The sequence below is a fragment of the Vigna unguiculata genome, chromosome 11 (genome assembly GCF_004118075.2).
Source record: "Vigna unguiculata cultivar IT97K-499-35 chromosome 11, ASM411807v1, whole genome shotgun sequence".
NCBI lineage: Eukaryota > Viridiplantae > Streptophyta > Magnoliopsida > Fabales > Fabaceae > Vigna > Vigna unguiculata.
Genome location: NC_040289.1, coordinates 36,765,594 through 36,883,021, shown reverse-complemented (window position 1 = coordinate 36,883,021; position 117,428 = coordinate 36,765,594). Strand labels below are relative to the sequence as shown.

The window sequence follows — 117,428 nt, the reverse complement described above, 5'->3', positions numbered from 1 at the left end:
ATTGAAGTCTTCAACAAACTTCTATGACTTTGGAGAAAATGATTATCTAAAAAAAATATCATAACACGTGCTAACTCCCTCCGAGTGTCCATTTTTGTGATGGTCGCTAGGTTTTCCTTGTTTTTTTTTTCTTTAATTTCCAAAAAGATAAAGAGGATAATTGCTTTTGTTAATGTAAGTTATATATATATATATATATATATATATATATATATATATATATTAATTTCTAAGTTAAGAATATTATTATTATAAATATTTTAAAATTTATCATATAACTTATAGTAGAGAGAATGATTTATCTTAGTCCATAAGATACGAGAATAAGTTTTTTAATATACTTTTTATAATTTGCTTTTAGTCTTTTTTTTTTTCTCATACTCTTTTTTATGGTCAGAATTCTTGTTTTTTTTTTATGCTAATTCCCACCAAGTTTGTTACTAACTCTTAAATTCTTTATTTATTAAATTACATTTGTTCACAATTTATATTTGATATAAGTCATATTATTGAAGTAGTTTTAACTCTTAAATTTGTATTTTTTATCACTAAAAGCCTCACTGCTTCTTGTAGGGAATGAGGATTATAATAAAATTATGTGTTTTGCGAAAAAAATGAAAAATATTCATATAAAATTTATAGGTAAATATTCTTTTCGTCTTCAAACAATAATAAAATAAACATGTTTCGTTTCTAAACTAAATTATGAAAATTTTAGTCCATACATCATGTAAAATATTATTTTAAATAAATTATACACATAGAGTATTTTTTACATATGTATAATATAGACTAATCGATCCAAATCATGCGAACGATATTTGGTAACAATATTAATGTTAGAAAGAAAATCTACATAAATAAGTGTCTTCCCATAGTATTAATTACTTATATTTGAATGAAATTATAATGATTAGATTCAACGTTAAAATTGTTATATTCACATTAATTTTGTCAACCGTCACTGTTAAAATCTAAAAAATACATTTACTTTTTAGATAAAAAAATTGTTGAAAAATATTTAACATGTTAAAAATTGTAAAAAAAAAAATACATTCTATCCTGAAAATTATGTTTTAAAACAAAAACGCCTTTTATGTTTTTAACTAAAGTCCCTGTTTGAAATGGCACCTCATTAAGAAAAGACTATGTAATTTTATTTTAACATTACTCCAAGAGGGTAAAGAAATGTGGTTGATTGCTAACTAACCATAACTGGTACCAACTTAATCGGATCAGTTTTGTTTGGTCACCTCTCTTCAACCATTTTTATGTTTCACATTATTCCATTTCTCTACATTGGCCAACAACTAAGGTTGTCCCTATCAAACAACCCTTTCCACGTCTAATTTTTCGGATGTCTGCATCTCATCACCTCTTTAATATTAATATTAAAAATAAAATAAAACAAAAGTTCTTTCTATCCATTTCTCTTTGATGCTTCTCTTATCCAACAAGCAAGAATTACACTAATTTCACTTAATTTACTTTATTATTTCATAATAGTAAATACATCTACGCGCACTTAACAAAATTATTGTTATTATAATTATAAAAATAAATGAAAATATTTTTTATAATTTTATTATAGATAATTATTTTAATTTAAATAATGGATGAATTAAAAAAATATCAATTTTAAAAAATGGTCATTAAATAATAAAGCTGACAAAATAATTATTTTTATCTAAAGTAATAATTAAAAGTTTAAAATGAAAAAAATATATTAATTATACATTAATTATTATTTATTTCTAATCAGTTTCAAAACAGTAAATAACATCAAGAAACACACCAAACATTCATCCAAATGTGTCTTTTTTTGTTTTTCTTTTTATATTGGATGAGTTATGGAGAAATAAAAACAATATATTATTTGATTTTCGAGACATTTTTAATATAAAATAGAATGTGATCGAGTAATAAAAAAACCCCACTCGGTACTGTACTTCTTTATTTGGATAGTTGAAAATGAAATATCAAACACGTTTTTAGTTGTTTTATTTCAAACCATCTAGACAACAACAAAACATTACAATTATTACATTTTATTTAATTTTTTTATAATTCACTTAAACATACTGATTTTTTCACTCTAGAAAAATATTGCATAAAATAAAAGTACCTATATTCTTATATTAACTTGATTTTAGTAAGTAAACTAATAATGCTTTAATTAAAATTTTTTATTACAATAAACTATATTTTATATGTATAAATTTTGTTATATTTTCATGATGATTTTTATAGTAAAAATTATATTTGACACGAATTTTAAAATAGTAACAAACTAATAATAAAGCACATAGTAATACAATGACATGTAAAATCAATTTATAATTTACATTAGTAGTGCAAATAGCTTTATAGTGTGGTTTAATTTTAATTAATATGTATAATAATTTATTAGTTTTATAAAAAAGCCTTCAAGCTTCAACAATACCTAAATTAATACAAGAGAGTTTAGATTTATGATATGTGAGAGTGTGAGATGAGAAATACAGTGTTTTGCTCCATCTACCTACCTAATCCGTTTGTCCAGTTATCAGGGGCTGGAAAAAAATAAAAATAAAAATGCGTACCGTTTGGTGAAAAGGTGCGATGCAGCTGATCATGGTCTATCTAACGGAGTTTGCGTGTAGGTGAAACCAGCTTCAGAGCAGTGCGTAAAGGCAGAGAGAGATGAGTGAGTTACAAAATGAAGAGTGAAGAAGCCATTTCGCCATTATCACTGGTCTCGCAAAAAGCAATGAAGCTCTAGGTCAGTCTCTTCCTTCAATTTCACCTTTCGAATCCAATCCTTCTCTCTCTCTTGCTCCTTCTCATTCCATTCTTTAAATCAATTTTCATTCCTCATCTTCGCACTCCTAGTTTTCTTCTTGTTTTGATTCGTACATTTCTCTCTGTTGTTGCGATCTATGAAGCTGCGAGATTCTTCTGCCTCGATTGCACACTTCACGTGATTCTTCTTGTATGTAACCAACTGTTCTACTCCTTTGATTTTGTGTGCCTTGTTTGGTTTCCAAAAAATTAAAATAAATAGAGCTAAATGATTTCTGGTTTGTTGAGGAATGCACGGGTCGTCATTGCGTTGTTTTGAATTTTTTTTAGCTAAGGTCAAATCATAGAGGTTCAGATGCGAGGGCAAATTTCTTCTCTCTCTTGCTTCTTATCCTCGTCATTGAATCTTTGTTTCTTTTGTCCGAGAGATCTCGCGTATTTTTGTTTAATTTTTACTTTTATGTGATCTTAGGCTGGGCTGCATTATTCTGATCAGCTGATACGAAACTGTGAAACTCATTTTGATATAATTACATTATTGTTATGGCCGATTCCTGGCTAAAATGTTGTAAGTCATTTTTGAACTGAATTTGTTAGTTCTGAAAATTCTTTATTCTTGATTTGAAATTCTAGATTAGGCATTCTGGATTACTCTTGCTTTTTGACTGAATGGATTTAAGCAATTACTGATCGAAGATAAAACCATAATTGGTGGAATTACTCGAATTGCCCTCACATCATCTGTGTAATTTGCTTTTTTGCAGGTTTGCATTTTAGGAGTAGCTGAATCATATGAGGCGGATGGTCTTCTGCTCATTACTTCAACTTTTGTTGACAAATCTGCCTTGGTGAATCTGTTAAGATTGAAGATAGAGTTGCATATATGTTAGGGCTGAAGCTTTTTTTTTTTTTGTGTGTGTTTGTGTGCTTCATTGTCTTTGCACTGATTGTTATAACTTAATTTGCTCTGAATTGACTTTGCAGACTGCAGATTACTTGTCTGGCAGAAAGGATTCAAAATGAGTTGGAACCCACACATGGATGTCCATTACAATAGCATTAGCTATCCCTATAATACAGCAGGAAGCTTTATCGAATATTTTGAAGGTCTTACCTATGAACATGTCAACTTCATTTTTTCTGGTGCATCACATGCTCAGGTGCCTGCAAACATTGTCATTTATATCCTGTTTAAGATATTTTATGTAAGCCTTAGTTTGATGGGATATGTTTTATTTTCTTGTTTTATTAACGTAGATCTGCTTCTGCAGCTGTTTTTCATTATTTTATCCGAAACTTTGTTGTTCTTTAAATATTAATGTTGAGAAATGCGAAATATTCTGATAAAGACATGATATTCCATCATATACGCAGGAGAGTTCATACCCTTCAAATTCAAGCTTTTACAAGTTTGGATTATCTGAACCTGAGAATTCATCATACTACCGTTACAGCCAAGGTTATGAGGTAAATCATCACGAACCACTGGTGGATGAGTATAGGAGACCTTCAGAGAACTCATTGACAATCAATGAACAGACAGCAGCAGTAAACACAGAATGGGTTGAAGGTGGAAACACTGACACACGAGACAATTCTATTGAATGTACGTTTGTGATTTTCTTCTAAAAATATTTTTTGTAAATTCCTTGGTGATGAACAGCAGTTTTTTTGCATTACTGCTCACTTGATACAGTACACCTTGATTCTTTATTGGGAGCATCATAATGTAGAAACTTAAGTGGTTGTTGAAGTACAGTAATTAATTTAGTCATCTCAATGCCATGATGTGAAGCACTTAATATGATCCTTAGAATTAGTCATAATTTAGCCGATTTGTCCAAAACTAGACTATGGATATTTCTCTAAATTATAGACTAACTTAATTTTCACATTTCCTCTACAACTCTATATTAATCTTCATCCTGTCTTTTTGCTTGGAAGGAAAATACTGAAACTTTTAACTATTGTTTTAAGGAAAGTATGGATTTGGGTCTCTGTGGGGACACATGTAGAAGTAAAAAAATGATGAGCCTAAAATTGAAGTGAGAAAAGTATGAGACTGAGTATTAGTGACAAAAGCCTAGTAAACATTAGTTACATAACATACAGATTTTAAATAAACTAATGAGACTCACCTCTTTGGATCTGTCTCTGGTCCTCTATCAATACTCTGTTCAACTCCTTAAAGAGACAGAAAGAAATCAGTTAAATAAGAAGTCCCGTGTTGTTAGACATCCAAATATGGTAGCTCTTGCCCTTAAAAGCTATTGTAGAGCTTTTTTTTTTTTGCGTTCCAAAGATAAGGCTGCAGATTCTGTTAATGGCCTCTTCATTTATATCCAAGCAAAATCCCCTTTTGCAGATCTGTCATTTGATAGTCAAGTCCTTTCATCCTACATATAAAATGTTCGCTCACAATTTAAACCAATGTTTCATTTGTTTCAGGTCCTCGAAGACATCACAGTAATTCAAGTGATTATCAGGTATTTTTCCTTCAAGATTCCTGGAGCCTGAAATGGTTTAGTGCTACGAACATCTAAGAAGTTTATACAGTACCTTTAGCCATTCATCAGTTTGAAGCACAATAAATGGTTATCTGACTAGGCATTTTGTGAAATTGTGCAGGTCATTTGGCAAGACAATATTGATCCCGACAACATGACCTATGAGGTTGGATTGAAAGTCCCAGATTACTTCTTTTTCTAGGCATTATAGTGTTTCCTTAAGTACAACTACTATATATTTGATTACTTCGGAGTCAATCTTCAAGACATATACAAACTCAATGTTGTAATTATTTGTCTAAGGAGTCGGACCTGGGTTACTCATTTAGTTTTATGTCTTCGGTTATTTTATGCTTCACGGTACATTATTCTACATGGAGATTGTTACCTTTGGAAAGCATTGGTAGGCCAAATCATTTTATAAAATTCTCACAGTTAATTGTGCGTCCTTATGAGCTGATTACATTACATGTTTTAATTGCAATTCGTAAAAGCTAAACAAGGTAACATTTATATAGAAAATTGTATCAGTTGCACGTGTTTTTCAATTAAATGGGTCAAATGGTTGTGTGATCTTAAATCATTATAGTATGTGAACATCTGTCTAGATGGCAATTTGGAAAATGGTGGAAGTAAAACATTCCCTACATTTTTGAGTTTATTATTTTTCAACATCAAGTATCATTTATTGCAGGAACTACTTGAATTAGGTGAAGCTGTCGGAACTCAGAGCCGTGGTCTCACCCAAGAACAGATCTCCTCACTCCCAGTGTCGAAGTTCAAATGTGGGTTCTTCTTGAGGAAGAAATCACGGGGTGAGAGGTAATATTTGGTTTATGGACACTATGTTTTAATGCAGTTGTTCTTTTTCTTCTCCTATGATTTATTATATATTGTCGAGTGTCTAGCTTTCAAAATCCTTATTTCTGCTTGTTATTCTTGAACTCCACTTGTACATGATTGAGTAATTTTTATAAACAGTTGTATTTCTTGGTCCAAATTGATATTCAAGACTTTTAGATTGTTGCTACTATCGTACATGATTGAGTAATTTTTATAAACAGTTGTATTTCTTGGTTCAAATTGATATTCCGTGTAAAATAAAAGGAATAAAGGGTGGACTATCGTACAGCATTCTTCCTTCAGCAATCTATCTACATCAATATAATTTGGAAATGGAAACGTCCAGATGGGAATTAACTTAAAAACTACGTGTATTATGTCTGTTGCGTGCTTTGAAGTTATAACGTGCGTTCTCCAAGCTAATTGATCTGACTGGATCTTCTTGTTTAGATGTGTGATTTGCCAGATGGAATATAAAAGAGGGGACAAGCGTATCACCTTGCCATGTAAACATCTTTATCACGCTAGTTGTGGGAACAGATGGCTCAGCATCAATAAGGTAAGATATTTACCAATTTTTAATAAACTCAGTAAGTGCTTTTAGTGCCAATTTTCACGTCTGCTGATATCCTTTTTCTTTTCCTTTTGGGCTTATATTTTCAGGCTTGCCCAATATGTTACACAGAAGTGTTTGCCGACAAGTCAAAGCACAAATAATCTAGCAGAGGATAAGTGACCTGCATATGTTTCTGTTTTTCCTTTAATGTGGAGGTCTTTCATAGAAATACATTTTTATTTGTTTTTACCTTTTCTTAGTGAGGTAAGCCCTGGGTTTTAGAAAAATTATTACAGAGAGAATCCTAAAGTTTTATAAAAGAATATGAATGAACATGTATCAATTATCATGGTTGTACTGAAGAGGTTGGATTACGGTATGTTTTCATAATGTTTAATACAGTGTGCTATGATTTCACATAATTATTCCCTCGTGCTACTGATACAGTGTTGTTGGAAAGGCATTCGCCGTTTTTATGAAAGCTTCTTTAGAGAATTACCGAGTTCGTCAGGTCTTTGGACTTTGCAGCACCTGGCCATTATAATAGTGATGAAGTAGATTGCTTTATATAGTCCACCATTTATTTAGATTATTAGAAGAAAAGCCGCAAACCATCTTTGTAGACAAATACTGTTTTGGCACGATTAGGCATTTACTCCCGATGTTTGAGTTGTGCCATGCTACAAATGTGACGGAAATAATCAATGCTGTCTGCTCAGACAAACTTTCACTTATGATTACAATTGCCAGTAATTAATATTCACTCAAGTAGCAACTCTCAACCTTTTAACTATTGCTATCATGGCAAATATTTGTTACCAGAAAATTAATGTTGTTTGGGTTCAAAAATTAATGAACACTTAATAGGGTAAGAAATGAAAAATTAAATTGTGTAATTTAATGTTTGAAGAAGTTACGTCAGATAATGTTCGGAATGAATTCAATGATAATGGAGTATAAACGTTATGAAAATCTGATCATTCAAAATTTGTTAAAGTTTGTAGATGGTTTAATGTCATGAGGATATACGTTTTCCGTTATTTGTAGTGATGTGTCCTCTAATATTTGAATTTGTGATGAATATTATTAGTAAAACATTTAGTTCTTTTAACTTTTATCAAAATTAGTATTATTTGGAGTGGTTACTTAGGTGTTGCTCAGTGTTATTAAATTTTGGCCATGTTGGCGCCATGGTGGAAATTGATCAGTCTTTTGCAACAACAAGGCGGAGGTGAATTGGTTTTTTCATGACGGCCTATGATAGCCGCTTTTGGCATGGCGAGTGACTGTGACGTAGCGGTTGTGGCGAAAAATTTGGACCCAAAAGCAAAAACCATGATCGTGAACAGAAGGGAAGAATGGTGAAGAATCGCAGCAGAAAAATGGCGATGTCGGCAATGTGGGAGGAGGAAGAAGATAAGTTGAAACCTTAAATTATCCTTCTTCTAGTGTTTAATAATTTGGGCCTGACCCATTAAAATACAAACCTTTGCAAATTTTTTACCATTCACTCTATTTTTACCCTATTTTATTATTTCACTTACGTTACTGCAGCCACACAACAGTAAAAATTGTTTACCCTAAATTTTTTACTTTTTTTTGACCCAAAAGTCCAAAGCACATTATTCCTTCACCCCTGCAGTTACTGTCGCCAGACACCAATCCTAGTTGCTGTCACGGTTGGCCGTCGTCAGTTTCCACCGCCGGCGGTGGTCACTACCATTTTTTTTTCATTTTTTTTTCTATTTCTCTACTTTCATTATAATTATTTTACAAATAATATACCTATTTTCTAATAATGATCATGATATTTCAAGAATATTTCATAGAAGTGACACTTGTTGGAAACATTATCATATTTCTGCCATAATCCATTATTAATTTCGATATAACTTTATAAAAGATTTTTGGGTTGTCGATATTTTCCGTTATTCAATACTATAACACTAGTCTCGCTTTATGGAAGTTAGTTATGTTGTATAAATAGGAATTATAACTTTAAGTTGTAGTATTTATGCATAGTTAGTGAGTCCTTTGAAGTTAATAGTTTAATTGAACCACATTATTTATAACTAGCAACATTAAGGATTAAAATATTTTCAACTAATTCACAATCTTTAGAAAATTAGTTAAATTAATTAAAAACAATAAATTTGTCATATCTTTATATATCACCCTCGTATATTTAATACTAGAATAATTGAGAAATATCTTTATATATATAATAAAGTATTTTTAATTTATATCAAATATTTAATTAAGAATATTTTAGAAAAAAAAAACAATACATCAAACTATTATAAAAGGAGTTTTATAAAAAGGAATAAATGATTTTCAAAATAATCTTACAAATAAAACTTAACTAAATTTTAAGTACTTTATAAATTTGTATATTTTTTATTAAGTTCTTATTAAATTTGTTTATATATTGAATATTCAAAAATTTATATTTTTTAATTGAGTTTTTATTATTATTTTTTATTTGAGTGATATGATTATTATTTGTAACATATTACTTTCCTATTTTCACGTATTAAAAAAAGTATTAAGTTTTGTGATTAATATCGAATAATATTGTAGTTAATGTAAAATGATATGATTTTTATGACTACTATATTGTTTCATATTAATTACAAAATCTCATATTTTTTAATACATAGAAACAAGAAACTAAGGTACGATAAAATCAAACTATCCCATTAACAAAAGAAATAAATGACAAGAATTCAGTTCAAAAATATAATTTTTCTTGAGTTACTCATAACATAAAAGTTTAACAGACTCTGAATTAAAAATAAACTATTTTATTTGAAATTTGAAATTTAATAGACTCATATATATATATATATATATATATATATATATATATATATATAGGTTATATTATAGTTCAATGTGAAATTTCTTATGAAAAATATTCTCCATACCACTTGATAGGAGGATGTTTTAGTATATTTCATTGTAAAGATTAAATAGTTTATAATTTAATTTAAAAACAAAACACACTTTTTTGTAATAGTTAAAAAAAAATTAACTCTTTTAAAATTTAATATAATACTGAATTTGGTGTAAGATTTTCAGCTCACCTTAACTTAATAGAATTATCTATCGTTTATCCATACACGAAAATAACTTGGTGTGATCCTTAGAAACAGCCAAATTATACACCAACCCTTAAATTAACTTCTATGATTTGGACAAACCTCCATTGTTAGAAGATGCTTAGGTGCATTCCTCTTTTCTTCTGGTAACTGGTGTTTCTAAAATCTCTTGCCGCACTTCTTCCACAAGTTCCCTTTATCATTTTACCACTCTTTGCCCCAAAACTTCTGCCAGAGGAACAGAGCCTTGCAATATTTAAGATCCATAAAATAGAACTGTTTAACGATTTTATCAGCAAACCCATGTTCATTTTTCTTGTTAAAATTTGTTTTAGCAGAATCATAAATTGTTTTCCTCTACAAACATAATGGCGGCTTTTTTGTATTTTGGGGTCTGTTAGAAGTTGAATTTGTATAAATGGGTTCGTTAATTTTTTTTTTGCGAAAATGGGTCAAGTCGTCAGGGAAGAGGACGACATCGGAGGTGAAGTCGTCCTCCCCCTGACCGGTTTCTTTATTTTTTTTCAAAAGTGATGTCGTACTGTACTATAACGATTTTGCTTTTAAAAAAAGTGAAGTCGTCGTTATGCATAACGACTTCACCTTTCCAAAATTTTTTTGTTTGTTTTTTTTTGTTTTTGTTTTATTATTTTTTTTCATAATATATGAATTTTCATTATTTTTTTAATTTAAGTTTATTGGAAAAATAAACAGTAAAAAATTTAATAAAATAAAAATTAAATTTAAATTAATATATTTTAAAAAACAAATAACTTATAAATTTAAAAAACATTGATAACTTATAAATTAAAAAAAATAACGAACACTAAAAATTAAAAAATATAATCAAAAATGAAACAAAAAATAATCAAAACAGTTAAATTAAAAAAAAGGAAAAAAATAATTGAAATATTTAAAAAAAAAATAATGAAAAGTGAAAAACTAAAAAAAAATTAAAACTGAAAAGTTAAAAAAAAAAGAAATGAAAAGTGAAGTCGTCATGCTACAGTACGACTTCACTTTTCAATTTAGTAGAAGTCGTTATAAGAAATAACGACACTATTTTTTTTTAAAAAAAATGCAAAACCGGCTTGGGGGAGGACGGTTTCACCTTGAAAGTCGTCCTCCCCAATAACGATTTAACCCAATTTTACAAAAAAAAATTCAACGAACCCTATTTTACAATATTTTGGTCAAAAAGACCCTCAAATACAAAAAAGCCCATAATGGCTCAATACCATTGCTTCCACGTGCCACTTATCGAACTCGTGACCTTAACCCTCGTACCAATTTTTAGGATCGAACGCTTAACACTTCAAAAATTATAGCTAGTAGTCGGCATGAAACTTTTTTTATTGAAAAGTGTAACCGTTTAAGTATCACGATTCAATTATGACTCGATCCACGTTACCTCTGCCACAAGACAATTACAATAATATCTTGAAATCCCTAACTTCTTATAAAATCAACGATGTTCGGCAAATATATATAATTAAATATTAATATGAGATCATTTGAAAGTCCTTTTTAGTTTTGGGCAAATAAGTTGAAAATGTAACTAAAGGACTTTTTCAAACCATTATGCTCGTTCGTCTCATAATGTAATGATATATTGCCCTTGTGACGTAAGGAATTTAAGTCAGCAAGTGCAGCAAATGGTGCAAGCGTTGAGCTCCAAAATCACACGACTTTGATAATCTAAGAAAATGTCTTGCCTCGCCATATTATAAACTAACAATTGTAACATCAATCACCTAATATATCAATAAGATACCATAAAAAATTACTGCATATGAATTGATCAAACAATCTGAAAAGAAGTTCTAATTAACTGCTGAATTTGCCAATGTAACAGGAAATCTACACTGGAAATTAATCACACGAGTTTTGACTAATATAGCTAATGAACTAAAACTGAGAAAAAGAATGAGGAGAACGTGAGTGATTCAGATCTGGTAGTTAGAAAGGTTAATCAGATGAGGAAGAAACACAAGTCAAGCAAGCAATATGTTAATTTAAGTAATCAACGAGTTGCCTTAGTCTTATTGGATTATTAACAAAATCCGATATATATGTTACAAGTAAGCCAATTAAACAAGTAAATAGGTTATATAACATTACACAAATTTACTCAGTCAATCTAAATTTCTAGACTCGGCAATTTTGTGTTACAATAAACATGCCTGAGCTTTCAGTCCAAAATCCATTTCCTATAATGGCTTAAAATATAAAATCACTTGGTTGGAAGTATCTTTTCAAAATTGTTGAAGATTTCGTGTCGACCAGAGATAAGGCCAGTTTATCATATATAGATGCAAACCTGATATTACAGACTGATTTGTAAGGTTGAGTTAAGTTTAAAGTCTAATTCTTACATGATATCAAAACTACGAGTTAGAGTCTATTCTAGTGAGATTTGTTGTTTATTAGATATATAATTTCATTTCCTATCGAACCATTTATTAATATTTACTCTCACGCTCGAAATATATATATCTCTGCGTGAAGTTCATTTCTTAATATAGTGTTAGCGTAATTTATAGTCTATAGTTGCTCTTGAAACGTGAACATATCGTTGTTCTTAAGATGTGCATGTCTGAATATATTGAAGGAATGTGTCGGAGATCACACACTTAAAAAGAGACGCACATTTTACAGTCACGTAATTGACATTTGGAAAAACGACAGAGCTATATATACAGTAAGGAAAAGATAGATTATATAATTAACTAGGGCTGGTTTAACACAACACTGCATAATCTGTTTCACACAAGATTTTCTGCCTATATTAAATAACCTGATCCAACGCGCTATTCCAATGTTTGATCAAATCTTGCGAGTACTTGTTCAGATATGACATCACCAACTTCCTCAAGCTTATTGACTTTGTTCTGTGCAAGTTGAAATAAAAAAACTGATAGAAAAATCTTGTTTAACACATTACACAAATCCAACTAATAATAAAGAAACCATCGCAGTTACTATATAAGGGACTACAATCCTAACTTGTGTACCAAGTAAAACACAAATTCATAAGTCTATCTTTGAAGGCACAGAGCAGTGAAGTAGACTATGGAAAAAATCTCAGTTCAGACGAGGCACTTGCCTCGACTCATCTATGCTCTAATCTTCTGCATAGTTTCTACCATCGTTGCTGCTGATGATTATCCCTACTACGGTGGAGGACAACCCTACAACAATCCATATTACAAACCAACCTATGAACCCAAATACCCTCCTAATTATGATCCTAAATACCCTTCTTATGATCCTAAATACCCTTCTTATGATCCTAAGTACCCTCCATATTACTACAAATCTCCACCACCACCATCTCCTCCTCCTTATTACAATCAACCCAAATACCCTCCATATTACTACAAATCTCCACCACCTCCTCCTCCTTCTTACTATGAACCCAAATACCCTCCATATTATGAACCCAAATATCCTCCATATTATTACTACAAATCTCCACCACCTCCACCACCACCTTACGTTTACAAGCCACCTCCCTATAATTACTACAAACCTCCATACAACAACTACTCACCTCCTCCATATGAATACAAGCCACCTCCCTATAATTACTACAAACCCCCATACAACAACTACTCACCTCCACAATATGATCAATACAAACCACCGTCGTCTCCTCCCTATGAATACAAGCCACCATCTTCTCCTCCGTATGAATACAAACCACCATCATCTCCTCCGTATAAATAGAAATCTCCACCCACCACCATCTCTCTCGCCGCCTCCACCGTTGCGTCTATAATTCAACTCCTCTCCTTCCATCCTTTACCGACGAATCTTTAACAACTATTATTTGACGTCTATATTACCTGACCCCTGCCACTTGTGTATGAAGCTAGGGGTTTAAGCTATTTGAAGTTTTCAGTTCAATAAGATTCAACATTGTTGCAGTTTGTTGCATGTTATGGATGTACTCGTGTTTTACTGTTATATATGTATCGGTGATCTGTGTTATTTCAGAATTAAGTTTTTGTTTCGATTTCTTTTATCCAATTTCATATTTTGTTATTGTGTTTCCATTTCCTTCTCTGTGTGACTTCTTTAAATCTTGATTTTTTCAAATGTAACCAAAAGCTTTCTCTTCAATTATGCATGTATTCTACAAATCCCCTTTGAAATATTGCAGTGTTTACACCAATCTCATATACATCTATACACTTAACTGACATTTTAGTTTTTTTTTTTTTTTGAAAGTGTGTAATTAAAAGAAAATATATTTATGAATTTAAAGGTGGATGTTGGATATTTTTATTGATTTAACGGGGTGTATTGAATTTTTGTAATTAATGGATTTATGTTACAACAGCTGGTAATATTTGACAGTATTTTATGTATTTTTGAGACAGAAGTCTGTAAGTTTTTAGAAAATATTTAAAATTATAAATGTTAATAGAAAGATAGTAAAAATGATGAGGTTTGAATAAAGAAAAACATAGCAAATATATATTTTTAATCTTTTAATAGCTTAAATACAGAATAATTTCATATTTTCACACACTATCTTCTGTATACTTGTCATTATTATCTTGTTCTTTTTCTCAAGTTTAAACAACAAAAAATTTCACCAGAACAACATTATTCACGAAAAAAAAAGTTATGAACTATAGACGAATGTCTATATTGCCTTTAAAATGATAAATAAATATATATATATATATATATATATATATATGATATATATATATATATATTATGAATATTAAATATTTGTATTTTAATCTTGAGAAAAAAGTAAAATTAAAATATAATACAAATACTAAAGAGAACAACTCTCACAAGGTTTATTTTCATACAAAATAAAAAAATGGTTTAAAATGATAAATATAAATTTCTAAAAGAATATACCTTTATTTTCTTATTTTGAAATTTTTGTGAGGGAAATAAATTCTTTTTGTTGTAAAAGTAGTTTTATTATAATTTTTTTGGCGAAACTCATTATTAATAAGAAAAATATAGAAGGTGAAACCAACATTCTTCTGTCAGCAAAATGAACATTGTTAAGAAAGAAGGGTAAATCATACAGCACAATGTCATTTTCCAACATAAAAAGTCAAATACAACAAAAGTTTTTTAAAAAGAAGATGAAGACATTACTGGGATTGACAACTACAAAAGACTAAGTTGCCAAACAACGTAGTAACAAGATGCCAATTGCTATTTGCACAACCAATCTAGAAAAAAAATACTTGTCCCTCTTGTAATACATCAGCAGAAACCAACAAAATCTAAGTGAAAATCACCATCAAACATTGATAATCAATTTAATTACGATAATATTTTGACAATTTTCTTTTTAATATGTGATTTAAAAAATAAAAAAAGAGAAATTATCTAAAAAATAATACTTAATATTGTAAGAAAAAATTGTTAAAAAATCATTTTCTATTTAATTATTATCAGAGTTCTTCTGCCTCCAAATATGTTTATTCAGTGTCTCATGAGTAATATTTAAGCAGAAATATATTATGTTAAGGCTTGTCTACTGTGTCAAAGTCTATGCTTATGCAACATGCACACATGAATTATTTTTTCACTTTTTTATCTTTTAGAAAGTGAAAACGGAAAGAAACATGAACATATGCAATAAATATACATAAACTTTTTTGGAATCTCAGCTTCTCAACATCTACGGTGATAACTACTTGGAGAGACAGAATTGGTTCCTGTTGATGTGTTCTTCATTTATTTACCATCTTGAAGTTGGCCAAAAACAATCCAAAAGTAAATTATATGCTACTCAAATCAAACATGATTAAATAAGTAGGAAGTAGATATTGTAGTTAATTCAAGGAACATGTTTGTTAGTTGTTGTTTTGTTTTACAACATTCGGTTGACACTATAAAAAGTCTTTATTGTATACTTTTGTAATTTTTGATAGAAACATAGAGGTATTGTTTATGTAATTTCTCTGTTTTTTTTTTTTCCATTTTTTCAAGAATATCCTGAGCTTGAGCTGAAAGACTAGAACTGTACAAGGTTGTCATGCTTTGGTTTATGCTTTGGTTTTCTTCACTTACCCACAGAACCATTCCCTACTCAGCAACTCTTCACTCAACGCTTCAGGTTAGTTACTCTCTTTCTCGCTATTCCAACCCTTAACATAACACTGCACAAAACCCTCTTTTATTTTTCTATTTTTGTTTCATGCTATTTTTTTATTTTGTTTTTAATCCTAATTGCCGTTGCAATTGCAATTCCAAATCGCTGCGGCAATTGCAGAGCCTTCCGATGACTGGCCCCGCCGAAGAGACTGCTTACATCGAGAAGCTTTACGAATACGGGGAGCAGCTCAACAATGCCAGGGATAGGTCTCAGGTTCAGAATTTGCATTTCAATTCTTGCTTTTCTCGGTTTACGGTTTTGGATTCCGATGTTCGAGCTTGCAATTAGGGTTTTGGATTGTTTTGTGGTGTTCGCAGAATGTGCAGGATTACCAGGGGATCATTGATGCAGCGAAGACGAGCGCGAAGGCAAAACATTTTTCGCATTGGTAATTGCTATAACGAAAGATCTTCCTGATGTTGAAGGAGATTGCAAGTAAGTTTTCGTACCCAGTTGTATGCACATTGCAGGTTCATTGATCTAATTTTCGTGAACTATTGATTTTTCTATTGCAGGTTCTTTGGTACTATGTTGTGAACCATCCTAAAATGTTTTAACTGTTGGGTGAAGGCAGGGGAATGCTTTTATATTATATCTGTAACAATCTGCTTTTCTTCCACCTCAAAAAATAAATATATTGAATTGATGATGTTGAATATATTAAATGTGACCTGTATTTACACATTTTGATCAATTAAAACTACAACCTCCATGTATTTATCTATTTTGATGATATTGCCTGATGAAGTATGGACAGAGGATTATCTTATGATTGCAGGGAAAGAAGGGGATTTGGCTTAGATTGCCTTTAGAGAAGTCTGACCTTGTTCCAATAGCTAATAAGGTAACATAACTTCTTGATTAATTACTCAAAAGATAACTAATTGGCTATAAAAGTGTTTTTGTCATATATTCAGTTCTTCCTGTGCTATTAATTATAGAAGAGTTGTTTAATCTATGATTCCTGCTCTCAGGAAGGCTTTGGATACCACCATGCGGAACCAGGGTATGTCATGTTAACATACTGGATTTCTGAAGGACCTTCCATGCTTCAAGTCAATGGTTCACACATCATGTAGGAGTTGGGTGATCTGTCATCAATTACAGAAATGAGGTACTAACATCAAAGTCATGTAAGATGATACTGAATGGAAAACATAGAAAACAAACTTGAGTTGATTTTTTCCTTCTCTCTCCCCGCCCCAAAAAGAAATGATATCCTTATTCTGCATTTCTAAACAAAAAATGATCATTTTACTCATGCTGCTTAATTTTTTTCGCTTCTGTTATATGATTTCAAACTTATAGCGAAGTTAATTTATTTAAACACTTGTATTGATATGATTTCATGTTAGACATTTTGGAGACGTATACAAATTATATCTTGGAATTTTTTAAATTGATCTAATATTATTATAAATTGATGTTTGTTGGGTCTATTGTTCCACCCGCTATCAGTCGGCTATTAGAACACTCATTAATGTCTAGTCTCACGCACGAGATATATATACCTCGGCGTGAGGAAAGTGTGTTGGAAATGTCACATCGACTAGAGATAAAAAGCCCAACACCCGACAAATCTAACAAAAAATCTGAACTCCATCATAACATCAAAGTGCAAAGAGGAAAATGAAAACCAAAAATAAAGTATGATATTAAATGAATACTGGAGAAAGAGATTTAATACACATTTCTGAATTGACAACAACAAACAAGCATGGCTACAATATATCCAAAAGAAGGATTACTTTGGTGCATGCCTTATTATGAAGAAATTCTTCGCATTACAAATTAATGGCAACAATGTTGAACATAATGAAAAAATTGATATTGATTTAGCCGCAAGCTTAGTACACAGTAGGCGGGGGTGGAGACTTGTAGTAATATGGTGGTGGTGGTGAAGGAGAAGGAGGCGATGGTGACTTGTAATAGTATGGTGGAGGAGGCGATGGAGAAGGTGGAGGAGGGGAGTTATATACATACGGAGGAGGTGGGGACTTGTAAACATATGGCGGAGGAGGAGAGGGAGAAGGTGGAGGTGGAGACTTGTAGTAATATGGGGGAGGTGGTGAAGGTGATGGTGGGGGAGGTGACTTGTAAACGTATGGAGGTGGAGGAGAGGGAGATGGCGGTGGTGGGGATTTGTAGGCATAAGGTGGGGGAGGTGAAGGTGATGGGGGAGGGGGGGATTTGTAGACATATGGTGGGGGAGGAGAAGGAGATGGTGGAGGTGGAGACTTGTAAACATAGGGAGGTGGTGGGGAAGGAGATGGAGGAGGTGGGGACTTGTAAATGTAGGGAGGTGGAGGTGAAGGAGATGGTGGTGGTGGTGACTTGTACACATATGGAGGTGGTGGAGAAGGAGATGGAGGAGGGGGTGACTTGTAGACATAGGGAGGTGGTGGTGAAGGAGATGGTGGTGGTGGGGACTTGTAGACATAAGGAGGTGGTGGTGAAGGAGATGGTGGTGGTGGCGACTTATACACATATGGAGGTGGTGGGGAAGGAGATGGAGGAGGTGGTGACTTGTAAACATAAGGAGGTGGTGGTGAAGGAGATGGTGGTGGTGGGGACTTATACACATAGGGAGGTGGTGGGGAAGGAGATGGAGGAGGTGGAGACTTGTAAACATAGGGAGGTGGTGGGGAAGGAGATGGAGGAGGTGGGGACTTGTAAATGTAGGGAGGCGGAGGTGAAGGAGATGGTGGTGGTGGTGACTTATACACATATGGAGGTGGTGGAGAAGGAGATGGAGGAGGGGGTGACTTGTAGACATAGGGAGGTGGTGGTGAAGGAGATGGTGGTGGTGGGGACTTGTAGACATAGGGAGGTGGTGGTGGTGGCGACTTATACACATATGGAGGTGGTGGGGAAGGAGATGGAGGAGGTGGTGACTTGTAAACATAAGGAGGTGGCGGTGAAGGAGATGGTGGTGGTGGGGACTTATACACATAGGGAGGTGGTGGGGAAGGAGATGGAGGAGGTGGAGACTTGTAAACATAGGGAGGTGGTGGGGAAGGAGATGGAGGAGGTGGTGACTTGTAAACATAAGGAGGTGGTGGTGAAGGAGATGGTGGTGGTGGCGACTTATACACATATGGAGGTGGTGGGGAAGGAGATGGAGGAGGTGGTGACTTGTAAACATAAGGAGGTGGTGGTGAAGGAGATGGTGGCGGTGGTGACTTATACACATATGGAGGTGGTGGTGAAGGAGATGGAGGAGGAGGAGACTTGTAAACATAAGGAGGGGGAGGTGAAGGAGATGGTGGAGGAGGAGACTTGTAAACATACGGCGGAGGTGGTGAAGGAGAGGGAGGGGGTGGTGACTTATAAACATAGGGTGGAGGTGGTGATGGAGATGGTGGGGGTGGAGATTTATAAACGTATGGAGGTGGTGGTGACGGGGATGGTGGTGGAGGAGATTTGTAGACATATGGAGGTGGTGGTGATGGGGATGGTGGTGGAGGTGATTTGTAATAATATGGAGGGAATTTATCTACATAGGGAGAAGGTGGTGGTGATGGAGAGGGTGGAGGTGGAGATTTGTAGTAATAAGGAGGTGTTTGGTGTTGATATGGTGGTGTTGGGTGTGGATAGTTGTTCCATGGTTGGCCATAGTAAGGCTTATAATCATCAGCACCAACACTGATAGCCATAAGGCAAAATGCAAATGCAAGGATCAGACGAGGCCATTGCCTCGTTCCCATCTTCTTTGAATGTGAAAACTTAGCGATCTTCTTTTGGAACACTTGTTATGCTTTTTTCCTTTCTTGTTTCCCAAAGCATGGATTGGAAGCCTTTATATAGTTTTTGCCTTCTTCACTGATGGCTGGTTTAATCACAGACTGGCATCAACTTTGAAATAATATATTTATATTATCTGAACATTTCAACTTTATGTTGTGGTTTGCCATTAAACGATTTCGTATTTGGCAGTATAGATGGGTGGAAGCGAAGTCAAGAAGAGAGTTGGTAATGGCATTATGTTAGATTTAACCAAAGAATTGTGGAAGCGCGTCACAGCTGAGAACTTTTGCATTACATTCACCATCTGATAAAGTCAAACGCAACAACACTTGCCAGAAATCTTTGAGATGTCTTTTATTTATGTTTGGCCTTGGTTTCTTTCTTCCCAATTGCCATTTTTTATGCTTAAACCGTCGGTGTAGATTCAGCTTATAACACATCCTTTTCAACACCTTAACTAACGTGACTTGGTGAATTATATATGAGACTGTACAAAATTCTGATTGTGGCTTAAAAAACAAAAGTTAATAATTTCTGACTTAGTTTATAATTACTCTTTTCCTTTAGAACGAGATTAAACCTTTTAATTTTAAACAATATGACACGTTTCTCATCTATTGCCTTGCCTATGGATTTGTTTTAATTTCTAAGTTTGATCACTTCCTCTCCGTCACCATATTTTTTTCTTATGCAACCGCAGCAGACAAATATATTGTCGTCTTTAATTCATTCCAGATAGTGGTTTTGTTTGATAACAATTTCTGGATTTGGATGAATGTGTCGATTTTTTTTTTATGTAATGTGTTTTTTATTTTGTGTTGAACTTGTCCTATTTTACGTGTTGTTTATAAAATTTTATATATGCGACTTTTTAATACTTCGCTTAACTAATATGCATGTTTCTTCATAATTTCATTAGTTATCTACCCACCATATAATAACTCTTCCTTTTACTATTGCTTTCACTTCTTCATTTTTTTTTTAATAATATTTATTCTTTTGCTTGAATTATTGCTAAACATTTAGAAGAAAAAGTAATAAAAATTTGAAGAAGAGTAAAAAAGTTATTTTCTTAATATGAAATTAATTTCTACTCATCTATAGAAGTTCATATATTTAAATTTATATTTTTTTAATTTGTACATTTGTTAATTTTAATCTAAGAAACAAATTTCTACTCTAAGGTTGTTACTTGCTTTGCCACAGTATATATTGTCCCCAATTTTACAAAGTTACCGGCTACTTTTTTCATATATGGATTTCACCACTATCTCCGTTATTATTTCTATTTTCAGTTTGTGGAGCATAATCTTATAGTCTTCGTTAAATAACTTTGTTTTTAATGTGACAAGAGTGTCTCAATAGTTTATAGCGGGTTATGTTTAGAATATTTATCAATCATGGACTTATGTTAGACGTTTTAATTTGTTAAATATATTATACATGTTGAGAATGTCAAAAGATCTCTTGAAATAATTTTCCGAGACAGGGAAAATATAAAAAATAAATAAAAAATCTCTGGTCTTCTCTATATAAGATTAAAAAATCATTCACAATATTTTTTTCCGATTAACTGAACATACCCAAAAAATTTATTTTATGCATACACTATTTGCTTCCTGGGTGGATGTTGGAATGTATGTGTTGACATAATACACATGTTGGGTATTTTGTTCGTTATCATTTTTCTAATAGTTTTATAAAGGCATATATGGAGACAAACCATCATTTTATATTTTATATTTGTTTACTCCTCTGCCATTTAACTACCTCACTTTTGAAGACATTATTTTACACAGATAGAAAATGTTGTGTTATGTGCCATAAGTAGAAAACAATGTGTCGGAGATATTATATGATTAAAATAAAGTATATAAATGATGAAAAATAACATGCCATTCTTAAATCTTTTATGAACCTATGACAAAATATTAAATAGAGATTTTTATGTATATAAGAATTTTAATTTTAATATATAAATTAGTAAAAATTTAATAGTAAGTATTATTTACCATTTTAAAAAGAGTCTTACAATCTTTATCCACCAAATTCTTATATCACCCTTCATTATTAATATATTTGTCGCCTTAATAGTCACCTATCAAACAAAATAAATAAATAAATTATTATGAAAAGGGATATCTTATCACTTTTTGAAATGTAAAAATATAAAAACACTAATATTAATATTTTTTTATTAATGTTGATACATAAATTTGTCAAAAATTATTTAACCTTTTTAGTTATTTTATATAAATATGTATCTTGTAAAATATACAATAGTTGAATGACTGATGAAATTTTTTATAAATAAAGACCTCGTGTCTTAGTTTTAGATTTCGAATAGAGTAAAAATACAATGTTTTATTTATGCTTTATTATTTGGATGACTTGATCATTCATCTTATTTCACTAGTTTGGATTGAGTGGGAAAACTAACTCAAATTGTAGTCCAATCAAATCACTTCCTCTTTTGGATGCTAGGAATAATTGGTTAAAAAAAGGCATGCACTTAAGACAAAGATTATTAATTAGGGTTTGAAAAATTGCACCAAGTGTGAAGTTCTTTGGTTATAGAAGCCAAAGATGGATCTAGAATTATTTTAAGGTGTTAAGAAATAGACTTTAAGCTTAATTCAACCATACAAAACCAATTTGTAAGATGAGGTTTGCACGAGTCCAGATTCTCTACTAGATTGTTTGATGTTGTCCTCAGATACACTATATTGGTACTTTAAAAATCCTTTTAATATATTTTAAAATTTCAAAATCAATGGCCATAAATGTATTTTGAAGACACAACAGAGGAGCATTATAGAAAAACTCAGCAGAGAATCCAAATTCAGTTTGCACCCACTTATATACTCTAAATTGTCCTTATCTCTAGTCGATGTGGGATCTCCAACATAGAGCACTTTCCAAGACAATGAATGATTTGCACATTACACAGAAAAGATCAATCGTACTGCAATAGAAGAGGATGAGATGAAATTCAATCATTGCCTCCACTTCACTTGATCTATAAAATTTGTATAATATCCATATTTTTCTATAAAAATCCCAAAAACCAACTACTAATATATTTGCTTAATATGAAGAAAAAGTAATAAAAATTTGAAGAAGAGTAAAAAATTTATTTTCTTAATATGAAATTAATTTCTACTCATCTATACATGTTCATATATTTAAATTTATATTTTTTTAATTTGTACATTTGTTAATTTTAATCTAAGAAACATTATTTTTCTTTAAAAATATTTGTGGTCAAACTCATCATAACTAACCCATTTAATTTGATAATCATACTTTCTTTTTAAACGTTCAACTCATTCAAATCATGAATAATAAGATGAATGACATCCAATAGTACTATTGAGTTGTTTGGGACAGGAAAATGTAAGGCCCATAAAAATCTTTTATCCTTTTTCTACCCTAAAGTTAGTGGGCTGCCCTTGTAAGTGGGCCTAAGGTCGGCCCAACAGATAAGGTCACTAGGTCTGCCCTAAAACTAACATTTCTCACATTTTCAGAAAAAATGTTGTCCTTGCACTAGAGCCGCAGCCGTCTTCTACCTCTGCTAGGGTTTGGGTACCATCGTGAGCACGCAAGTTCGAACCAGTTTCCCTTCCTACGTAAGTGCTTCCTCTGTCTATGTCTGTTTTCCACCACTGTTACTCTAAGTAACTAATGTTTTCGCTGTTGGTATGGTTTCCAGCTCTTGGAGTCGTCTCTCGAGGACTGTGTTCCGTTGTTTCGGGTCAAGATCGTGTCGGGTCTTTTGCTAGCTTATTTCCAGGTAGGGAAGCTAAGACCTTACTCACATGTTCCGTTTCCTTCGTTGTTTAACCGTTATTTCGAGTTTGTGTGGTTGGTGTGTAGCTATTTTGGTTCTGAACACTTGAAACTGTTGTATGGGTATGTTGTTTGGACTGGAGTGTGGATCTGTTGCAGGAACAGTGGCAAGACCTGTGAATCTCGCCTAGGCGAGATGAACAGGGACTCGTCCAAACTCTATTACGCGAGTGGTCGCCTAGGCGATCCGCTCATGAATTTTGAGCGAACGAGTATCTCGCCCAGGCGAGAGGGGTCTCGCCTAAGTGAGATCCCGCGTGGTTTTCCTGATGCCTTCTCGAGCCCTCGCCTAGGCGAAGGGGGGCTCACCTGAGCGAGCACGTCTCGCCTGAGCGAGATCCTTCAGCCTGAGTGAGGGATTGGGCGAGGCAGTACGCTACTTGGGTGCTTGTTTATTCTTGGATGATTGATATTGGTTTGGGTGTGAATTGTATGATGAGAAACATGTATATAATGGAGTATTATGCATGCTTGGCATGAATCATGAATTGTAGATGATGGGTCTTGTATGAAAGTTGGCATGTGAACTAAGTGAGTTGGTTATTGTTAAAGTGGCATGAAAATGAGATGAGTTGAGACCCTATGAGCATGAATGGTTTATGATGGATTGAAATGGGTTGGGTCTGGAACATGAAAGGCGTTGTTGGCTTTAAAGGCTGGTACAATTAACGTATACGTGCATGGTGAATATTGTTTTGGTTGCGTGATTATGTTTTGTATGTGTCAGTGCATAATTCCTTGGGGGTCTCTAGGTGAGACTTTCAGGGTCGCGCTTCAGTGGTCGGGACATAATTCCATGGCCCCTGTTAGTGGGTGTCCATGGTGGTGCCCCATCTGTATAACTAGGTAAGGATTCAAGGTAAGGTTGCATCCTGACACTTTGAGGAGTCAGTTAGTCTCACCTAGAGCGGACTGACTCCTGTGGTGGAGTAGCAGGAGGCCTGAAATTCATTAAGGGCTAACCTTGTGGTGAGGGAAAATTGATCCATCGTAACACTTGTAACACATAGCTCGGGGGTGAGCAGAGGTATCCACCACAAGTGCAGGCATCCGTTGAATCCGACCAAGTTATACGTATCCAGATGAGTCGAATCGAGTCGTAGTGTATTGATTGAAAAGTCATAACATGCTTGGTTGTCGTATGAATATTGGATGGTGAAAGTATATTTGACTGTATGATGAAAATATTGTTCTAAGTGTGATTCTGAATGCTTCGATTATGTCCAATTCTTCACTTATCTTATAAGGTGTTTCCTTGGCTTTCTTGTTTGTGTTTTCTAGTTTTCTCGATATAAGGCTTAAGAAGATACATAAGAAAAGAATTGAAAAGTAAATGACTAAGTCAACCATAGAAGTATAAGAGAAAGAACGACCAGAGAAAGAAAGAAATAGGTGATGTGATCCTGTTAGTGCAGGTGGTTGTGTATATATATACAAATTGTTCATTATTGTCCTTGATTTTTAATTTTCAGGTTTTATCATATTTGAAATTTGAATAACTTTCACTTAGTAGTTTATTGATTGACTTTGTATATATTCCTTGAACTCCAGATTCTCCCATATTTGAAATGTTTATTCCATGTTAAATTTGTTCACGATTGAGGTGATTGCTACTTAAATTCCTAAACATTTTAAATACATTGCAAGATAAACTGTTTGTGCTTTAAATATATTTTTCAGATATCTTTGATTAATTCTTTCTTCCTGTTTTATGACTTGAGTTTTTCTTTTATAACATATATGGATAGTTCTGCAATAGACAGTAATTTTTCTACAGACAGTATTCATATTCACTTGTTAATTTTGTCGAATAGCTCATAGAAATTATTTATTAATTCTCACTAATAATTATTTATTATTTATTTGAATAGGGAAATGTCCGGTGACACACCACTTGGTGACCTTCCACCTTTAAAAGGTGGGGACAAGATTCATACGTGTACCCAAAAAAATGGTAGGCGTGGAACTAGGTTGAGAGAGTTAACAGTCAGTCGTAGTGCGGATCAGAGATTGCCTATCCAGTTTGATATGCAAACTGGTAAAGCTTTGGGAGATAATAGCACAAAATTCACCAGCTATGTGGCCTTGCTTGGTAGGAGTAAGTCATCCATTCTTATAGATGATTGGGACCATGTTCCAGAGACAGTAAAGAATCAAATTTGGCTAAGTGTCCAAGTATGAAATCTTAACTTATATAATTTATTACGTACATATATAACTGATATTTAACATATGTAATCCATTCTTATTGTACAGGTCACATATGATGTCCCGAACAGTAATCTGTTGAGGACGAAATGGATTTCATTTGCTGGGGAACGATGGAAGGGTTTTAAGACGGACCTTACAAGTCGTTATATCTATGGTCCCTTAAGTGATAGAAACCCTTGTGAGAAGTATCCATTCCTTGATGAAGACACATGGCAGGCTTTTAAGGAAAGGCGATTAAATCCTGTCTTTCAGGTAAATTCATATTATATGTAGGTTTAACTATTTAATTGAACATATTGCTAACATAAATCATTCTTTATACTTTGGTGCTCACAGGCTAAGAGGAAAGATGCACAAGAGATAGCAAAAAAGAATGTCCACCCTCATAGATTGTCTCGTGGGGGTTATGATAAATTGGAGCAGAAGATGATGAAAGAGGCATCTGCCTCTAATTCCAGTCGGACTACTGTTACTCATCCTCCTCGCCATGATAAATGGAAAAGAGCTCGTCAAAAACCAACAGGGGATTACATATCTGCAGAAACAGAAAGTGTAGCTAGGCGTATTGTAAGTAACTCAAACTAATTTATTTTTAGATGTGTATTAATATTTTTTTAATCTTAACTTAAAGTTTTTGTGTTGTAGGATGAGCTGGTCGAGCAAAGCACACAAGGATCATTCACTCCACAAGGGCGTGAGGACATATTGGCAGTTGCCATTGGTCGTCCAGAGCATCCTGGACGTGTTCGTGGTGTTGGAAAATTTGTAGGCATCCGTCAATTCTTTGGTCCTCCATCAGCTAATCATAATAAAGTAAATATCAATGAGGAAGTCATCATGTCCATCAAAGAAGAAATGAGAGAACAAATGAGGGAGGAAATTAGGGAGGAGATTAAGAAGGAGATGAAGAAAGAGTACTTTGATATGAAGGCACAATTGTTAGCAGACATGAGAGTAGAGTTAGCCTCTCCCTCAACCCAACCTTGTAATCCTCCTCAACAACCTTCTCTTATTTGTGTAAGCACAAAGGGGAGTTGTGATGTTCCTCTTGAAGAGGCTTCTCTCACTGTTGATGCAGATTACGAGCTGTTCATTGATGATCTCCTACAGTCCTTGGTGGCTTTAGGTAATTTGTCTAATTATATTGTTTTGCATGTATTTGTTTTAGCCTAATTATATTGTCTTATTTATTTTACAAATATTATTTGGTTACCTTAGGTAAAATGTATGCATTGGGGTCAACCATTGCAGATGATATGATGAGAGTAGTGGTTGTAGATGTTCGAGATGCTACTGCTCGAGTCCCAGTGCCCACTCAAGAGGTTAAGACAGTGGGGCAGGCCCCTGGAAATTTTATCCTTTGGCCAGTTAGATTAGCAAAAGTAATTGCAAAGGAGGTAATTGTCCTTACTTGTTTTAATTATGCATTTATTTACATCGGTGTATACTAATGTTATTTATTACTTTAAATATGTAAAGCAGATTAGAGTACAAAAAAAGGAAGATGTGAATGAATCATTACCACAACAGACAATTCTAGAACGACTTGGTGCAATGGCAGCGACTATCACCTTGCAACCTATACAATTAGAAATGCCTCCCCAAGCCACAAATAGGACCTTCAACACCCCTTTTTTTATATGTCAAAAGGATATTTTTGAAGTTCTCTCTGGCACTGATATGTTATGTATATCAGTAATACAACTTTGGTTGTTGTAAGTAAACTTTTATTACTTTTATGAAGTTTGAATATATTCAATATGTTATTCTTATATTATTTATTTTCAATGTTTAAGGTATTTACATCGTAGATGCACTGAGAAGAAGAATGATCACATATATGGATTTATTGATCCTATTGCCATTCAAGGCGTTGGGAATAAAAGTGAAGAGGTTCAAAAGTACCTATTAGAGGCATTTGATGTTGGGAAAAAAGAAGTGTACTTAGCGCCTTATTTGCAGCAGTAAGAATGTCTTTTATACATTAAATTATATTTATGTAAAACATAATTGTATATAATGATATTTGAATCTGTAGGGGTCACTGGCAGTTGCTGATAATTCTTCCTCAGAAGTTTGTTGTGGTTCTTTTGTGTTCATTACACAAGAAGCCTAACACTTTGAAAATTAAAAGTACTTTACAAGCGTAAGTTTTTTTTATTAACTTATTTTTTGTGTTATATAATTTAATTTTACTAAGTTCCATATTAGGCACAATTTCAATATACATTAAATTTTACAGAGCGGTTGAGGCTCATTCTAGGTTGCAGGGACAACAAATCACTTCTAGAAAGAAGTTGCAATTCATTGCGCCAACTGTAAGTAGTTAATCTTCAAACTGTTGAAATACAATTATCATATTTATGATATTATAAGAATTTAACTTGTAGTGCTCACGTCAACCGGGAAGCTATGAGTGTGGATATTATACCATGAGGCACATGCATAGAATCATATCCGCAAACATTGTTGACTCATGGGATATGGTAATATGTACAATTTATAAATCACATCTTAAGTATTTATCACTAAAAGATTGTTGACTCAACTATTCATTGTGTAGATTTTCAATGACACATCTCCAATGGATCAAGGAGTCTTGAAGGAAGTTCGTGAGCAGTGGGCTTCGTTTCTTTTGAGTGTTTATATAAAATGATGTTAGGTGTTTTATGACTTATATAGTAATCTGTTTTGGAGTAGTATTATATTTCATATAAACATTAGATTCTATTTCACGTAAATATTAGATTGAATGAGATTTGTTTTCTGGATGTTTTGGGTAATTATATACAGTATATAAGATGATGTTAGGTATTTTATGACTTATATAGTAATTCACTTTGGAGTAGTATTATATTTCATATAAACATTAGATTCTATTTCACGTAAATATTAGATTGAATGAGATTTGTTTTCTGGATGTTTTGGGTAATTATATACAGGTTTGCTATGAGGTAAGAAGCATAAACGAATGTTTCAAAAAAAATAATAAATCACTTTTTATACCGGCTGAGGTCATACTTGGTGTAAAATGTGGAACTTTTTATACCGGTTGGAACTATAATCGGTATAGTAAGTAATTTTTTCTTACATAACCTTCCATTTCCAAGAGAACATTTTATACCGGTTTTAGAAATGGTATAAAAAATAATTTTTTTATACCTGTTATGGAACCGATGTAGAAAGATCAAACTTTCTATACCACCTGCATCTATACCGATGCTAGAACCGGTATAAAAAGCCTTTTTTAACCGGTATAAAAAGCTTATTTTACACTAGTGTATCATTACAATTCATAAAACTTTATTTTTCAATACCTCATTTTGTATCGTGAGCTTAAGGAGGTTTGTATTATAGACGATTAACATCATTTGATAATTGATAAGTGTCAATTTTAGATGAAAAATTTACTTAATTTTTACACTTATCACCAACTTCTTTTTTTGTCTTCCTTTGACAATGTTATTTACCGTAAATGCATTATGAAAAAATAGATGAGTTAGACTACACTTATATAAGAAGAAAAACTCATAAGATTGAGGTTCTATCCATCTACTACTTGTTTCAAATGCGTGTGATAGGCTTGTATAATGAGAAAAACAATACACAAGTGTTATCAACGAGAGAAATCACAAGTAACCGCAAATAAGGCTTGAACTAAAAATTTAATAATTATTTCACCTGAAGAAGATGAATTATAATTATAATGCAACAAACTAGACCTATACATTACCATATGGGACAAAATATATTGGTTTTCTGTAACGTCCCATTTAATTATTAAGCGAAATTAAAAGAAACATCACAAATAGTAATGTAGAGTAGTCCTGGGGTCCTAACACAACCCCTACAAACTGGGCACACCACGATGCCAACGGAAACCAGATAAAAGTCTAACCAAAAGGAGAGTAAAAATCGTAACGCATAGAGCAATACATGGGTCGTAGCCCTAAAGAAGATCCATGTAGAAAAGAAACATAAAGTCCAGCCCAGATGGCTAAGCAGCGGAATCGTCATTTTCTTGCTGACCGCGGGAACCTCGTCCATCTGCTCCCATCAATCAAATTGATGATCATCGCAAGAAAGAAGAACCACATACAAGACAACCATACAACAAACCGGGTAAGCTAGAGCCAACAATATTTTCATCATACAGTCAAATATACTTTCACCATCCAATATTCATACGACAACCAAGCATGTTATGACTTTTCAATCAATACACTACGACTCGATTCGACTCATCCGGATACGTATAACTTGGTCGGATTCAGCGAATGCCCGCACTTGTGGTGGATACCTCTGCTCACCCCCGAGCTATGTGTTACAAGTGTTACGATGGATCAATTTTCCCTCACCACAAGGTTAGCCCTTAATGAATTTCAGGCCTCCTGCTACTCTCACCACAGGAGTCAGTCCGCTCTAGGTGAGACTAACTGACTCCTCAAAGTGTCAGGATGCAACCTTACCTTGAATCCTTACCTAGTTATACAGATGAGGCACCACCATGGACACCCACTAACAGGGGCCATGGAATTATGTCCCGACCACTGAAGCGCGACCCTGAAAGTCTCACCTAGAGACCCCCAAGGAATTATGCACTGACACATACAAAACATAATCACGCAACCAAAACAATATTCACCATGCACGTATACGTTAATTGTACCAGCCTTTAAAGCCAACAACGCCTTTCATGTTCCAGACCCAACCCATTTCAATCCATCATAAACCATTCATGCTCATAGGGTCTCAACTCATCTCATTTTCATGCCACTTTAACAATAACCAACTCACTTAGTTCACATGCCAACTTTCATACAAGACCCATCATCTACAATTCATGATTCATGCCAAGCATGCATAATACTCCATTATATACATGTTTCTCATCATACAATTCACACCCAAACCAATATCAATCATCCAAGAATAAACAAGCACCCAAGTAGCGTACTGCCTCGCCCAATCCCTCACTCAGGCTGAAGGATCTCGCTCAGGCGAGACGTGCTCGCTCAGGTGAGCCCCCCTTCGCCTAGGCGAGGGCTCGAGAAGGCATCAGGAAAACCACGCGGGATCTCACTTAGGCGAGACCCCTCTCGCCTGGGCGAGATACTCGTTCGCTCAAAATTCATGAGCGGATCGCCTAGGCGACCACTCGCGTAATAGAGTTTGGACGAGTCCCTGTTCATCTCGCCTAGGCGAGATTCACAGGTCTTGCCACTGTTCCTGCAACAGATCCACACTCCAGTCCAAACAACATACCCATACAACAGTTTCAAGTGTTCAGAACCAAAATAGCTACACACCAACCACACAAACTCGAAATAACGGTTAAACAACGAAGGAAACGGAACATGTGAGTAAGGTCTTAGCTTCCCTACCTGGAAATAAGCTAGCAAAAGACCCGACACGATCTTGACCCGAAACAACGGAACACAGTCCTCGAGAGACGACTCCAAGAGCTGGAAACCATACCAACAGCGAAAACATTAGTTACTTAGAGTAACAGTGGTGGAAAACAGACATAGACAGAGGAAGCACTTACGTAGGAAGGGAAACTGGTTCGAACTTGCGTGCTCACGATGGTACCCAAACCCTAGCAGAGGTAGAAGACGGCTGCGGCTCTAATGCAAGGACAACATTTTTTCTGAAAATGTGAGAAATGTTAGTTTTAGGGCAGACCTAGTGACCTTATCTGTTGGGCCGACCTTAGGCCCACTTACAAGGGCAGCCCACTAACTTTAGGGTAGAAAAAGGATAAAAGATTTTTAATGGGCCTTACATTTTCCTGTCCCAAACAACTCAATAGTACTATTGGATGTCATTCATCTTATTATTCATGATTTGAATGAGTTGAACGTTTAAAAAGAAAGTATGATTATCAAATTAAATGGGTTAGTTATGATGAGTTTGACCACAAATATTTTTAAAGAAAAATAATGTTTCTTAGATTAAAATTAACAAATGTACAAATTAAAAAAATATAAATTTAAATATATGAACATGTATAGATGAGTAGAAATTAATTTCATATTAAGAAAATAAATTTTTTACTCTTCTTCAAATTTTTATTACTTTTTCTTCATATTAAGCAAATATATTAGTAGTTGGTTTTTGGGATTTTTATAGAAAAATATGGATATTATACAAATTTTATAGATCAAGTGAAGTGGAGGCAATGATTGAATTTCATCTCATCCTCTTCTATTGCAGTACGATTGATCTTTTCTGTGTAATGTGCAAATCATTCATTGTCTTGGAAAGTGCTCTATGTTGGAGATCCCACATCGACTAGAGATAAGGACAATTTAGAGTATATAAGTGGGTGCAAACTGAATTTGGATTCTCTGCTGAGTTTTTCTATAATGCTCCTCTGTTGTGTCTTCAAAATACATTTATGGCCATTGATTTTGAAATTTTAAAATATATTAAAAGGATTTTTAAAGTACCAATATAGTGTATCTGAGGACAACATCAAACAATCTAGTAGAGAATCTGGACTCGTGCAAACCTCATCTTACAAATTGGTTTTGTATGGTTGAATTAAGCTTAAAGTCTATTTCTTAACACCTTAAAATAATTCTAGATCCATCTTTGGCTTCTATAACCAAAGAACTTCACACTTGGTGCAATTTTTCAAACCCTAATTAATAATCTTTGTCTTAAGTGCATGCCTTTTTTTAACCAATTATTCCTAGCATCCAAAAGAGGAAGTGATTTGATTGGACTACAATTTGAGTTAGTTTTCCCACTCAATCCAAACTAGTGAAATAAGATGAATGATCAAGTCATCCAAATAATAAAGCATAAATAAAACATTGTATTTTTACTCTATTCGAAATCTAAAACTAAGACACGAGGTCTTTATTTATAAAAAATTTCATCAGTCATTCAACTATTGTATATTTTACAAGATACATATTTATATAAAATAACTAAAAAGGTTAAATAATTTTTGACAAATTTATGTATCAACATTAATAAAAAAATATTAATATTAGTGTTTTTATATTTTTACATTTCAAAAAGTGATAAGATATCCCTTTTCATAATAATTTATTTATTTATTTTGTTTGATAGGTGACTATTAAGGCGACAAATATATTAATAATGAAGGGTGATATAAGAATTTGGTGGATAAAGATTGTAAGACTCTTTTTAAAATGGTAAATAATACTTACTATTAAATTTTTACTAATTTATATATTAAAATTAAAATTCTTATATACATAAAAATCTCTATTTAATATTTTGTCATAGGTTCATAAAAGATTTAAGAATGGCATGTTATTTTTCATCATTTATATACTTTATTTTAATCATATAATATCTCCGACACATTGTTTTCTACTTATGGCACATAACACAACATTTTCTATCTGTGTAAAATAATGTCTTCAAAAGTGAGGTAGTTAAATGGCAGAGGAGTAAACAAATATAAAATATAAAATGATGGTTTGTCTCCATATATGCCTTTATAAAACTATTAGAAAAATGATAACGAACAAAATACCCAACATGTGTATTATGTCAACACATACATTCCAACATCCACCCAGGAAGCAAATAGTGTATGCATAAAATAAATTTTTTGGGTATGTTCAGTTAATCGGAAAAAAATATTGTGAATGATTTTTTAATCTTATATAGAGAAGACCAGAGATTTTTTATTTATTTTTTATATTTTCCCTGTCTCGGAAAATTATTTCAAGAGATCTTTTGACATTCTCAACATGTATAATATATTTAACAAATTAAAACGTCTAACATAAGTCCATGATTGATAAATATTCTAAACATAACCCGCTATAAACTATTGAGACACTCTTGTCACATTAAAAACAAAGTTATTTAACGAAGACTATAAGATTATGCTCCACAAACTGAAAATAGAAATAATAACGGAGATAGTGGTGAAATCCATATATGAAAAAAGTAGCCGGTAACTTTGTAAAATTGGGGACAATATATACTGTGGCAAAGCAAGTAACAACCTTAGAGTAGAAATTTGTTTCTTAGATTAAAATTAACAAATGTACAAATTAAAAAAATATAAATTTAAATATATGAACTTCTATAGATGAGTAGAAATTAATTTCATATTAAGAAAATAACTTTTTTACTCTTCTTCAAATTTTTATTACTTTTTCTTCTAAATGTTTAGCAATAATTCAAGCAAAAGAATAAATATTATTAAAAAAAAATGAAGAAGTGAAAGCAATAGTAAAAGGAAGAGTTATTATATGGTGGGTAGATAACTAATGAAATTATGAAGAAACATGCATATTAGTTAAGCGAAGTATTAAAAAGTCGCATATATAAAATTTTATAAACAACACGTAAAATAGGACAAGTTCAACACAAAATAAAAAACACATTACATAAAAAAAAATCGACACATTCATCCAAATCCAGAAATTGTTATCAAACAAAACCACTATCTGGAATGAATTAAAGACGACAATATATTTGTCTGCTGCGGTTGCATAAGAAAAAAATATGGTGACGGAGAGGAAGTGATCAAACTTAGAAATTAAAACAAATCCATAGGCAAGGCAATAGATGAGAAACGTGTCATATTGTTTAAAATTAAAAGGTTTAATCTCGTTCTAAAGGAAAAGAGTAATTATAAACTAAGTCAGAAATTATTAACTTTTGTTTTTTAAGCCACAATCAGAATTTTGTACAGTCTCATATATAATTCACCAAGTCACGTTAGTTAAGGTGTTGAAAAGGATGTGTTATAAGCTGAATCTACACCGACGGTTTAAGCATAAAAAATGGCAATTGGGAAGAAAGAAACCAAGGCCAAACATAAATAAAAGACATCTCAAAGATTTCTGGCAAGTGTTGTTGCGTTTGACTTTATCAGATGGTGAATGTAATGCAAAAGTTCTCAGCTGTGACGCGCTTCCACAATTCTTTGGTTAAATCTAACATAATGCCATTACCAACTCTCTTCTTGACTTCGCTTCCACCCATCTATACTGCCAAATACGAAATCGTTTAATGGCAAACCACAACATAAAGTTGAAATGTTCAGATAATATAAATATATTATTTCAAAGTTGATGCCAGTCTGTGATTAAACCAGCCATCAGTGAAGAAGGCAAAAACTATATAAAGGCTTCCAATCCATGCTTTGGGAAACAAGAAAGGAAAAAAGCATAACAAGTGTTCCAAAAGAAGATCGCTAAGTTTTCACATTCAAAGAAGATGGGAACGAGGCAATGGCCTCGTCTGATCCTTGCATTTGCATTTTGCCTTATGGCTATCAGTGTTGGTGCTGATGATTATAAGCCTTACTATGGCCAACCATGGAACAACTATCCACACCCAACACCACCATATCAACACCAAACACCTCCTTATTACTACAAATCTCCACCTCCACCCTCTCCATCACCACCACCTTCTCCCTATGTAGATAAATTCCCTCCATATTATTACAAATCACCTCCACCACCATCCCCATCACCACCACCTCCATATGTCTACAAATCTCCTCCACCACCATCCCCGTCACCACCACCTCCATACGTTTATAAATCTCCACCCCCACCATCTCCATCACCACCTCCACCCTATGTTTATAAGTCACCACCCCCTCCCTCTCCTTCACCACCTCCGCCGTATGTTTACAAGTCTCCTCCTCCACCATCTCCTTCACCTCCCCCTCCTTATGTTTACAAGTCTCCTCCTCCTCCATCTCCTTCACCACCACCTCCATATGTGTATAAGTCACCACCGCCACCATCTCCTTCACCACCACCTCCTTATGTTTACAAGTCACCACCTCCTCCATCTCCTTCCCCACCACCTCCATATGTGTATAAGTCGCCACCACCACCATCTCCTTCACCACCACCTCCTTATGTTTACAAGTCACCACCTCCTCCATCTCCTTCCCCACCACCTCCCTATGTTTACAAGTCTCCACCTCCTCCATCTCCTTCCCCACCACCTCCCTATGTGTATAAGTCCCCACCACCACCATCTCCTTCACCGCCACCTCCTTATGTTTACAAGTCACCACCTCCTCCATCTCCTTCCCCACCACCTCCATATGTGTATAAGTCGCCACCACCACCACCTCCCTATGTCTACAAGTCCCCACCACCACCATCTCCTTCACCACCACCTCCCTATGTCTACAAGTCACCCCCTCCTCCATCTCCTTCTCCACCACCTCCATATGTGTATAAGTCACCACCACCACCATCTCCTTCACCTCCGCCTCCCTACATTTACAAGTCCCCACCTCCTCCATCTCCTTCCCCACCACCTCCCTATGTTTACAAGTCTCCACCTCCTCCATCTCCTTCCCCACCACCTCCCTATGTGTATAAGTCCCCACCACCACCATCTCCTTCACCACCACCTCCTTATGTTTACAAGTCACCACCTCCTCCATCTCCTTCCCCACCACCTCCATATGTGTATAAGTCGCCACCACCACCATCTCCTTCACCACCACCTCCTTATGTCTACAAGTCCCCACCACCACCATCTCCTTCACCACCACCTCCCTATGTCTACAAGTCACCCCCTCCTCCATCTCCTTCTCCACCACCTCCATATGTGTACAAGTCACCACCACCACCATCTCCTTCACCTCCACCTCCCTACATTTACAAGTCCCCACCTCCTCCATCTCCTTCCCCACCACCTCCCTATGTTTACAAGTCTCCACCTCCACCATCTCCTTCTCCTCCCCCACCATATGTCTACAAATCCCCCCCTCCCCCATCACCTTCACCTCCCCCACCTTATGCCTACAAATCCCCACCACCGCCATCTCCCTCTCCTCCACCTCCATACGTTTACAAGTCACCTCCCCCACCATCACCTTCACCACCTCCCCCATATTACTACAAGTCTCCACCTCCACCTTCTCCCTCTCCTCCTCCGCCATATGTTTACAAGTCCCCACCTCCTCCGTATGTATATAACTCCCCTCCTCCACCTTCTCCATCGCCTCCTCCACCATACTATTACAAGTCACCATCGCCTCCTTCTCCTTCACCACCACCACCATATTACTACAAGTCTCCACCCCCGCCTACTGTGTACTAAGCTTGCGGCTAAATCAATATCAATTTTTTCATTATGTTCAACATTGTTGCCATTAATTTGTAATGCGAAGAATTTCTTCATAATAAGGCATGCACCAAAGTAATCCTTCTTTTGGATATATTGTAGCCATGCTTGTTTATTGTTGTCAATTCAGAAATGTGTATTAAATCTCTTTCTCCAGTATTCATTTAATATCATACTTTATTTTTGGTTTTCATTTTCCTCTTTGCACTTTGATGTTATGATGGAGTTCAGATTTTTTGTTAGATTTGTCGGGTGTTGGGCTTTTTATCTCTAGTCGATGTGACATTTCCAACACACTTTCCTCACGCCGAGGTATATATATCTCGTGCGTGAGACTAGACATTAATGAGTGTTCTAATAGCCGACTGATAGCGGGTGGAACAATAGACCCAACAAACATCAATTTATAATAATATTAGATCAATTTAAAAAATTCCAAGATATAATTTGTATACGTCTCCAAAATGTCTAACATGAAATCATATCAATACAAGTGTTTAAATAAATTAACTTCGCTATAAGTTTGAAATCATATAACAGAAGCGAAAAAAATTAAGCAGCATGAGTAAAATGATCATTTTTTGTTTAGAAATGCAGAATAAGGATATCATTTCTTTTTGGGGCGGGGAGAGAGAAGGAAAAAATCAACTCAAGTTTGTTTTCTATGTTTTCCATTCAGTATCATCTTACATGACTTTGATGTTAGTACCTCATTTCTGTAATTGATGACAGATCACCCAACTCCTACATGATGTGTGAACCATTGACTTGAAGCATGGAAGGTCCTTCAGAAATCCAGTATGTTAACATGACATACCCTGGTTCCGCATGGTGGTATCCAAAGCCTTCCTGAGAGCAGGAATCATAGATTAAACAACTCTTCTATAATTAATAGCACAGGAAGAACTGAATATATGACAAAAACACTTTTATAGCCAATTAGTTATCTTTTGAGTAATTAATCAAGAAGTTATGTTACCTTATTAGCTATTGGAACAAGGTCAGACTTCTCTAAAGGCAATCTAAGCCAAATCCCCTTCTTTCCCTGCAATCATAAGATAATCCTCTGTCAATACTTCATCAGGCAATATCATCAAAATAGATAAATACATGGAGGTTGTAGTTTTAATTGATCAAAATGTGTAAATACAGGTCACATTTAATATATTCAACATCATCAATTCAATATATTTATTTTTTGAGGTGGAAGAAAAGCAGATTGTTACATATATAATATAAAAGCATCCCCCTGCCTTCACCCAACAGTTAAAACATTTTAGGATGGTTCACAACATGGTACCAAAGTCTCTATGATTAGATGGTTTTGAGCTCAATATTTGCCACCCTGATTCTTCTAATATTGAATTAAATGGGTAGAGATCCTATCCACCCTTCAAGCCTAAAGGGCTCTTGCGTAAGGGTGCATGTTAGATATGCACTATAAAACTACTTGCATGACTTCACTAAACTGCTTTTATCTACTTGATGCAAGTAGATATTCACCTGAGGCATGTAAACCGCTGCCAATACTGAAACAATATAGTTCATCAGCAAAATTCCATAACCAAGGAAAGCAATGTTCCGAACTCCTAATTTTGTAGCAGAGGTTGATATTTGAGACCTGAAGTTAGTTAAGATATGCAACACCATATTAAAGTGTTAGAGCAAATTATGCTTTATACATATCATATACATACACATATCTATATTAGACACAGAGACATTGAAAAATACATATTTATTGGAATAGAGGTGAATAGAAAAATTAATAGTTCAGGAAAATTAGATCAAAGAACCTGCAATGTGCATACAACTGGATACGAAAACTTACTTGCAATCTCCTTCAACATCAGGAAGATCTTTCGTTATAGCAATTACCAATGCGAAAAATGTTTTGCCTTCGCACTCGTCTTCGCCGCATCAATGATCCCCTGGTAATCCTGCACATTCTGCGAATACCACAAAACAATCCAAAACCCTAATTGCAAGCTCGAACATCGGAATCCAAAACCCTAAACCGAGAAAAGCAAGAATCGAAAAGCAAATTCTGAACCTGAGACTTATCCGTGGCCTTAATCTCTTTCTCCAATATACTTTTAATATCATACTTTATTCTCGGTTTTCATTTTCCTGTTTGCATTTGAAAGCTACGTACGATGATGTTCAGTTTCTCTGCTGGATTTTGTTGGTGATGGCATTGTGAAACTTATTTTTTTAAGATAAAACAATTAATTTAAAAACAATGACGAAAATTTGCTCATTCACAGGTTCTTCTCCCTCTCTCCACGCGTACACATGTACGCGAGTTTTCGATTATAATTAAACAACAAATAATAATAAAGAAATAAGATAATGTTCTTACAAGTATTCAAGAAATAGTGACAAATATACAGTGGATTAATAAACTAAATACTATGCGTAGTATAATGTTTTTAATATACAATAAATTAGTAGATATTTTTAATATACAATAAAATAACAAAAAATAAAACACAATTAACAATATTATATATATATAAAGTATTTAAATGTATATTTCTTTCCTTGTTAGAGGAAAGTGTTATTTGGATTTTCTTCACCCATTATGATTTGTCACCTATTCTTCCGAAGTTCTCGTTTGTCACCTATTCTTCAGAAGTTCTCGTTGAATTCATCGATAGCTGGAGTTGATTGAAGTACTTTGCAATGGATAACAATTCATATATCCTTTTAAGAAATGGCAACTTCATTTTCTTGATCTTTTAATCACCTTCATGCTTCTTTAGTTGTCTTGGCTTTGAAAGTCTTCTCAAAGTTTACAAAATCTACACAAAGATGGAAAAGATAATAAATTTTAAAATCTTTATTATTGGCTAGAGCATCATCTTTCTCTAGAATGTCTTTTTTTATTGTTACAAACATTTATTGATAATCAAAAATAGTGTCCATTCTTATCATCAAATGATTATAGTTCTTTCCCATCAAGAATTGACAGAATAGATAGAAAATTAACCTTTCATTTGAAGCCACGACAACCTTGCAAGATTTCAGTATTTATAGAGTCAACTGAATATGGTCAAACAAAACAACAAGTAACAAACATGTTATATTCATGACAAATGATCATATTTTATTATCATCAAATGATCATAGTTCTTTCCCATCAAGAATTTACAGAATAGATAAAAAATTGTCACCTTCATTTGAAGTCAAGACAACCTTATAAGGTTCCAATATTTATAGAGTTAATTGAATGTGGTAAAACAAAAAACAACTAACAAACATGTTATATTCATGATGAATATAGATAAAAAATTTTCATGACGAATGAGCTTGAATATAGGATTCGCAAAAAGTTATGTATTACATTCTTCTTCATTTGAGTGAAAAAATTGGTCGAGAAAAGAAAAACATAATGGACCCTCACAAATAGAAAAATAAAGAAGAATGATTGATAAAACTATAAAGCCAAAGCATACATAGAAAAGGAAAAGAAACATTGAATATAAAAGTTACAATAAAAAATTTACAAAAATAAAATGATTAAATTTAAAATAATATAAAAAATTTTGTGACAATTAAAAAAACTAACAAAAATAAAAATGTTTTTTCATGATCTTTCTTAACCTCTACAAAATAACTTCTAAGAAAAGAATACTCTTTTTTTCTAGTGTATAACTATACATATACATATATATATATATATATATATATATATATATAAATTGTATACTATTTTTGTTTTTCTAATTTTACTCTTTTAATTAATACTTTTAAATCTTAAATTTAAACAATTTATAAACATCTAAAAATGCATATACTCATGTCTATATGTTTTTTAGTATATGTGTGGTTTAATTATATTTTGGGTTCGTGATAAATTTGGTAACATTTAATTAAATTTATGATATGATGCAACAACTACCTTAGACTGTTGTTTTGCTTTGCTTAAATGTCGCCACATAATACTTTATTACAAGATGTTTTAATGACGATGATCTCTTTCAACAATCTATACTGTATTTTAAAAAAAATATTCTTAAAGCAAATTAAAAATATAAAATATATATAATTAAATAATAATAATAATAATTTATTTATTTTTTATCTTTTAATTTTATATTTTTATATTTTTTAATTTTTGTTTATTTTGAGAATAATTTTCGTTACGGTCAATCTTTGAGGGAGATCATTGTCTCGTCGTTAAATTCTCCTATAATAAAGTATTATGTGTCGATTTAAGCAGAATTACTGTGTCACGTGATACATATTTAATATTAAAATTTAATTACAGGAATCCAATTGAAAAGTTTTAAGATTTTACAGTGTATTTTAAATGCTCAGCAGAGGACAATATCAAAAGAACCAGTAGACAATCTGAACTTATTTTAAAGACTTAATAGACCACAAAATTCTAGTATGGACTCAATTAAAAGTTTTCATCTTTATCGAAAAATATATATATATATATATATATATATATATATATATGTGTGTGTGTGTGTGTGCAAAAATTCAACTAATATATATTTAATTTATTTATGATAATATAAAATAATAAAATTATTATTATAGTTATTATTTATGATAATAAACTAATTCAGTTTTAATTGATGAATTTATGATGGAAATGATGAAAGAGTTTGAGATGGCTAATTGATGACTTATTTTCTTGGAATGGAGATTAAGTGATGTCAATATGAAGTTTTTCTTTTTGTCAAAAATAAAAAATAAAAAACAGTTCAAGCAAATTCTCAAGAAGTTTCATATGAAATGGTGCAAGTCTATGAACACTCCTATAAATATAAAAGAAAAGTTGAGCAAGAAAGATGGAGTTGAAAGAGTAAATGAGGCATATTTTAAGAGTTTGATTGGGTGTCTAATATATCTTAGAGCAACTAGACCAGGCATCTAACTATTGTAAGTATTTTATCTCTATTCATGCATTGTGCAAGTGAAATGCACCTGAAGGTTGCTAGAAGAGTGCTTAGATACATCAACGGTACAACCAATTTTGACATTAAGTTCAAGAAAAACAAGGATTTCAAGTTATTGGAATTCTCTGATAGTGACTGGACAGAGTCTATTGATGATATGAAAAGCACCTCAGGATATTGCTTTAATCTTGTATCTGAAGTCTTTTCATGGAGTTCCAAGAAACAAGAAACAGGGGTTCAATCGATTGCTGAAGCAGAGTTTATTGTTGCAACTGTTGCTATCAATCAAGCTTTATGGATTAGGAAGATATTGAGTGATCTTATTCTTGAGCAGAAGAAAGACACTAAGATATTTGTTGACCATCAAGCTACAATAACCATTTCCCATTGCAAGACAGAGAAGTATATTGATGATACACTTACCTAATCTTTACCCACAAACCAATTTGAAATCCTGAGATTGAAACTTGGTGTTTGCAATTCCTAAAACAAGGAGGAATGTGTTAGTTGTTTAGAACTGTTATTTAAACAAATCAGCATTGAATTTATTAGACATTGTTGGTGGACAATTATTTTCATTTAAATTCTTTTCTCATTGCACAAAATTGAAAGTACTCTATTTTATTGTGTATTTTACTGCAATCATATAATACCATTATGGCGTGGTGGGAATTTGTAGACATAAGGTTGTGGAGGAGAAGGAGATGGCGGTGAAGAAGAGAAAGCTGATTATTTCGTTTGCCATTTTTGAGAATTGCATAATAAGTGTGAAACAAGTGATAAAGTCAAATGCAAAACTTGCCCGATTTATTTAACATGTCTTTTCTTTATAATTCGTTTTGTTTCTTTCTTCCCAATCACCATATTTTATGCTTATATCCTCTTTGAAAACTGATTCATCTTATAAGACATGCTTCTCAAACTTGCTAACATATTGACCAATATAATACTGTACAAAATATTAACATGTTTCTTTACTTCAATTATGGTCTCTCTACCTACCAGATAACTCTCCCTTTGATATTCTTTTAATTTCTAAGAAACTTGTGCAGTTTATTTAATCTCTACCCTCTTAAATCTTTCAACCAATTTAATTAGAGAATCGCATTTGCAATGCAAGTTTAGCAGTAAGACTTGTTTCACACACTGGAAGTTTATTATTATAGATTCATCAGGTGACTAATGTTGATTACAATTATAGAAGTGTGCTTAGGAGCAAAATCGAATTATACTTTAAATTATCATAGTCAAAGAACTTTTGGAAAGTTGTTCCATAGTTTCATTTAGATATACCTATGGTGCATGTTTGTAGTAAAACTGTACAAAAGTATACACATAAAAGATCAGTGAGCACAGGAAAAGATAACAAACAATTACTTAGTAGGCTTCCACTTACAAAACCATTAGTCAGAAGAATGAAAGATCACAAACAAAATGCCCAACATGTCTATTATGTCAACACAGACATTCCAACATTTACTGCACGTAGGAAGAAGCAAATAGTGTATATAAACTAGCTAATTTCTTTGAGGATGTTCAGTTAATCGAAAAAATATATATTATTAGTGACTTTTCAATCCTACATAGAGAAGAATAGAGAAAAATTTCTCTATACTTTCCTTTGTATCGGAAAATTATTTCAAGAGATTTGACATTGTCAACGTGTATAATACTAACTATTTAGCTAGTTTACAAATTATAAAGTCTGAGTTATTAAATCACACAATTGATAAATATATTCTAACGGAGCCCCTCTTAAATATACTGTACTAATAAGTAAGATGTTGTAAACAATTGACATTAGTGCAAAAAATGCATTTAAAATTGTCTAATAAGCTTTGGTTTAAAAAAAACAAAGTCTTTCATGATGCAATGACATTTTTAAGATATTTCCACAACTATAGGACTCGGCTATTCACATTTTTTAAATTATTTGCAAAATTATAGATTTCAATTTTAGAAAAAACTGAAATTTATTATCTAGGTTAAACTTTTAGAAAAGTTATTTACTTACCACAATATTGTATTGTTGCCTCAAACTTGGTTTCTTGTTTTTCTTTTTATATATGTTTTTTTTTTTAACTTTGATTTTAGAGACAACTGAAATGTAATGTTGAAATTTATAGTTCACTACAAAACCGAAGTCAAAAGATATTATTTTTTTACCTCGTCTTGATATGCTTTGATTCAGAATTGAGGTAAAATGTTAATTACTAAGATTTTGACTACCAAATAAAGTTGTCTTTAAATTGGTATCTAATTAAAAAATTGATTTCTAAAAGTATTTTTTGTCAATAAAATTTGTCATTATTTAATAATTTTTTTATAGTGATATTTCATTTAAGTTTTACTCCAATGATAGATTTTATTTTGAATTTTTAAATGATTTTCTTGTTAGTTCCATAATTTGATTTTTATTTAATTTTTTAAAATTATTAATTAAATCAACTTAAATTATTTAAAAATTAAAATATCATATTGGAAATATATTAACAATTCATGCTTTTAATTAAAGATAAAAATACGAACATTAAATCCATACCATTAATCGTACAAAACTAAATTTCATAATTATTATTACTAAAATTACTTGTATGTATATAATAATGGATATAATATCTTGTTTGGATGTACTTCTAATATTTAAAACCTCTTTATCAATATCATCATAATTAACATTAAAATAATTATCATTTTGAAAAATCATATTATACGGTATAATGCATGTGTAATACGTGATTATTCATCATTTTAATGTATCTAATGACTCACACCGGACTACTTATAATTGTAAATTGAGATTTTAGCACATCAATTACTCTTTTCAACGTCTTTTCTAACTTTTTCTCATCTTGTAAACAACTAGTCTTATAGGAAGTGCTATCACCATTTTCAAAATATAACTACTCTTATAACAGCTACTTTTATTTATAACAGTAACAAATAAAAACTAACTGACTATTAATTAAACCTTCCACGTAATAAAATTATAACTAAACTTGTAAATAATGTAATTACACGTAACTTTGACATGTATGTCTTTCACCCCAATTCATTCGCATGAAAACGTATATGTCTTGAAATCTTCTTGTAACTTCTATAATGAGTACACTATAATTAATACTTGAAGTAAAGTCTTATTTATTTGTATAATGGTATATAGTTTTCAAATGTTAACTGGGTTGTGGATCGAGCTATTATTTCGCATAATAATGATTAGTATATACATATAACGGTTAATTCATAAGTTAGAATATGAATATGCTACACTAACTAAAATAAATCTCACCACTACAGAAATATGGAAACGTGATTAGATTGGACAAGTGTTAGGAATCTAAGTGTGAGCTAAATTTTATTGACTAGAAATGAGAAAGTTGAACACTATATAAAAATAAAAATCCATAAACTAAATTTATCGTCTTAAAATTTTGGGTTGAAAGTGGTGTGAATGTTTTATGTGATTAGACTCAAGTTTCATTTGTGTTCTATCTCTCCGATAAAATTTCCTCTCTAAACCTAACAGCAAGGGAACAACATATACTTAAATACTCCACAGAAGTTTTCTAAGATAGAGAAAGAGTTAAGCGCAACACCTTAAATTCCTTCGAAAACAAGTTTCAGTCTAACTTGCACTTGACATATATTTTTCTCAAGATTTTTCGATGAATAACCTAATTTATGAGCATTACTTCTAGAAATTACTACACTTTAAACACTTAGAAAAATCTCTAAGCTTGCCAACAAAAGTGTGAACGTATGGGCAAGGAAATCTAGCAAATTGGGCCACGATGGCTTACTCACAATTCAGAAAAACAGTGTTTTTCCGCACGATATATGTCAAAGAAAGTCTTCAAAAATGACCTGGATACAGTGCACAGAACAACGTGCCAAGCTAATTAATTTAGCTTTGGACAGATATAGAATCATATATTTATGTCGCAAATTCAAAGAAAATCAAAGTGAACTATATGATTATGCAATAATTATTTTGGCCAGTGAAAAAGGACAAATTCCATGTCAAACAAATATGCATGTATATATATTTGTACAGCGGCTTTATTGGGATGAAAAGTTCTTCGCAAAATAGTATATATTATATTATTATGCATGATTTTCCAATCAACAAAGAAAAATAAATACACAAGTTGAGAGAAAAACGTATTAGGAAATTGTTCTTCAGACCATTTACCTTCAATGCTGATCTTTCCATTTGTGACAGAAACTTTGTACCATGTCTAAGTAACTAAAAAATTAACTGTGTCATGAATTCGCTGAACAATAATATGTAAATCGAATCAAATGGGTGGTAATAGAAGATTACAACCGGGATTAATTTTTAATTAATTTGATGAAATTTGGAGAGAGAAAATCGCGAAAAATGAATTATCTGGTAGTTAAAGAGACTAATCAGATTAACTTAAGACGTGCATCGATCAAGCAAGAAACGTGTTAATCAAAGTATTTTTATTGCCTTGATGTATCAAATCAAATAAACAATACGTTGCTCTAACAGAAAAATTAAACAATGCATTAAATAATAATAATTGAACGATCAATCTAAAATTAAAGAAATAAATAGCATTACAACATATCTTCCGAAAATCGATCAAAATTTCGCCGCCTAGACTTTTTCTTTAATTAGGATATATACATCAGCTTTCAAACTCGCAAATTCATTTACAGCAAATTCATTTACAGCTTTCAAGTTAAAAAAAAAAAATCCAGTTGCAGGGTGGAATTGATCAAAGAATCTGTCGGAACAAAATTCTCTGGTGGTGAAAAAAAAGGCATAAGGTATACACACGTGATGTTGATTAAAACAAACAAAGTAGGTTTACCGGCATAAAAAGTAATTATACCGAGTCAAAAAAACAATTTTTTTAAGTACGAGTTAACGTTTGTCAAGTACGTTAGTTTGATAATACCAAGAAAACATGTCTTGTAACCTGAAGCAGTTTTCACCGACGATAAAAGCATAATTTGAAGAGCAACAAGATAACAAAGATAAGCTCATGTTTTTATAATCCGGAAACATGGCATTATTATTAGGAAGAAAGAAGTGAGGCTAATGATAAAGAAAGACATATTAGAGAATTGCAGGAAGTGATATTGCATTTGACTTTATCATCTGTTTCACACTCCAGGAATTAGTTCTTGGTGAAAAGACAAAGGAAATAATCAGTTTTGTCTGCTGTGACGACGCGCTTCTATATATATTTGTTTAAATGTAACGGGAGCTCATTCAACCACGCCATCACCTACTCTCTTCTTGACTTTGTTCACACCATCCTCAGGAAAATATGAAATCGTTTAATGGCAAACCATAACATCAACTTGAAATGTTAAAATATATATATATGCCAGTGTGTCATCAAACAAAGATATCCTACCAGCCATCACTGAACCTAAACACTATATAAACCCTTCAAATCAATACTTTGGAAACCAAGAAAGTAAAACATAATAAGAAAGTTTTCACATTCAAAGAAGATGGGAACGAGGCAATGGCCTCGTTTGATCCTTGCATTCGCAATTTGCCTTATGGCTATCACTGTTGCTGCTGATGATTATAAGCCTTACTATGGCCAACCATGGAACAACTATCCAAAACAAACACCTCCTTATTATTACAACGCACCTCCATATTACTACAAATCGCCACCTCCACCTTCTCCATCACCACCACCTCCTCCATATGTGCATAAATACCCACCATACTATTACAAATCACCTCCACCTCCATCTCCTTCTCCACCTCCTCCATATGTCTATAAGTCACCACCACCACCTTCTCCATCACCACCTCCTCCATACTACTATAAGTCTCCACCCCCACCATCACCTTCCCCTCCTCCTCCGTATTACTACAAGTCTCCACCACCACCATCTCCCTCACCTCCTCCTCCGTACTACTACAAGTCCCCACCACCACCATCTCCCTCACCTCCTCCACCATATGTCTATAAGTCACCACCACCTCCATCTCCATCCCCACCTCCTCCATACTACTACAAGTCCCCACCACCACCATCTCCCTCACCTCCTCCACCGTATGTCTACAAGTCACCACCACCTCCATCTCCATCACCTCCTCCTCCATACTACTACAAGTCCCCTCCTCCACCATCTCCCTCACCTCCTCCCCCATATGTCTACAAGTCACCACCACCTCCATCCCCGTCACCACCTCCTCCATACTATTACAAGTCCCCGCCACCACCATCACCTTCACCACCTCCTCCATATTACTATAAGTCTCCACCCCCACCATCTCCCTCACCTCCTCCACCATACTACTATAAATCACCACCACCTCCATCCCCGTCACCTCCTCCTCCATATTACTACAAATCTCCACCCCCACCCTCTCCTTCACCTCCTCCACCATACTACTACAAGTCCCCTCCCCCACCCTCTCCTTCACCTCCTCCACCATACTACTACAAGTCCCCACCTCCACCATCACCTTCACCACCTCCTCCATATTACTACAAATCCCCACCACCACCATCTCCCTCACCTCCTCCACCATATGTATATAAGTCCCCACCACCTCCATCTCCATCACCTCCTCCTCCATACTACTACAAGTCCCCGCCCCCACCATCACCTTCACCACCTCCTCCGTATTACTACAAGTCTCCACCCCCACCTTCTCCCTCACCTCCTCCTCCATACTACTACAAGTCCCCGCCCCCACCATCGCCTTCACCTCCTCCACCATATTACTACAAGTCTCCACCACCACCTTCCCCTTCACCACCTCCTCCATACGTATATAAGTCTCCCCCTCCACCTTCTCCGTCACCTCCTCCACCATATTACTACAAATCACCTCCTCCACCGTCTCCTTCTCCGCCTCCACCATATTATTACAAGTCTCCACCTCCCCCTTCTCCTTCTCCTCCTCCACCATACTACCCCTACCTCTATAACTCACCCCCGCCTCCCGCGTATTAAGCTTCTGGCTAAATCATAATTTGATTTTTTTTTTCCAATAAATCACGTTGAACATTGTTGCAGTTGTTTTGTAATTACTCATTCATTAATAATAGGGTCTACACTGAAGTGGGAGTTGTATTCTGACTGCAGTGTAGCCCATGCGTTTGTATTGGTTTTAATCGAGAAGTGTGTAATATTATTCTCTTCTTATAAATATACATTATTACCACAGATGTTGGATTCCATTTCCTCTTTTCATTATGAAATTACGATCGCCATGAAATTCACGAATCATGTGCTCAAAATGCTAAATAACATTTAGATTTAGGAAAAAAATATAGATGAAATGATATTATATTATCTTTTCTAGATGGTTTTAAATAACCAGAAATTAAAAAAGAAAAAGAAAACACGTCGTTTTTTCTTCTCTCTTATTTCCATTTTTTGTGGCATCAGAACCTATTTTAAATTTTCCATTCTCCTCTTAACACGTGTCAAGTCAAATAGCACTAATGAGTACGTTGAAAAAAACTCAAACCATGCCCTAAATAAAATAATAATATAAATAAGAATAAATGCAGTTCGAAACTGCGTTTAGTTCTATCAGATAGTAATTGTAAAAGTTGTTAAATAAGAAAGCAATAACTTGTGTTATTAACCAAACATGCATTAAGCTGATTAATTTAGTGAAAGTGTATGTACGGAAAGTTTTGGTGAGAGTGCATAGATAGTGAGGGTTTGAAGCCAAATCATATTTTTCCTAAAGATTACTGTCCAAGAATTTCTTTTTCCCCGCGATAGCAGCCTTCCAACAAAACTTACTGAAGTAGCCCCATTTGAAAACATTTAGAATCAGTTATTTTGGAAGTCTAATTCGAATATTGTTCATGTTTTTCTGTCAAAAATTGGTCGAAATTCTGTACCAAATTCGTGTTGTGGTTTCTTTTCTTTTGTAAGATTTAGTTATTATTTAAGAAATAATTTAAAATAGACAATTAATAAAAAGTAGTTAAATAATTTGAACAATATGTAAAAGGATGACAGGAGATTGCCTATCAATTTCTCATCTTGAAAATAGAAGAAGTTCATCCTTACTTTTATTTTTATACTCAAGTGAAAATTTTCTTTTATTTTCATCTATCGGTAACATATACATGTATAGTTGTATATGTAAGATACAGCAAATAGCTAGAGTACAAATAAATTTATAGATAAAACTCGATTATTTTATTATTAAAAATTTAATTATAAATGAAAAATTTAATTATTCGACTTTTATTTTTTAAAAACTATCTTCTCTGTAAAAAGTATTATGTATATTTTTTCTATTTATTTATATTTTCTTATCTCATTTTTTATCTCTTTGAAAATCATAGAATGTCATAAGAATTTTTGCTTAGAGTACAACCAATCTACCTTGTCCGATTTGTGATCAGATTTCTTTTCTTGAGTAATTTAAATTTTTGGCATGTGATATATATGTGTAATGTGGATTAAAAGAGTTCAAGATAAATATTTATTTGCTTATAGTCATTAGGATATGTTTAAATCATTAGATATGTTTAAATTATTGATCTGATTTTTTTATATATAAATAAAGTATCATGTGGGAGTTATACTACTAGAAATTTTCATATTACATGAGGTTTTTTTTACAAATTTTTTAAAAGAATTTGTAAAAAAGACTGTTTTCTATGATTTTTTAAGAGTTTTAGTTAGCAGATAATTCCTTCGTGGATAATCATTTCTCACAAAATTATAAAATTTGTAAAATTTTCCTACAAAATTTAACACAAAATATTTTGTAAGAAAATTGGTAGTAATTTCTTGTAAAAAAAATTTCACAACAAAATTTATAATTATTTCCTTCAAAAAAATGCTCAAAACAAAATTGACAAAAAAATAATATGAGTTTTTTTAGTAGTTTTAGAACTTTTGACACAAAAGGTTTAGTTAAAATTTTGTACCGAGGAAATGGAAGCTAGTTCTTTTCCTAAGTAATGTTTTGATTGAATAATCTAACAATAGGATGTTGTGATCGATGTCTGCATGGTAAGGATTGCAACATGTTGATTTGATTGGTATGACTGAATTTTAATTAAAATTGTGATTGAGAAATATAATTTTGAGAAGTTGGTATGACTTTGTGAATAATTGATTTTATCTTTGAGATTTATTTTTGTAAATCGGTTCTATTTGGATGTATCTTTGAACTAGATTGTAGTATTTTTAACATTGGGAAGGAAACAAATTGTACAAGTAGACGAATTGATGATATGATACATCAGTATAGTTTCTAAAATTGTGAAGACTTACAAGGCAAGCCAACCAGTTTTTGCCTAAAATATTATTGAGTTTCAAAAGAGCTTGAGAGGCTTTACTCACTAGACAAGCTTTTAAGAAAATCTCTTGAGGTCTTGTTCTAGTTTGATGTATTACAATGTAAATATGAGTCAAGTGGGTTGATGGACTTATATGCTTGAATATGATTTATTGTGACATAATTTTTTTGGGAAAAATAAATTCATCGATGAAATAAAAATTTTCAATGAATTTTATCGACAACAAATAAATTTGTTTACACGTTGCATGTTTTACTTATTTAAGACTTTTTATTTTTGAAAATGTTGACTGGCATGTTTAAAACGTTATAATTATTTCATTTAAAATTTATTTAAAAAACTATAATAAGAAGATAAACTTATTTTAGTAAATAATTTTTTTTTATAAAAACTTTAGATTTCATTTATTTTGAAACGAACAATATGACATGACGCACAGCCAGAATATGGGCTACTCTACAACCCTTGTTTAGCTGGGCTCTGCATAAGCCGGCCCATACCCATATCACAGTTTGAATTTTAAAGCAGCCTTAATCTCTGACCATCGGAAAAAAAACCCAAGGGAGGTTGAAGCATAATCAGCGGCGCGACGGTGGAAGATGGCGTCGGCGGCGATCGAGGAAGTGCGAACTCTTTGGATTGGCGATTTGCAGTACTGGGTGGAGGAGTCGTACCTCTCGCAGTGCTTCGCCCACAGTGGCGAAGTGGTTTCCATCAAAATCATTCGCAACAAGATGACGGGCCAGCCTGAGGGCTACGGCTTCGTGGAGTTCGTTTCTCACGCGGCGGCGGAGGCCTTTCTCCGCACCTACAACGGCACCCAAATGCCCGGTACGGAACAGACCTTCCGGCTTAATTGGGCCTCTTTCGGAGACTCTGGGCCCGACCATTCCATCTTCGTCGGCGATCTCGCCCCCGACGTCACCGACTTCCTCCTCCAGGAAACTTTCCGGGCCCATTATCCTTCTGTCAAAGGGGCTAAAGTTGTCACTGACCCCGCCACCGGCCGCTCCAAGGGCTATGGCTTTGTTAAGTTCACCGACGAGACGCAGAGGAACCGCGCCATGACTGAAATGAACGGCGTTTATTGCTCCACGCGCCCTATGCGTATCAGCGCCGCTACTCCTAAAAAGAACGCTTCTTTTCAAAACCAATATGCTCCACCTAAAGGTGAGTACTGCAGTACAAGCATACAACCCTTCGTTCCGTTCATAATTATAACTTAAAAACACGCTTAATTGTGGATTACTTTGCAGCAATGTATCAATTTCCTGCATATACTGCTCCAGTGAATACTGTTGCGCCAGAAAATGATGTGAATAATACCACTGTAAGTCGGATTCTCGTTGACCAATAATTTATGTGATGAGTACACCACACATTTTATCCGTGAAAGCGTATAGTGCTGTAACAGAAACTTCTAACATGTCCTTGAAAGTGAAATCCGTAGGTCTCATTATAGTCCAAAATTCTAAAAAATGTGAAACTTGAATAATAATATTATGATATGTTTGAGGATGAAAATATAATTTGTCGTTAAGTTTATGAGTTTGAATGAGACATCTGGTAATTTTAAGAAATTTCTTTAACTTTAGGGACGGACAAGATGGCATTACACACTTTCTAGAACAAAAATGGTTGATTACACTGTATGTGATTTATGGTACTCTTACTTATATCTGTTTGTATTGCAGATTTGTATTGGTAATTTGGATCTTAATGTGACAGAGGAGGAGCTTAAGCAAACCTTTATGCAATTTGGAGATATTGTGTCGGTCAAAATTTATGCGGGCAAAGGATATGGTTATGTTCAATTTGGAACTAGGTTTTGTTTTTTACCCTTAAACTTTAACATGTGAATCTTTATGGGGTTGCTCTAATATTTCGAAACTCAAAGGATAAATGATATGATTTTGACTGTTGCTACCCCTTTCCAAGGCAATAAGTTTCATGTGGCCTGATGTCATGTTACTCTGCATCTTATGAGGTCTTTCATCAATCTTAGTTTCTTCTCCTTCTGCTTTTTCTTGTTATTAATTAGCCTTTTAATCTCCTCCATGGCTATTGTCTGTAGAGCCTCTGCTGAAGATGCGATTCAGAGGATGCAGGGAAAGATAATAGGTCAACAAGTGATCCAAATTTCTTGGGCTAGTACCTTGACAGCTAGACAGGTGATTTTTCATTTGGAAATTATTCATGTTTTTGACAAAATAACTGTTTGTTTTGTCATGGTGACACTGGCCTGTGTTGTTTGTCATACATAATTCATTTTTATTTTAATTTAAAAAATCATGGCAATGTATACAACTTATTAAGTCTTCCGAAATTTCTATGTTTGTATTGAGGTCTTTCATCAGTAAGTTACTACAATTGCATATCCGACCCTTCCCCTCCCCATACTACTTTCATTCACCCAAGGAGAAAAAGATACGGACATTGTGATGATATGTGCTGAGACAAGGAAAGACAATGAGAAATATAAACATTGACTCAAAGCGGGGTGGTTTTGGTTGAAGTTAAAATGACACTGTATAATTTAGTGATAGCTGTAGCAGTTACATGTGAATTCTCTGTTTGTAGACTGAGAGCATGATTGAATTTCATTCAGTTAGGAAATTAAATTGAGTTGAGTTCAACTCAATTGGTGGCTTAGCTTTTTCTACTGGATCCCATACCTTAATGAGCTTTCATCACTCTGAAATATTTATAAAGTTTTACATTAATGATTTTGGGATTCTCTTGTTACAATAAGTATAAGATTATCTGATCTGCTCTATTAGTAACTTATATGTGGATTCATTTTTAGTGTTTGTTAGATTATCTGATCTGATCTCCGATTATGTTAGCTCTAACAAAAAAAGTTGAAACAATTCTAGGATGTACCCAGTGGCTGGGGCGCTCAGATGGATCCAAATCAATGGAGTGCCTATTATGGATATGGACAGGGTTACGAGGCATATGCTTATGGTGCTGCTCATGATCCCTCCTTGTATGCTTATGGTGCATACGCTGGTTATTCTGCACAATACCCTCAACAGGTAAATTTACATATAAATGTCACGGAAGAGAATGTTTTTGGGTTTTCTCATACATATTGGTTGCTTACTATTCAGGTTGAAGGTGGTCAAGACATGTCAGTATCTATACCTGTGGAGGAGTCGTATGATCCTCTGGCATTGCCTGATGTTGACAAGTAAGCTTCTTGCACCCCCTTCTCTCTTCCTTTTCATTTCAAAAACTATAAACACCTTAAAAAGAATATATATTTGCTTTCACAAAAAAGAAAAAACTGCATATATTTGGCTCAATATGTGTTTCTGACGGATCTTTGGTTGCTTTGCCAGATTGAATGCTGCATATCTTTCGACGCATGGAAGTTCCATTTTAGGACGGTCCCTTTGGCAGAGAACTTCGCAATCTTTACAGCAAGCATAGGATCTGTTTGTATTGCCTGGTCTTAAATTTTTTTTGTTTGTTTCAATGAGTGGAATAGCATGTTGATTAGATCGATGGTAGTATTTATGAGGTAATTCTGAATATCAGCATTTGGATTTTAGTTTAGGATGAGTTTTATTAGTGATTACTAATAAGGATATTGTGTCATGATTTTGGGAACTTGTTGTATTATAGGCTCTTTTCATCAATCTGCGCTTCATAAATTTGTATGCTTATTTTCTTTATATTTAATATTGTTTCTTAAATTTTGATATTTTTTGTTCGTACACATTACCGAGATGATCCTGCAAGTACCGAGATGTACAAATATGAAAACAAGATAATTTCTAAATTATATAATTTATAATTATTTTTTAGGATAAATAAAATTTTGGATATCAAATCTAAAAACTTATCTCACCGTACAATTTATAATTTTTTCTTATTTTTATATTATGTATTATGAAAGTTTTTTTATCAGTTAAAAATTTACTTCTTATCTGGCCTGTTCCTTTACAAAACTAAGAACAGCTACGATATATCTGTTTTACAAATTACAACTGTAGAAGATTATAATTGCATAATTGCCTCCTTCATTTATAGACAGACTAAAAAACATAGTTTAAGAGGAAGTGTTTAAGAAGAGATTAAAACGTTTTTGTAAAATAATTATATGGAATGCTAAATTTGAGATTAGAGTTTTTTTAAAACAATTACTCCATTCAAAAGTAAATATAACTTTCTTATTATAACCTATTTGCAGACATAATAAAAAAACAGTCTTATTTACCTCAGTTATACACGGTTGAACCGGTAGCTTTTGAACCAATCGTAAGCTTAAAAATTAAAAAAATACATACTTGAAGTCTTATAATTATTACTATATAATAATAATAATATAAATTTAGATTCTAATATCATAACATTTTTCATTTTGGTCAAGTTGGACTAAAAATAGATGGATTTCTGATATCATATTAAAAAAGTAGACTTTAAACTTAATTTAATCCTATAAAAATAATATGTAAGATAAAGTTTGTACTTCACTTATATATTACAAAATTATCTTATTTTTAATTAATTTTGGACTTTAAACACTTCAGTTTATTTGTTCCTTTAAAAGAATGTTCCTTTAAAAGAATGTTTATGTTTGTGAGTGCATAAGAAGAATAATGAAAATCAGGATAACCAGGATTTTTATTCCTTAATGAAGTATTTTCATTCTTAAAATATTATAACAATTAAATATTATTCATGACTCTAGTCGAATGTTTGCGAATATTTTTCCATATCTGACCATATTAATCGATTTTACCCATTTTAATTTATCCAACAATATTAGAATATGGTCTGTATATTTTCCAAAAATTCTAACTAACAAAAACACTATTTACAAACTAATAAAAGCATGTTTCTGATTCTTCTGAAACACTATTATTAGTTCTAATTCAAAGTTTCTATTTTTTTTTTTTAATTATCATTTCTCATATGACTCCTTTTATACTTCATTTCATCTCGTTTTTTCCATAATTTTGTTTTGCTTGTTAGATTTTATTTCCTTTATACTTATATTTTCTATTTGCCTAGCTCACACCTGAAGCAAGTATGGCAAAAGCAGTTTTGGATTATGAAAATACAATATCTGTGTGCTGGTAAACAAGAAAGTTGGTATATTTAATGACACTCACATCAAGTAGATTCAATCGTATAGGTGCAAAGACATTTATATAAAACAACACATTGCTAAAAAGAATTTTCCACCGCAATCGGTGTATTTTTCAACTACCATTATGCGATCACAATTCTCTGCCACTAGTTTGCGAGGTCCCAAACATTGAGTTTGAATGCTCATAAATACGGTTTTTTCTTGGATAGAATAATTAATACGATGGGTGAGTAGTATGTGAGAATAATTCAAATAGATATTTATTATTACACCATTCTGATTCTCATATTTTATTATTTCGTTTCATTTTAATCAAATCATGAAATAAGCACCAAGTAAACCAAAATTATTATTACTATCAAATAACCAAATTTATGAATGTCTAAATTGAATAATATAGTTGTTAAATTCAGAAAACCTAATAGATTGTAGTGAGATTTGTTTTGCTGACTAATGGTCACTACTATCATCTCTCTTTACATATATATTTTACTTCAGTGAATTAACATTTAAAAAAAGAAGTGATTCTTTTTTTTTCTTTTTCTTTTTGGTTATTTGTTGTTAAAAAGAAAGTATAATGTCACATTTTTTTCTGTCTCTCAAATCATTAAGTTTCTTCTATTTTTTCTTTCTGTTCCTGCCACATGTACTAACTTAAAATACAAGTACCATAAGTCTGAAAGGTGGGAAAAGCAGAAACCTTATCACCATATGATTGCTGAGACCCCTTAAGAAGACAAGCTTCATCTACTATAAATAATTAAAGATAGGAAAATATTTTTATTATTATTAAATTTTGACAATTTTCTCTTATAACTTTAAGTGATATTTTCTAAGTGACTTTTAATTTATTTTATTTTTTCATTTTTAATATTCTAAAACCACTTAAAAAATGACACATCATGTTATAAAAAAAAGTTATCAAAATTTAGTAGTCAAAATATTATTATCCACCAAATACATTACATGTTTGTTAAATCTAATAATAGAGAAAAATAACAATATTGTCAGAAATTAGCAGAAAGGGAAAAGTAAGAAAAATATCGTTTGATGATTACACTGGTCTCTTGAACAACTATACACATAAACTCTGTATAATAATAAAAATCCTTAAAATAAAACTTCAAAACAAAATGAACAATAACACATTCTTTATTATATATAAGTCATTAAAATAAAACTTCACTAATACTAATTTAACAACAATATAAAAAATATTTAATGTGAATTTTGTTCATAAACTAATGGAATTCAGTGACAATCAGATAAGGTCAAACAAAGCTGCATAAGAATTTAATACACAAATTGTGTTAACCACAAGTACGGATGATTAATTGCACAGAACATTTTTATTAGACTTTATAAGAAAACAAAAGGAAAACATTACACTTTTCTGGTTTTTTTACAAGAAACAAATGACAGTGTATTTTGTTTCTCATACTACCAAAGTAAGTAAGATGCTATAGCTACACATGATTTGCAAATAAGCGTTTTGATGATCTCTTTAAGCCCAGCATGACAAGGAGCATCCCCAGATAATCATAATTGTAACAGGTTTCAAGTAGTTGCAACTTATTTAGTGTCCATGGAGGATATCTAAACCAGAAATCTGTGAGGAAACTTCTTCTTACTATTGCCTTCTGGTGGCTAAATGTGTCAAAGGAGAACTTCCCATGGTACATGCCAAATCCACTTTCTCCCACTCCTCCAAATGGGAGAGAATCAGCTGCATACTGCACAAACAAAAATAAGAAGATTAATTAAACCATGAAAAAAAAAATCCAGTAGAATGATGGTAGATAGTGCAGTTAGTTAGTACTTGTAGTATTGCATCATTGAAAGTTATACTGCCAGATGATGTTTCAGATATCATTCTTCTCTCTAGGGTTTTGTTTTTGGTGAAGACATAAATGGCAAGAGGCTTAGGCCTACTCCTTATGAATCTAATACTGTCCTCAATCTTCTCTACCTGCAAATTAATGGCAGAAGAAAGAAAAGATAATGACATTGGGTAAGTTGGAAAATAGTTTTAGATTCAAGCATGTGGTGATAGTAACCAAAAGAGTTAAAATTTGGTTGGGAGGGTTGTGTGCATGAAGGTTACAGTAATTATTGGAAGCAATGGACCAAAAATCTCTTCTGACATAATTGCTGCGTCCAGTGGGGGATCCACCAAGATGGTTGGCTCAATAAATCTGCATGAATTCACAGGTAACATTTTTGGGCTAAGTAAATATGCAGTTTTTGATCTTCATGACGAATTAGTACTGTATTTTAATAAATGCAATACATCCATATATAAACTAAATGATCTATTCTAATTGTAGGAGAATGAGTAAGAATCTTTGATATTTTGTCTTATTAATTAAACTTATTGAAAATTACAATAAGTATGTCCAGAAAATAGATTAGAGAGTGTTTTAGGACTTTATTTCTAATTCTAAATTCTTGGTTAACTTCTACTTTCTTTATATAAAAGCATTGAACTGCTTATATTCCAAAAGTATTAAATGTATATAAATATAGTTTTTATAAAGTAACAGATAGATTTGTTAGAGAAATCTCCTAAGTAAACCCAACTTTATCAGAAATACAATTACTGTGGAAGAAAATCTAGCTGAGAAAGGAAAGAGTGAAAGTTAATTACAAGTTTTCTTGGTCCATTGAGCCACCATAAACCACTGATTCTTTGACCATTTTATCAGCAAGAAGATTGTTCAATCTAGAGAAGTGGTGTTTGTTAACTATCCTGGTGATAGTTTTGGAATGCTGAGGGTTCTCTCCAAACATTTTCTTGATCCAGAACTTCATCAGTTCCACCTAAAAGAAACAAGAATAAGCTACCACAAAACCCCTAACTAACATCATATATAAACGAGGAAACAGAGATCAGTGAACATGAAAAAGTTCAAGGGATGAATGTACCAGTTTTGAGCAATACATCTTTTCTACAAGAACATAATCAATGGCTATGCATGCTTGACCAGCACAAGCCCCAAATTTTCCCACAATAATTCTCTTCACAGTGGTCTCTATATCCCAGGAAGATGAAAGGGAGTCAACAACTGCAGGGCATTTTCCACCCAACTCCAAAGTCACTGGAGTCAAATTCTTCGCAGCAGCAGACATAACAATCCGCCCCACACGTGCACTTCCTGCCATTAGTTTTACAACAATTGAAGAAAACATTTTCTTCTGTTAAAAGAGACAGAACTAGTAAAATTTGTTTGTCTTCTTAGTTAAAATTGGTTTTGGTGCATGTTTTTTTTGAAAATGGTGACTCTGGTCCATAAAGTACAAAGACTCAGATTAATTTTGTCCAAAAAAAGAGTCACCCATTTACCTGTGAAGAAGATTTTGTCCCATCTTTGCTCCAGTAGTTGTTGGGTCTCTTGGGACCCTCCTTGGATCACCTTAATGGCTTTATTGTCCAAATAAGGGATGAGACTGGAAGCAAGCAGAGAAGAAGAAGCTGGAGACAACTCTGAAGGCTTTAAGATTGCCACGTTTCCCGCAGCTATTGCTCCAATAAGTGGCTCCAAGGATAGTCCTACGTTTGCATAAATCACCAGAATGAGCACACCACAAAAAAACTTCACATTTTGCTCATAAATGTTTCTGAGATTGGCTAAAAGTTTGACTCACCAAATGGGAAATTCCAAGACGAAATAATGAGGACAAGACCCAGTGGTTCTGAAACAATTTCTGCACTGGTGAGCAATGCTACTTGTGGCAATTCTGCCTATCAAAATGATCAATTTGGCGGCTAGTTACTTCATACGTATATGCTCACAGAGTCATATCTTCAAATATTTGGAAGGATGTACGAACATGTATCTTACCTTTCTGCCTGACATCCAAGCTTTCAAAGACTTCAGTGCCAGATTTAAGGTCTTGATCAAAGTCCCTATCTGCCACCAGAATGGTTTTTACTAGTAAGAAATTGTATATATATACAGGTGTAGTTTAACTTTAATCCAATCATACAAAATCAAATATCTAAACATCACATAAATATAGTAAACTTGTCTTATTTATATCAAACACCGAGAATAGCCTTTCAATACAATAGGAGAAGAAATATGTGAAAAGATACCTCGTCTCTGAAAGCTTCAAGTTGATGTTTCCCAAGATCGTGCATAAGGGCCTCCATGATATGTTCTTGTTTTTCCATGAGGAAGGAACGCAAGCCTTTGAGCTGAGATTCCCTCCAAGATTCTTGCTTAGTCTTTCCACTCTCATAATACTCCCTCATGTCATTCAGCTCTCTCTCTAAGCTTGACATGATCTCCATGGCCCTTTGGGCTGCAGCTGCTTAAGGTCTGAGCAACCGCTATTTATATTTGCTCAACTAACTCCATCACTTCAATATGGAAACTAGTTTGGGTTTCATAAAGAGGAAAGGGCCCTGTGCATTCTGTCATTCACATGTTTTTTGTCATAGACCAATCAAAGGCTTGCACACAGCATCGCTAGGATAATAATACCCTGCTACGTCCTGCTGCACTTAATTATCAAAGCTTCCATCTTTTTTCTACAGATGTGTAAAACACAGTAAATACCAAAACTAGCACACACCTGCCTCATCCTCTACGTTATGGAGTTTACTTAACTCTTTCAATCTGGAAATTTGTTAAATTCATAGCTCAAAAGTCTTCTTCTTCCACCCTAACCGACGTAGATAATTTATACATGAAAAGAATGTTCCTACCATCATTTGACAATTATTATAAAGTCTTTAACAAAATTTAACTTTTATACAGTAAAAGGTAATATTAGACGATGATAAAAAAAAACGTGATATCAAAATACCAGTGTTATAAATATATATATATATATATATATATATATATATATTATATACTAGTTTTTAAAAATTAAATTTTGATATTTTTTTATTACTTGAAACGATATTTTTTAAATAATTTTAAAATATAAATAAATAATTATTTTAAAAATACCACCTCAGAAAAAACGTCAAAATTTAGTTATTAATATATATATATATATATTCTCATCTAAAAAGTTTCTAAATATCTAATTATACCAAACCGCTGAATAATGGATATATAGCTGCTACCGTATATATGTGATAGTATGACTAGACGTTGTAATTTCTTAGGCCTAGTCAGACTTTAAATGTTAGAAAGATGGTTTAAATGACTTTTAAGCTCAATATTAAAAAATATTGTTCATGTGTGTCTTCATTAGTCTAAATACGTCTCTAGTGAATTAGTTATAATGGTATTATTATATAAATAGGAATTTTGTATTATTAGTTGTGATTAATATTTGACTTCAGAACTTGAATAAGAGTACACTGTAAGAGAAAAAAAAAAGGAACATAAATTATGGGTTATATCATATTATAGTGAATTATATCATAGTTTTGTAATTTAAAATTTTTTAATAATATTTCAACTCAATTACTGTTATTTCATTACAAGAAAACTTATAATATTGACCGATTTTAATGACTCATAATTATTATTAACTATAGTGACCAATTTATATACTAAATTACAAAACTAAAAATTATTGGTTATTAAAATAATTAATATTATGAATAAAAAATTATAATTGGTCACTAAATTAGTCTTCAAGATTAGCTCTCATAGTTTTGACTGCCAAAAGAAAATTGATCATTGAAGATTAGTTACCTAAATTATGGTTATTAAAATGAATTAGTTTTTAAATTAGTCTCTAATTAATTAGTGACCAATTTATTGATTAATTATAATTTTTTATGTATAATAGTAACTATTTTAGTAATCAATAATTTTTAATTTTGTAAATTGGTATCTAAAATAGTTATTATATTAACTAACTACTTTTTATTTTTAAAATCATTTTCTAATTAAAGATTTTCTTGTTGTGTTTGGTTGTAACTGTGTTTTGTTCTTACCTTCTATAGGTATTAAGATAATTTATGTAGAATTTGCTTAAAGAGTTGTTCTTAATATGATATAAGTTAAATTCTCTTACGTTTAATTTATGAGTAAATATTATTCTTATAAATAAATATTGATCTAATATATATAACTTAACTTTTTCCCACGTCATTTAGGAATTTATAAGTAGATATTGTCCCAAACTTATCATTGCATAACAAGTTTCATCACAAACAATATATATCTTAAAAATTATATTAATAAAAATATGAATAATTTGATTATTATTGTTTGTTATAAAAAACAAAAAAGTTAGACAGCATATGTGATTACGAAGGATAAAAAGAAATTATATGAGCAAAATATATATACGTAGAGACGGTAGTTATTTTATAAATTGTATACCTTATAATATGCATAAAAAATGAATTTTAATAACTTTATATGAGTATTTCACTTTAAAATTAATTTTAGTTTAAATATATTATTTTAAATTTCAAAATGATTAATAAGATGCACACACCTACTTGGTGGTTGATAAAAAGTGATTGTGATGTGCAGTTAATGAAAGGTGTTTAAGGTAGCATGTGGCGTTCATCATTCTCATCAACTCCTTCCTTCTCATCAGGGATCAAATTAGAAAATGATTTAAATACTATTTTAGTCTCTTGTCAATTTGGTCTTCATTTGATTTTAGTGTTTGATTATATTTTAATGTTTGTTAATTATTATTAATTTAATTTTTTCTGCCTTTTAAATAGTTAATAATACCTAGATGTAATATGTCATTTTGTAATTTCTTTTAATTTACTTTTAATATTTTTTAATTAAAAAAATTGTTCATGTTTTAAATTAGTATTGTGTCAACTGTAGATCCACAGTTTTGTTCTTTTTTTATAATTTAGTATCTATATTAATTTTTTTTTCAATTAAGTTGTTAAAATGAAATAATTTTGTTCTTTCCAAAATAAAACCAAATTTTACTTTTATATAAATTATAAATGTTACAAATGTTATACTACTATTTTTATAATAATTATTTTATTTAATAATTAAATTTAAAAATTATATTAAATTTATAATTAAATTTAATAATTTATAATTGAATTTTAAAAATAATTAATAAAAACATCAATTTTAATAAAAATAAAAACATAACATTTATATAAAATTAAATTTGGTCTCATTTTGGAAAGGACAATATTATTTTATTTTAATAAAAATTGGAATTGAATTAAACAAAAAATAATGAATATAGAGATAGAATTGAGTAAAAGAAATCATACAACCACAAATTTATACGTGACATTGATAATAACACATGACACAATACTAATATGATATATTAAATTAAAAGAAAAAAAGAAACATGAATTGATCACATGACATGTAAGGTTCATATATTGACTATTTAAACGCCATTAACAAAAATAATAAATTGATTAAAATTGACAAAAATTAAGATCTAATTAAACATTAAAATTAAATGAAAATCAAATTGAATAAACACAACAAAAATGAATACAAAAAAAATATTTAAATCTTAGAAAATTTATGAGATGATTATAGATAATACAATGTATAATCTCGGTCAATTTTTAAAATCTTATGAGTACATGTAAAAAAATTGATAATAAAAAAATTGTAATACTTAAATACATATTATTATATAAAATTTATTTTTAAATGACATGATTTAAGTTTTAATAAATTCAAAATAAAATGACATTAATAATACTCAATTATGTATTATATAGGTGGTGGCCCTACAATCTATTAAATTTTCGGTTCGTTGTCTCCATGTGGTGTGGTCCTCTTCAAGTGAAATAAATGTATTTGGTTCTAGTTCATATCTAAGATCATTAAATGCATTATCGGAAATAGTTCTGGAAAGTGTGTATAAAAGGTCTTGTTCATAACTTATACTATACTCTCTGGTGGTTGGATATATACATATACGTAAAAGGAAATACGTATAAGAATCTGACTCCGATAAATCTCTAATTTAATAGAAACATGTAAATTTATTTTACTTTAAATTAAGCATATAAGAAAATTTACTTTTGATAGAAATGTACGGAGAATTTGTAAAAATCTGTAATAAATTTTAAATCTAAGTAAATATTATATTTATAAATTTATTTAGTTAATGCGAGATTTATTAACTAATATGTCAAATAATGCAAGTTAAAGTAAAAATGTAAAATGTGTCAGACTATGTAAATAATTCAAATACTATTATGAAATACACTTAAAATATCATATAAACTTAACAAAATTTGGTTAAAAAATTTGTTCACGGATTTTAAAAAATGAATGACTAAAATTTTGAAGAGAGACTAATTCTAAATTTCACTTAAACTTAAGAAAAAAAACATATTTAATTATATATATATATAATTAAACATTAATAATATAGATAATTCGATAATAAATAAAAAAAATATATTTAATAAACAGTAAATTTTATTATAATAAACTCTGATCTATAATTTAAATATTATGTTAAGAAATAAATTTAAAATCTAATTCAAAATTGTAAAACTAACTTGAGGTGATATTTTCGGTGCTTATATATATAAATTCACCATAAGACCTTCAACAATTTGGCAATAACTAATTTAGAAAAATAATATTAAAAAGAAATGTGCAGTAACTTCTAAATGAGGAAAACAAAATTATTGTGTTTAACCATTAATAGTAATTATTTTGAGGTAGAAATTGCAATAATTTGCGGTTCAGAAGAGTGACGACGCGTAGTACTAGCCCATCTGGCCAACCATTATTAGCATAAATATTTGACAATGACACCAGAATGGTGCATAGTAACTCCACTTATTATTTTACCAATTTATCACATTTTGAAATTCAATTTTAATATCTTAAAGTAAGAAATAACTTAAACTTATTTATATATATATATATATAAGTTTAGTTATTACACTAGCATCTAATTAGAAATCTTCATGTGAAACAATGTTACATCTTGTTGTGAATTTTTAAGGGTCAAATATGTTTTTTGTCTTTTAATTTTTAATGAATTTTGAAATTAGTCTATTTTAAAACTTTGGCTCAATTTAAATTTTTATCTTTCGAAATACGTAAATTTAATTTTTTTAATCAAATTTTGTTAAATTTATTTGATATTTCAAGCGCGTTTCATAATAATATTTGACTTAACATTAAAGAAAAAATGTATCAAACAATATAAACAACCCAAATATAATCCGAAAATACGTACAAAACATCAAATGAACCTAACAAAATTTGATTAAAATGACTAAATTCACATATTTTGAAAGATAAAAGACTAAATTGATAAAAAGTTTTGAAATAGACTAATTCTAAAATTCACTAAAAATTAAGGGAGAAAAACATATTTAACTCATTTTTTATAATTAATAGTGTAAAATATTTTATGTCGACAATATAAATTCTAAAATTATAATATATAAAAGTGTCATATATAGATATACATGTTCCCTTACTATAATAATGAATGCATGGAAATAATAATAGGTTTAATCAAAAGGCAAGCATTTAAAACTACAACTATATATATCCCAACAACATCTAGGAATGAGAGTTGCTTTAAATAGAAGCAATGTCATCAACTTCTACACACTCACAAACACTGGTGAGATAAGAATCCAGAAACGTCACCACTGTTTGAATGCTTTTTCCAAAGAGAGAAACTTCATTTTTATATTGCCCATACTACAACGAGTTTCCATAACGAAACATTTATTAGAAAGGAAAGGTGTGACAGTTTTTTTAATGTGTTCTTTTAACATATTTTTTGGTTATTGGTTCATTATATTAGTAAGAAGAAAGTCACATTGCATTTTCTAAATTTTCAATAAATTTAATAGAATGTGTTGAATAGAGTTAATTTTATTATTAAAAAAAGTCTCTGTGAGTTAATTTTCTATAACAAACGGTAAAAAGGAAAAAAAAAGAATTATCAGTTAAAACTATTTTATGTATAAATTAATTTACATAATTTTTTTTTCTATTAATTTCTTGAAAAGACAATTTCTAATCTATATATAAACTAATTCTAGTGAACGAAAAAGGTGGCTTAAGTATTTAGGAGAAATTTTATTGAAACAAATTCAAAGTTTGTGATACCACTTCTCGATTTTTCTAGTGAAACATAAAGTAAATATGTATTTTTTTATGTTGGTTTAAATTTGTCACTCTTACGATTCTCTCCCATCTTCATATGTTACATGTTAATCTCGAAACTTTTAAGGAAATCTGGTCCCAAATCAAGTTTCTTTTTTTTAATCCTTAAACTTGACATTTTAACTATCTTTTTAATCTCAATTAAAAAAATAAGTTTATTTCATAATTTAAATTAATGACTGTAAAATAGAAAACATAATTTACATCTTTGATTGTTAGAGTGAAGGTTATTATTATTATTATTATTATTATTATTATTATTATTATTATTATTATTTTATTATTATTATTATTATTATTATTATTATTAATTCAAAATGACAAATATACTTGTTGAAGTCAACACATCTAAACCATATAACCTGTAAGAAAATAAAATATAAATAATATCATAATATGAGATAAAAAAAATATTTGAAAAATTAGAAATGGTAATGTTTAAATTATCAGATGATACTAACTAATTTTGTAGTTAAACAACTAGAAGAATAGAAATAATAATAATAATAATAATAATAATAATAATAATAATATGTAGTTTAAACTCAATTAAAAGAAATCAGTAGATTGCAATTCTACCACAGCCTATTCAAACTTTAAGAATATGAAGTAAACATTTTTTTGGAAGAACATTGTAAACAATATTCTTTAACTGTCTTAAAAATAAAAGAATGTAACAGTATTACAACCCTTTAAAAATTAGAAACAGCACTAAATACTTTCCTTTGTTAAAAGAATTTGGTGAAATAGAATATAATAATAACACCGTAAATACAAATAAAAAACAATAAAATAATACCGAATTGAGATGTTACCTTTAAGGTATATAAAATTATATGTGTGTAGTTCCGATAAAATTGAGAAACAATTCACTATCTGAAAAAAAAAATGAGATTGGTACAAATTTATTAACTTTCGATCCCACAATAAATTGAGATAAATTATTATTTTCTACCTGTTATAGAAGCAAAATTTTCTCTAGCCACTATGTTATTCAATAAACAAAATTCAATAATTTTATTTCAAAGATTATTAGATTAAAAATTTCTTTAATCATATACACAACACAACAACTGATGATATTATATATACACACACAAGAATAATTTTAAGTTTTTATTATTGTTTATTTTTTATAAATCTAATAGTTAAATAAATACAAAATATGTTATATAAATCATTGAAAACAATATTATTATTAAATATTATAACTATATAATTTAATGCATTCATAGTGGTGTGTGTATTTATAAACCCGAGTAGATCATCAAGATGGATTTAATATCTAGAAATATACACAGAACTTTGGAGAAATTCATTACTAAACTAAATAAAAAAATTCAAATTAAATTGAGTTAAATTTTTTTTATACTTTTGTCTATTAGCAATTCAATCCAGCCTTTCTTGATCTTTTATAATCGGTAAGTTTTTTTTAAAATTCGTAATTTCATAGCATATTTTAGAATATTTTTAAAAACAAATTATATAAATTAATGTTTACTAATTTTAGTAATTTAATATTTCAAAAGTACACATATATTTAATAAATAATAAATAATTTAAATAATTATATTAAGTTAAATCATATTTGATTCAATTACAAAGAAAAATTTTACTAATTAGTTTGCACCTATGATGTACAGATACGTGTATCAAAGATGACACATATCCAATATGTTTATTTTAAAACTAATAAAACACTATACGTAATATACAATAATTGTTAAAAACATAATAAATATATGATGGTTATTGTGTTAATCAAATTAAAACTATATATACTAAAGTTATCAACATAAAAAATATAAATTATTGTCATCATAATATCACTATAAGAAAACTCTTAAACAATGACCAATTTTAGTGTTAGAGAACAGTTTTCTAATTAGAGATCAATTTATAGACTAATTATTTTGGTAACCGAAACTTTGATAGCTAATGATAATGACTAATTTAAAAACAAATTATTTTGATAATTAAAACTTGATAGCTAATGTTAGTAACCAGAAATCAATTCATAATAAAAATTATTTTAAATTATCAATTTAGAGAATAATTATAATTTTTGAAACTATTTTAGTTATCAATAAATTTTTATTTTTAAATTAATATTTAAATTAGTTATTATAAAGTGACTAATTATTTTTGTTACTAAAATTAATCATTATTTAAAATTTTCTTATACTGAATTACAATCATATAAATTAGATACTTAACTGATTGATAAAATATCCTACAATATTAAATTCATGTACAAGTCAGACACATATATTATTAGTGCATACTTTTGCTGCTCTTGTACCCAAAACTGCCACCAAAATACCGAACACACAGGATACAATACGTTCACAGCTTTAACAGTCATATCATGGCCCTGTAGATGTGAAATAAACAGGCTTGGTTCAAGAGGGGTCAACAAACTCAAACACAAATCTTCGAAGTCGATCATTTATAAAAAATATTAAAACATAATGTTACTAATAACTTAATCAACTTTTCAATGAATGCAAATTAGTTTAAAATAATTTTATATATAAAATGACGAAAGTTGTATTAATAATGATTTTATCTTGTGATTACAGTTGTATTGTAATTAATGAAATTAGGGACAAATATTGCCTTCGTAATGTGACGAGTAAAAATGAATGGCACCAAATAGTATTGTTAAGTGCGTTAGATGTTTAGGAGGGAGTCAGCTGCAACACAGCTACGAGATAGATTTAACAGAAAATGTTCGTTCTTTCTGAAACAGAAACAAACAGATTAAAACTAAACTAAACAGTGTGTTAAACCTATCAAGCAGGTAACTGCAGCTGAATATCAGCGTATATATATGTGTGTGTATATATATATATATATATATATATATATATATATATATGTATATATATATATGTAACAACGACAAAAATTACCAGCAATTACTTAGCAAAAACAAAAAACATCATTCCAGATAGTAACTGAGAACCTGATCTCTGGAAGATGTCCAGCTTAAATATTTGAATAAAAGGAGTCGCAGACTTAGAAATCCAAAAACTCAGTTTTGCTTCAACAACTACTACAAAAAATAAATATACAATGCAGTTGTTGACAGAGAATGTGCTACGACCCCATAAATACAAAGTGCTCACTCAAGAATTACAGAATGATAATGATCACTATATAAATGACAGATCCTCATCCAAACTCTCCGCACCCATCCGGTCCTTGGGGAGATTTTACTAACCTTGATGGATTTTAAGGAAGCATTAGCATTTGAGTAGTCAAGTAGCCCCAGGTGAAAAGTTTCTTCACTTCCTTCCAACACAACATAACAGTCAGTTCTTCCATGATCAAATGTTTGACCTATGATGCAGTTAGTACCAATTTTGGATCATTTGATGTAAGATTCTCTTGGGTCCTTGTTACTGCTTTTCCTGTGAGCAAACCATATAGACATGTTTATAGCATCATTATACATTTTTTCAAGGTAGGAGAAGCAAAGGAAAAACAATGAAAGCAAAATGAGGGGCACATAGTAGCAATACTGATTTTGATACAATGAATACTAACCTTCATCTTTGCCCATTTTCCTTCTGCTGCGCCATAGAAGTCGTATGGGTGTTCCAGAAAAACCTGCGTCCTTACGCAGCTGCCTCTCCATATAGCGCCTGTATGGCTCAGGAAAAAGTTTTGCATCATTGACGAAGAACACAAATGTAGGTGGCCTTATAGCAGCCTGCAAGACGAGATCCCGTTAGAATATAAAGTAATTAAACGTTTTACTTTTGTGAGTACATAAAAGTATAACAAAGGAGCTATTGAGTATTCCTACTGCACTATTCACTTCAATAATTCTAGTAACAAATGTTTGCTAATAGAATATATTATTGAATACAAAAACTAACATGTCCCGGCCCTAGAAGGCTCCTCACTATGCAAATAAGGGATCAATGTGCGTAGTCCTACCGGCATATGCAAAAGAGGCTATTTCCAAATTCAAACCCATGATCAATAGGTCAACAGGGCACAACATCCTAATAAATGCAATGGGAACATCTCTATCATGAACAATAAAAATGACATAACAAGAATTGATCCAAACTTTCCCAGTAAACTAAAAGAAAAAATAAAAACTAAACTACCATCATAACATGATACAAATACCTGAGTGCAGTAGTAAACACGCCCTCTTTTTCCACCACGTGTCCTAGGAGGAGGCTTAAAAGCTACTGCTTCCAGAACTACTTGATTTAATATAGAAGTGCCAAGTCTTCTAGATCTTTCCTTTTCAACTTCACTAGCTGCAACAATAATCCTATTGGGAAAACAACAATAAGCGATCAGCTATCCACTTAGGAGACCAACTCCAACGAAAGTTATCAAACCTGAATAAGTAATAAGTTCAATATATGATACCATGTTCTACATCCAAGAAAAGTTATTTATGACTAAAATTTATCTGTGACAAATAATTTGTTACATCCAGAAAAAACAAAGCTAATCCATATTCAAATAAAAATTATTCTGAAAAGAGTCAGCTTCTCAAGTCCATTCCTAAGTGCATTGCTCAAGCTCAAGAAATGACCAAGGACTTTTTTACTACACATCAAGAAACACCAGTACACACAAAAAAGTACAGAGCCATCATCGGCCAATAATGTGACTACTACTTGAGATCTACCAAGATCCCTGCATTACAACAGATAAATTCAACAAAATATATGAAGCGTGACCTCATTCACCATGTGATACAAGTTGATATTTATTACACATGCCTATGAAATAAAAACTTGTTTTAAAAGGAAAGTTGGACGAATTCAAAGCATGGAATTAGCATGTATACAGCATAAATCAATAACTTTCCAGATAAAACATACTTGTCAACACTGTTACCAGCTATAGCAGTAGAATAAACAATTGGAGCCCAATCAAGTGAGCGAAGCTTCTCTCTGACATCTTCCTCATAGTGTAATGCAGTCTGCTGCTTTTTATTTGGTATTGTATCCCACTTATTTACAACTATCACACAACCTTTTCCTTCTTTTTCTATCCTCTCAGCTATCTTGTAGTCCTTCAAAAGACATTTAAATAGTTTAAGGAGGGGAAAAGTATTACGTTAAACAACTAGTATCCCATTTACCTCCAGCCTGCAGCATTACTTTATTATAACCAAAAGAAAGACAATATAGATTTCATGCCACAAACAAAAGAATTCATTGGGAACCTGTTCTGTGATACAAGCCATGGCCTCGATGACAAGAGCAACAACATCAGAACGACGAATAGCACGAAATGCTCGATTCACTGACAAAGCCTCTGTTGTACTCCCAGCTGATGCAATGGCTGCTCTTTTCCTGATTCCAGCAGTATCAATAAGTTGGAACTTCTACAGAAAAGAAAATAAGAAAATAATTATTGTGCTTGCTCAAAATAATAAAAGATTACCAAATCATTATGACAATCTGGTATCGTTACAGCTTAAACAAAGTTGTGGTTGGGAAAGCTTTATAACTAACTACGCGTTCAAAATTTTCATTTTTCTGAGAAACAATAAATTTTAGACCTAATTCAATCTCACAAAACTTACATACAAAATGAAATTTGTACCAATTTATATATTATAATTTGGTCATACCATACCACCTTAAAAATAATGAATTTTAGACCTAATTTAATCTCACAAAATCAGCTTATACGGGGAAGTTTTGTATCCATTTATAAACAATAATTTAGACATATATGTGGTTGATGTCACATTTTCAACAATTCTTACAAAAATGTAATAAAAACTTTTGAATTAAGACTTGATTTATTTGTGGTGCTACATGCATCAAGTGTTTACTAGTTAGTCAACAAAAGAATCGCACCTGTCCATCTGGTCCAGTAAATTCAGTATCAATAGCATCACGAGTAGTGCCACTGATGGGGCTAACTATTGTTCTGTCCTCACCAACCAGTGCATTCAAAATGCTACTTTTGCCAACATTTGGTCTACCAACAATTGAAATTGCCGGAACATAATCTTCTACTTCATCAAGAATATTTGATTCCTATAGTTCACCATGAAGTAAAGCATAAATTGAAAAATTAAGGGCCTCAGAAATAAGAATAAAAACTAAGATCCTAAATTGTATAGAGATCAACAATAATACCACCTCAATCTAATTACTTGCATCCGTTGGTGATGCAAAATATAGTCAAATCAACTTGTGTGAGACGTTATAAATATAAAACCTAAATTTACCAATTGTCAATGATATAACAGAAGAGAATGCAACGTATACAGAAAACAAACCTCAACTTTCTGTAAGCCAGAACAAACAAGGTCAAGAAGCTCTCCAGTTCCAGTCCCTGAGATTGCTGATACTGGAAGTGGTTCAAATCTGATATAGTAACCACAACACAACACTTGCAGATTAAAATATATCACTTAGAAAGATCAGTAAATAATATGATGCAACAATGTAAGAATTCCACTCAGCCTGTTTAACCGCTAAAAATTTCAGATGTCCGTTTAGAGGGGGGAAGGTGAATTAGAAGTTATCAAGGATATTTTTGTTGATCTCTTATACTTTTAATATGATGTAATCCTGAACACCTTTATGATTGCTAAAAGGTCCATCTAATCAAGAGAAATTAAGTTTCTTTTTAAATGTGTACTTGTTATATCTTAATCGCATCAATAATAGAAAACTGCATAACAACATATATTTTATACCTGACCGTGGTTATTTACTCTAAATTACTCACATGTGAACCAATAAGAGGAATAACACATAGTAAAAAAGTAAAGTAAATTGAAATTAAAAAGGGTGGTTCTGTACCATAATTGGGGTTAAAGCGAATATTCACATCTATCAAACCAAACTTCGTTTAATACTACAACAACACATCATAATTAAAATAACGGCTTACTGCCACCTGAACTGTATATTTATTGAAAAAGTTAACTGCTTTTGGTTAGTTAACCACTAATATAAGTAAGTCATCCGATTCCCCATAATGGTCATTGAATTTAATTTAACACGATATGAAAGTATCAGATTATAAACATTATTTATAAACCGGTTAAGTGCCCTGACCATTTTCCACTGTTTTTTGCCACACTTTAGGCATTCAATATTCACCCACTCAGGAGTGCATCCTCACAGAAATAGCTTACCCAAGGGACCAAAATTCAGATGTCTGCATAATTCTTTTGCGAGGAGATTCACACTTGTTAACTGCCAGAATGACATATTTATCTGAGTAGTTTTTACGTAGCCAATCAGCAATCTCCTCATCAGCTGCTGTTAGTCCTGCCTGTTCAACATATGTGTCATTACTGTCTTTGGATCATGATTTGGAGCGCTATGTAAATCAGTTGGTATATCATGCTTTTAAAATAACAACAAAATTATAGTCCCATTTTGATGGTGTATAATTGCCAGCTGTAGCCAGATGGCACCATTATAGGAACCAAGTTATATAACAAGAGAAATAAACTGGTTACAATATGTATCACGATCATAATAAAATTCCTCTGTATAATGGAATTAGAGAAATCAAACAAAGAAACAGTACCGGATAGAAATAACCTCCGTACAAATATGGAATAACCACTAATGGGACTTTCCCAACCCACTCATCCACAGATACCTATCAAACCAGGCGAGCCTATCAGAATAGGCAACCACCGTATCAAATTTCATCTTAAAACTGATTGGCATTAAGTGAAGTTGTCCAATATATATATATATATATATATATATATATATATATATAAGTGGCACCCAAATAATTGATGCGAGACTTCCCAACTAAGCACCAGCCTTTACTCAAAATCAACAACCACAACCTCAGAATAATTTTCACCCTTATATTTGGTACCCTCCATCTTCATATACACATTTTCTCTTTCTCTTTCTTCGCACCACCCTCAGTTTATGTAACCCTCTTTTGCAAACGTGACGTATGGGCCTAAGACACCGTGAATACCCAAAGTAGTAAAATACGGGTAAAAGTTAGATTCAAGAATTCCCAAAAAATATTTATCAATGACTGTAGCCTTGGAGGAATGGATTGCCCATCCTATTCATACTAAAAGGAAATATCGCCTTTTAACGTATCTTGTGACCCATTTTTTATATATTTATTATATTACAACAAGAATTGAGCAGGGAAAAAGAAACAGCCCTAGACAAGGAAAATTAAAAGACATCGCATACAAAATACCTGACCATCGACCAGGAAAATAATAACAGATGATTCTTCCACAGCTGCAGTTGCTTGTCTCTCGATCATTGAGGGCATCCTGGCAACAGCTGCTTCTCTAACAGCAAGTGGAATGCCATCCATACCAATGGTAGTAGTAATAGCCAGCTCTTCCATAACAGTAGCTTGTGACTTTGAAACAGTGATAACCCCGCCTGTGTCCACTACCATGAACTCATGCTCCCCCCAATACGATCGACCATATAAACGATCCCTGGTAACCCCAGGTTCATCAACCACAATAGCCCTGTTTCCCTACAATTTAAGCATCAAAGAGGTGAATATTATAACGAATCAATTTCAACATTCAGGTTTTGGATGCATCAAAAATTCCAATGTTATATCCCTAAAACACAAAGACATAAAGAAAAACAAAGTTTAGAGAAATCTTCAATACCCCAACAAGACGATTAAATAATGCTGACTTGCCAACATTTGGCCTTCCAACAATTGCAACCCTTTGGAGAAGATTGTCCGGGATCTGCCATCCAAATTAGACGAGTTTCAGTAAGTGTCCCCGTTTACTTCAATCTCGTTAAAAGAAATACTGCTAACTAGTTACAAACAATAAAGAAAAAGTATCTGCCTAAAAACAGGTGTTCATAGCTATTGTGACTCACACCTAAGCTGGAGAATGTAGTAAATTCAAGCGTAAGTGACAAATCTCCCGATTCATATAACTAAAAAAAGACTCATTGCTTGAATTCTTTGGCATCGTGTAGAGTTCCAGAACTTGCCAAGTACATTATCGTTGTAATATATAGGCTTAGTTACCTTTTTTTATTCTTTTTATTTTATTCAATTTGATCCTTCTATTAATTAAAAAAGTTGTTCAAGTCTCTCAATTTTAAACATGCAACAATGTGCGTTTGAAATTTGAGGTGGTTAGTTTTATAAATTATTATTATAGATTGATTATAAATTGTATTACTCCTAAATCAAAACAGTGAATATTTTATTAGTAATGGAACCTAATTGAATAAAATAAACAAAATAATGGAATAAAAAGTTAATTAAGCCTTATACTAACAGATAAATAATGGAATATGTATGTGTGTATTTAACAACAAAAACTTAATTATATACTAACAGATTTTGTTCTCCGTGTATTCCTCCTGCGGGATTGAGCTGTTTCCTTGCGATCATTTTTCTCCTCGTCTTCTGAATTAAAAAAATAAAATAAAATCATAGAGATGGTCATTGAAGTGTCACTGCAAAGAGAAACAGAAACAAATTAAAAATATATATTCACCGATGCTCAGAACTTGAGACAGAGAGTTTGAATAAGCTTGGGCAGCGTCCTTTGCTTCTTGCTCGAGGGCGATGACATCGAGCTCGTCCAGTTCCTCTGATTCTTCTTCATCGTCGACACTGCCGGAGAATTTGCCGACGGTAGAGCGCTGAACGGAGCGGGATAGGGAGCGTCGAGTGTGCTTTAGACGAGAAAGGGTTGGAGAGGAGAAGGGAAGAGATTTGTGGAATGGAGAAATGGGTTTTAGGGTTTTAGCGAGAGTGTAAGAGATGGGTGGTAGTGTCAGAGTGTGTGCCATGGCATGGATTGGGAAGTAACTATATCTCAATTATCAGGATTCAACATTTGGCGGGGTTTATCTCTATTCTCCTTCTTTCCTCATCCCAAATATCCTATTCCGTACACAAAAATCTTTTTTCTTTTTCAAGATTTCCAATTAAATTTGGAGTTTAATTTTATTAATTAAAAAAATATTGTACAACAAAATTAAGGTGCTGTTCTTTGGAGTGATTCAACAAAAATTAAGTGTGATGATATTAGGTAGGAGTTTTAATTTTCTGATTAGTTGCATATATTAACCATTTTTCACTCATCATATAATTACAACATGAATTATGAGTTCTTCTTTTAAATATTAAGTGTAAATCATTCGAAAGCCTTATAAAAAAAATGAGAGAATATATCTTCTTTATAAATCTTTCATTTTGTGAATTATTATCAGCAACAATGTTTATTTCATGTTTTTATTTTTTGGAGTTGTTCCTTATAAACTTTCAACGACTTTATTTATTGCATCAAGAATTACAATAATCAAATATTTGTTGAAAGGTGGAAATGATTTTTTTAAAACTATTACTTGTATTTTTTTAGCTCAAAGAGAAAAGGATAAAAAAATGACTTTGTATACTTAGGGTAAACATAAGTTACATAAAGATTATCTTGATTCTTAAATAAGTTTGAATAGAGTCCAACCTTTTCAGAGTTCTTAAAGGAGAATTGGACTTTGTTAAAGAAGTTGAGTAAACCAATAAAAATACCACGTGTTTCTTTCCTCCTACAATTATACTTGTACAAAATTTTGTTATTCTTCACTTGTCTATGGAAACCTTCTTAAAATCATTTTAAACTGGTAGAGAATTTCTCTAGTTCGTTTACACATCAACATTTTTTTAAAAATTATTTTAAATCGTTTTAAAGTTTGATTTCAGCCCATTTCTTCTTTTAGAGTCGGCTCATTTTTTTCATAAGTAACGCTGATTAAGAACGTCACATAGATCAATGTACAAATTTTAGTACAATCATGAATATTAAGCTCTTAATAAAAATTGTTATACAACTTTTAGTAAGAAAGTATACAGTGGTAGAGCTCATCACATAGATTTGGGTGCAATTTTTGGTACAAACCATATTGATTATGCTCCTCACATATATTGATTAGACTAATAGTGATTTGTAATAGTACAATCATGACTTTTAGTCCAATTCTTATAAAAATTATAATAAAGATAATTTATTATATTATTCAATTATTTTAATTTTTTTCTACCACATCAATAAAATATACTACAAACATTACACTTATTTCTCTTTATTCTATATTTTTTCTCTTAATATTGAGAGTCATACTTCTCTCACTCTTTCCTTTTCCTTTTCAACTTTATCCGCAATCCAATCCAAAATAGTGTGGAAGCTACTATTTTGTCACCTATCTTACATTCGTATTGCAACTTAAATGCCCATCATTCCCAACAAAAAATACTTCCTGAACATGTGTATAAAAAGTTACAGAACCAAAGCTCGGAAAAATATACACGTCACGTTTAGCAGTAATATTTTGTAGCCAATTGAAAAGGGAATATGGAAGCTGCATTTTCCTGACATGTCTGCCTGTTTTGTTCAGCGTCAACAACTCAAGAATTTCTTATTACCTTATGATGTTTTACTTGCTAACTCGGCAGAATCACATACTTCTTGGGGGCTATCTGGTTTAACTTTTATTTTTACTGGATTTCCAAGCATCGATTTATCTTCCATTCTAGCAATTTCTAAAGCTTTTGTACAAACTGGAAAACTATGATCATCCCAGAACTCCAAAATCACACCAGAACCTAAGCATCTTCTTCCCTCATAAAAGGCCGCAAACTGCCCAGCTGCCAGGCCTTGATCATCTTCAAATATGCGGACAACTGCAGAGTGACCTTGGCCATCTCCTTCCACTTCCATTTGTAAGTTACAATCGTAGAATCCAGGACCATGTCTCACCTGAAAAGGTCAAGATACCATAACATAACTCAGTACTACAAAAATGAGAAACTGTTTTAAATAACAGGAAAGAGAAATTGATCTTCAAGTAATTCACCTTGCACTGTAGCTGACTTGTCTGGCCTGGGGGCACCTCACTAAGCCATTTAAAAGAGCCAACACGGAATACACGCCTCCTTTTGTCAAAGGAAAAGTAATTTCTTGAGACAAAAACTACATTGTTTTTAACATCCTTCTCGACAACATACCTGCATAAGATAAAAAAAATGGGATGAATTTCTTTTTTTTTTAATACAAGCCCAAATTTGACATCTGGACAGGAATGCATTGAAAGATTTCTTTTTTTTTTTCAAATTATTCAATGTGGAGAAAATAGTCGAAGTAATGATAGAAAAAATTGAACAACGCAAATCGTATTAATAACCTAATATTTCTGCGCCTACAACGTGAATATATCTTCAATACAAAATGAATTTTGTGATTACATGATTGGAAACTTATCACATAAATACAACTAATGTCAGAAAGAAATACGGAGATAACAAACCATGGACCTCCAGGTAGTCGTAGACCCTGACGCTGACCAATAGTATAAAACCAGAATCCTCGATGTTTGCCAAGGAAATCTCCTGTCTCAGCCTCCAGTATGATACCTTCTCTTTCCCCAATATGTCTTGCAACAAATTCACTGAATCTTATCTATAACTCAAAAAAAGTGAACAGAAACAAGAAATCAAATTTCTACACTAGCTTCCAAACAAAAATATGGCATCATTGATTTTCTAAAAAAGAAAATTAAAGAATGGTTATCATAATTCATACGGACATTGCCAAAGTATCATTTCATTTATATTTTAATCTTTCACTTTTAGAACCTCTAAAAGCTCAAGAGTTATTTGTAAATACATCTCATCACCATGAAATAGATATGATGTAAGGAGCTGTTCACTGCACATACCTTGCCCAAAAAGCATATTCCTTGGGAATCCTTTCTATCCTTATTTGGTAAATCAAATTTTGTCGCAAGCCTGCGAACTTCATCCTGCAGATGGTGTGGCAGTAGAAGACAATTAGATTAATATTTCTTCAAAACAACATGCCTAGAGAAAAAGATAACGTGATAGCTTTTATTTCGCTTCAAAAGTGCATCTAAATATCAACCTACAATTAAGGGCACTAAAAAACCTATTTAATAAATATATTCAGAAAATTTCATGCTCAAATTCTTATGGCAGCCATCATATAAAAAAGGATAGCAATTGTCTTTTAAAGCCGCAAGATGGAAAAAACTTCGTAGAGGCAAGATAATTTGTTGGCCTGTCAAATGGTTACTGAAGTGCAGCATTCAAATTTAAATCCTAAACAACAATTAAAGGCACACAAATTAATAAATATATTCTGACTGCCTACTGCCTGAATTCTGAAGATAGACATCAAAAAAGTGATTGAATTGCATACAAATTTAAACGCAATTCAAGCATTGAAAATGATTCAAATTCACAACAGACCTTGGGAATACAACCAAGTGGAAAGAGAAGTTGCTTCAGCTGGGATTGTGAAAGGTGTGAAAGGAAGTATGTTTGATCCTTTACCTAAAATTACAAAAGCACATTAAGATCTGATAGAATGTGATCTGCAGAGTATAGAAAAAAAAATTGCAGAGAAACAAACTTGCATACAGAGTGTAAAGAGAGAATGAAAATAATTCTTGATATTTTTCAAAGGGTTCAACAAGTACATTATATATAGGCAACAACTAGTCAGGTGCGTAATACAGGCACAGACCAAAAGTAGTGTAACTGAAAATTGGTACAGATTGAATAACAAACTACCAAATCAGATTCTAACAGGACCAAAAACTTATCAGAAACTTATATACACTAACAAGATCTAACAGTATGTATTTTCCGGCATAATAAATGGGAAAGGAGAGAAATATGCAAAACTTAATACTGATCATTGAAGATTCTTCCGACAGCGCTCAAAGTACACAAATATATCACCTGCATATAATAATAGACAAACAGAATCAAGATTCATGAGTACCGTGTCTTGTGATAGTTCAAGAACAGAAGGCTCATTCATGCCATCAGCACATGGGTGGATAACATTTGCATAATGCCCAGAGGCAACATAGTCAAAGCCCATGCCACCAATAGCGTCCAAGAATGCACCTAACAAAACAGTATTTTATCAATGAAACAGAAACAAAGTACGTGAAACATACTACCACAAGATCAGATTGGGCTTATTGCATAAGACTGAATGTATACCAAACTTTATTCTTGTATTGCAAAGAACATCGGGGTTCGGAGTTCGGCCACTACTATACTCTTCAATGAGGTAAGAAACCTGATATACAAGTAAGTAATAGTCAAACAACGAGGCAGAAATACCTACACTATTGCAACTTACATTTTAGGCTTCTCTAGAAAAACTTATTCATAGGCACTTGCAAAAGAAAAGAATAAGGTAAAATGAATTACTTCTTCCATCAGTTAAAATTAATTAAGCTATTAATTAATTTATAGAAATTCTCGCATTTAACTGTTCTATAAGCTTATTATAAGTTATACACGAACTAATTTTATGTTAAAGGAAAAACAAATAGCTTACAATTATAAGTTATACGGATCATAGAAGATTCCCATTAAACGGAAAGTGAATAAATATTGAACAAAAATAGCTGAATCGATCCAGCATACCACATTGTTCCAGTATTCATCAGTTAAATGAACCACTTCTAACGGTACATCAACCTGCAAATAGAAACACAAACACCATATGCACTTCCATTACTAATGTTCTGATCAGCAAAATACACAACAAAGGCGTTGATAAGAAAACGACCTGACTACAAACAGCTTTGGCATACTTCAAATCCTCTTCCCAGGGGCACTCAGACCAAAAGTTCTCGAAATCTTCCTACAAAAAACCACGCGTGAGAAAGCAACAGCCGCAAAATCGATTACGCAATTCAATTTGAAACGCGAAGAATGAAGGCGTACTTGGAACCATATCTTGAGGTAGAAAGCGGTGCAGGAATGGCCGGCGGCGTGGAGCAGCCGGAGAGCGACGCTGCTATCGACGCCTCCGCTAACGAGAACCGCGACTCGGAGCGGCGAACTCTGCGGCATGGAGCAGCGAAGGTAGCGGTTCAAGTCGGCGGAGAGAGGAAGCGAGGTGTGTGCAACGGCGGAAGAAGAAGTTCGACATAAAAGCCTGAAGGTGCGACATGGAGGCCTAGGGTTCAGAGTGTGGAACTGTTGCTGTTTGTATGCAAAGGTAGTTAGTGGCAGAGAAGCCATTGGCTTCCAATTCCATCGCACGGCCACCCTCAACATCATTCACTCATCACACCTCATCCGTTCAGCGTGTGCGTGTTATCAGAATAAAACATTTCAGAAACACAGTTGCTGGGAACTATGTTTTTTTTTCTTCCTATTTTCTTTATTTTGTTTGAATTCTGAAGAATTTTGTGTAGTCTTCTTTCTAATAAATTTTTTATTTATTTCATTGTTCGCTTTGATGAAATATCAAATATGCTCTTATCGAAGCTTTGGGAAATACATTTTTGCTAATAATTATAATAAGTGATTTTCAGTTGAATTTTATACAATTTTCCATCTAATTTAATTAATTTTAATCAAATGATGTTATATTGAATATATTTTTCATTTGCATCCAATTCAAATCAATCAATTGAATTGATTGGATTGAATAATCAATATAAGTTATTATATTTCGACAAAAAGTATTTAAAAGTAAATAATATTATTTCATTTCTATAAATTAACAATAATACCTATAACTATCTCGATATTGAGAAGTAAAATTAAAAAATTATAAATAATATGGAATTACATATTATTACACCGTAGTAGTTTAGAACGAGTAAGTGTTTGAAATAATGAAACTTGGTTATTTTATTATTAAAAAGTGTTAAATATAAATAGAAATCTAATAAACGAGTCTAATTAGTTATAAACATTTTATCTTTCTAAGAACTGTTTCTAAAATCTTCTTTATCTTTTCTCTAAGTTGTTGACTTTTGTAATCATGTGTTCAACGATCAAAGTGTAATCATGTGTTCAACAATCAGAGATCGCTAGGGGGATCCCTGCGACACGCTCTACATGTCTGTTTGATCAATCTCTAAAACATAGTGAGTTGATTTTCTGTTATTTTCTCTGGTTTTGTCTAAATCTCTTTGCATGCAGATGATTCTAGACCGCATGTGTCTTCTGAGTTCTCCTTATGTTTTTTCCACTGATTAGTGATTCTATTGATGCACTATGATCATGTTCTTGTTGTTCTTATGGAGAGTTAGGGACTTTGTCGGGTTGTGAGGTGTATTGAAACTCTCTGTGAACTGTTTGTATAATATCTCAAGTAAGGAAAGTTAATATCTATCATGTTTCACAAACATGTTAGGAATGTTATTATGTGATTATTTTGTAATTGACTGATGTTGATATATAAACTGGATTGTGATGTTTGAAAATAATAAATACTTAGGTTTTATCTGTTGATCGAAAATAATTGTATGTTATATAGGTGTAATTGGATGCAATTGGTGTGAATATTTTGATATAATTAATTGATACTCGAATGGTCTCTCTATAGGTTTTGGGGTTGTAAGGATTTGTTGAATAAGTATAATTTTGCTTAAATCAGTTTCTGTAGAATTGTGCAAATTTGCTTACTCGTTGGGCGAGCCTACTCGCTAAGCAAATAAGTTGATCTGCATGATTATACAGAACACTGATCTACAAAATTATGCAGATTCACAAACTCGTTGGGTGATTTTCCAAGTTAGAAATTTCAGACATGGACCAGTGGCTGGGCGAGTGTTACTCATTGGACGAATTTCCAAGTTAGGAAATTTCAAACCTGTACCAGTGGTTGGGCAAGTGCTACTAGTTGGGCGAACAAAGGCCAATGGCTGGGAATTGCTACTAATTGGGCGAGTAAGTACGGACTTTAAACTTGTATTCTTAAGTGATTTGAATGGTATTTTTGTGGTTATAAAAACTTTTTAATTATTATGAATGATGAGTATATGATATGAGATTGTTTATATGAGACTGAGTTGAGATTGGTTAATGCTAACCCAAGGAGGATTAGTAATGATTGTGGTAGTGTATGCATTGAGGTATGGATTATCTTGGCAGTTATCCTAACTCTCTAATAACCATTCAAATTCTTAAGTAGAGAGGAATGTGGTATGTGGTGAGAGGAGCAAAAGGTCATAGCCTAAGATTTTTTTCTTGATCGTAGGTGTTAACGGACTAACCTTGTATGTGGTAGAGTTTTACCCTGTATCTATCGCTATGCAGAACATGAGATGCCACTACAAATGCACAGCTGCCTGAATTCAATCTCAATGCATGAATCTGGATTAATTGAGTCTTAGATTATCAAATTGTGTTAAACTAATTGATTATTTGTGCCTGTTGTATGTTATTGATTATAGAATGATTTATGTTTTCTTTTTAAATCACTAGCTTACCCTTTTTTTTTGTCTCTTTTGTTTTTTAGTGTCTGTTATTTCGTGCCATGATCATCTGATCGGTGTGAGCAGTTGAAGATCTTGTAGCTAGCCCCGTGCAGGGAAGAGTAGAAAATGTTGCACAGTAGAGTTTCTATGAAAATTCTAGTGTTTTTGGTTTAGACTTGTGTTTTCTCTTTTGAAAACTCTAGTGCAAGTTGTGTACATAAATTGTATAACATTTTATCTAATTTTTGTGGGATGACTGTAACACACTATTTATATTTTGGATTTTATGCTTTGAACTATCATATATACAATGTTTTGTTTGATGGTTTAGACTATTAAATGAGATATTAGTTCATTTTGATCATATTATCTTATTTTATTAAAATTAACATTTAATATTTATATAATTTTAGTTCTATACTATTAGTTTGATTTAATATTTACATAACTTTTGTTTTATATTGTTAATATTCAATTGTAACTTTTTCAATGATTAATCGGTGCTATACACAAATATCAGTTAACACATAAAATTAAAGAGATTTTTTTCTTCTTCTATTGTCAAAGTGAGCCAACCCGGCTCACACGGGTTGGCTCATCACGAGTCAGGTTGAAAATGAGTGAACCCAACCTGACTCACTTTATGGTGAGTCAGAAATTTTGCAACCCGGCTCAACCCACCACGGGTTGGTGGGTTAAGTGGGTTGGTTCACCAACCCACATAAAAAAATTATTTATGTATTTATTTTTAAGTATTCAAATATTTAAATAATTTTTTAAAAAAATCCATGAGATGACAATCACAATAAAATCAAGAACCAATGTTTTCATCATGTCCACCACCAATATATGATGAATTGTTTCCAAGAAAGTGTCAATATAGTTCAAGAAAACATGGCTAATATTACACATTTTCTGTCACGCTATTCAATAAAGCATTCAAACTATTCAAATATTATTGAGTAACATTCTAACATTTAAAGATATGAAATTGTGAACTTATATAATTAGAAGTAATAAATAATTATTACAAAAATTAAAAAACATTGTAAAAAAATGCTAGTGGGTTAAGTGAACTGGGTTGAGTTCAATCCACTTTTAAAAAAGTTAAATTTTTCTCAACCTAACCCGACTCAAACCCGTGACGAGTCGGGTTGACTCACGGATTGAAACTCGTTTTTACATCTCTATTTCTAACCTCAGGTCCCTTCTTTTAAAAGCAATATCTTTATTGTTTTATTAATTATATCTATCAATCATACGTCTAATAATAAAAATAGTTAATTGAAAGATATAATATTTTTTTATATGACATTATATGTTACCTGATTAAAAAAAAATTATTAGACCTTATAATTATCTATTTTCATAAACTCTTGATAATTGTAGGGAGATATGTTATAATTCACTCAGGTTACTTATTAGTTATTATAAGTTAAGTAATAAAATTACAATATACATATTTATTTATTTTTCATTAAAAATCATAGTAGACGTTATTTTTAATATATAATTATAAATAATATTACAATAAAATCCATAACAAATAAATATTAAATAATATTCCAAGAGATTTCCTCCAAATCACTCTGTATTTTCAACTTCAAAATGTCATTCTTTTACTGCATAAATTTTCAATAACAATATAATACATAGGACTAGGTCATGATTTTTAAAGAAGGGAAATACTATCTTATTTGCATTAAATCATGTTTTATCTTTTTATTCAATAAAAAAAATAGCAAACAAGCTTTCTCGAATCCAGATAAAATATATCTAGTTTCTTTAAAATTTTCAATAAATTATCAGTTTAAATTTCATACTATTAACTAAATTTTTGTTTTTTTGAATTATCTATTTATGAATGAAAAATGATAGTAAATATTATAACGATAAGTTCCACGTTATCATTTATCTAAAAATAATTTCAAATATTCCTTTGAAATTAATATCACAAAAATACAAGAAAAGGTTTCAAATACTCCTATGATTTTTTAAGATATTATCATAAAAATACAAAAAACCATATTTACATAATAAATTAAATTTTAAAAGTATTTATGACATATTATACTCTAATCAAATTCTTGAAGTAATTATTAAAAGATATATAATTCTATCATTATTTAGGATCAGATAATACCATAAAAAAAGGTTGGGCTGATACTTATGTAAATTTAAACTGGGCCGGGTTGGGCCCGTTTCCCAGTGCAACCGACATTGTGCCACCTTCTCCAAAATAAAACCCTCGTTCAACCTTATGTATATGTTTGAGACTGTGTGCAGCCTCCAACCAAAACAGAGTCTTGAAGATCGGTGGCATAGCCGCAACACTTTGGGTGGCGCATACAATACAAACCCTACAAGCGAACGTGTTTTAGGGTAAGTCTGTTCTTGCTAAGTATTCGTCACCCGCGTATCGCCCCGTTTTCCATGCACTGCCTTGTTGATTTCTCAGGATTGTTCATGGGGTCTCGGGTTTAAATGTTCGATTGAGTTTATTATGTGTTATTGTTTTGGTTTATTAAGATTCATTTTGGGCTGTTATTATATGTTCTAAATTTGAATGTGTTCATCTAAATTATATAATGGTATATTCAGCATATATTTACATGCAGTGTTGCTTTCTGAATGAAAATTGATGTTTGCATTACCGTGTCTGGTTTAACTTTTGTAGCCCCTTTTTGGTCCAACGATTTTTTTTTTTGTAATTTTGTTATACTTTTTGTGTGGCAGGAAGGTTGATAGGGTGCGATGGTTCAGTATAATTTTAAGAAGATTACTGTGGTGCCAAATGGGAAGGATTTCGTTGATATCATCCTCTCACGTACCCAGCGGCAGACACCGACTGTTGTGCACAAGGGATATGCAATTTCGCGGCTCCGCCAATTCTACATGCGCAAGGTGAAGTACACTCAGCAGAATTTTTATGATAAGCTCTCTACCATAATTGATGAGTTCCCCCGGCTTGATGATATTCATCCTTTCTATGGGGATCTCCTCCATGTGCTCTACAACAAAGACCATTACAAGCTTGCACTTGGACAAATCAACACTGCTAGGAATCTTATCAGTAAGATTGCCAAAGACTATGTGAAATTGCTGAAGTATGGTGACTCACTGTATCGGTGCAAGTGTCTTAAGGTGGCTGCTCTTGGCCGCATGTGCACTGTGATCAAGAGGATTGGACCGAGTTTGGCTTATCTAGAACAAGTCAGACAGCACATGGCTAGGCTCCCTTCGATTGATCCTAATACAAGGACTGTCTTGATCTGTGGATATCCAAATGTTGGGAAAAGCTCTTTTATTAACAAAATTACAAGAGCTGATGTCGATGTCCAGCCCTATGCTTTCACTACAAAGTCTCTCTTTGTAGGTCACACAGATTATAAATACCTGAGGTACCAAGTAATTGATACACCAGGGATTCTGGACAGGCCTTTTGAGGATCGTAATATTATTGAGATGTGCAGTATCACTGCTCTAGCACATTTGAGAGCTGCAATATTGTTTTTCTTGGATATTTCTGGTTCTTGTGGCTACAGTATTGCTCAGCAAGCCGCTCTGTTTCACAGCATTAAGTCCTTGTTCATGAACAAGCCACTGATCATAGTTTGCAACAAGACTGACTTGCAACCGCTGGATGGGATACCGGAGGAAGATATGAAGCTGGTCATGGAGATGAAAGCTGAAGCCATGAAGACTATAGTTGGTCAAGGAGGTGAGGCAACAAATGACGACGGTGTATTGTTGACCATGAGCACTTTGACCGAAGATGGGGTAATTGCTGTAAAAAATGCAGCATGTGAAAGGTTATTGAATCAGAGGGTAGAAATAAAGATGAAATCAAAGAAAATTAATGACTGCTTGAATAGGTTTCATGTTGCACTACCAAAGCCTCGTGACCAGAAGGAACGACCATCATGTATTCCTGCAGCAGTTTTAGAAGCTAGAGCTAAGGAAGCAGCTGAGAAGGAAAAGAGAAAAACTGAAAAGGATCTGGAGGATGAGAATGGTGGGGCTGGTGTATACTCAATGAATTTGAGAAAGAGTTACATTTTAGCCAATGATGAATGGAAAGAGGATATACTGCCTGAAATCTTGGATGGACACAATGTTTATGATTTCATTGATCCTGATATTCTGCATAGGGTTGAAGAGTTGGAAAGAGAAGAAGGGATGAGAGAGGCAGAAGCTGAGGATGATGATTTTGAGATTGATGGATCTGAGTTGACTCCTGAACAGCAAGAAGCTTTAGCTGTGATTAGGAAAAAGAAAAGCTTGCTCATCCAGCAGCACAGGATTAAAAAGAGCAATGCGGAGAGTAGGCCAACTGTTCCTAGAAAGTTTGACAAGGACAAGCAGTTCACGTCAGAGAGAATGGGAAGACAGTTGTCATCTTTGGGGCTTGATCCCACTTTGGCAATTAAGAGAATGCGCAGCAGATCTGTCTCTACAAGAGGACGGAAAAGGGAGAGATCACCTGAAAGAAATGCAAATGGCCGAGATGGTATGGACATTGATGGAGATACACCTAGCAAAAAACAACGACTGAGTAGATCACTGTCACGGTCTAGGTCACTGTCACGCCCACCACATGAAGTTGTGCCTGGTGAAGGCTTCAAGGATTCTGCTCAAAAGGTCAAGGCAATTAAACTTGCAAAGAAATCTGTCAAGAAGAGAAACAAGGATGCCCGTCGCGGAGAAGCTGATAGAGTCATACCTACTCTGAAGCCCAAGCACTTGTATTCTGGGAAGCGCTCCAGTGGCAAAACTGATAGACGCTAGGACTGGTATGTTTTTGCTTGTGCATCTTGCCTTATTTGTGACGTTTGAAGTTTCGGTAATTGCTCGTGTTTCAAGCCCTTGTATGATGATTTTTGTCTCTGATGAGTACTCACCTTTTTTTATTGATTCATGGGAATTGAATTGTAGCTGATTTTTCTAGCTAGACATTTCAGATTGACCTAATTATAGATGTACAAGTTTTGTTGTTTTTTTATATGATTAATTTCAGTATTCATATCTCACATAAATTTTTGTTTTCTGCAGGGGATGCATTTTTCTGCAATTTAGAGGGGCATTTGTTGGCATTTTTCTGCAGCTGCCTAAAGTTTTGTTGTTTCATTTATTGGTTTTCGTTGGAGTTTAAGGTGCCATGATGGCAACTGAGTTAAGTTTACTTTATACCGTCTGTCTCATTTTATTATTATTGTTATTGAACTTGCTATTCTGTAAGTTGCAGCATTATAGCTTCTTTTGTTGTTATTTATTTGGTTTAATTTTGGAGACATCTATGAAAGAGTTTTGTTTCATATGCTTCAACGTGCTGCTATTGGAAGGTTTCTTCTATTTTATTGAGTCGTTCATCTAAAGTTTCCTATATGTGGCTTATTCCGTTCTAGTCTTGCACAGGACTAGAAACTAGTACAAAAAAGATTCTTTGATACCCCTTTCTTGGATCTAATTGACTCCATCAAAATTTGGAATGACGAGTGCTACATTATTTGTTGAGTCTTATTCAAATTCGAGGGAGTGAATTTTTTTATTTTTTAATTTGTTATACCCATTTTTAATGTACCACTTATGTTCTTGACGTTTAATTCTTCAACATAATCTGCATGTTTTTGAGATATTGTAGGAGTAATCGTCTCATAGAGCTCTTTGGGTTGCTTGTCTATGAGCATTTATCTCTTGTCATTATTTCGGTTGAATAATTGAGATGATTTTGATAACCAAGTATAATAAAAAAGTGAGTTTTTTTTTTTCAAGTTTTTTTTTCTTATAAATTATAAACAAAAATAATATTTATATATTTTATTTAAAATAAATAAAAAATAGTTTTCAATTTATCACTCTTCAACTACCTTTATTTTTATATTTCTGTCTTTTCTTTGTGTATTTTATTTTCACCAACCAATAGAAAAGTGAAAAAATAAAGTATCGCTTTGTGACATTTTTATGGAAACATATTTTTAAGACAATTAAATTAAAAGGAATAAATGAAAATAATTTTAATGTATTAGGAACACGTATTTAATGTAACTAAATTTATATTAAAATTTGACGTTAACGCTATAAAACTAAAAATTTGAACTGCCAACATGGTGAAATGAAGCTCTAGACGGACTCAGGTGATTTGCAGCTCCTGATGGAAAAGGGGCTTTTATGAATATTATAAGAACCCTAACTTATTAAAATATTTTCAAAATAAAGCCTTATTTCATTTGGTGTGTCAACAGCAGTTTAAAGGATGAAAGAGAGAAAAAAAAGACTCCTCATGTAAAAACACGAGCTTGTATATATTTTTTATAATAACAAATATTTATAATTAAAAAGATAATTATAAAAAATAATTACTAAAATTTATGTCGTTATAAAAAACTTTATGCATATAAAATAGTTTTTTTCTTTTTATAATGTAGTTATATAAGAGAACACGTCAAATTTTCTATCAACAAATAGTTGAATCACTATGTTTTGATGTATTAATGAGTGAAAGAATGGGTAAATAAGTAACAATCCACATTATTACTTATATATAGATACTATGACAAATACATATGGATTATTGACTACAATTTTTTGCTCCAAGGTAAGAGAAGTATGCTTGGATTTAAATTGTGCATACCATTTGGTGACTTTTAGTGTTGTAATAGTCTTATGTTCAAACTTTATTCACACATTAAAATAGTCAATTGGATTTAGTGAAATATCATATGGTTTTTAAATTTTAGTAAAAATTTGTAAACTTGGTTTTTGTGAGAGTTTATTAATTTGGGCTGAACTATTCATATACTTGGCAGAAAATTTTAATTTAATGCTCAACTAATAACTTTTATGTCTAAACAAATTATTTTAAGAAAAATTTTGATATAATTCATCATCGAAGTAATTTGGTATTCGTACCAATTAACCAGTACATATTATATAAGGAAAAAAAAAAAAATCTCAATGGAGTTGCTTTCTCTTATTATTTTTTTTCGCTCATGTTCTTTCTTAACAATAATAATTTGATTTAGTAAACAGCTTTGGTATTTATGCGAAATTTGAGATTATTTTAGCTATATTTAATTTAACATTTTCTTTTTAAATTTGTAAGGCAATAGTATTTTAAAACATTTACCATCATATAAAAAAATATTCAACCAGTCACAGTAAGTTAACTAAAACTAAATTGAAAAACTTATTAAGAAAATTGACTCATTTTGATAAGGATCCAAAGAATAAATATTTAGAAATATGAAATACCCTTGATAACTTTTTATTACTTAAAAATTTGTATGCAATAAATTATTTTATACAATAATTTTCTCTTGCCATAAAAGTTTTTCACATTTTCTTTCCCGTGACATTAATTAATATATACTTGTTGGTCATGGAAAATGGTTTAGAATATTTTATTATTATTAAAAAAATTATTATAACACTCTTTAGTATTAAGTCAGACTAATTCAACCTAAATAAGATGTATATAAGTCAGACTTATTAGATAATTTGAATCTCACTCCCCTTGTACTATTGTATAATGAATGGGACTTACATAAACGGACTCAACTTAAAAAAGAGACACAGACTAAGCCTAAAAAAATACTTGTTACCATTACTGTCATAATAATTAGAATAATAATTATTATTAATATTAGCCATATTCTATTTTAGAATTATTTTTAATATATGTACTGATTTTTTTTCTTTAAGCATAAATCCATATCATAGTATTTTATAGAAAAAATTATCATTACGCAAAATAAAATTTTGAAGAAATTATTAACGGTTGCGTCGGGAATAATCCAAGTGTAAGTTAAAGTTTCATATCGGATAGAAAAAATAAAATTAAATAATTTGAAAGCTTAAAGATCCATAACTCTATTATTTTAAGTGTTTTGGGTTAGAAAGTGATTGTCAGATGTCTAATATGTGTAACATAAATATTATATATATAGAATCACAATCTCCCAATAAATATAATTTCATATGAAAAAAAAGATATAAACCTATATGTATTCCTATTTCTGGATGAAGAAGGTCCCTTTATGAAAAAAATAAGGTTAAATATATTTGTGATCTCTTAAATTTTAGTGAAAATTGGAATTAATCTTTTTTCGAAACTTTAAACCAATATAATCCTCCATCTTTAAAAACTAGGTAGATTTAGTCCTCTTTAAAAAATTTTGTTAAATTTATTTAACATTTTAAACGCGTTTCTGGATATTATTTGAATTGTTTATATCATTTAACTCATTCTCACTTTAATATTAGTTAAAATACGTATTTGAAACGTCAAATCAACTTGAAAAAATATTGTTATAAAGACTAAATATACACATTTTAAACTTGAGAAACTATATTAGTCTAAAGTTTCGAAAAGGAAATATTTTCGATTTTCACTAAAAATTAAACGACCAAAAACATATTTAACCCAAAAAAATATATAGACCCATCTATTCTTATTTATGGAGAAAAAAGGTTTGTTAACATATGAAAAATAATACTAGAATTGTAAAAAGTTAAAATAAACATTTTTTCTTCTTCAAACAACAGTAGATATATCTATCTTGAGGAACCAAGGTGAATTTGAATTTCTCCTAAAACTTGTTGAACTACCATTATAAACAGCACATAGCTAAATGAATTAGAAAATAAAAACGAGTAGAAAGTAGTGCAATGCATTACTTATGCAGGTGGATTAGTTATACTGTGTGGAATGGTATCTAAGAGCAGCACTCATGAGTTTGATATTGATTATTCATAATCGACACCTACCATCATCTTGTTTTTGTTTGTAGCTGCGTGTTACGAGAATCATGTATCCTAAGAAAACATTCCCCGTATCATGTTCCACTGCCTTAGGAGATAGCTATAGTCCGTTACTCATCTGGTGGTTGCACTTTCTTAATTTATTGCTAGGGTTTTAATGCCATGTTTGTTGTTGGTAGGACCCTCCCTCTCATCTAACTAAAGTCATGCTTGCTTATTTATGAGGTAATCAACATCAACACTGTGCAATAACTCATGCAGTACTCTCAAAGCATGGAAAACCTCAACCCTTCAAATTTCTCATTTCTCAACTTCTGTCACCATTTTTACCTATCTAGATACTCTATCTCTACGTAACTATGTGAACCATATTCAAACACCGATTAAGACATCACGTTCTTGCTTCTTTCTCTGCTCCTTCTCTACTTTCATTAATCATATACTTTTCTACACTTTTTTTTTCCTTCATTAAGAATGCATTTCGAAGCAACTTGAAAATGGGTCTTATGATGTGATTTAGTGTGAGGGTTTTGCGATCTGTGGACACGAACCCTCGCGCATATTCTCTACACCCTGCTGCAGCACTATTATGCTTAAACTGCGATTAATCATTATATTATTTGAAGTCAAAGCAATATGATGTGTTGTTAACGACATAAATTGGAACTGTGAGGTGGACAAATTGATGTCTTTTTTTTAGCAAATATCCCTTACAACATTTCTTGAACCGATCGATCGAGCGAATCTGTAGCCACTTTCGTAGTTTCATAAACACATGATTTTGTGACAGAAATGTTTGATCCACCCACTTTGGTCCCTCTGGGGGATGCCAATTTGTTAAATTGATTGCTTCTTTTAACTTTTACTTGTACTATCTTGCAACTTTTTGACAATCTTTGAAGCCTTTTTGAGTTTGTAGAACTTGTATATAGGGTGGTTACAAACAAAAACTTACTATGAAAAAGAACAATCATAATAAATGTGTACAGAATGAGACTACAGAAAGGGTAGCCATTATCCCTATTCCAATTGGTTCTTCCTTTCCTCGTGCAGAAGTGGGTCTCTACTTTATCCATTATACCGAAAAGATTTTGGTTGTTTTGCTTTGATGCATCGCAATTATCTTAGTGCTCACACCAGTTTGCAGCTATAGCAATTTATCTTTCTATATGGTTCTTCCAATCATCGAATCAGCTTTTGAGAAGTGTTTAGGCTCCTACATGCTCCACCACTTTAACCACCAGGATGGTTTTGCTTCAAGTTTTGATTTTAAAATAAAGAAAATGGATTAATTAATTAATTAACCCTCATGGCTAAGATATATTATCACAGGTACGTCAGCAGAATGCTACAACCTCCAAATCAAAAACATGTCAACTTGTTTTGAAGGTTGTAACGTTAATTAGTTTATTATATAAGGAAACTGCTATTGTCCATATGTATGAATATTGTCCTTGCTGCTTTAAAAAGATGGTCCAAAAAGTCAATTATCTGGTTGCACCATTTCTTTCTTCTTTTTCTAGCATGATTCACCTTTATGTGGAGAGGAATATGCATGACAAAAATCAAAGAAGGCTAAAGTGAACACTTCCTTCAATTGCAATTTACTAATCTCCATCTTTTCGTTTACTATTAATCAAAGTCAGCATTTCTCTGCAAAAATAGTATATATCTCTTACTTAACCATTGCTGCCATATACTTTGGACTCATCCTTGCCACGAAATTATATTTTTTTTAGTCTATACCATGAAATTTTGCAGTATTTTACTACCTCTTATAATCTGATAAGATTTTCATTTTCTTTCAATAGTGTATTATGCAAGAATGAAACTCAATTGTTTTAGTAGCTTGTGGCCAACTAATTGTCATTGGGTCCCTTGCTAGGAAGTTTATAAACAATATAATTAAACATATTATTAACGAATCTTTATTTCTATTTGGTTGGTGAAAGTAACAGCTACATAGTATTGGCTTAAAATCAATTAAGATCAAAGTCACTTCTATCAGATCATCAAACGGCACTGATAAAACTTCTGTTTATCATGGACTCATTCTGATGTTAACGTACATCCACTGTTTTTTTTTTTTTTTTATACAAGATGTGTTGATTTAAGAATACTATATAGAGAAAAAGGGTAAGAGACAGAGAGAGAGAGAGAGGAAGAGACTTAAAAATTCTTGCTTCGTCGCTTTTCACGAATGTTCAAAAGCGTATATAATATATATTCGTACATATATATTGAGTCTGTTTTACTTCTTTTTATGTAATAATGAAACTTAGGCATGTGGATGTTATGCAGAAAAAGTAATTAATTAAAAATATAACTTAGACACATTATTTTTCCCAGGATGTGCCGTCATATATAAACCTTAGTTTTATAATATCTTCAAGAACACGTGTGGGGGTAGAGAGGAAGAGATTATGTGAAGTGGAAGCAAATATCTTGGCTTGGTTATAAAACAAACTTTCTTGTATCTACATTTTTTTTTTAATTTATTCATTTATATTTTGGTGCGTATGTGTGTGTGGCATCCTTCTGAGTGAAGAAAAAAAAATAGAAAAGAAAAAAGACAAGGCCATGGAGTCAAAGACAAGAAGACACCATCTTTCTCAATCTCTCATGTCCCTCTCCAAACCGTTTTCTACTAGACTCATCAACCAATTCTCTCTCTCTCTCTATGACTCTTCCCTATTTTGTAAGCAAACCCCACAACCATCACCATCATTATCATCATCATTCCCACCCTATGAAGCTTCTTTGTTATCTTTCTCTCTCTATAAATCCTTCTCTTATCTTACATCACACCCCTTGGAGAGCAAATTGGTCATCACTGGAACACTGCTTCTGGGGTCGGGATCATACACTAGTGCACAATGAGGAAGCCCGAGGTGTCTGCAAAAAACAACACCAACGTTAATAACAAGCTTCGAAAGGGGTTGTGGTCGCCTGAAGAAGATGACAAGCTCATGAACTACATGCTAAACAGTGGACAAGGTTGTTGGAGCGATGTCGCCAGAAATGCCGGCCTTCAGAGGTGTGGCAAAAGTTGTCGCCTTCGATGGATCAATTACTTGAGGCCTGATCTCAAACGAGGTGCATTCTCTCCACAAGAAGAGGAACTCATTGTCCACTTGCATTCCCTTCTCGGAAACAGGTTCACCTACTCCTCCTTCTTTTCAACTGATCTATGTATATATATCATTAGCATTATACGAAGTACTGTTATTAACTAAAATATGCCATAATGCATTTTAAACTTGATTCTATATGATCTTCAAGAACTTCTGTAGTACTGTTATATATACATGTATTATGTATTTCTGAATCCCATATGTACGCATACATATATATATATATATATATATATATATATATATATATATATATATATATACATACATCTCAAGTATTTATCGAGCAAATCAAAGTTGTGTCTGACATGTTACACCCACTAGCTCCTTCTAACCTTAGCTATATTAGTTGTCTTTATTGGAAAGGTGGAAAGCAAGATAGAGACATGATTAATGTTTCAAAATTATTTACTTGGTGCAGCCATTGAATGGGGTCAATTTAAATGAAAATGTATGAAGAATTATCCAATGCCATGTGCCAAACTTTCCTAGCTGTATCTAAAAGTATGCAAGAAAGTTCACACATATGCATATATACCATTCCCAACTTGTAAATACATAGTAATTCTGAGATACCTAGCATAGAAAATAACATAAAAAAGTATATTTGGACTTCGAGTTGAAGGCACTCCATAACATGAATCAACTTAACAGAAAACTACATATACATTGCACTATGACACCCACCAGACACAATTAGTTTGTGCTGTGTATTAACCTGACAGATATTTGTTCCACTTTTAAAGATGGTCTCAAATTGCGGCGCGCTTGCCTGGGAGAACTGACAATGAAATTAAGAATTTTTGGAATTCAACAATAAAGAAAAGACTGAAGAACATGTCATCCAACAACACCTCACCAAATGGAAGCGAGTCCTCGTATGACCCTAACAAAGACCTTAACATGGCAGGGTTTACTACTTCTAATACCCATCAAGATCAACATGCTGATTTTATGCCTATGTTCAATTCATCATCATCATCTCCATCACCATCCACGCATGCCACAGTTCTCAATTCCATAATTGACAGGTTGCCTATGCTAGATCATGGACTAAACGTCCCAGTTTCTGGTGGATTCTTCAATGCTGCAGGGCCATGCTTCTCAACAACGCAAAGTGGAGTTGATCACAAAGGTTTTTACTTGGAAAATGGAGGAATATTTGGGAGTGTAAATATTGGGACAGAAGGGGACATGTATGTTCCTCCTCTAGAGAGTGTTAGCACTACTTCTGACCATAACCTGAAAGTGGAGAGCACCTGCAACACAGACACTAACCATAGTAATTACTTTGATGACATAAACAGTGTCATCCTTAACAACTGCTGCAACAACAAGAGGACTGAAAATAGGGCTGGGGTGGAGAATTTATTTCAAGAAGAGTTAACCATGGGAGAGTGGGATTTGGAGGAGTTGATGAAAGATGTTTCATCCTTTCCCTTTCTTGATTTTTCAAATATCCAATGAGTGTTCTCTCTTTCCCCTTTTCAAAAGTCTTCTGAGGATCCCATTGGCTGCTATTGGAATCAGCACCTCCATATATATATATATATATATAGATATATAAACATAAACATATATGTCCATTCATATTAGATAAGCTTGGTGATCTCCTAAAAACCTTGTAATTTGTACTTTTGGCATTATACCGGGGGAGCAAATTCACTGATTAACAAGGTACTTAGGTCGGAAAATAAAAGCAAAAATCATGTATATCTGCAGGATTAGTGATCATGTGTAATTAAATTACCATCATCTTGATGGCATTGATGAGGTCACTTTTATCCGGGGAAGCCATTGTAGTTATTTACAATAATAATCTGTTATACTTGTGAATCAGATGTGAATAGATTGTAAAAGATTATTTTTCTGTTCTACTGTATTGAGTGGATAATAATACTTATATATATTGTTTACTGATAGCTGCATGTTGATTCTAACAATATAACACTGATACATGTATATATATACACACACAATGATCATAACTATGTAATTTCATTAAGATCACAATGAGAATGAGGAATGATTCTGGTCTTAGAATTTTGCAGAGAAGCACAAGAGATTTTTGTTGATGAATGAATGATGGTTAATGGGTACTTAGTCAGAGTGGTTTTGATGATATGATAATAGGAAAGTAGGTTTTGATCTAATAAGGTGTTGAATTCAAACAGTAATTATAGGATTTCAACTTTTGAAGATGGGAAATAATCAGTGGAAGGAGAATTTTGGTATTGTGTGTGGTGAAGTGAGTTTAAAGCAACTTAATTGAAATGACAAGTTGGTTTAGCGATGAAGAGTGGCTTACGATATCATTTCCAATTGGAATATGAACGCTCCCATGCCATAATTATCACGTGTGTTTCACAATTATTTTAACCTACAAACACAATCAAAATCAATCATAATAACGAACAAAGGCTGCTACGGTAAACAAACCTAAGTAGTTTTTAACCTAGAAATTTACGAAATCAAACCTTAGGTATGCTAAGAAAATGCTCTTATCGTGAGTGTAATATTCAATTTTCTTTTTGTACATAAAAAAAGGGTATTTTATGCACTTTACACCATAGAATGAATCAAATCCATTTGATTAGAAAATAAGTTTTAACATTATAGAGCGTAAATAATATTCCTTTTACTAAAAAACCGAATGAATTCACTAACATTGATATTTAAACGAACAAGAAAAATAAATAAATATACAAACCTAAGTGTGATGATAGTTAAAGAGGATTGAGTAGCTAGGAAAACTTCTGCACAGACTATATTTAAGGATAAACGAAATAAAGAGAATTATATATAAGATATTAGGAGTAAAATCTTAAATAAAATTATAGTTGAAGAGTGAGAAATTTAACTCCATAATAGATAAATCAAAGGTAATTAAAGGAGTTGTGATAGGATATTTAAACTTTGATAAAGAGAAACCTGAATGTTAATGAAAGAGATTTGAAATCAAGAAGGTTTTTCAGGAATATCTCAATAAGATTGATACAAAAAGGAAAAAAAAGGATAAAAAGAAAAGAACAAGAGGAGAACTAGTAAAAATAACATGTTATAGTTTTAATTATATATAATATATCATTTTGTAAACTTATACATATTTAATTACTTTTCAAGTGGTGTAATTTTATCCACAACAAATATGTTATTTAATTATATATACATAAAAAGTTAACAAGATTATTACATGTTTAGGTGGTGTTAGAAGTTATAGGTAATTTTTTTTAGTTAGTATACTTTATAAAATATTAAAAAAATTGGTAAGATGTAGCATTACTTTCTAAATTTGCACTGTAATTATTGCATTAGAATTATGTTAGTGTCGATGTGACGTCTCCGGACACATTCAATGGCTATTTGTGAAAGATAATGGCCCGAATGGTAATGTAGCATTAATCATTACCTTTTTCATTTAATTGCTACATATTAAGGTTTGGTAACGTCACATTATTTTCAACCAACTTTAGTCAATTATATTAGCACAAACAAAAAAGAAAACCAATGTTCAATCTTTTCCTTCTGAGTTTGAGTTTGATGCCAACTTTATCTATTAACTAAAAAAAAAAAATGAAAAAAGTATTACTAAATTATTTTCGTGAGACTAAGGAAACTGAAGACAAAACTATACTATTTTTACTATGCCAACATAGTATTAGAAAAGATTTAATGTATAGTATTTGAAACGTTTCTGTGCCAATATTCTTAAAATTAACCCTAATAATGATAACTGAGTACATTGTAGAATTCTATTGCACAAACAAACATCTCCCGAAAAGTAATGGTTTCATAACTTTTATTGAAAATGTTACATCATATGTATTTAAGTAGGTGATGAAATTCTACAGAAAAAAACAAATGCTGCTATTATTGCCCAATGAATATCGTTGATGGAGGCTACGTTGCTTATAAATGGGCCCTTAATTAGTGGGCTATCATTGTGTTCGAGAATTTTGAAACATCAACATTGTAATTTGAAACCCATTAATATATATTAAAAATTAAAAAAAAAATATAACGATTTTCTTAAAAAAGTATATAAACATCAAAATACGACGTCGCCTGAGAGATTCGAACTCTCGCGGGGAAACCCCATGTACTTAGCAGGCACACGCCTTAACCACTCGGCCAAAGCGACTTCATTGAGATCTCAATCAATTTGTATTTATTTTATCAGAAGATTTATGTAATATGTGAAAATTTCAAAGTGGTTATGGTATCTTTTTTATCTCTTAACCTAAATTTTTCCGACATTCCTAAAGATCCAAAAACAAACTAGTCTGTCTTGTGAGTGAGTGGGTCTACGAAGTTCAATAATAGATGTTTTCATTATTATGAGAATGACATGTTTATTTTATATGCACATTCCCATTTAGTTTGATTCCATTTTCATATTGTTTTCTCATCATTTTTCATTGTCGTCTTCATCGTATGTGTGCATATACCAGAGTACAAGAAAAAAAAAAAAAACTTAAAGTTCAACTTAGGTTGAATGGACCATTTATAAAACATCGATAAGAAGACAGTCATCTTTCCCATAAGACATAAAATCTTACTTCTTTAATATAAACTGTCACACGTATTTCACATTAGAGATAAAACCTACCTCTTTAATACAAAATATTTATAATAAAGTGAAAAAAAAAATAGAATTGGACATGTTTGAAAATTTTTACAGCACCAGCTTAAATGCACACAGAAATATAAAATCATCTACATGTTGTTAAATATGTAATTTAGTGGTAATGATATACTTAATATATTATATAGTAGCAAATAAACTATAATACGATGAATTATCAAATTTTTATTGTAATTAATTTTAAGAGTAAATGCATTTTTTAAGATATTTTAAGGTGTATGATTGATGGTCCATTTTTTTGTGATTTAATCTTGAAGCTCAAACTTTAAGTTTAAAAGGATGTTATGTCATTGCCTTATTGGAATGGTCGTGATCACATGCTGGTTAGTGGTCATTTTTTTTTTTACGATGTATCGTCTTCACAAATTACATAACTAAATTATTTATTATAAGATAATAATTTTTTGACTGATGTTTTTTTACTCATTTTTAACTAATCACTCTAATCATTCTTAAATTATCATATCACATCATTAAAAAAAATATTAGAATAAATAATTGAAAGATTTGAAATAATAAGTTAAAAGTGAATTAAAAAATAATATATATATATATATATATATATATATATGGAAAACATGACATCAAACCTATTATAGGGTTTTTATTTTGCAATTTATACACTAAATAGAAGATATTTGTTGTCTATAATATGTTTGTTAAAGGAGGCGCGAGATGAATTCAACGAATTTGGATTTTTTATTGGACTTTTTTTTTTGTTGTTCTTCTATTGTGTCTTTATAATACACTGATTACTACTAATCTTGACATTTTAAAATATATTAAAAAGATATTTATTAAAATACTAACTAAAGTGTATTTTAATGCTCAGCAGAACACAAAAAAAAAACACCAATCTTGACTCGAATCCAACTGAAAATTTGATGAGAAGTTAATTTAGAGTTTTTAATTAATTTAATCACAATTTAATATAAGTAATATTCTAACACTCACATTATAGAAAGGTCTTTGCATACTCGTCTAATAAAAATAGTAATATATAATAAATTGATTAAATTTTATAATTTTTAAAGATAATATATTAATGAATAAATTTTTTATTGGAAAATTTATATAAAAAAAATCAAACCATAAATATAATAATTCGAAATTTTTAAATTTTTTATTTTAAATGTTCTTTTTTCCTTTTAAATTTGGGTTAAATATATTTTTGGTCCTCAAGTTTAAGTGAAATTTTAAAATTAATCCATCTTCAAAACTTTTGATCAATTTAGTCATTCATATTTAAAAATACATGAATTTAGTCTTTTTAATCAAATTCTGTTGAGTTTATCTGACGTTTCAAGCACATTTCATAATGTATTTGAATTATTTATAGCGTTTGACACATTTCCACTTCAATGTTAACTAAAGTATTATCATAAAATGCGTTTAAAATATCAAATAAACTTAACAAATTTTGATAAGAATGACTAAATTCACGCATTTCTAAAAATAAAGAATTAAATTGATATAAAATTTTGAAGAGAAACTAATTCCAAAATTCACTTAAATTTGAAAAAAATATATTTAACCTTTTTAATTTTTTTACAGGCAGAGATCACTTGGAAAAGAAGGATGACTGTGAGAAGTAGGGCTAGTGCAATGGAATTTTTTTTGAATGTGATGTTTGTGACATGTGTCGCTTCCTAAATGGAAAGAAGATTGGAGGCGTACAATAGGAAGAGCGTGGGATTGTTGGTATTTATTGATTTATAGATAAATAAAACATTAATCATATTCCGAAATATAATTACTTTTTTCAGAAGGTAAAATAGTCATTTGATGCGTTTAGCAGCTTCCTCTGATTTCTCATCTTCCTCCTCGACTGTGAACTGAAGGATTATTATGAATGAACCAACACTATTAACCAAAATGAAAACACCAAAATTGTTATGCACTAGGTAGCAGAAGACAAATATTTGAAGGACAAGCTGTAATATTTGAAGCTTGCAAATTTAATCAACACAAGTCATTTATGTAGCTGTACCTTTTTTTTTTTGACCACATTCCATTAGATTGTTATTTAGATAAAATCTTCTATTAATTATATTTCTTCTTAAAAATATTTTATTTCTTTAAAATGATTAAAACAGAAAGATCTAAAGAACAATGTTGACGTTTGTTTTGAAGAATAAACATAGAAGAAAAAAAAACACTGATAACGATATATTTAATATCACTATCACATGATTTTTAATTCATATCACTGTCTTTCTATTTTTTTTATATTTATATTTCCAGCTACACTACACATCAATTCATCATTTATCAACAAAAAGAATTTGTATTTTAATAAATTTTTAATTTTCGTCTTTCTATTTTCAAATTGAAGAAGTTATTACTTAAAAAAACATATAAAAAATATATTAAATTATATTTTTATTTAAAATAGAATTTATTCATTTGAAATCATATGCATGAAAAACTATATCTAACTGAAAATACTAAAAACTCACTGTTATATGCATTGCCAGTGACCTTTGAGTGTTGGGTTTTGTTTGTCCAAAAAAGTTTCTGGCCTTTTGGACGTTCCAAAAGCCCAAAACGTTATATCTTCATCTTCTTTTTCATGCATGCATGTCTCCATCGCCACGTGTTCATCCGTTCCACCTCATCAAAAGAGACAATCTGACGTGGCCACACACCCAGTCACCTGTCGCCACGTGTACTTGTGGCTCCGCGTGGGAATCTTCACATACACAACAAAACAAGATCTGATCTCATTATTTTTCCTCTCTCTTTCGTGTGGCGGAGACATCGACATCTCAGACGTCAATCACAAAGCTAAAACCTACTCAAGCCACCAATTTTTCACCAACAAACAAAGCCGCATATTCCACTTCCAATCTCCACCGTCCGTTTCGAATCCAACGCCCCGTAATCAAACCCCTCCCAATCACATCACATGTTGCCGCTCTATTAAGCTCCACCACCGCCACCTCACTAGATCCCACTCCCACCGTCATGGCCTCTGTAGCACTCACCACCACCCTCCCCTCTCTCCGCCTCCGGCGCAACACCACCGCCGCCGCCGCACTCAAGCCCAACCGTCTCACTTCCTTTCCACCTTCCTCACTCAAACCAAACCTCAGCACTTCGATTTCCTCCTTCCCAAATTTCTCACTTAAAAAACCAAACCTCGTTCTCACTCGCAAGCACTCTTCTTTCACTGTAAGAGCTACCGTAGCCTCCGTCACTCCGGCGCCGGCACCGGCACCGGCGCCGATTCAGCCATGGCAAGGCGCCGCAATAAAACCCCTATTAGCCTCCATCGCCACGGGAGTGATCCTCTGGTTCACACCAGTTCCCGCGGGCGTGAACCGTAACGCGTGGCAATTACTCGCGATCTTCTTAGGCACAATCGTCGGCATTATAACCCAACCGCTGCCCCTCGGCGCGGTTGCGATATTAGGTTTGGGCGTTTCCGTTCTCACTAAAACCCTAACGTTCGCCGCCGCGTTCTCCGGCTTTGGTGACCCGATCCCCTGGCTCATCGCACTCGCCTTCTTCTTCGCCAAGGGATTCATTAAAACTGGCCTCGGGAACCGTGTTGCATACCAGTTTGTGAAGCTCTTTGGCAGCTCCTCGCTCGGGTTAGGTTACAGCCTCGTCTTCAGCGAGGCGCTGCTGGCGCCGGCGATCCCCTCGGTGTCGGCGAGGGCGGGCGGGATATTCCTCCCGCTTGTTAAGGCGCTGTGTGTTGCTTGCGGGAGCAACGCCGGCGACGGGACGGAGAAAAAGTTGGGGGCGTGGCTCATGCTCACGTGCTTTCAGACTTCAGTGATTACTTCGGCGATGTTTCTGACGGCGATGGCGGCGAATCCGCTCTGCGCGACGCTGACGCAAAGTTCCATTAACCAGACGATTGGGTGGTTGGATTGGGCCAAAGCTGCAATTGTCCCCGGCTTGGCGTCGTTGGTGTTGGTTCCGTTGATTTTGTACGTTATATACCCTCCTACTCTGAAGAGTAGTCCTGATGCTCCTAAGCTTGCGAGAGAGAAGTTGGAGAAAATGGGGCCCATGACAACCAATGAGAAGATCATGACTGCTACCTTGTTTCTCACGGTAATCAAATGAATTTTGATTTGCATAGTTTAGCTTCATTTGGTGTTCTAAGTAGTGTTTTGTAGAATGTAACATGTGGGAATGAGATTGTAGTTAGGACTAAATTGAACTTGAGACATGAAGTTAAAAGAATGATATTTTTAAAAATGGTGGTTTTGTTAATGGCATAGGTCTATCTATTCTGTTGTTGTGTGGACTAAACACTACACTTTAAACGTGCATTGTGCAATAGGGTAGTGAAATTTAATCAACTAATTTGGAGCTAAGTTTGTGAATTACTTTGACGGCATTAGGAACTCTGTTATTTTGCAGTGGGATAAGTCTTTGAAATGTGATTGCGCATTATTTCAAATTTAGTTTTTGAAATGTGATTTCGCATTATTGTTCTCGTCTTGGAGAACTGTATTTGAATGCACAGTTGGCCCCGACGAACTCATTTCATCACTCGCCTGCTAGCTTTTGCTTATTTTGTTAGTATTTATTTTGAACCTAATGTGTTTTTAAACTGTGCTCTGTTTTTAAACTGTGCCATCTTTAATTTTGTTTGTTTGCGAGTTTCCAGAAGCTTGCACCTTCTTATTCGTATGTGAAAGTAATCATTTTGTAGTTGTATGTCTTGTGTCTTGATAATGTGAGTACTTAATGTGGTGCTTTAAACCCCTAAGAATCTTTGGTTGTTTATTAACTTTTTACTTCTCGATTGCCAGGTGGGACTTTGGGTATTTGGAGGACTCCTTAATATTGATGCTGTATCTGCTGCAATTCTTGGATTATCTGTACTTCTTGTCACAGGGGTTGTTACATGGAAGGAGTGCTTAGGGGAAGGAGTTGCCTGGGATACTCTAACATGGTTTGCTGCCCTCATAGCAATGGCTGGGTATTTGAACAAATATGGCCTCATTGCTTGGTTCAGTCAAACGGTAGTCAAGGTATTTTTTCATTTTCTTGTCTCTTTACTCTGCGATCATTCAATTAACATAACTTGCGCCACTCTTGATAATTGTTGTTCAGTTATTTACTTCTTATTTATCTGTTTTTTGGGCGTGAGATTGTGAATCTATTAAACAATTATTTTCATTTGTCATTACTAGATTGTTTTAGCTGTTTGACAAAACCAAACAAAGACAGGAACCTTTTTAGTTTTTTGAAATATGCTGAAGCGGATGAAGTTTCCCACCAACTGCATAGATTATTAGACATACTTGCCTCTAGTATATTATGACTGAAGTCTTCATCATGCATCTTGTTTCATTCCTCTGCTTTGTCCCTGTATCTCAGTTTATCAACATCACCTTCATAGTCAAATGCTCACCGAAAGAGAATATGCATTGTACATCAGTGTTTATAAAATTTAACTTTATATTGTGAGAACTCATTAGAATAATTTATTATGTTGATTATTTTAATGAAATGATTTACTGATGCCATTGTTCATACAGTTTGTTGGTGGATTGGGTCTATCATGGCAACTATCTTTTGGGATTCTAGTCCTTCTCTACTTTTACTCTCATTACTTCTTTGCAAGTGGAGCTGCTCATATTGGCGCCATGTTTACTGCATTTTTGTCTGTTTCCACTGCTCTGGGGACTCCGCCATTCTTCGGAGCCATAGTGCTGTCATTCCTCTCCAACCTTATGGGTGGCCTTACTCATTACGGAATTGGATCAGCTCCTGTGTTTTTCGGTGCCAACTATGTTCCCCTTGCTCAATGGTGGGGTTATGGATTCCTCATTAGTATTGTTAACATTATAATCTGGCTTGGACTTGGAGGAGTTTGGTGGAAATTCATTGGCTTGTGGTAAAAGGCCTATTATATAGTTTTGCCTACACAGTTTCTAGTTTAAGATTTTTGTATACGTTCAAGTATTAATCCTCCTTACTATAAGCAGTTGAAGCAATCTGCTAATCTTTTTTTCCGATTCTTTCTAAAATAATCTTTTTGGGAGGTTTTTATGGAGATTTAGGTGGGACATGAATAGAGTTGGTCATTTTAGACCCGGGTAGAACATTTTATTTCATTTCTGAAATGTAAGGACATCCTGCCATTCAGGATCTGTTGTAGTTGTATGCACTGAATGGGTTTTTCCGTAAAGTATTAAATTTTGCTTCACAAATGTTATATTCTTGTGTGGGTAGTGAGTTATCATAGTTGTTTTAGTGTAGCTGAACATTTGTCTGGCCCTTGTGTTCATAAACCCAGTTACATACAGGTTTTCATCTATGTTGCAGTGAAAGCGTGTTTTCAATATTATTAATCTGTGAACAGAAATGAGAATAAGAATACTTCAAAATGGCTTTTTATGCATCCATTTTTTCTTACTCTGGATACTGTTTGGAAATCAATGAGCACAACGTTGTTGCTGATGCTGATTTAACGAGGGGTTTTAAAGACGCCTACTAGAAGGTTTCAACAAACATTCTAAATAGAGAAAACGAGTGATTATATGAAACAAAAATGATTAAGTAATACATGCTTTTGAAGTTTCAGTGGGCCGCAAAATAATAATTTGGGATTTTTTTCCGTCGACAACCCCATAAATTTCTATTGCACCCTTCTTTCTTTTGATCATGGAGTGAATTTTTGGAAATGTATTTTCTACAATTTGAAAATGAATGGAAGATGCTCACATTTTTTGAAGTGTAAAAATGAAGATTCGTCGTTTACTGGGTAGAAATATCGCCAGTCTTGAATTCAATTTAATTTGAATTTCACTACTTTTTGAAAAAGTAAGAATCGAATCAAATAAAATTTCGAAAAAAATGTGTCTTTTTTATATAAAACTAATATTCCTAATAAATATTAAAAAAAGGAAAAACGTACCTTTTTTTGGTTATGTCGAATAATAAGATACAAAAGAATACTTTATTACCTGTTACAATCCTCACAGGCTTAAAATTAAAGGTTTAAAAAAATAATAAAAATATTAAATTAACAAAAATGATACTTGCGCGAATATAATTTTTGTAATTTTCCAAGGCACTGTAGTTTTTTTTTTCAGTATAAAAGCATTTTTTTTTTTTTTTTACCATAGACGAAACAAATTTATGGAGAAGTTGAAATTTTCATTTTTACAGAAAGAAACGTTGCTATTACATTTAATCTTAACATAAAGAAAGTTGAATTGAGATAGAAAAAATTCATTGAATATTTTGAAGCATGGGCACATAACTAAAACAAAAGACAGTTAATAAAAAAATAAAATATTATTTATAATTTTTCTAATCGTTATTTTAAGAGTAGTGGTAATTGGTAAAATAATTAAGAGTAAAAAAATATAAAAATTAATGTTAACAATATATATATATATATATATATATATATATATATATAAAGTATTAATGTTTTAATCATCACTTTTAATTAAACTATTGATTAACATTCAATATTTTAAACATATTGAATGAATTGATTGGCATGTAAGAGTAAATATTTCACTTTTGGTTTCTTGTGGTCAATTTAAATATGCTCTTAATATACTTTTATTATAATTTCTTATTAATTTTTGTATATAAATAAAATCAGGGTTAAAAAAAAATCGTATTTAATGCCTTAAAAATATAGTAAATTGTATTTAACTTTTTAAGTAAGAAAATTAATGAAAAAGTAATTTGAAAGAGATTTAGTATTACTGCTAATCCCTGATTTTGGTGAAAATTGGATTTGAAGTTCCATTAGTAAAAGAAATAAATATAAATTACAACCTATTTTTATTTAGACTATTAATTTTAAAACTTTCAATTTAAGCGAAATGATGATATAAAAATAATTTATACTTACAAAAACAGCAATAAATTTCAATAAAACAACTAGTTTAGATTCTAAGAATCAATATTTTCACATAATAACTTAAAGTAGAAAAAAGGTTGAATGCATAATAAACAAGCAATAGAAAACAATCATACATGAACAAATAAGGTAATAAATGTAAACAAGAAGAAACAAATTGTGAATGTGCCAAACTTTACCAGTAAAACAAAAAATTGATAAAAGTCATTCTCATCCTGTCATCATTAAATTTCTAATTAAAATACAATAATTTCCTATTTAAAAACCCATCTTTTATAGTAATTTTCATTTAAGTGACACTTACACTAAACTTCTTGAAAATTCACTTACCTACACACACACACACAATAATTGTAATTTTTCATATTCTCCAGGACCTGCTTGGTTTTAGATAACTTATTCATAAAATCAAATTCATTTTTCAAGTATTCAAAACAATCAGGGACGGATCTATGGAGAGAGAACCATACCTCCCAAATTTTTTTATATTTATATAATTTAATATATATAATTTCAAATATTTCTTTTAAAAATTTAATATATTTTTAATATATTTGTTATATTTGATATTTTTAAAATATTTTAAATATCTATATTTATATATAAAGAAAATTTTCTCTATTTAATTATTTTTTTAATTTGACTGATTTTTTATACATAATCATAACAATTAAAAATTAATCAAAAAGTAAAATTATAAAAATTATTTATGTTTAATTTTATAATTACAAGAATGATAATAATAATAATTTTTTTTATTATCATAAAAAATTAATACAATATTTTCATTTCTTTATATAAAAAATAATTTTGGATTTAATTATTTTTTTATATTTGTTAAAAATTAGTATTTTCATCCTTGCAACCCACGGGACTTTTTTAAATATAATATTTTTTGTAAGGACAAAAGTTTTTGAAATATTCAATAATTTGTATAATAAAAATATGATGTTTTTAAAAAATTTATAAAATATTTTTGTTCAACTTGTTTTCAACGTTAAGAATCGAAGAAGAAATGAAGATAAAAATAAATTAATCTATATTTATACAAACGAATCGGTTAAAATAAGAAAAATAATAATAAATTACATATTTATAATATTTTTTTGTTAAATAATTTTAGAAATTTTTTTTGTACACAACGTTTATTATTTTTTAATTCAACATTTGTTGTAACATTAAGTTAGTTCTCCCGTTTCTTTTTAATTATAATTTGGTGTCGATTTTTTAAAAATTTAATACAATTTAGTTTTTTTTATTAATTTTTTTAAAATAAATTAAGATTTTTCATAAAAAGAAGGTAAATAAAAAGTACTTTTTTTGTTAATTTTGATGAAAAATTCTTGATATGCTTGACAAAAAATTAACAAAAGTATTAACATTTATGTGAAAACAATACAAAAATAATTAAACCAAAATTTTGATCCCAAGATATTGGGTTGATGATCGATACCGCAAACAATAACTTTAAGTGGAAATTTCATTCTTCTCCTTCTCGTGTATTTGTCATTCTCTTTCGCTCTGCATTTAACTTAATATTTGAAAACTATCTTCGACGAATCCAACATATATGGTGAAATAATAAAATTTCGCACCTTTTATCTCCTCAATTTTATATCAACCATGACCACTTTCTTGAAACTTTACGAGTTTACTAACTAACAACATTCATGATGACGATCAAACAGCAGAAAATTTGGTGTTTGCAGCAAGTTGGCAGTAAGAAGAAAACAAGAGAATTGTGAAAGCAGACGTAATGCACTTGCACATAGCTCCAAGATACCATCACGGAAGTTCAACAGAGGAGTGTCAGGTTGTGACTTAAGTTTGGTTCTTGGATTTTCTCATTTCTACAACTAATAAGTGAATTTTGTTCAGATCACTGATTCCTTCTGACATTATAAAAGGGTGTGTGTGTGTGTGAATTCTCAGTATAAACTTTTTAGATACCAAAAGTAAAAGAATCACGGAAGCTTTGCTGGGGAACGTGGTTGTGTCACTGTCCTCTCTCTTTCGTTTTTTTCCTCAAAAGGGTAGTGATTTTCTTCTGCGGTTTTGTTCTATCTTTGGTGTTACTGCCACCTATGCACTTCAAACGTTTTTGTTCTGTTCAGGAGTTCATTCTCTTTCTTCTTCTCCTACTCTTCCTACCCATGTTCGCATCAAAATTCTGTTGTGGAGTTAATGATGGGAACATATATTTCAATGATAACATTGATGTTGTTTTAGCAAATAGAATCTGAAAAGCAATTGCTTTCACTCTCAGGTTTCTTAGTTTAAAGCTGTTTCAGAGGAAATTTCGTTTGAACTTCCTCTGAAAGTGAGATAGGTAACACTTCTCTTTTTAAACCGTTTTGCTATGCAGAAACCACCTTAATTCTGACATCACATCAAGCAACCCCAACAGAAAACTAAAATGACACTGCATTTCTACGTATCTTTTTTATGACCTGAATTTCTCTGCTACTTTTGTTCAGTGATTTCTTGAGAAGCACGTTTGGCACCGTAGATAAGATGGCTGACAAAGATAGCGTTTATGCACCAGAAAATAAGAGGAGAGCTCCAATTTTCAGTTTCTTTAAAGATGCTAGGTAGGATTTAATAGCATTTCAAATGAGTAAATTTAGATACTTTTTTTGAGAAGTTCTCTCCCAGTTCAAATAATTTATGTACCTTAATTTAGAAAATCTAAACGAATGGAGTGACCATTTTTAGATACATAAATTGTTATTAATGGTTGGAAAAATTATATTTCTTGTATCTTTTTGTTTCCTTTTATTCTATCTGCTTTTGTTTTTATATCTTTCTCCTTCTTTTCCCCTTGTGTACAAGGAAAGTATCTTCTTTTGTTTTCCAGAAAAAGCCAAAACTTTCGGCAAAATGTTTAGTCTGTTCATTCAAAAAAATACACAGTTCTGATTTTAGTTTGTCATTCTAAATAGTTGTTCTGTTACACTCCTAGTTCTGATGCAGTTTCTGATTTTCATCTCAATGCAGACTAGTTTTCAAATATGACAGTCTTGGTTGTGAAATATTATCAATTGCATTGCCTTCAGCACTGGCTTTGATAGCTGACCCTGTTGCTTCACTGGTTGACACAGCATTTATTGGTCAAATAGGTATTTTTCTTCTACTTTACCAGCTTTGAGCTCAGCACAGACATGGCTATCTATTGTTGAATTATTGGTTCATACCTACAGGTCCAGTGGAGCTTGCAGCTGTAGGGGTGGCCATAGCACTCTTCAATCAGATATCAAGAATTGCAATATTCCCACTTGTCAGTGTCACTACCTCTTTTGTGGCAGAGGAAGATACCCTTTCTGGAGACACTCCTCAAGAAGTAGAGAAGAATGAATGGTTGGAGGCAGCTCCAATTATGGATGCTGAAATAAAAGAACTAATACCACTTAACATAGGTATCTTCTGGAGTGACGTGTTATTGCTGCACAGAAGAAAAAATGTTTTATACATGGCACATTTTAACCCTTCTTTTTTCAGATTTGACTGCTATTGACTGTAATATAGCTAAGTTTGAGCATAAGAGAAGGCAAATCCCTTCTGCTTCTTCAGCATTACTAATCGGTGGCATTCTTGGCATCATCCAAACAGTGTTCCTCATATCTGCTGCAAAACCTTTATTGAACTTCATGGGAGTAACCTCAGTAAGTGCTTCATTGAAATATTGAGAATGTTTCTTTTAGTTTTTCAGTAGTTGCTAATTAGTACATAATATTTATACAGGACTCTCTTATGCTACACCATGCACATAAGTACCTGACATTGAGGTCCCTTGGTGCTCCTGCTGTTCTTCTCTCTTTAGCAATGCAGGGAATCTTCCGAGGATTTAAAGACACTAGAACACCTTTATATGCCACATGTATGCCTTAACAGAATTGTATTGTTACATTTTTGAGTGTAGCAATAGCAATATCTTTCTGTTATCTGATTCTAATGACTCTTTCTCTTATGTGGTCTAGTGGCAGGAGATTTGACCAATGTAGCACTTGATCCTTTATTCATATTTGTTTTTCGGTTGGGGGTCAGTGGTGCAGCTATTGCTCATGTCATATCTCAGTAAGTCTTATTTCATCGCACTGATTAAACTGCTACTCAAATATGGATGAATCTGCAAACACCTTTTGGCCTAAGTCATCTCTTATTTTCTAATTATCTGGGAATTTAGGTACCTAATGTCACTTATACTCCTGTGGTGCTTGATGGAAAAAGTTGATCTTATACCACCAAGCATCAAGCATTTACAATTTCATCGATTCCTTAAAAATGGTAATGATTTATTTTGCCAGACCAAAACCTTGAAAAGGGAATGGCATGTACAATTATTTGTTGCTTCTGAGATTTCTTTCTACCTTACTCTTATCTTTCCTTTTGCATTCAAGTTGACTCTTTTACTATTAAATGTTTGACACTACATTTGTGCTTTCCTGTTTCCATTTTTGTCATCCAGGTTTTCTGCTATTTGTAAGAGTAATTGCTGTGACATTCTGTGTGACACTGGCAGCATCATTAGCTGCACGCAAGGGACCAACATCCATGGCTGCATTTCAAGTCTGTCTGCAGATTTGGTTAGCAGTGTCCCTTCTTGCTGACGGTCTCGCTGTTGCTGCACAGGTTAGACACAACCACACCGTCCATTGATCATGCATGTTTCTTTCATAACAAAACCTTCATAACTTCTATTATGATATCATGCTTTTTTCAGGCTATTCTTGCAGGTGCATTTGCAAACAAGGACTATGAGAAGGCCGAAGCAACTGCATATCGAGTATTACAGGTTCTTCACAATGTGAAAATATTTCCCTATCTTTGTGCCAGAAATTGATTACCTGCAATTTAACAAGCAATTGTACTGCAGCTGGGTTTGGTTCTGGGGTTTGCTCTTGCATTCATTCTTGGAATAGGACTGCTTCTTGGAGCTAAACTATTTACCAGAGATGTTCATGTCCTTCACCTCATCAGAATTGGAATCCCGGTAACTTAAGCTCAAATCACTACCTTATCTTTTCAGCTCCAAAACGGTGAAACTCAAATTCATAATGATTATCTTGATCAGTTTGTAGCAGCCACTCAACCCCTCAACGCTTTGGCATTTGTATTTGATGGAATCAACTTCGGGGCATCTGATTTTGCATATTCAGCCATTTCTTTGGTGGGTATTGGGTATTTTTCTTTCATGTTACAATAGATTGTAATGCACTACTTCTTATAAACAATGCAGGTTCAATATTCAAAACTGTTTCATACTATTGTATGGTATTAAGTAAGTATGAACCAAAGAATCGCTAGAATAGAAACTGATTTTTTTTTCCTCGTTATGATCTTCTTTTCACTTTCACAGGTTGTGGTGGCAATTTCCAGCATAATTTGTCTGCTTTTTTTATCATCTGTTGGCGGTTTCATAGGAATTTGGGTTGCTTTAACAATCTATATGGCTCTTAGAGCAATTGTGGGCATTCTGAGGTAATAATTCACTTGTTATTTTTTCTTCTTCTTAGTTTTCCTATTCTTACAACATTGATGAATTAAAGTGAATCACGTTGTTGCAGGGTTGGAACTGGATCAGGACCCTGGAAGATGATTAGGAGCTAACAGTGACAGCACCAACCCATCATCATAGTTTTGATATACTTTCAGTGTGCCTGGTGGATTATTTGAAATGCTGTGTTTGAGCTTCAGAATAAGTGCAGAACATAAAGAAATATACCGAATAAGAAAAACATATAAACAATAAGTTTCATTCACAAAGCTTGTCTTCTTTATTTATTTTATTAATTATTTTTCTTTATATTTATCTCCTAATTGTATTATTTTAATGACACTTAAAAATAAGGTATTTCTTTTTATAAAGAAGTGACACTTAAAAAAAGAAACAGAAAATATAATAAATTGGATAATTAAAGTGCCTGTTTAACAATTATATTATAATAATATGATAATATTAACGGATTATTGATGTTAAATAAAATAGTTCAATGTTATGTGTTCAAATGATCATTGGTCAAGAAAGTTGACTAATATTAAAGCAAAGTCCTTTTAGAAAATCACAAAAAGAATTCTATATTTCACTTTTTCCGGAACGTGAGAATATAAACTTGTTGCTCTTACATTGAGCGTGAATCAACATGAATAAAAACACTTTAGTTGCGTTGGATTTCTAATTCAATCACACAAAAAAATTGGAAAATGAATTCATAAAAGAAAGGAGGTATTATAGCAAATATACTATTTTTACAACTAAGCTATATTAATCTTTAACCTTTTATATTTTGGAGAGTTTTTTTTATATTTATATATAAATTAAAAATAATATACTTCTATGTCATAAGAATAAATATGTTCTCAATTGAATATTTTTAATATTCTCTCTATTATTTTAAAGTGCATCTCAATCATCCATCCCAAACTACATTTTTTAGTATACTTAATTACGGCAAGAACTTCCTTTGAATTTTCATATTTATATTTATTTCTAAATTATATTTTAATACTTATAGAAATAAAATGATGTTTGAAAAAACCATGTCTATGTAATTTTATTAAAATTTATGTTGTGAATTAAAGACATCAATCAAACAAAATTAAGCATCGAAACGTAGCATTAATTGTAAGAGTATAATAAATTTAAGCTTAAATAAGTTTCAATTCTATCATAAATTCTTCGTTTATTTTTAATTGGGTTTTTGTTAAGAAATTTCGAAATATTGAATATTCAAAGTTTTTGTATTTTTTAATTCAATCATTTAATTTCTTTATCAATTGAATAATATGATTATTATTTTGTCTTGTTGTCTTTCTTCTTTTATGTGTTGTAAAATCATATGAAGTTTTGTAATTAATGTAAAATAATATTGAAATAATAAAAGTTAGTTGTAGTTTTACATCGATTTCAATATTATTTTCTAATTATAAATGCAATATTATTTTCTATATATAAATAACTTGAAGACAATAAGGAGTAAAATGACGAAACAAAATGCGAGTAATATATTTTAATTAAAAAAATAAAAATTATTTAATTGAGCAATTTAATTTATATTTTGAATATATAGTAAGTAAAATAATATTTAACAGAAATTTAATTGAAAATTTTAAATTTAAGAAAAAAATCAATATAACTAATCATACATTATGTTTTTAAAGTACACTAAAATATTAATTTTTTTTTTGATAATTAAAATATTAGTTGTAACATCCCATTTAATAGTTTTTCACACTATCAAATAAAACATTATATTATGATTAATCACAGCAGATAGTAAAGAAAACAGCATTAGGGAATACACAGTTGATACAGTCATCCAAAAACGTATCCTGTAAATTTGTGATGAAGGACATAGGTATTTAAATACAAACTAAAACATCCCAAAACCACATGGCGTCTACTCCATGCGCCCTACCACGGAACTACTCATCGATCACTCAGCTCTTGCTAGAGGGAGGAACATCATCAACTGGACTCGGCCCTGCTCACACCAACAGTGGGTGATCATGGCAAGGAGAAACATAAAGGAAGCAAACATGAACAATCAGGGTGAGTAAACTGATATTTGAGGGAAAAACATACAATTCATATTTAAAACATCAATCACAAACGTGCCGCAATTATACATAAAATTCTAGACTCGATATCCGGATTGTGTAAGCGACATTGGAGCTCTTGGTGGCTTGCACATGTGAAGGTTTCCAAACTCTGCAGAGTTTGGACACAAGGGGTTATCACCCAACCTCTCACAGAGTAAATCCCCTTCGCGTCTAAGGCTCTATCGAGTCCAAAGACTAGGATCTCCTGCTACTCCTCACGACATAATCCATTCTACTCTACGTGAGCGTGAATGATTATTGGAGTTTCAGGATACCAACCAATACGGATTCCTCATGTTCTTACACACACTAACAACTCTTATGAATTTCCCTTGAAACTCCATCATGACCCAATTTCTCATCTTTCACAGATCATAAATTTTTACTAAGTTTATAGCACATTTCAAGCATACAGGATAGCATCTACACATAATTATAACACTTTATATCAATTTCCTCATTAAAACAGAATCCCAAGCCATCCAATGTAGGAACCCTCGCCCAAGCTAGAAAATCCGGCCTAGGCTAGAGACCGTCTCGCTCAGGCGAGGCTCTAACAGTGGCAAAAATTTAAAACCTGGGCGAACTCTCGCTCAGGCTAGGCTGGTTCGCTCAGACGAGAGCAACTCTCGCTTAGGCGACTCCAGCTCGCCTAGGCGAGACTTCGCGCAAGAACAGGGGTACTTTCCTTAATAGTCTCGCTCAGGCGAGAGTCACTCGCCCAGGCGAGAATATCAGTTTTCAAGCCTGTTCTTACATGCAGGAGTATGGATTCATCCCCAAATCATCAACAAACAATCATCACGCAATTAAATCATCAATCGACTAATTATACATGCAATTCAGACTGACCAAGACATAATCTAACTGAATTGGGTAAAAGTTCGTTGACTCCCCTTACCTTTGGAATTTCCACTAGGATTGACTCCTCAACCAAAGAGAATACCTCAACTCCAACCTAAAGCACTGAATTTTAATTGCAAATGGTGAGAAAAGGTTCTACTATCATCCAAAATGCTGGAATTTCTTAGAATTCGAAAATCGGAATGTGAGGGGGGATACAAGTTAACTTACGCGTAGGAAAAGGGAGACTCAGCTTGAGAGAAGTGACTCTGATCTTGCTTCAACCCCAAATTCTGCAACAGGGAAGAGGATTAAGCCTATGCAGCAAAATTTAGGGTGAATTTGGTGGAGAGAAGGCAGAGAAAGAGTAAGGGAAGAAGGGGTGTTAGAGAAAGGGAGTGGATTCTGTGTTTTGGTGAAGTGGTGGCAGAAAGGGTTCTCACATTAGTTACAAATAATTTCTTTCTGCACAGATGCTTATAAATTATTTTATTTAAATAATACATCAATAAAATAAAAAGCGACACAGATAACCCATTATGTTTTGATCAAAACATGGTGGGAACTTCTTTCTGTACATCCAGTTACTTATTTGTATTTAAAAAGAAAATTAAATTCTCATTTTATCCTTCATTTAAAATAACTAATTTTTCTCTCTCACTCAAATATCAAATATCAAAATTTGAAATTTTAATTTTTCTTTATCGGACGTCGACATTCATTTATTTATATATATATATATATATATATATTCAATATATATGTATAAAGTTTTTTTTCTTTTATTTTTACAATTAATTTTCTTAAACTTTATTTTTCTTTTAACTTTTCAATTTACTTTTATATAATATATAAAAGATAAATAAAACTCTGAAAAAAATAAATTTTAAAACTTACTATTTTAACAAAAAAATGAAATAAATTAAATATATATATATATATGATATTAAAATCTACTTTTATATTTATATATATATAGAATGTTATCGGTATATAAAAATATGTATTTATATATATATATATATATATATATATATATATATATATATACTTACTTTTTCATTTTTTATTCTTCAATTTACATTGAATTTGAATCTTTCATTTTTATCTTTTTAAA

At 32.0% G+C, this 117,428-nt stretch overlaps 14 protein-coding genes, 3 long non-coding RNA genes and 1 other non-coding gene across 37 annotated transcripts; 11 read left to right on the top strand and 7 right to left on the bottom strand.

The window, feature by feature from the left end:
* The first annotated feature begins 2,502 nt into the window (after positions 1 to 2,502).
* LOC114168131 (E3 ubiquitin-protein ligase BIG BROTHER-like) lies at positions 2,503 to 7,161 on the top strand. Of its 7 annotated transcripts, none has more exons than XM_028052862.1 (10): positions 2,575 to 2,761; positions 2,925 to 2,971; positions 3,546 to 3,637; positions 3,766 to 3,941; positions 4,156 to 4,387; positions 5,230 to 5,267; positions 5,410 to 5,454; positions 5,983 to 6,110; positions 6,582 to 6,690; positions 6,795 to 7,161. In XM_028052862.1, the coding sequence occupies exons 4-10, from the start codon at positions 3,801 to 3,803 to the stop codon at positions 6,846 to 6,848; spliced, it is 747 nt and encodes a 248-aa protein (XP_027908663.1). In that variant the 5' UTR covers positions 2,575 to 2,761; positions 2,925 to 2,971; positions 3,546 to 3,637; positions 3,766 to 3,800; the 3' UTR covers positions 6,849 to 7,161. The 7 variants fall into 7 exon arrangements, with proteins under 7 accessions (XP_027908660.1, XP_027908661.1, XP_027908657.1 ...); XM_028052861.1 differs by having other exon boundaries at positions 2,576 to 2,761; positions 3,546 to 3,629; XM_028052857.1 differs by having other exon boundaries at positions 2,577 to 2,761; positions 3,546 to 3,666.
* A 5,628-nt stretch (positions 7,162 to 12,789) lies between these two features.
* LOC114168750 (extensin-2-like) lies at positions 12,790 to 13,835 on the top strand. The gene has a single exon (XM_028053665.1). It carries the CDS (start codon positions 12,861 to 12,863, stop codon positions 13,515 to 13,517), a length of 657 nt encoding a protein of 218 aa, XP_027909466.1. The 5' UTR covers positions 12,790 to 12,860; the 3' UTR covers positions 13,518 to 13,835.
* A 1,614-nt stretch (positions 13,836 to 15,449) lies between these two features.
* LOC114169616 lies at positions 15,450 to 20,128 on the top strand. Of its 5 annotated transcripts, XR_003600968.1 has the most exons (7): positions 15,450 to 15,548; positions 15,765 to 15,891; positions 16,048 to 16,143; positions 16,248 to 16,365; positions 16,446 to 16,774; positions 16,905 to 17,044; positions 19,872 to 20,128. It is a non-coding gene; the product is annotated as an uncharacterized LOC114169616 (long non-coding RNA). The 5 variants fall into 5 exon arrangements; XR_003600969.1 differs by lacking the exon at positions 15,450 to 15,548 and having other exon boundaries at positions 15,685 to 15,891; positions 19,867 to 20,128; XR_003600967.1 differs by lacking the exon at positions 15,450 to 15,548 and having other exon boundaries at positions 15,688 to 15,891.
* On the bottom strand, positions 17,598 to 19,690 carry LOC114169615 (extensin-2-like). Its single transcript, XM_028054852.1, has one exon. It carries the CDS (start codon positions 19,635 to 19,637, stop codon positions 17,778 to 17,780), a length of 1,860 nt encoding a protein of 619 aa, XP_027910653.1. The 5' UTR covers positions 19,638 to 19,690; the 3' UTR covers positions 17,598 to 17,777.
* Positions 20,129 to 27,661: 7,533 nt separating the features above from the next.
* LOC114170407 lies at positions 27,662 to 28,411 on the top strand. The gene is made up of 5 exons (XM_028055884.1): positions 27,662 to 27,678; positions 27,779 to 27,886; positions 27,983 to 28,058; positions 28,131 to 28,226; positions 28,304 to 28,411. The coding sequence occupies exons 1-5, from the start codon at positions 27,662 to 27,664 to the stop codon at positions 28,394 to 28,396; spliced, it is 390 nt and encodes a 129-aa protein (XP_027911685.1). The 3' UTR covers positions 28,397 to 28,411.
* A 6,057-nt stretch (positions 28,412 to 34,468) lies between these two features.
* LOC114169718 lies at positions 34,469 to 39,107 on the bottom strand. 4 transcript variants are annotated; one of them, XR_003600996.1, is made up of 6 exons: positions 38,897 to 39,107; positions 38,675 to 38,792; positions 38,347 to 38,464; positions 37,823 to 37,888; positions 37,553 to 37,692; positions 34,469 to 34,730 (listed from the first exon to the last, which is right to left on the bottom strand). It is a non-coding gene; the product is annotated as an uncharacterized LOC114169718 (long non-coding RNA). The 4 variants fall into 4 exon arrangements; XR_003600995.1 differs by having other exon boundaries at positions 34,469 to 34,725; positions 38,897 to 39,103; XR_003600994.1 differs by lacking the exon at positions 38,347 to 38,464 and having other exon boundaries at positions 37,823 to 37,909; positions 38,897 to 39,098.
* LOC114169717 (extensin-2-like) lies at positions 34,907 to 37,036 on the top strand. Of its 2 annotated transcripts, XM_028054984.1 has the most exons (2): positions 34,907 to 35,833; positions 36,107 to 37,036. In XM_028054984.1, the coding sequence occupies exons 1-2, from the start codon at positions 34,960 to 34,962 to the stop codon at positions 36,817 to 36,819; spliced, it is 1,587 nt and encodes a 528-aa protein (XP_027910785.1). In that variant the 5' UTR covers positions 34,907 to 34,959; the 3' UTR covers positions 36,820 to 37,036. The 2 variants fall into 2 exon arrangements, with proteins under 2 accessions (XP_027910785.1, XP_027910784.1); XM_028054983.1 differs by having other exon boundaries at positions 34,907 to 37,036.
* Positions 39,108 to 47,200: 8,093 nt separating the features above from the next.
* On the top strand, positions 47,201 to 48,937 carry LOC114170105 (extensin-2-like). The gene has a single exon (XM_028055591.1). The coding sequence runs from the start codon at positions 47,253 to 47,255 to the stop codon at positions 48,720 to 48,722; it is 1,470 nt and encodes a 489-aa protein (XP_027911392.1). The 5' UTR covers positions 47,201 to 47,252; the 3' UTR covers positions 48,723 to 48,937.
* A 2,623-nt stretch (positions 48,938 to 51,560) lies between these two features.
* Positions 51,561 to 54,728, top strand: LOC114168316 (polyadenylate-binding protein RBP47B'-like). Its single transcript, XM_028053079.1, has 7 exons — positions 51,561 to 52,216; positions 52,303 to 52,376; positions 52,741 to 52,871; positions 53,121 to 53,217; positions 53,923 to 54,084; positions 54,160 to 54,239; positions 54,391 to 54,728. The coding sequence occupies exons 1-7, from the start codon at positions 51,646 to 51,648 to the stop codon at positions 54,479 to 54,481; spliced, it is 1,206 nt and encodes a 401-aa protein (XP_027908880.1). The 5' UTR covers positions 51,561 to 51,645; the 3' UTR covers positions 54,482 to 54,728.
* A 2,746-nt stretch (positions 54,729 to 57,474) lies between these two features.
* On the bottom strand, positions 57,475 to 60,793 carry LOC114168619 (aldehyde dehydrogenase family 3 member F1-like). Its single transcript, XM_028053505.1, has 9 exons — positions 60,244 to 60,793; positions 59,990 to 60,058; positions 59,793 to 59,889; positions 59,491 to 59,697; positions 59,073 to 59,302; positions 58,795 to 58,967; positions 58,252 to 58,342; positions 57,967 to 58,116; positions 57,475 to 57,880 (listed from the first exon to the last, which is right to left on the bottom strand). The coding sequence occupies exons 1-9, from the start codon at positions 60,439 to 60,441 to the stop codon at positions 57,614 to 57,616; spliced, it is 1,482 nt and encodes a 493-aa protein (XP_027909306.1). The 5' UTR covers positions 60,442 to 60,793; the 3' UTR covers positions 57,475 to 57,613.
* Positions 60,794 to 69,147: 8,354 nt separating this feature from the next.
* On the bottom strand, positions 69,148 to 76,085 carry LOC114170468 (GTPase Der). 3 transcript variants are annotated; one of them, XM_028055953.1, is made up of 12 exons: positions 75,714 to 76,084; positions 75,552 to 75,622; positions 74,859 to 74,942; positions 74,423 to 74,716; positions 73,371 to 73,510; positions 72,504 to 72,591; positions 72,076 to 72,258; positions 71,433 to 71,594; positions 71,086 to 71,279; positions 70,373 to 70,523; positions 69,779 to 69,944; positions 69,148 to 69,642 (listed from the first exon to the last, which is right to left on the bottom strand). In XM_028055953.1, exons 1-12 carry the CDS (start codon positions 76,009 to 76,011, stop codon positions 69,572 to 69,574), a joined length of 1,902 nt encoding a protein of 633 aa, XP_027911754.1. In that variant the 5' UTR covers positions 76,012 to 76,084; the 3' UTR covers positions 69,148 to 69,571. The 3 variants fall into 3 exon arrangements, 2 of the variants coding, with proteins under 2 accessions (XP_027911754.1, XP_027911756.1); XM_028055955.1 differs by having other exon boundaries at positions 75,552 to 75,619; XR_003601079.1 differs by having other exon boundaries at positions 69,527 to 69,642; positions 71,102 to 71,279; positions 75,714 to 76,085.
* A 1,215-nt stretch (positions 76,086 to 77,300) lies between these two features.
* Positions 77,301 to 81,414, bottom strand: LOC114168325 (tRNA-specific 2-thiouridylase MnmA). 2 transcript variants are annotated; one of them, XM_028053099.1, is made up of 10 exons: positions 80,984 to 81,414; positions 80,826 to 80,900; positions 80,681 to 80,734; positions 80,249 to 80,327; positions 80,022 to 80,149; positions 79,484 to 79,567; positions 78,934 to 79,017; positions 78,523 to 78,674; positions 78,073 to 78,223; positions 77,301 to 77,975 (listed from the first exon to the last, which is right to left on the bottom strand). In XM_028053099.1, the coding sequence occupies exons 1-10, from the start codon at positions 81,320 to 81,322 to the stop codon at positions 77,643 to 77,645; spliced, it is 1,479 nt and encodes a 492-aa protein (XP_027908900.1). In that variant the 5' UTR covers positions 81,323 to 81,414; the 3' UTR covers positions 77,301 to 77,642. The 2 variants fall into 2 exon arrangements, with proteins under 2 accessions (XP_027908900.1, XP_027908901.1); XM_028053100.1 differs by having other exon boundaries at positions 80,826 to 80,896; positions 80,984 to 81,098.
* A 4,314-nt stretch (positions 81,415 to 85,728) lies between these two features.
* Positions 85,729 to 88,827, top strand: LOC114169184 (nucleolar GTP-binding protein 1-like). Its single transcript, XM_028054223.1, has 3 exons — positions 85,729 to 85,857; positions 86,212 to 88,268; positions 88,528 to 88,827. Exon 2 carries the CDS (start codon positions 86,230 to 86,232, stop codon positions 88,261 to 88,263), a length of 2,034 nt encoding a protein of 677 aa, XP_027910024.1. The 5' UTR covers positions 85,729 to 85,857; positions 86,212 to 86,229; the 3' UTR covers positions 88,264 to 88,268; positions 88,528 to 88,827.
* A 6,076-nt stretch (positions 88,828 to 94,903) lies between these two features.
* Positions 94,904 to 97,255, top strand: LOC114168998 (transcription factor MYB46-like). The gene is made up of 2 exons (XM_028054003.1): positions 94,904 to 95,392; positions 96,116 to 97,255. The coding sequence occupies exons 1-2, from the start codon at positions 95,112 to 95,114 to the stop codon at positions 96,834 to 96,836; spliced, it is 1,002 nt and encodes a 333-aa protein (XP_027909804.1). The 5' UTR covers positions 94,904 to 95,111; the 3' UTR covers positions 96,837 to 97,255.
* Positions 97,256 to 99,428: 2,173 nt separating this feature from the next.
* Positions 99,429 to 99,510, bottom strand: TRNAS-GCU. Its single transcript has one exon. It is a non-coding gene; the product is annotated as a tRNA-Ser (tRNA).
* Positions 99,511 to 102,747: 3,237 nt separating this feature from the next.
* Positions 102,748 to 106,201, top strand: LOC114169835 (dicarboxylate transporter 1, chloroplastic). Its single transcript, XM_028055159.1, has 3 exons — positions 102,748 to 104,082; positions 104,790 to 105,011; positions 105,522 to 106,201. Exons 1-3 carry the CDS (start codon positions 102,982 to 102,984, stop codon positions 105,882 to 105,884), a joined length of 1,686 nt encoding a protein of 561 aa, XP_027910960.1. The 5' UTR covers positions 102,748 to 102,981; the 3' UTR covers positions 105,885 to 106,201.
* A 3,588-nt stretch (positions 106,202 to 109,789) lies between these two features.
* Positions 109,790 to 113,678, top strand: LOC114169032 (protein DETOXIFICATION 42-like). 3 transcript variants are annotated; one of them, XM_028054045.1, is made up of 15 exons: positions 109,790 to 109,902; positions 110,136 to 110,198; positions 110,347 to 110,460; positions 110,867 to 110,988; positions 111,070 to 111,285; positions 111,368 to 111,531; positions 111,611 to 111,746; positions 111,847 to 111,943; positions 112,053 to 112,153; positions 112,335 to 112,498; positions 112,590 to 112,661; positions 112,743 to 112,859; positions 112,941 to 113,036; positions 113,226 to 113,347; positions 113,434 to 113,678. In XM_028054045.1, exons 3-15 carry the CDS (start codon positions 110,384 to 110,386, stop codon positions 113,474 to 113,476), a joined length of 1,527 nt encoding a protein of 508 aa, XP_027909846.1. In that variant the 5' UTR covers positions 109,790 to 109,902; positions 110,136 to 110,198; positions 110,347 to 110,383; the 3' UTR covers positions 113,477 to 113,678. The 3 variants fall into 3 exon arrangements, with proteins under 3 accessions (XP_027909846.1, XP_027909847.1, XP_027909845.1); XM_028054046.1 differs by lacking the exon at positions 110,136 to 110,198 and having other exon boundaries at positions 109,802 to 109,902; XM_028054044.1 differs by lacking the exon at positions 109,790 to 109,902 and having other exon boundaries at positions 109,919 to 110,198.
* Positions 113,679 to 115,142: 1,464 nt separating this feature from the next.
* Positions 115,143 to 116,760, bottom strand: LOC114168263. Its single transcript, XR_003600649.1, has 3 exons — positions 116,543 to 116,760; positions 116,370 to 116,434; positions 115,143 to 115,350 (listed from the first exon to the last, which is right to left on the bottom strand). It is a non-coding gene; the product is annotated as an uncharacterized LOC114168263 (long non-coding RNA).
* Positions 116,761 to 117,428: the final 668 nt, after the last annotated feature.

Coding starts and splice junctions, on each gene's coding strand:
- LOC114168131 (XM_028052859.1), top strand. CDS start 3,801: ATGAGTTGGAACCCACACATGGATGTCCATTACAATAGCATTAGCTAT. Junction 4,388..5,229: donor ACGAGACAATTCTATTGAAT/GTACGTTTGTGA, acceptor CATTTGTTTCAG/GTCCTCGAAGACATCACAGT. Junction 6,691..6,794: donor GATGGCTCAGCATCAATAAG/GTAAGATATTTA, acceptor TTATATTTTCAG/GCTTGCCCAATATGTTACAC.
- LOC114168750 (XM_028053665.1), top strand. CDS start 12,861: ATGGAAAAAATCTCAGTTCAGACGAGGCACTTGCCTCGACTCATCTAT.
- LOC114169615 (XM_028054852.1), bottom strand. CDS start 19,637: ATGGGAACGAGGCAATGGCCTCGTCTGATCCTTGCATTTGCATTTTGC.
- LOC114170407 (XM_028055884.1), top strand. Junction 28,059..28,130: donor TGCAATTCATTGCGCCAACT/GTAAGTAGTTAA, acceptor TTTAACTTGTAG/TGCTCACGTCAACCGGGAAG. Junction 28,227..28,303: donor TTGTTGACTCATGGGATATG/GTAATATGTACA, acceptor TTCATTGTGTAG/ATTTTCAATGACACATCTCC.
- LOC114169717 (XM_028054983.1), top strand. CDS start 34,960: ATGGGAACGAGGCAATGGCCTCGTCTGATCCTTGCATTTGCATTTTGC.
- LOC114170105 (XM_028055591.1), top strand. CDS start 47,253: ATGGGAACGAGGCAATGGCCTCGTTTGATCCTTGCATTCGCAATTTGC.
- LOC114168316 (XM_028053079.1), top strand. CDS start 51,646: ATGGCGTCGGCGGCGATCGAGGAAGTGCGAACTCTTTGGATTGGCGAT. Junction 52,217..52,302: donor CCAATATGCTCCACCTAAAG/GTGAGTACTGCA, acceptor ATTACTTTGCAG/CAATGTATCAATTTCCTGCA. Junction 54,240..54,390: donor GCATTGCCTGATGTTGACAA/GTAAGCTTCTTG, acceptor TTGCTTTGCCAG/ATTGAATGCTGCATATCTTT.
- LOC114168619 (XM_028053505.1), bottom strand. CDS start 60,441: ATGGAGATCATGTCAAGCTTAGAGAGAGAGCTGAATGACATGAGGGAG. Junction 60,059..60,243: donor TTGAAGCTTTCAGAGACGAG/GTATCTTTTCAC, acceptor TTCTGGTGGCAG/ATAGGGACTTTGATCAAGAC. Junction 59,303..59,490: donor GGACAAAATCTTCTTCACAG/GTAAATGGGTGA, acceptor AACTAATGGCAG/GAAGTGCACGTGTGGGGCGG.
- LOC114170468 (XM_028055953.1), bottom strand. CDS start 76,011: ATGGCACACACTCTGACACTACCACCCATCTCTTACACTCTCGCTAAA. Junction 73,511..74,422: donor TTTTCCTGGTCGATGGTCAG/GTATTTTGTATG, acceptor TATGTTGAACAG/GCAGGACTAACAGCAGCTGA. Junction 72,259..72,503: donor CTGGCTTACAGAAAGTTGAG/GTTTGTTTTCTG, acceptor GGTGAACTATAG/GAATCAAATATTCTTGATGA.
- LOC114168325 (XM_028053099.1), bottom strand. CDS start 81,322: ATGATGTTGAGGGTGGCCGTGCGATGGAATTGGAAGCCAATGGCTTCT. Junction 80,901..80,983: donor ACCTCAAGATATGGTTCCAA/GTACGCCTTCAT, acceptor GGTTTTTTGTAG/GAAGATTTCGAGAACTTTTG. Junction 80,735..80,825: donor CCAAAGCTGTTTGTAGTCAG/GTCGTTTTCTTA, acceptor TTCTATTTGCAG/GTTGATGTACCGTTAGAAGT.
- LOC114169184 (XM_028054223.1), top strand. CDS start 86,230: ATGGTTCAGTATAATTTTAAGAAGATTACTGTGGTGCCAAATGGGAAG.
- LOC114168998 (XM_028054003.1), top strand. CDS start 95,112: ATGAGGAAGCCCGAGGTGTCTGCAAAAAACAACACCAACGTTAATAAC. Junction 95,393..96,115: donor CATTCCCTTCTCGGAAACAG/GTTCACCTACTC, acceptor CCACTTTTAAAG/ATGGTCTCAAATTGCGGCGC.
- LOC114169835 (XM_028055159.1), top strand. CDS start 102,982: ATGGCCTCTGTAGCACTCACCACCACCCTCCCCTCTCTCCGCCTCCGG. Junction 104,083..104,789: donor CTGCTACCTTGTTTCTCACG/GTAATCAAATGA, acceptor CTCGATTGCCAG/GTGGGACTTTGGGTATTTGG. Junction 105,012..105,521: donor TCAGTCAAACGGTAGTCAAG/GTATTTTTTCAT, acceptor TTGTTCATACAG/TTTGTTGGTGGATTGGGTCT.
- LOC114169032 (XM_028054045.1), top strand. CDS start 110,384: ATGGCTGACAAAGATAGCGTTTATGCACCAGAAAATAAGAGGAGAGCT. Junction 112,499..112,589: donor GTCTCGCTGTTGCTGCACAG/GTTAGACACAAC, acceptor TGCTTTTTTCAG/GCTATTCTTGCAGGTGCATT. Junction 112,860..112,940: donor TCATCAGAATTGGAATCCCG/GTAACTTAAGCT, acceptor TATCTTGATCAG/TTTGTAGCAGCCACTCAACC.